The 133,712-nt window shown below is 37.5% G+C and overlaps 2 protein-coding genes across 2 annotated transcripts; one reads left to right on the top strand and one right to left on the bottom strand.

The window, feature by feature from the left end:
- Nucleotides 1-33,583: 33,583 nt before the first annotated feature.
- Nucleotides 33,584-101,337, bottom strand: METTL15 (methyltransferase 15, mitochondrial 12S rRNA N4-cytidine). Its single transcript, XM_079310094.1, has 6 exons — nt 101,294-101,337; nt 100,169-100,448; nt 71,583-71,719; nt 42,317-42,508; nt 38,927-39,105; nt 33,584-34,059 (listed from the first exon to the last, which is right to left on the bottom strand). Exons 2-6 carry the CDS (start codon nt 100,430-100,432, stop codon nt 33,620-33,622), a joined length of 1,212 nt encoding a protein of 403 aa, XP_079166220.1. The 5' UTR covers nt 100,433-100,448; nt 101,294-101,337; the 3' UTR covers nt 33,584-33,619.
- Nucleotides 101,338-101,783: 446 nt separating this feature from the next.
- KIF18A (kinesin family member 18A) lies at nt 101,784-129,507 on the top strand. Its single transcript, XM_079309040.1, has 17 exons — nt 101,784-101,942; nt 102,595-102,974; nt 103,664-103,821; nt 104,694-104,798; nt 105,687-105,797; nt 108,375-108,572; nt 109,763-109,936; nt 111,423-111,497; nt 111,744-111,838; nt 114,298-114,460; nt 114,979-115,143; nt 115,565-115,686; nt 115,857-116,095; nt 124,959-125,439; nt 125,963-126,067; nt 128,094-128,203; nt 128,923-129,507. The coding sequence occupies exons 2-17, from the start codon at nt 102,647-102,649 to the stop codon at nt 129,105-129,107; spliced, it is 2,814 nt and encodes a 937-aa protein (XP_079165166.1). The 5' UTR covers nt 101,784-101,942; nt 102,595-102,646; the 3' UTR covers nt 129,108-129,507.
- Nucleotides 129,508-133,712: the final 4,205 nt, after the last annotated feature.

The raw sequence follows: 133,712 nt of genomic DNA, 5'->3' as shown, positions 1-133,712 counted from the left end.
GTGAGGTGGATAACTGAAACAGGAATTGTAACCACAGCACAACTTGCTCCATGCACAGATAGCAGCAGCCTTTAGCTGCCTTTAATGGTTTGCACACCAAGAATTGGCACAACAAAGAAAAAGCTGCAAGAATTCAAATAATGCACTACAATGAAGTTGAAAATAGGCATTCTCTAGTCCCTGATGGAAAGGTAACTGCAGGAGGTGGAAAAAAAACCAACTTACAGGACAAGAAAACCTGGGTTAACTCACTGAGTATGCAAAACACTGAATAACCAGTGTTTGCTTGATGAAGGTTTGAAGTGACCAGCCACAAAAGGAATGAGTCATTCTTTTGCTCCAGAATGCAAAGTTTGTTGCTTTATTTTTGTTACTTTCAGTAAAATAACACAAACACACACACACAGATGGCTCTTTCAGAGTCAGTAGTGAATAGAGGATTGTGTTGAAATTCCCAAATGTTTCACAACATCTGAAGGCAGAGAAATGATTGAGTATTTCCCTCCAGCATCCTTAAAGTAACAAATCCAGACTACACAGAATAGCTCTGCAGGACAAGAGAAAGCCACAAAATTCTGGCTCCATTTGGGACTGTTGGGGGTTGAGTGTTTTCTGTTACTGTGTCAATTGAAAGAATTTTTCCCATTATCATGCCAATGGAGCTGGCCGGGTTACACCCAGGGTGTCTGATGAGACCAGACAAAAGGGGGTGGGTGGGGACGGCTCCCGGAGGGGCCTCTGAGGCTTCCGGGAGGGCACTCGCGTTTCCGGCGAGCTCGGAGGAGGATGCCCGGGATCGTTCAGCCACGCGGGCGAGCACAGCAGAGCCAGACCCTCTGCGACCACCTGCCCTGCATCTGCCCCGTTCCAGCCTCCTGCCTCTGCGGACACAGCTGATCACCCGGACACACACGGTGAGTGAGGAGCCGCCGCTCCAGCCCGTTCCCGCCCGGGACCGGCGTGGCCGCTGCTGCCCCTCCCCCTCCTGCCTCCGTTCCCGTCTGCCCTTCAGCACATCCGGGCTCTGGACTAAGCACAGAAACAGCGTGCTTGCATCTAAAGGGACTGACACCAAGTTATCTATTTCGTTCTGTTAGCAATTTTAACTGCTATTGTTTTCTGTTTGTACAGTTAGATATATTAGTAAAAGAGCTGTTATTCCCACCCCCTTATCTCTGCCTCAGAGTCCTTGATTCAAACAATTATAATACTTGGGCGGGGGGGGGGGAGTGGAACCAAAGTCTCTATTCCAAAGGGAAACTTCTGCCCTTACTGGCAGACACCTGTCCTTTCAAACCAGGACAGGGACCTTTCAAAAAGCCAGAACTTATTCTGTGTCACTGGGAGGGGACACTGTTAGTCATCACTTGATTTATCTATGGTTCTCATAAAACAGGTTTAGGATTTGATGGACAGACAAATCACCAATCTGTTACAAGCAGCAACATGGTCTATAAATTTGCTTCACTTATTCTGTTTTTATAAATATAACACAAAAACACCATTTCAATAGAAACTTTTGAGCTTGCCACTCGTCTTCACCTTGAGAACTAAATTTTTGTGGGCCCTAAGTGCACATTAGTTCACTGTTTTTGAACAAGAGTAGACCTTTGTCAAATGAGTAAAACTGTGAATCAACTACATCAAAGTATATTTCTATTCCTAAAATTTACATGGGCAACAACATAGACAGCATGATATTGTCATAGGACAACAAATTATGTGGTAATAAATGACAAGACAGCCATTGTTTCCCAAAAACTGATACCTGGAAATGCACCAAAAAAATCCTCAATAATCTTCTAGCACATTACCAAGAAATCAGCTAGGCAGTTTGAAGGCATTCTTCATTAAACATAATTAATGGTTAATTCTGTGATGCTCAAAAAGCAACATTAGATAGGAAAACACAACTGCTATGAAAGAAACTTCTCTTCAATATCCAGTGTTATGTTAGAGATAACTGCAGCACCACTCACCTTAAAAATCATAATCAACCTTAATTCATAACATCATTATAAAATTTTTATCTAAAAATAAAAGCTAGAGGTTTTCTTCTGAGACCTACCTTAATAAAATTGCCTCTGTAATTTTTTCCATCTACTATATATGCAATTTACAAACATTATACTGTACACATGCTTTTGTATTAACAATTTGTATTAGATTTTAGTATTAGCATAGAGTAAAAAACAGAAGTAATAAATTTCACTAAAAAAAAGCTATTAGTGTCAAATGCACACTCTGTATGTGTGCATCTAGAGGACTCAGAGCTTTTTAATGCCTTGTCTTTTTATTGGTATCAATAAGTTCTTTGCAGCTTTGTGACTTTGTTCCTAGCTGGTGACTGTTAATTTTTACAAAAACAGTAAGATATGATAAAATGCATCACAGTGACAGTGAGATGTAAGAAATAAGTAGCTCCCAGTTCAAATATATGATGGGATCAGTGAAGTAAAAATTTACAGCATTGTACCATTTGAAATTACAAAACCACAGGATGGTCAGGTTGGAAGGGACCACAGTGGGACATCTGGTCCAACAACCCTGACTCCAGCAGATCCCATTTTGTTGTTGTCTGCCCTGTGAGCCAGCAAACAGCATGATTCCCACATGGACTCGTGCCTCTGCTCCTCAGCTGGATTTGATCTGATTCTCATGAGCTCCATCTTCTGTCATTTTGAAACATTTTTCAAGTAAATGGGGACTCGAAGTTGTACATTGAAGAGGTGAGGGGTTTTTTCCTCTTTACACAGGGAATGAGCTCTGTTCTCATGAGCACAGTTTCAGCCAGTTTCCCACCCTCCCCCTCCTCTTTAAATTCAGGCTCAAACTAATTTTTATAGCTGTGTGTTGGTTTTTCATGGCCTGATCTTTGGCAGCAGGGGGGACACAGGGGTGAGGAGCTGCTGGAAGCTTCCACCATATCCACACTGTCCCTGGTGGCTCTGAAGGTGGAGATGCTGCTGGCCAAAAGTGGGACAATCAGGGATGATGGCAGCACCTCTGGGATGACATATTTAAAAAGAAAATTGTAACAAATTCCAGGTGTAATTTGAATTCCAGCCAGAGAAGAGGAGGAGCTGAGAACATGTGAGGGAAACAACATAGAGACACCAAGATCATGGAGAAGGAGAGGCAGGAGATGTTCCAGGTTCCAGGGCTGATTCCTTTTTTGCAACATGCAGAAACAACCTCACCAAAAAAAATAAGCCAAAAAATCCTCTTTCCTAGTTTCCTACCTTTTGACTGAACAAGCCTAAAGGGCTGTGACTATGATTCAGTTATCCAAATTACAAAGGACCAAAGAATTTTCAGTGCTTTTTCCTCTGCCTTCTCAGAGGCTCCCAAAATGCTGAAGCTGATGCCACATGTTGAAACCTCACATCTTGAAAAGCTCTGTTTTGTCGCTATAATCTAGGAGAGTCAATTTTTTAATTTCTTCCTTCCTAGAATTTATGTTCCCTCCCTACTTGTTATAATGATCTTTCAGTGTGTACATCAATAGATTAGTTTAATCTTAGTGTCTTTTCCATGGTAGGATCAGTAAAATTTTGCAACCCTGCCCTTTGTAAATAGTGCAAATTGTAGAGCACTTGCATTTCCTATTTGACAAAATTGCCCAATTTTAGGAAGAGCTAGGAGCACATACCACTTAAAAGGGGGAGTTTTAGAAAATATTTCAATAACTAAACTAAATAATATCTGGACTTGTTCTCTCCTCCCCATGGCCACTGAAAAAGTCTTCCTGCTTTTATATTATAAAGCTTTCTTTTTCTAAAGCTATGGATTGCTTCCAGCTGCCAGTTGGGAGGGATCCCTTACCTGTGGACACCTACTTTGTGTCCAAGAAACTATCAGGGAAGACACTGGCCAAGTGAAAGAGGCCAGGAATACTTTAGCAGGAAATAGCTTAGGCAATTGAGGCAATTGAAATTCCAGTTTTGGGAAACGCTCCCTGTTACTGTTGGACAGGATTTACATCTTGGCACTACCTGAAAACCCTAAACCCCCAATTTGTGCACAATTGCTTTCCATTAAATTTTTGAGGCCCAGATAAGAGATTTTGCAAAACTGACACATGAAATACCTCTTCTTTCATTTGCATTGCAGTAAACTAATATACAGGAAAAATATTATTACCTTCTTTTCAATTGGCTTTTTGATCTAGAACCCATGAAATTTTTGAAACAGCTTCAGGTGTTCTGTTTGCAGACTTACATTATTCTCAATTACATAGCAGAGCAGTTTGTTCCAGCTCATTCTTCAAGTTACAGTTCTTCAAAAGGACCCAAAAAATTGGGTTTCCTGGTGGAACTGAGGGGGACTGAATGGCAACCAGATCCTTCAATATAGTAGCAGTGTGAGTTTCTTTCACTAAAGCTATAAAATATATATATACACAGATACATAAAAGATATAAATACATCATGCAGAGCAATATTTTAGCACCAATAAGAACTTTTTTAACACATTGAGCAGGCATGCACCTGGCTGGGATCTCCCTTATACCAGCATATAAGCTAACACAAATTTCATTTATAAAACCCCTAATAAAAAGCCAGGAGGTTGCTCCTTTGAGCCTGCTGTTCTACCTTTTATCTTTTCCTTAGTCCTCTCAGTGTAATCCAAATAAAGAGCCATGATTTCATACCTGCCTGCCCCTGGTGGGTTACCACCTGTTTTGCAGCTGGTGGGTCTCTTCCTTTACAGGGAACAGTTTTCAAACCAGCCCTTCCTTCTGGCACCAGGGGACAAATTTTACTCCCACTAAAACTTAGCATCCATTTGCCTTCACATAATCACAGCCACAACCCCAAGCCCTCCTGCAATTATTCCAAAAAGACAAAAAGCTGCAGCAGTTTGAAAAGCTGCTTTATTCATCCAAGATTTAATGGTCTGTTTGCTCCTTCCGGAGACTACATATTGTGACATTTTGCTCAGTCTAACAGATGCTCCCAGCAACTCTTCCTAAAGCTGTGACCCTTATTCTTGTTTACTGGTTTTGCATAATGGGAAAAGACATATTAACAGTCTCTCCAGTAACTGAGAATTACTGCAATGGATTTATTCTTTATCTAAGTTTTTTTTTTTTTTCCACGTATATAAATTTTCAATGAACCTCAGCCCTGTTGTAATGAAAACTGAGACATGCCCTCCTATTTCTCCTGATTGTTGTATGATTTCACTTTTATTTTTTATTACAGTCCTATAACAGAAAATGTATTTTTGTTTAAGAACCTGAGAGGGAAGCAAGTGTCTTTTCAGGACAAATAAATAAGGGCATTTCAGAGAAGATTTTATAGGAAGAGTTGTCATCACCATGACTTAACCTTCATTGAAGAACTAACTGGTGTGCCAGAAGGACAAGTTCAAGTATCATGACATACACTGAGATATTAAATTTCACTGTATTAAGAGAATCTGTATAATTCAGAGTTGTTCAGCCAAGTATGGAGCTCATTTAAACATGGTTTTATACATGATTTCTGAAGTTTGCTGTTAAGATTCTCTCCTTCAAAGCAAAACACATTAGCACATTTTGGATTTCACCAAGGACATTTTTAATTAAGGTGGCAAATCTTGTTCCTTGCACAAACACACTATATGATTGTGTGCAACCTGGATTTGTTAAAAGTGCTTTGTAGCAATTATCATATGTTGTACTTGTTACAACTTAGGTACTTAAACAAGTATCTACAGTTTTATTGTGATGGCACATTGATAAAGGGAAATTTTCTCACATAATCTGCTTAGCTGATCATTTCCTCTGCATCTGCAGCAGCCTCCTAGCACTCACTCAGCAGTTTCTTTATGGGACAAGAAACACCAGGCTGGACAGAAGCAGTGAAATGAAAAGGGAAAAGAAGGGCTCAATCCTCATTGAGGGAACAGAGCAAACAGCAAAACCCAGCACCAGGGCTTCTCCTAAAAAGGTGGGTGTTTCCTACACCTACAAATTTACCCCTTCCCCTCTGGAGCTCTCAGTTTATTCTGACTGTGCTGTTTCTAAAAAGCATTGTTTTGGAGAGCAGTCTGTATGAAAGGTTTCCCTGTGCTCAGAGGAACTGATACTGCCCCACAAAAGCCTTCAGGAGTCACCAATCTACCTTCTGTGTGCACTGAGGAATTCTCCAAACTTATCTAGGCTGAAGAGATCTTAACAAAGTCTTTTCCATTGCACCAACTGCAGAAGCTTCAAGGGGATTTTTATGCTAATGATTCTCTTTAATCTCCATATAATTCAGGCCAACTAAAAATAGATCTTTTACAAACAATGAATCATCATGACTTTAAGTGGATGCAGTTCTGCCACAAAAAAAGTTGAAATCTCTGTTCCAGAGCACCATTCTTTACTCTCTTCACGTAACAAGCACCCAACAAGCCACTGACAAAAATAAATATAGCTGATTTTTCTTCTCTCCTCTTACTTTAGGTGTCAGTGCTATGACCAGAGACAAATAAAGAAGCAATTCCAAGTACCATACTAATTAAAAGGATGATTCCAGAAACTAAATAGAACTTAAAAATATATTTTTATTTAAGAAAATGTGTTACAAGCATCTCAAATCTCACAACAGCAGCAATAGCCATGATGATTTCTTTTTTTGAAAGAAAAGAGAAAAGTACCAAGCCCCAAAGCAGGCTGTAGACCTACTTTGGCTGCTGTTTAACCCTCCTGGAATGTGTGAGAACTCTGATTTTGTGTGAGCTGAACCAATTTTGTGTGATTAATTAGCATCCATGTAACCTTGCAGGTCAATCTGCCTCACAAGTTTTTGCTCAGGGTGTTCCACAAGCAAAGATATCTCCCAGTATCTCACTACCAGGAGACAAACAGCTTTGTAAATGTACCTCAAAGGTCAAGCAGGTCTGTGTAATTTTCTATCCCATTTTACTCAAAACTTTACTATCACTAAAAGAAGCAGAAACAGGCATGTTGAAATTCTAAACAGTAATTCAAATGGAAATTAAAAAAAAAAATAAATTAAAAAAGACAATCTAATTGGTTGCTTTGCACAGTTCTTGTGGATTCTTTGTGTTTTGCCAACACCCTTATGGAATTCCCTTAAGACAAGTACATAAGACAAATGATTGAATGCATTTTTCTCAGAAAGAAGGTGGAATAAATGTGCAACTGGGGAGCAAAGACCAGCTATTAATATCAGAGGTTAAAGGCTAAGGGAGATCCAGGTGTTGGCTGATGAAAAGTAAGCATAAGATAAGCTGAAAGATTGTTTCCTGGACTTTTAAAAGCTTTCATGCATTAACTTCTCTGACATTTGCTTTTGGATCTTATTATATTTTATTTTGTTCTTTTTCAGTGGAAGTTAACAGTGTGATCCCTGGGTTAACTTATGTACCTTACTCATAGTGAGGCACATCTCTCAATTCACCCAAATTTCAGCCTGTGGAACTTCATGACTGTAAAAATGCCAATGTCAGTGTTGGGTAGCACAGATGGAAACAAATCCCCACAGTGCCCCAGATGTCTTGGAGTTCACTATGGTGCAGGGGGTGGCACCCTGCCCAAGGCAGGAGGTTGGAACTGGATATCTTAAGGCTGGTTCTAACACAAACCTTTCTATGATTTCTAGGCAGCAGAAAAGACTTCTAGTCAAAAAAAGTCCATTCTCTGCTCAGCCATTTTTCCCAGTCCAGAGGTCGCTGGACAAAGAGGGCAGTGAGAGGCATTATGATCCAGTTATTAAAATTGTCTCTGCCAAAATTAAGGTGCAAACAAAGCTAACATGCTGAAGGCAATACTACAGATTTTTATTTAACAGTAAATGTGGGGTGGAGAGAGAGAGAGAGGAAAAAAAGAGGGGGGAAGAGAAAGAAAATGATAGAGAGATGGTGGATCCTGACAGCATCCCTCAGCTTCCAGTCTCCTCAGGTCACAGGGATCCATCTGGGGTCAGAGAAAGCCAAAACCAGAGAGAACCCTGGGCTCCCATTGACAGGTTCATGTGGGAGCACAGGCACCTCCCCTGGAGGGGCAAACTGTGCACTGGATGATTCAACACATTGGATCAGGGACACTGTGGGACTCTGATGGTATACAACACCTTCTAAGACACTGCATCTGCCTCTTACATCATCTTATATAAGAGGTAAAATAATACAATTTCCACACTAAGTATTTCAAACCCCTCACCTGCCTTTCCCCTTTGTAGCTATTTTGGCTTTCATCTTAATTTCTTCCTCTTTCCACTTCTTCTGTCTTTTCCTTTCTGCTTGTAGTAGTCACCTTGTTACTACCAAACACTGTTCTCTGTCCAAGCTAGCAATTGTCCAACTGTTACATTCATAGAAGAATTAGCATTAAGGTTTGGCTCCAATATTTTAAGCTACCCCAGAAGTTACTGAGGAGAACATCCCAAGAAGTGCAATTACATAACACACCCTAAAGGCCTGAAGGGCTCAGGCCTGGAGAAGACCCAGTAAAGAATTTTACTGGACCTTATTAAGCCTTGGCATGGCCCCTCTAGAAAGGTTGTTATTAAAATCAAGTTGCAACTGCAGGCAAAGAAGGGCAAGTCTGCATTTCTGCAGAGCCCTTAATGAATGCAAAGACACCAGGAGTTCACTTTGCTCACCAGCAACTGAAAGAAGCATTCTGTGGAATGAGAAAGAATTTGCTTAGATGCACCTCCCTACTTGAAATTTTGTTTGCAGTTTCTGAGGATCAAGAAACCCTCAGAAGGGTAGATATTCTGATGTTTTCTTGTTTGTAAGAAATAAGAATAACCATTTACAGAGTGTCAACATAGGGATTACTCTTTAGACTCCCTTTGCTCAAAGTATGATATTTTTTAGATTTTCAGATCTTATTACCCAAATGAGCCAGAATGAGCCTGTGTCAGGTAGATTAAGTCAGTTCACATGTGTTGCACCTCAAGCACATCAGCAGAGCTGGCTTAGAAAATTCTGGTGAGCTGCCATGTGACTTTACCCCAGGTTCCTCAATTTCTACATATTGTTATTCCTTTGAGTTTTCTTTCTTGGCATTAAATACATTATTCCCTTACATTACTTAAACCTGCTTACAAATTTAAACTTATGCCAGGGAAGTCTTTCCTTGCAGTTTGCCAAACAACCTTCCACCTTTGTATACTTACTATGTTCACACAATTCCACTTTAATTGTCCACAGGTCATGATTGCAAAGATGAGTGGTTTGTATTCACTGATTTCTGGAAAAATGAACACTATCCTCATCATAGCCCTTTAGTAAATTATCTTCTATGGGTTTTTTTTCAGTAGCATACATGTTCCAGGAAAATACTGGAACACAAAAGATGTCTATTTCTTTCTCACCTTGCATTCTACTTTTCTTTCATAGTATTTTTACAGTGCTGTAGAAAACAAGATGCATTTTCCAGATTAAAAACTGTTTTTTCAGTTGTGTCCTATCCCAAGAGAGAAAGTATGTGTGGGGAAATTCTACAGTACCTTTGTCCAGATTAGATTATTTGTAAGGGTGACATCTGTGAATAAACTACCTTGGGAAATATTAAAAATTGATCCACTTTGATAAATTCCTATTAATGCTTTCATCTACATTTAATTAAAGAGAAATCTCATACACTGCTTGCCTGATAGGCAAGAAATGACAACAAAACCCTGAGTTTGTTGTCATCTTCATTTTTCAGTTCCTGTAACCACTCCATTCTAAATGAATGAAGTGCAAAAGAAAAAGGATTAGCCTGCCCTGTAGTGGTTTGATTCATCTCTGCTTTGCCTTATTGTTCTCCATTCTTCCATAAACTGGATAGATTTTCTTAAATAGAAGGAACAGCAGGTTCGTTTCCCTCCCTCTACAGAGGGACAGAGCAATAACTGTGCTGAAGAAAGGACCTTCTCATGTGTGCCATCATCATCATCACACAGGCCATTTGGAACTTCCTTGGAATCAGCTGAAGTGCCTGGGGAAGTTTCTTTGTATTTTCCAACAAATGGTACTGAATACTTTGGAAATTATTCACCAATAACTGTTTCAATTTATACATTTCTCAGGAAAAAAAAAAAAAAAAAGTTAACAAACTGAAAACAGATATTCCCACAGAAATTCTTGCTAGGCATTGTCATTGATTCCATGTAGAAAACCATGGTGCCAAAATAAATTATATCAAATCTGTCCTTAAGGCACTTTCAATAGGAATGCTGTGAATCTTTCAGTCCATGGGCAGTGAAGAACCAACTCTAACAAAGATTTCCTAGAGCTGACCAGCAAAGAGGGTTGTAATAACTCTGAGACAACACAAGTTGTCTCCATCAGCACAAGTGCCCCAACATATTAAAGATGCCTCAAACATCAGTGGTTTGCATCCATATAGATAACATCTATGTGAAGTTATCAAGTTTCACTTTATCCCTCAGCAGCATATTCCTAATTTTTTGTTATAAGAATATATAATTATATGTTATAAAATGTTATAAGAATAACATTTCAAAGCAAACAGATAGCAATATTTAAAATTGGAGGCTTCAGAAATCTGTATTACAAAACCAACCCACATAATGTGAATGGAGTTCTTCAGCACCTGATGAAAATTTCATATCTTGGTTCTCTTTTGGAGGTGTTCTTACTATGTGCACAAATTAATATTGACAGTTTCATTAAAAATCAGAATAATCTTTTTCAAAGCATACAGATCTTAGCAATCCAGGCTGTGAATATATTCTTTGAGAAGATGGTCAAAAAGCCACTTTCTTCCTTCTTTTCCCCACAAAATAATATATTCAGCTTGTCCATTATGAGTTTATTTTAATAAAACATGAAGAAGTATACTGGTGTGGGGAACAGAGGCAGTTACTAGTATTATTTTATATCAAGATACTACTGGTGGATGTTTCAGGTGGCCCTGTTACCAGTTCTATACATCAGTGCATCTTTATCTGGTTGGCCTGCTAGAACAATGCTATTTTGGTGGGGAAGGTGGAGGGAGGAAGAAATCTATTTTTCAAGTAACAGATGGATAAACAGATGGGTGGAAAAGTCCACTGAATAGTGTGTTGGCTGCCTGTCATTGCCTGTAGGACAGCCAATAAATATCATATGGATTGAACCTGTAAACTAACATGTCCCTATTTAATGAGTTCTTTCAGAGTGGTGGATGTTTTCTTGCCAATAGTCATATAAATGAAATGCCACTTTGGATAAGGTAAATTTTTGCAAGGAGACCAAACACCTAAGCACAGTTTGTTCTAAGATTAATAACCAAAAGCAAACAGGGAAGGAAGACAAGTGTGTGCATTTTTACTGTCTGTGAGGTGGTCTTTTGCACATCTGGAATGGATTCCTGCAAATATGTTTACACTTAAGATAAAGTTTTCATACTCCTTACATCTCTTCCTGTGAGGGTTTTATACTTTTTATCCTCCAGCTTGCATAAAGTGCTTAATTCAGTAGCCACTCATGGAGATACCACCCCAGACCAAGAACAGAACATACATTTAATGTTCTTTTGAGAGATCCTCTCTATTTTGGGCTAACACAAAATTAATGCAAATAAAAGCTGACATGACATAAAACTCCATATTTACTTGCAATACAGATAATGACAATTTGCCTATTTGCCAAAACCACCATGGCTGTGAGGAGTGGATGGCTCCTACTCACTTGAGAATATTCATCCTGGATCATTATGGGTAAGAGTAGCTCCTTTACTTTTCTTCCAGCCAACTGTCTGATATTCACTGAGCAATTTCTAGGTATTCTAAGAGAGTTGACAGTTTTTCTCTTATTCAACAAACCATCACTAATTTTACAAAGAGAGGTAAAACTCTTCCAGGCTCAGTTCCACAGGCTTCAAGATGAGACAAAGAGAAAAATGCTGCATTGAAAAATCTGCCTGAAAAGGAGTTCAGTTCTCCAGAGCAATGCTCCAATGCCTCCACCACATGGGAATCTTATTCCTGATTTTTTTGAGAAAATACAAAAGCAAATATTCAGGTATAGTAATGACATGTGAATTTAAGCATTAACAACTTTCCATAATTTTCCACAGGTAGTAGAAATCAATTTAATTTGCTGATTTTCAAAAAATTCCTTGAAAACAGTATCCCTAAAGAGAAAGTGCAAGACTTGTTGATGTCATAAAACATAAAATATTTCGTTTTGCCTAGATGGAAAAAAAAATAGAAAAATAAAACACAAAATATTTTAGTTATGAAAATATTATCTAAAAACTCACTACCAATAGGTGGGGTGAATTCCCTGAGAAATTTCTAAAAATTTACAGACAGTTACAAAATGCTGACAACAATATTTTGCACCACTATCAGACATAAAATTCTGGGTGTACCCAATAGAATGTTGTATGATGGCAGGAAACTTGAAAAGGGAATAAATAATATTATTGGAAAATGGAATAAAAAATTAGTACAAAAATCCTGAATTGGTGAGAATAAAGATTTGGCCTGAGGTAGACATGGTGAAGATTATCTTTGAAATCCAGTAATCCATTTTGCATTAGGAAAGTATCAGCATGAGGCTTCTTTGCCTCTTCTTTGCTCCACTGTACCCAGAAACAGGTAACTTCAGGTTTTTAAAAACATCTCTCACTGTTCTTGCCTCTTTGGGCAGGTGCTTGTGCAGACATTACTTGGATTCAGTCTTGCCTAGGGCTGGAGAGTTCCCAAGTATCTGATTCAATTTTCTTTGAGTGACTGCACACCTCTAGATCTGATGGAAGGGGAGAATTAAAAGTAGAATATTCTCTTTTAGTGTAATGTAACAAGTAACCATGCATCTTGCTGTACACTTAGTCATCCCTCTATGTGTGAATAAGCCCTCCTGTGAAAGAGCTGCTCTACTCTGGGCATATTATTATGATTGACAGAATCTGTCAGAAACCATAGTGAGGTTTTTGGCCTCTTTTCCTTAACTTACATGTAGCAGAAAATGAATTTTTTTTAAGTAGTAGGAAAGTTAATAAAGCCACTAGAAAGATAGCTGACATAAAGAAATTTTGCCAAGCAAAATTTGCCCAACTCTTTCTCTTTTAAACACTGAATCCTTACACCCCTGAAATAACTAAATAATTCCATAGGAGCTCAGATTAAAATTAAATGAGGTTTACATGTGTTTCTGAACTAATTTTTTCTCCTTAGCTGGTTAGTCTCTGGAGTCCTAGAAACACCTATGTCCCAGTTACTTAAGGCAAATCAAAGTCCCCAAAATTTGACAACATCCAAGATTTCAAAATACAATGTAGAGCATTAATTTATTCTACTGAATGAGAGCAACATGAAACAATCAAGTGTTCTCAGCCTGCTGGATGCACAGAGATTTAAAGCTACTTCTGTCTCAGTATTTTTGTAACCCAGCAGGGATGGGTTATTCCATAGCCAAAGCAAGGCATGAAGTTACAACATCAATGTTGGGTTTGATCCCTGAACCTTTGATTCTTTTACTGCATAAAATAAAAAGGCTGATCAATATTCTGTGAAAAAACCCTTTGGCATTTAAAGTGAAAGTAACCCCCATAATTGCTAGTTTTATTTCCTCTTTTTTTTTTTTTATTTTTTTATTTTTTATTTCCTTATGTTAAATCCGTTGCAAATTCGTAGGATGAGAAGAACCTGCAGGAAAATAGTTTGTAACCTATGAGCAATGTAGGCTCTGTAGGCTGATACAAATTCCATGTATCTTATTTAAAAGTCTTAGTGATTCACATTAGGTTACTTTCTAAATTTATTTGTTGGTAGAAAAAAAAGCTAAAATAACTCCAGAAAACAGCCTGCCATTCAAACACGTAAAAATGAAGATAAGAGGAAGTGTGGATTATCAAGGTATTTAATTGTTGGGGGTTGAGTGTTTTTCTGTTACTATGTCAATTGAAAGAATTTTTCCCATTATCATGCCAATGGAGCTGGCCAGGCTACACCCAGGGTCCCTGATGGGTCCAGACAAAGGGGTGGGTGGGGACGGCCCCCGGAGGGGCCTCTGAGGCTTCCGGGAGGGCACTCGCATTTCCGGCGAGCTCGGAGGAAGATGCCTGGGATTGTTCAGCCACGCGGCCGAGCACAGCAGAGCCAGACCCTCTGTGATCACCTGCCCTGCATCTGCCCCGTTTCCAGCCTCCTGCCTCTGCGGACACAGCTGATCCCCCGGACACACACGGTGAGCGAGGAGCCGCCGCTGCAGCCCGTTCCCGCCCGGGACCGGCGTGGCCGCTGCTGCCCCTCCCCCTCCTTCCTGCCTTTGTTCCCGCCTGCCTTTCAGCAGACCCGGGCTGTGGACTAAGCACAGAGACAGCGTGCTTGCATCTAAAGGGACTGACACCGAGTTATCTATTTCGTTCTGTTAGCAATTTTAACTGTTATTGTTTTATGTTTGTACAGTTAGATATATTAGCAAAGCAGCTGTTATTCCCACCCCCTTATCTCTGCCTCAGAGTCCTTGATTCAAACAATTATAATACTTGGGGGGGGAGTGGAACCAAAGTCTCTATCCCATAGGGAAACTTCTGCCCTTACTGGCAGACACATGTCCTTTCAAACCAGGACAGATTTTGATGCCCAGACGTGGGACAGAGGGCACTGAGTTGAGAGATAAGACAGAAATAACAGCTCTCTAAACCGGCAATATCTTGTCTGGTTTAATCTGGTTTGTGTTTCATGTGGTCACAGCCATCTCCCTCCCATTTGCAAGCCCTTTTTTGAATTTGGGCCCCCTCACCAAGGTTGCTGTGGCTATTATCCGATTGGTTTGGTGGATTGATTATGTCAGGAATTCATGGGTTTTTAATTTTTTCTGGGAAGCGGTTGCATGGATCCGGAGCTATCGTACTCTAACTGCGTGTTTCTGGGGCTATTTCAGTAATGGTACTTACTGTGAGGTAACGAGTGCAAGGGAAATTTTCTCCCAACCCATCACCCAGTTTTTTGAGGCTACCCCACTGGTTCTCAAGGATTTCAGATCTGTTTTAATTGCTAGTATTATTAATCAGTGGCTGGTGTTGCTAATAGGCCTGTTCTACTTAGCATTCAGAAGCAAGGGAATATTGGCCTGGACAACAACTCTGATACCTGCCCCAGGGACTAGGGATGTTGCCCCAGAACCTGCCTCTGCCCCAGGGACTAGGGATGCTGTCCCACAACCTGCCTCTGCCCCACGGACTAGGGATGCTGCCCCAGAGCCTAACCCTGCCCCACAGCCCACTGCAGAAATGAGCCACCCAGAGTAGGTGGGGGCTCTAGTGAAGGATATAGGTCAAATGCTGAAAGAGCAGAGTCAGATGTTGAAGGAGTATTTTTCTCCAGCTGGTGAGAAACCCTTCCCCTGCCCTAAAGAGGGAGAGTCAGATGGTGCTGCAGTGGAACCCGTAGATGTTGTATCTGTCCAGGATCCAGCTGGATCACAGGAGCAGCCACAGCCAGCAGCAGTTGCTCCTGTGGAAACTAGGAAATCTAAGATTAAAACAAGGCACTTAGATAATGGGGATCAGCAAGGAGGGTCCTCACAACCAGCAAGGGAGCCAGAGGTTGAGATTGTCACCGAGTCCCTCTCATATGATAGTCTCCGTAACCTGCGTAAAGACATTGCTCGGCGGGGCCGTGAGCCTTTTACAACTTGGTTACTCCAGGTCTGGGACCTTACGGGAACAGGTGTACAACTGGATGGAACTGAGGCCAGGAATTTGGGATCCTTGGCCCAGGATTCAGGTGTGGACCAGATATTCGTAAGGGAGCAAGGCCTCCTTTCCCTCTGGGACCGGCTTTTAATGAGTGTGAGAGAGAAGTTTGTCCACAGAGAGAGAATGCAGGACCACCACCGTAGGATGCGCTGGAAGACCCTTGAGGAAGGGATCCAGCAGCTGAGAGAGACAGCAGTATTAGAGGTACTCCTTGGGAGGGATGGACAGCATGACAATGACCCTGACAAGGTCAAGTGCACAGGGCAGATGTTATGGAATCTGGCAACCTTGGGTCCATCTCAATATACCACCTACATAGCAATGATTAATGCCGATAACAGTCCAGAGACAGTGTGTTCTGTTGCCAACAAACTCAGAAATTTCGAGAGCATGATGAATGGCCCAATGCAGGCTAATGTCTCTGCCGTGGCCAGGGACCTCCAACAGGTCGAAGATAGGATGAGGGATATGAGGGAGGAGATGATGGAGGAGATGAGGGAGGTGAGGGAGGAGGTGAGGAAGATCAGCGTAGCACCAGTACGAGTCACAGGCCCCCAAGTCAGAGCTTCACATCCCCCAGCTAGGGAGAGAGGGTACACCTCACGAGCTGACCTGTGGTTTTTCCTGCGAGACCATGGGGAAGACATGGGAAAATGGGATGGGAAACCCACTTCTGTCCTGGCAGCACGGGTGCGTCAGCTCAGGGAGGGAAATGCTAACCAAGGGAGCCGCACTAAAATGAAGGTAGCCTCAACCTCCCACAAGCAAGGTGCAGGGTATTACAGCAAGGAGGATGTTCTGTCAGATCCCCTGGAAGGAACCTCCACTATGTATGCCCAGGAAAGAAATAATAACCAGGGCTAGAGGGGCCCTGCCTCTAGCCAGGGAGAGGCATGGGATGACAGGATCTATTGGATAGTGTGGGTGCAATGGCCTGGCACGTCAAAGCCACAGAAACATAAAGTGTTAGTTGATACTGGTTCACAATGCACCCTGATACCATCAGAACATGTGGGGAAGGTACCTGTTTCCATTGTTGGGGTGACGGGGGCGATCACAGGAATTCACTTTGCTGGAAGCTGAGATTAGCCTGACAGGGAAGGGGTGGCAGAAACATCCAATTGTAACTGGCCCATGGGCACCGTGCATTCTAGGCATATACTTCCTCAGGAACGGCTACTACAAAGACCCAAAGGGGTTCAGGTGGGCTTTTGGAATAGCTACTGTAGAGACAGAGAGCATTAAGCAGTTGAACACCTTGCCTGGACTGTCAGAAAACCCCTCTGCAGTAGGACTCCTGAAAGTGACTGAGCAACAGGTGCCAATTGCCATCATGACAGTGCACCGCCGGCAGTACAGGACAAATTGAGATGCTGTGATCCCCATCCACAAAATGATCCGTGAGCTAGAGAGCCAAGGGGTGGTCAGCAAGAGCCACTCACCCTTCAACAGTCCTATCTGGCCTGTGCAGAAATCTGATGGAGAATGGAGACTGACTGTGGACTATCATGCATTGAATGAAGTGACTCCACCGCTGAGCGCTGCCGTGCCGGACATGCTGGAACTCCAGTACGAGCTGGAGTCCAAGGCAGCAAGGTGGTATGCCCCCATTGACATTGCAAATGCATTCTTCTCCATTCCTTTGGCAGCAGAATGCAGGCCTCAATTTGCTTTCACCTGGAGGCATGCCCCCTGGAGGGGCGTGCAGTACACCTGGAACCGACTGCCCCAGGGGTGGAAGCACAGCCCCACCATCTGCCACAGACTGATCCAGGCTGCACTGGAGAAGGGTGAGGCTCCAGAACATTTGCAGTACATCGATGACATCATTGTGTGGGGGAACACAGCAGTGCAGGTATTTGAGAAAGGAGAGAAGATCATCCAGATTTTGCTGGGAGCCGGTTTCGCCATTAAAAAGAGCAAAGTCAAAGGACCTGCCCGAGAGATCCAGTTCCTGGGAGTGAAGTGGCAGGATGGACGGCGCCAGATCCCCACTGAGGTCATCAATAAGATCACTGCAATGTCTCCACCAACAAGCAAGAAGGAGACACAAGTTTTTCTAGGTGCTATCGGCTTTTGGAGAATGCACGTCCCTGAGTACAGCCAGATTGTGAGCCCTCTCTACCAGGTCACTCGCAAGAAGAACGATTTCCACTGGGGCCCTGAACAACAGCAAGCCTTCGCCCAGATCAAACAGGAGATCGCTCATGCAGTGGCCCTTGGCCCAGTCAGGACAGGACCAGAGGTAAAGAATGTGCTCTACTCTGCAGCTGGGAGCCATGGTCTGTCCTGGAGCCTTTGGCAGAAGATGCCTGGTGAGACCCGAGGCTGACCCCTGGGATTTTGGAGATAATTACGAACTGGCCAGAAGGTGAAAATTTTAGTCTTGCTGATGAAGATGAGCCAAAGCAAGTGACTCGGGCTAAAGAAGCTCCACCGTACAACCAGCTGCCAGCAGATGAAACACGCTACGCCCTTTTCACCGACGGTTCCTGCCGCATTGTGGGGATGAACCGGAAGTGGAAAGCTGCCGTATGGAGCCCCACATGACAGGTTGCACAAGCTACCGAAGGAGAAAGTGGATCGAGTCAACTTGCTGAACTCAAAGCTGTTCAGCTGGCCTTGGACATTGCTGAGAGAGAGAAATGGCCAAAGCTCTACCTTTACACTGATTCGTGGATGGTAGCCAATGCTCTGTGGGGATGGCTGGAAAGGTGGAAAAGGCTGACTGGCAACGTAGAGGAAAACCAATCTGGGCTGCTGATGAGTGGAAAGACATTGCCACTCGGGTAGAGAAGCTCCCCGTGAAAGTCCGTCATGTGGATGCCCATGTTCCCAAGAGTCGGGCTAATGAAGAACATAGGCACAACAAGCAGGTAGATCAGGCTGCACAGATAGAGGTCTCAAAGATAGACTTAGATTGGGAACACAAGGGAGAACTGTTTCTAGCTCGATGGGCCCACGATGCCTCAGGCCATCAGGGCAGAGACGCCACCTATAAGTGGGCACGAGACCGAGGGGTGGATCTAACCATGGACAGCATCTCTCAGGTTATTCATGACTGTGACACGTGCGCTGCCATCAAACAGGCCAAGCGGGTGAAGCCCCTCTGGTATGGGGGGTGATGGTCCAAATATAAGTATGGAGAGGCCTGGTAGATTGACTATATCACACTGCCTCAAACCCACCAAGGCAAGCGCTATGTGCTGACCATGGTGGAAGCCACCACCGCATGGTTGGAGACCTACGCTGTGCCCCACGCCACTGCTCGGAACACCATCCTGGGCCTGGAAAAGCAAGTCCTCTGGAGGCATGGTACCCCTGAAAGAATTGAGTCAGACAATGGGACTCATTTCAAAAATAGCCTTATAAACACCTGGGCTAAAGAACATGGCATTGAGTGGGTGTACCATATTCCCTACCATGCACCAGCGGCTGGGAAAGTCGAACGGTGCAATGGTCTGCTTAAAACCACCTTAAAGGCACTTGGTGGGGGGACTTTGAAGAACTGGGAGATCAATCTACCAAAGGCCACATGGTTAGTGAATACCCAAGGTTCCACTAACCGAGCAGGCCCTGCCCAGTCAGAGCCCTTGGGAGCAGCAGATGGAGATAAGGTTCCAGTGGTACACCTGAGAGGCATGTTAGGGAAAACTGTCTGGGTGAACTCTGCTTCCAGCAAAGACAATCCTGTTCGTGGGGTGGTTTTCGCTCAAGGACCAGGTTGCACTTGGTGGGTGATGCAAAAGGATGGAGAGACCCGATGCATACCCCAAGGGGACCTTGTTCTAGGGTGAACTATATATGATACTGTGCCTGTAACTACATGTATGTATAAAATTTAAAGATTTCAATATGATGTAGCATGTTGGCATGGAAAAAAATTCGGGGTGGATAATGTTGGGGGTTGAGTGTTTTTCTGTTACTGTGCCAATTGAAAGAATTTTTCCCATTATCATGCCAATGGAGCTGGCCGGGCTACACCCAGGGTCCCTGATGGGTCCAGACAAAAGGGGTGGGTGGGGATGGCCTCCGGAGGGGCCTCTGAGGCTTCCGGGAGGGCACTCAGGTTTCCGGCGAGCTGGGAGGAGGACGCCTGGGATCGTTCAGCCCCGCGGCCGAGCACAGCAGAGCCAGACCCTCTGCGACCACCTGCCCTGCATCTGCCCCGTTCCAGCCTCCTGCCTCTGCGGACACAGCTGATCCCCCGGACACACACGGTGAGCGAGGAGCCGCCGCTGCAGCCCGTTCCCGCCCGGGACCGGCGTGGCCGCTGCTGCCCCTCCCCCCTCCTTCCTGCCTCCGTTTCCCGCTTGCCTTTCAACAGACCCGGGCTGTGGACTAAGTACAGAGACAGCGTGCTTGCATCTAAAGGGACTGACACCGAGTTATCTATTTCGTTCTGTTAGCAATTTTAACTGTTATTGTTTTATGTTTGTACAGTTAGATATATTAGTAAAGGAGCTGTTATTCCCACCCCCTTATCTCTGCCTCAGAGTCCTTGATTCAAACAATTATAATACTTGGGGGGGAGTGGAACCAAAGTCTCTATCCCATAGGGAAACTCCTGCCCTTACTGGCAGACACCTGTCCTTTCAAACCAGAACATTAATTCTTAGTTTTTATTAAACTTTTGCAAATAAAATTTTAAAAAATCCAGCTCTTCCTTTATTTCACTTCAGGTTATTTTTTTTCTAATTGGAAATGCTGAAAAATCATGAATGGAATGCTTAATATATAGTGTCCCTGAACTCAACCAGATCAACTAATGAGGAGAGCATCCCATCTAATTCTAAACTCTAATTCTGTTCTTGGCTACCACGACCTGCTCTATATAAATGCAGTGTTTCTTGAAATAAAGTGCTTTCCCTTCTCTTCTGCCCCAAGAAAGTAAAGTATATTCTTTTCTCCTGCAGGTCCAGAAGATGAGGGGTCTTACAGGAGGAGAGCAGTTTGCTACAGCCCAGAATATCTCTGCAGTGTCACTCACATGTCAATGTAAGTTATTCACTCCAGGAATTTCAAAAAAACCTGGGGCCTCCATGTGACTTCTGCTATGGACTATAAAATTAGCTCTACACAAGTGAAAATCACCTCAAAAGGTAAAAGAAACATTTGAAACATCACAGATTAAAAATCTGGAGGTTAGTAATGACATTTTTCATCTCAGCTCTGTCACTTTAGCTGAATTAATTCCATTATTTTCTCCATATCTTTGTTCATACATGACTCTTTCAAACAATGGCCACACCACACTACAGCAGAAACTCATTGCTCATTGACTCATATTGCTCTTAATTAAAAATTAATCTTGACAGGAAACATAACATAGAATCCTTGGCCTTCTGGGAAGAAAATGGGTGTGGTGGTTATCACTATTGTAAAAAAAAAAAAAAAACCCAGCAGAACAGAGCTGGGAAAAAAGTAGGTGACTCTACCAACATTTTCCATTTCCAGAAACTCATGTAAATACCAGAGGCCAGCATAATCTAGTGATCTAAAATGAGAAACTGTGTTATGTTATTTCATTCCCCTGTAGTACAGAATAATTCTTTATGTGATTGTTGTCCTTCTTCATCAAGTGTGATTAGGAAAACCACCTATGCATCTTCTTTGGAAAAACCTGTTTTCCACAAAATTCACCCTCGCATCTATTTATTCTATTTTTTTTTCCCTTCAAACCACCCCAGATTTACTTTCATTTTCTCTTTCCACATTCCAATTATTTATATTCAAGCACCACAATTCTTTGCAGTGGTCATTTGTGAGCCAATCTCTCAGCTGCCACAAGGGTACAGATGCAAGACAATATTGCAATAAATGGATTAACAAGTGCAGTCCATTGCTGTTGTTTATATTTAAGGGCTTACAAGCTACTAACATAGTAACTCTCCTTTAATGCTAATTAATGACAAAAGATTTCTTCATGGTGTGTATGTAGACACATCTCTATGCATACCAAGATACACATACAATCCCTTTGGTTAAAACAGCACTAAAACACAAACTTTGTGCTCAGGTAAACAAAATTGTAGAATTCATTCAGAATTCTCCTCTCCTGTGAGACCTTTGATGTCAAAAAATTCAGAATATATTTGTCATTGCAGCACTCTTTATATTGTCACAACTACCTCTGTAAAGTGAAAATTTGATATAAAATTTCTGCAGAGCTTCTGTAAAATTTAAAGACAAGTTAAATAGAGATGGAGGAATGGCCAAAACCTCCTCCACTTATTTTTCCTATATTTTCATTTTGGGGTAAGAAAGAAGAGCAGAATTTTCTTTGCTTCTACTTAAATCTGAAAAAACCCCATGCTTGTTTTCAGATATATAAGCAACTCTATTTCCTTCAGCATTCTGACTGAAAGCATTTTGCATTTTCATCATTATGAAGAGGTGCCATATTCTCATTAGCAGTAAGGTAGTTTCCAACAAGCTCTTCAGAATTTCAGTAACATGAAGAGGAGAGAGAAATAGGATTTATGTAGGGAAAAGAGAGAATTTGAGAAGAAACTCCCTGGCTCTTGGGAAGCAGCAACTCAATGTTACAACCAGGTGAAAGTTGCTGTGTGTAAAACAAAGTGTTTATCCCCTCAGTTCACATCTAAAGACTTTGGCATCAATAAAGACCTTAAAAGTGGTAATTAGCATCATTTCAAACATTGCTTGAGTTTGCACTTCATTGCTTAAGTGATATTTTACTCAACAGAAGGTATTTCATGCACACATAAACCAGAATTTTATTAGAAATGTGGTGAATGCTTTATTTTATAGACAAAGTAACAGGCTAATAAAGATGGAGTTAGAGCTATGACAGCATTTTGAAACTATGCTGGTGCCATGACAATTTTGCAGCAGAAAGTATGTTGTAACTGTAATAATATCAGCTTTGTTGTCAGTTTTCTAGATGCATGCAGTAAACAACTATATAAATGTATAAGTCTATCCATATTTATGATCACTACATATTTATGATTTTTACCCTTTTTCCTCATCAGAAATTAAGATTTAAAAATCTTAAAAGGTTAAGGAGATAAAGTGCAGCAGAATTTCCTCATCTCCCTAACAAACACTGGAATTTCCAAATTCTGTATTTGCTATTTCAGATAACTCCAGCCCTGTGCAATAATCAGTGCCACTTTTAGCAATGCCTTTCTTCAGTTTTTTTTCCACAAGATGACAACTTTCCTCAATCTTCCCTGTGAGAAGAGGAAGAGACCCATTACACTGTACTGGAAATATCTACAGCAGATGGAATTGTTATTAATGGGAGGACCAGAATTTGTTTATACAGGGAGAGGTACCACAACTCTACTTTTAAATACAAATTTAATTCATTTACAAAAGAATACCTGAAAGTTTAAAGAAAGTAGACTGTCTAAACAGGTGATAACACTGTTTGTTTTAAAACCTTGAAAAGTTTAAATAAAGAAAGTAAGATATAATTACTGAAACTCTGCCAAGATTATAAAAGAAAACAATAATAAATTTCTGCAAGAACGTATTAAGCCCACACATGAACTATTCTTCAAGGAAAGGAATCTTTCCCAAAACAGCCACTTAGGTTAAATGGGAGGAAATTAGGAAACTAAATCACAAAGCTGTAGGCCTCATGTTCATATTAAAAAGAAAAATAATAGGAACCAATCACCCACTCTTTGCCTTCTGTGATTGCTAATGCTTATTTGTATTTTTTTAAACTAAGCAAGCAAAATTAAATTTTTCTACTAATGAGTATGTGTTGACTCCTGTGAAACAATAGCAAGGGCTTCTCCACAACAGCTCACCACAGTTATTTTTAATTTATTCCATAGGCTTAAACATCCCAAATGACCAATGAAAACACTTATTCTGAAAACACCTTTTAACAGTTTAAGCTTTTGTGCACCTTTACTTCTCACGTGAGTGAAGCTTGTTAAAAAACATTTTTTCCTTTTCCAATTTCCTCTTCACAAGATGCACCATTTTGAGTGAGTGAATTACTGAACCCAGCTTAGGGATGTCAGTATTTAACCTAATTTATTAATTTGTGCAGAGATAAGAGGAGGACTCTTTCACAAGTTCCTTTCAAAGTCCCAATGAAGATTTTTAATCAATTCCCTGCAGAAAAGCCAAATAAGGAACAACCATGAGCAAAACATTCACCAGAGTTCAACTTGGATTTTGCAAGCAGGGTTCCAGTGGAATGTTGCTTTGTTCTCCAGGTCAGCAAAGGTTGTGATGGGCAAGGAGAAGGGGAGGACACCTGGGTGAGCAAAACAGTCCCAGGCAGCCTGCAGTGCAGAAAAGAGAGATCATGAAAACAAAAATGGCAAAATGCATGAAGTAATTTGTTAAAATATGAAATAATACACTTATTTCTGCATGCAGACACACATTTCATGAACTGTTGGTTGAACAGCACACAGAATCTCCTATGGGCATTTAATTAGATTCTGAGTATTTTTTCCTACACATCCTGATGATGTGGAACATTTCCAAAGTACCAGGATTACTATTAAGTATATGCATGAATATTTGGATATTTTTGCAAATAGGATTTTCATCTTATGTTTTCTGTATAATGGGCCTTGCCATGGACCCTCTGGTTTAACAGCTTGTGGCAGAGGGATTTACCCTTCATTTATTATTGCAGCTTGAGCAGCTAATTGTAACAATAAAAGCAGAGCTGAGGCTTCATCCATCCATAACTCTGTGTGTATTTCTTCAGGCCAGTGGTTAATTTTTTCACTGAGACTTTGACACGCCTTAAGGATCTGTACTTTGTCCCTTAGAAACAGCTTTTTAATTAACTTATTTATTTATTGATGAGTGTAGGTGAGAGGAAAGAAGCAAGGGTAATAAGGAAAGCACACACTCCCAGCCTGTTAACATCTGCTATTCTACAATGCTCCAAAACCCCCTCAACTTCCATCTTTTCTCTCTCCAGACACAACAAACAAGGTTTTACATTCAGCATGGAGAACTAGCACCCTTGCCAGCTAATGCCAGCACAAAATGAACCCCAGATCAGTAGGGTTTGGTATTTACAGACACCTGTCACAGGTGACCAATCCTCCAGCAGATTAACTCAGAATAGATGAAAATCAGGTGTAGAGATGCTGCTGGAGATGGGCTGCATTGCCATTCCACATGAAAGACTCCAGGGCTCTGACAGTCTTTCTTGGACCAAAGCCCAAACTATTGTATTTGCCAACACTGTACTCACCAACCTCTTTCTGATTTATTTTAATGTGGAGTGCTCCTCTGCAGCTCATCACATAACACTTTAAATAATTCTAAATAGAAGGATAGTTGCTATATAATTGCCATAAAAAGATAATTGCAGACATTGCAAATTGAAGCTAAACATGAATTGGCATTTAATGACAGTTTGACATACTTGCTGGTCACTGACATGATATTAAGTGGAATATCACTGATAGAAACCCAAGTCAGGTTAACCTGTTCAGGAAAAAAAAGATTTTGTGAGAGACATGGATTCTTTGCCCCAACTGCAAAGGCTCTGCCAAGCTAATAAATTTTTGTTGAACAAGGATTAATAGCTCTGCTTTAACTAAATTGCTTTCATTTGCAGGAGTAACATTCATCTGCAGACTTTTTACTAAATGAGTTATTAAAACAAATTCACATCAAGTAATTACAGATTGTGTGTATTTAAGATCATTATTTTAAGTGAAATCACAGCTTTTCTTGTCATATTCAGACATCTCTAAACCCTTCAGGCTTGCCTAAACTTTAACTCTGCATTTTGCTGCAATAAGGAAAATGTTATTTTTATGCCATTGGCCCTTTCTGCCACAAAAAGCTGTCAGGGCATGTAGTGGGCTACAACTCCCTTCTCCTTGAATTTTGGAAAGAAAGCAGTGGCTGCAGTGAATGCAAATAGAGCTAATAATAATAATTAAAGCCAACTGCATTCTACTCACACATTCTAATATTTTTCAACTTTTCTCCCAACAACACTTTAAAGCCTTAGAGCATTTCAAGCTGCTGGAATTAACACAGGGACAGATCCCATATAGTCACTAACTGCCCACCAGTGTAGCATAATTTGGGGAAAAAAATGGCAGCATGACTCAGGCAATTTGAATTATATCTCAACTTTAATCACTGGCAGAGATATTCCCCAAGAACTCTCTTGCAAATTAAACACTTCTCTCCATTGCAGAAGATAGACCTCTCCAATTTAACCTGCCCAAGAGGAGCCATGTGCATTTCTCTTTTTGAGGATGATGAAATGGTTCTCCTTATCCAGTAATAACCCTCAATCTTTGCCATTACCCAAGGCAACTTTAAATTGCACCATCACCAATTACACCACACACTGCTGGTGGCATCCAGCTCTTAATATCACTGGACAGTCCTTGCTCAGGAATCTCCTCTGGAAAAACATTGACCTGGCATTCAGGACTAAGGACATTGCTCTTGGGGAAAACTGTGGTTACAAAGCTGGATTTATAAATATTTTAATGCAATAGTCTAAACCCAACAATCCGTAACCTCACTAGGATATAAAGTGTAAGAAATACTTTTAGGGATGCATTTGTAAAGGTTCATGTTTGAGAGAGGCTTTTATGCTTCAGAGAGCAAGAAGTTGTGTGTTGAAGATGATCTGATTAGCTGATAAATCACTCACAAGCAGGGCACAGCAGCAAGCCTTTTTTCTTCCAATTCAACCCTTTGCAAACACCTGGAGTGCAAAACAGAGGGCAGGGGAGGATGGAAAGAACAGTTTTAAAAATCAGTAGCAAGGGGCCAAAAATGACATGACTGTTCTGAGGGGGACAGGAGGGGACAGAGGGTGGAAAGGAGCAAAAAAAAACTTGAAGGAGGGAAACAGAAAGGGGGAAATAGAAAGATTACACTTTACTGTCATAAACAGCTTTGGGAAAGATAAGGGACTTCAATTTGCATGGTTTTCTCTGCTGCCATGAAGGTTGGAACTGTGGGCTAAAACAGCTTTAATTTTCAGGAAATTTGGTATCCTCATGCCCTTGGGAAAACTTGGACCACCATTAATAACAAAGGTAATGAGTGTTGTCAGCACTGATGCAGTGACTTGAACAGAGACACATCTCATAATTTCATGTGCAAGAAGAAGCAGAATTACAAATGAGGATTTTGCTTAGAGAAATCTTAAGTTAAGCACAGTTACTATACAGCCTCAGTATTAAATTAAGAGGAACAAACTGTGAATGCATGCTGAGGAATGCCAGATATTCTACAGGATATAGAAAGTGCCTGGAAGAAATGCCAGTTCAGGTGGCACCCTGTGTGAGAGAGAACATGAATGACAGTCAGGAGTTCTATTTAGTGGATAAAATTGGTTCTAATAATTGGTTCTAATAATAGTTGGTTCTAATACAAATAATTAATTACTTCAAAGGAGAATCTATGGCAGAAATTCTTAGATTTTATTTCCTCATCAAAGTTAAAAGCACAAAACCCCAAAACAAAATTTAAAAAAAAAAATGCAATGTTTTCTTTGTTCAAGAATGTATTCAAAAATATAAATGAATTAATTGCCTTTTCTCTGGAAAACCAACTACTTTTTAAGATGTTTTTTTCTATACGAAGAATACTCAAATGAAACAGAATCCTGAAAATAGCTAAAACTTGACTAGGTCAAGTAAAATATTTGCCAACTACAACTATGGGAGTGTATAAACTGTGAAAGAGTATTTCAAATATGCTGCTGAATTACTGAACTATTGGGAAATGTGATATTTATGGAGGGCTGTGCTCCCTTTGGAATACAACTGGATCTAATGGTCACTGCAATTGGATTCATTAATTATTTTTGTCTCAGAGACAAATGTTGAATTCTGCTGCTGTTTCACTTAATTTTAAAAGAACAACAGCCAGCTAGCCTGGAGGAGCAAAAGTTACCAAGTTCAAAAAGCAACCAGAAAATACCCCCCTACACTCAGCTTGTGATCTGTTCTTTTCCAATAACTAGAGATCTATTAATAAAGCATGAAGTCAGTGCTCTAAAAAGTGAGGTACTGGAATCCTTTCAGGGGAGGCTGAGATTTTAATCTCCATGTCAGTCATCACACCATTGGCTCCAGCAGTGCTCCTGCCCAGGTGTGCAGGCTGCAGCTCAGTGCCACTGGGTTTATTTAAGATACACATGAAAAACTGTCAGGGTCCTGCAGGAAAGGTGTGGGACAAACCCCTCACCTGCCTTTGTTTTAGACTACCATGAAGTGCAGTACAAACACATTTGCCAAGCTCATTTGATTAATCACTATTTGATAATTTCACATCACCTGTTAGTTTTTACAGCCCAAGTAACAGTGATATCTACAGGATATGTGCTGTTCAGGCACAGAGCCCATGTTTTTAAAACAGTGGAAACATATCTGTAATAGAGATTAAATACCCTCTCCTCTCAAATAATTTTCCTGTCATGTTTCTGCCCTCCCAAAAAGATGTAGTTAAAATAAATATATAAGCTCAATTCCAAGGATTATTTTATTATTCTTTTCCTAACTTTAGTTTTCTCCAACCCACTGTCACCATTCTGGAATGCAATATACCATGTACCAGTGAACCTGCCTTCACATCAATGATTTTTTTAACCCAGCATTATCATATTTAGTCCCTGTCATCACCCAAGTGCTGGCAGTCAGCCTGCACTGCCCCACACTCAAAGCTGACCTTGTTTTGCAGAGTTTCAAGTCATGGCAGTGCTGGGTTTACAGCTGGACTCAGTGTCCTGGAAGGTCTTTCCCAGCCTGAATTCTGTCATTCCATAGCAAAGCCCAAGTGAAAGCTGCAGGATGGGGCTTGCAGGCTGTGCATGTATTAACAGGCATGCATCTGTCATTGCTCCTGAGAATGTAACTTTTGCACTGTATTACAAAACAGCTTTTGTGATATCTCCATTTGCAGATAATTATCAGCCAATACTTATTTCAGTTCTTAGCAAAGTCTACAAGAGATCTTCTTCCGTGTGAAACTACTTGATTAAAAAATATATATATACCATTTATAAGAAAGATGTGGAGGGATGAGCTTAAAACACTGCTCAAAATAAAAAAGCAGCTTTTCCAGCCTGAATTGTTGATGACTAAGTGATTACTAAGCTTCCACACATTTTAGTGTACAAGCTATCACGATGCTTCAAGTTTTTTTTACAGTTACTAACTCGTGGCATGACCTTGTTAATGCTATGTTGCTATGTTAATATTATTAGTATAATTACAGCTAATGCAAAATTCTAATAGCATCATAAGTCTAGCAGAAATCTATTCTGAGCTCTAGCATACCTTCAGTACAAATATAAACCACAGACAGGCTACATTTTCTTTGCCAGAATCACATCCACAGACTGGAACTGAAAAGATGGCAATGGAGCACATGAAACCCAAGTTTTTATTTAGGTATTCCAGCATGTATAAATTTTAAGATGTGATTTATATAGTGTCATTTATTTTCATTCCAGTTTTTTGTTACTTTCACTAATGTTTCACTGTTTAGGCATGTTTTTTGAAATGTCAAAAACATGAAGTGTATTTGCCACTGTTATGCCAGCAAAAATTGTATGGACACTAAGAATAGATAGAATTGTTATATATAGATATTTTATGCTAATAATAATCCAATTATAAATTTTGAGAAACTGCACAAGTTATGTTTTTTCCTGTGTTTTGAATTAGTTATCTTCACTGAAGTATTTTCAGATAAGAACATAAATTTGTTCTTTTAAAATTCCAGTAAACGTCCTGGAATGTCCCCACTGAGCTGCAAAACAAGTTAGCCCCATGTTTTTATCTTGCATCTTCAAGTTGACAATAAAGATGTTCTTCCTATGATCATCTGCTCTCAAAAGATACCAGAGCAGAGGAACTCCCAGGACAGACAGAGGGAGCTGTATCTCCAGTCTTCTTCTTTAAAAAGACATCTATAAACAAGCTGTCAAGTTCAAACTTGCAACCATAAAAATGAATTAAAAAAACCCTCCAGCTTGTTTTTCACCATTACCACCAATCAAATTAAACTTGTAAAAGCAACAGGAAGAACATGATTTGCCCAAAGATCAAGGGACAATGAAGAAATTTTAGTTTTTATAAATATAGCTATGTCAGTAAGAAATTTAGACAACTGATGTCTTGCTCTGTTTTTTTAGCTTTGATTTCCCATGAACAAATATTTGCCCCTTTTCCTGATTTAGTGATGTAATAGTAACATTTAAAAACATGGCATTACATCAGGGAAATATGTCAAGTAGTAAAGTATTATATAGTATCCATTTTAATAAACTTCTAAGGGCAGGTTTTACAGTTCACCAAAAAAAATGAAAAGCCCTTCCCTCTCATTCAGTTGAAAAAAGCTTAAAGAGGACCCAGAAAGGTAAACACAATTCCAGCTGCAAAGGAGACAGAGGGGAAAATATACAAATATTATATTTAGATGCACATATACCTTCCCACAATTACCTCTCATTATATACAGAAAGTAATAAACAATAGAATACTGCACATATGAAATTTTGCTCAAATTGCATATCAACCTCATAAAGAATTTTTTAAAAAACTTTTCAATTTTACTGCTGATTTCTTTTAAATTAAATGTATTTCTCTGTTCTACCTTCTACAGGGTCTGGGTGAAGGGGAAGGGAAAATGCTGTTCTACATTCATTTAAATTATTTACAAGATTCACTTGTAGCAATGAAGTCTTAATTAATCCACAAAATCCTGCTTTAATTGCAGTACAACTCCAGTGTAAAAGGGCCCCTGCATTTTGATTATATTTCTGGAAGACTTATAAATTTAACTTGATATTATTTTAACTTACAGATAAGTTATAAGCAAGTGGTTTATGAAAAAGTAAATGTATGGATACAAAGGCTGGCTCCCACACTCCACTAAATGCTCTTCCAAATCCTGTTGTAAATGTTACTAAACCTACTGAAGGGCTCTTTCTTGAGCACAAGAAAATCAGGTCTGAGCCCTTTCCTGCTGCTGCTAAAGATGTTAAGCAAGATGGACAGCAAAACACTGACTTATGGGTTCATTACTTCTGTTTATCCAAATTAATCTCATTTTTCACCAGTACTTTCGCACAGCGATACTAAAAACAGTGATTCACAACTGATTATTTAAAACAACTAAGTTATTTTAAAATTCAAATTAATCAAATCACCAACAATCTGTGTCTAAGACTTCTTATTGCTGTTCTCCCACCCCTGCACTCACCTTTCCTGAGGGCACAGCTCTTCTCAGTGTCTGGGAGCATAAACTCTCCAATTACTGCCATGTCCTCCCCAGCACAAAAAGTAATCTTAGAGCAATTATATGAATCATTAATAATCATATAAATGCTGCTCTAGAAAGCAGAATGCAGAACATCTGACACCACACTTGCTCCTGGAAGAGGCACTTGCTAACAGTGGTCATTGAAGTCAGATTTTGCCCATTCAAATCCTTTAGGAATCATTTCCCTCCAACTTCCACCTATGAAACACCTCCATACATATTTACAGGAAATAAATTATCTTTGAAATTATTAATTAATTATGTTAAATTATGTTTTAAAGTGCACTATTTCCTTATAATAAATATCTTAGTCACAGGAAAAGTGTGTCTACTTTTCAAATAATTATTCCATGCAAATTTTTTTCCCAGGCAGGTACTCCTGATGGCATAGAACTTTTACAATAACTTCTATTAACTAATTCAATCTTATCCAGTAAATTCAATAGAAAGCATGTTTGCAATGCATAAAAATAGTCATGTCCTGTCACTGCACATCCGTGTAAAAATTCCCTATTTTTCATGAATTGAAATGAAGTGAAATGTTTAAAGATACAAGAAGACTTTAACCAAATATAAGCACATTTTTTTTCTGGGAAACCAGAGAGGGTTTTTTTGAGGCAAGCAGAGGTTAAAATTCTAGGACTCTCCATACATCAAATTTAAAGCTGAAAATGAGGAGATGCTGAGAAGAGGGAAACAGACCCTCTAAAGGGAAAAACTGAACAAATTTTATATTGTCATGGCTGTGCAAATCCAACCTAAAGGCAAATAAAAGCCTCTTGTCCTAAATGAGGGAGGGCATTTACACAACCTTTCATACAGCAATTCATTCATCCTAAGAAACTGTGCCTCTGAATTTGGGTATGAGAAGTGTGGATTTTAAACGTTGTTTTAAGCATAAGGATTCTTAATGCTTTCATGTAATTTCTGAGGAACAAATTCTGCTATAACTGGATGGTGTTTCCCTGAAGTGTGTCCTGAACAACTCACAGCATGGCACTACAACTCTTCTGAGCCTATGCTGGAGGCACAGTTTTTCAAATCTACAATTGAAATACATTTCAGTATGAAATCTTAGCTAAAAATAACCTTAGCCATTTATATTTAATGTTTGCATGAAAAAAAAAAAAGTCTATTCAGGGTACAGTCTGTTGTCTCAAAGATGACAAGAGTAAGTAATATTATTTGAAGTGGAATGTTTTATTTAAGCAGCTTGTATAATGAAGCTAGTGGAAAAATATTGAAATTTCAGAAAAGAGTGAAATGCCCATCATCATTTAACTGTTATGTCAGATTAGTGATAGATGTCATCATCTGTACCCAAGAATACATTCCATGACTTACCTTTTCCAAGGAATTAAACAATATCCAGTTATTTCACTGTATTGCATATTGTATGTTACATATTGCTATACACTATATTGTATATTAGACAGTGAACCTAAATGTCAACTTGTGTCAACATGACCCAAAAAACTGCTGTGAAGTAATCATTTACCTCAACACAAAGAGGATGCTTGGTGAAAATCAAGCTCAGAATGATCCAGTCAGTTGTTCAGAAACCAGTGTAGTAGTCATTTCACTGAGTCAGAAATTGCCTTTTTTTATTCTACCAACCAAGTTTCAGACATCACAAATGAAATCCTGGTACCAATTTGATTATCTAAATTAAGACTTTTTCCTGAAGAGATGAGTCAGAGGTCAAAGAAGTTGAAACTTATACGATTTTCCATTCATTTGTAGCATTTAAAACTAGAAAACCAGTGGTCTTTTAAGATAAAATATAGACCCCAAACTAAATTTAATTCATAGTAACTATAAAAGAAATTATATTAAATGTTCTACAACCTAGTATAAATGGCACCCAAACAGAAAGCTAAGTGTTAAGAGTGGGCCTTTCCTAAAATAATTTAATAGCTACCTCTTAATAAACAATCACCAGCAAAGCAGAATACTTCCTGAGACCCACAATACTGCTTTTTTAATGGGTTAATAATAATTCCATCCACACCTAAAAGTTGTAGTGGATCTATGCACAGAAGTTATGGTTCCCTTTTTTAAGAACTCTTTTTTCCCCCAAGATACATTTATTACTTACAATTATTACTCATTAAACAGTGAGGTTGTCACTCAGATGTAAATATTTATTTTAAAAAAGGTAACAGTCCATTTACAAATTCCTGGATAGATGTCACTTTATTTATGAATTAGCTCTTGTCCCATAGGCATCCATGCAACAAGTTAGAGACATACAAATCAAGAATTCTTAGGTTAGTTTAAACTTACTCTAGACTAAACCAGACATCAGCATCAGGTGTGTGAAATCCACCCCCATAAAAAATGTCCCAACTAGCTACTGAATTTAGACTGATAATGTCAGGATTTTGAAATTAATCTAAAGGGAATACTACAAATACATCAAACCTGCAATTTTTATAAACTTGGTATTTGATGCTCTTTTCAAAAAAAGATGTCTTTTTTGTATAATTAGTGACACCCACTTATAAGGATTTATTTTGCATTTTCATGCTCTATAGCACTTCCTAAGCAAAAAGAAGCACAAGGGTAAGAAATAAATGTTTTCTAAAAGACTTTATTTTATTTTTCCTGTTTGAGGCTATCTGTCCAGTTAGCATTCTGGAAAACAGAATTTAAGGAAATGATAGAAACAGAATTTAAGGAAATGATAGAATCAATTATTTTGGTTTAGAGTTTAATAGCAGCTCTCAGCTTGGCCGACCTTCCTCTTGGGTTTGCTTGAACATCCTCGGCCTGGGGCGTGAGCACTTTTTTCTGTATAAAACTCCACTTTGGGCTGGGTTTGCCAGAGGGAGGCTGTGGTGCCTGTCCCCTGGGGGGGTTTTTCAGAGCCTGCCTTATCCTGTGCCTGCAGCCCAGGTTGTGCTTTTCCGTGAGGTCGGTGCCGCGCAGGAAGCGCTTGATGATGCGATCCTCCAGGGAGTGGAAGGACAGGGCTGCAAGGCGACCCCCAGGCTTCAGGAACTTCTCAGCTGTCTGCAGCCCCTGCAAGAGCTCGTGCAGCTCATCATTCACAAAGATTCGCAGCCCTTGGAAGGTTTTAGTGGCAACGTGTGCGGGTCTCTGGAGCGAATCCTTCCGTGCGTAGGGTGAGGATGGAAAAGCACCTGGCACACAGTTTGGAATGTGAATGTTAATAACTGCTTGGCACCCACATCCAGTCAAAGCAAAACATGCTCAAAACTCAGCCTTGAGTAGTCAGCTCCCTTCTTTGGGATATATCTTCATTTTATGATTTGAATTATATCTGAACACAAATTAAACTACGATGGTTTGTCATTAAATATTGGGTTGTTTTTTTCCCTAGAATCTTTTATAGACATTCCTTCTCCAAAAGAATCACAGATTTGAACTAAAAAATATTGTCTGAAATCAAGATAAAGGAAAAAACGATAGGATAGATAAGTCTCACCTCACAGCTCAGTGTAATCAATGTCAGTTTGGTATTTGTGGCTATGTTATCCTTTTAAGAAAAAAATCAATGTACAATGGACACAATTTTACCTGTTGCCTTCCAGATAACTGCATTTCTTCACAGGAAGAGATAACTGAAGACAATGTCTACCTGGCAATAACTATATTTCAATAAATTATTTAAAAGTTTAAAAGAGGTATCCTTCTTTGAGGACAGCAATTGTTGAACACTACACCTGCACCTGTATTTCTTCAGATGTTCACAAAAATACCATGAGAAATTTTGAAAATGCAGCTGATGCTGTTGTGCTTTCACATGTCTACACAGCATAATATGTCAAGGTTTTTCAGACCTAAAATCACCAGATTAAATATTTTTTATTAGTTGCAGACATTCAGATGTCTGAATCCTTCAAGACAGAATTTGGCAACAGGTTTAACTTCTGGACCCTTGGACCAGTTGTGTGTGATGAGAAGTGTCTCAGTGCATAACATAAAGGAATGTTTGTGCCAGGCAAAATAAACACAACTTCCTTTAAAGGTCAAGTAACAACTACAACCATGCTCAGAACTATTGAATGAATTAGATTAGATAAATAGATAAATAAAAGAACAGTGACACTGAGGCTATTAGCACAACTAGGACACAGGTCTTTGGAAAGTTCTTCCACTTATCCTGCCATGCCTGTTGAGTGCAGTTTCTTCCTACAATAACCTCCTATGACAATTAACTGTGACATTAATTTATTACTATGAATAATTTATCACACACTGAAGAAAAATTAATTAAAGCCCAGATATATTCTGTAAGTAAAATACAACCCTGCATGCCTCAGTTGAACATGCACAAAGAGCACTGCAGGTCCTTTAATAAAGTACAGAATACTAATATTCAGGACATTGCTAAAGAAATGCAGCCACTTCGCAGTTTTATGCAACCAGACTATAAACAAAATCAAAGACTTACTGGTCTACTGTCAAAAACTGGGATTAACTAACAAATGTAATCTCTGGTAGTTTTTTCTGTCACACTGGCCTTCAGCTTTTTAGTAGAGGCTATGGATTCTGATCTATGTTCCATGGGTGAAAAATCCTCCTATCACTCTTACTCCTGTGGTTTAGTTAAATAAAAATCTGGTTTTGCTTTCTGCACAGGCACATCACTTCTCACCCAGTCCCCTCCAGTTACCAAGGCACTTAAAGAAAATCCTTCCTGGTAACTGTTCAATGCACAAAAACATTAAAAGAAAAAAAATCTGTAAGGCAAGCTTGTAAAATGAATTTAATTCATAAAAACACTACACTTCTGGCTAGATTAATGGTTTGAAATCCCAGTGAGAGAAATAATCATTTTTAGTTTCAGGGTGCCCTGATGATACTTACACTACGAAACAATCTAACAGGTTCACATGTTGAAACGTATTGAAATTTTAAAAGCTTGTGAATGGAAATAGAAATGTGCTGTGCCTGTCAATATGAACTATTAAAGTCCCCAGAGTGTGAGGGAGTGGGAGAGTTTAAAAATGAATTCAGATGGTGCACCTGTTTGCAGGGATTCATCTGTTGAATTAGCACTGCATTTAATAAGTTTCTGTGACGCAGCCAATGTCCTTTTGTCTTGGCTCCTCAGTACAGTGTTAATTCTCACCCATCTGAAATTCAGGCAATATTACAAATTCCAAACTGATAATTAAAGTCTACAAAAGTGAACCAGTCTGAGTGAAATTGACTATACCAATTCAAGTTTTTTTAAAGTTTTTAAATTTCTTTAACATGTCATCATGAACACCTTTCAAGTTAAGGTCAAATGATTACATGATCTCAACATTGTCTTTTAATAGACTATGTATCTAAATAATGTTCAGAATAAATAAATTTAAAAAAATTAATAGACAAAAAGGTATATCATCCCCTGAAAATAAATCAAAATAGACCATTAGTTTTACAGGAAAAGCATATGAAAATAACATTCTAAAAATTCACCATTTTAAATGAGCTTTCCTGCACATGCAGTTAGACCTATTGTTTTCAAACAACTCAAAAAAGACATCAGGAAGTGCTTCTTAATCAACTTTCACACATCTATTCACAACCCTTCAGTTGAGAACTGCTGATTTTCAGTATCCACAGAGCATTCAATGATGCAAACAGCTCTGTGGAAATTACAAACAGTGAGAAGAGCTCCACTGTGCTTTGGGAAGAGATGCTGCTCCCAAGGCTGAACCAAAAGCTCCTCCTACTGCAGATTCCATAGCTCACAGAGATCTTATTTAAACAGACCAGAAGCCTTTCAGATAATATTTATAAACACAAAGGGAAAGACAAATTTTCTAATGGTGTTTTCGTTCCTTGGGTTTTTTTTAAGTGACATCTTTCACTTTTACCTCCCAATCAATTAGGAACTGCAATACATGTTCTAACCTTTTGGGGGGTGCTAGGAAAGACCAGAAGTCCAGCATTCTATAAAAAGAAATTAAATTTTCCAAGTTTAGGTTAATCCAAATCTAGATTCACTGTGATTCTGATTATCAGCTGGACTTTAAGATAAAACATGGGAGCTGTAGAAAATCTGAAGCCATAGTAATCAATAAGAGGAGAAAGAAATATGGAGACCACACAAATTCTCAGATACTGACACCCAGCTTAGTTGGCTGGATTGTTTTGTTTGTGTTCTGGTTCCTACACAAGGGAAAAATAATGATCCTGTTCTGGAAGATAATCAGGCTTGCAAAGAATCTGCAAAATCTAAAATGAAAGATTTTATTATTCAAATTAATATTTTATTTTTTAAAAGACATAATATTTAACTAATATAGGTGATAAATCTTACTCTGGTAAAGTCCTGAATAACTCAGAGCTTTTTTGGGCTGTGCCATAATGAGGCTCTGTAGCTATGGTCTCTGGCACTTTAGCTCTGGCTTATCCCAGTAACTTCACCAAAATAATTTCATGTAAGAATATATATTAATGATAGATAATAAATGAATCAAAATATATCACAATTACAAAAAACTTCCTTAAGGTTTTCTTAATCAGTTCAAAAACTGACAGGATCCACCATAGTGCTTCCTTACTGGATGAATCAAATTAAAATTGGAAGAAGTTTTATGCAAACAGGGCTCAGTGTAACAGCTCTAAAATTGTTACAACCACTTGTGTACTCCAAAAAAAGCACACAACACATGCATATTTATTGTCTTGGCAGATGTGTGCTGGACTCACTCTTTTGGCATGTACACTACCTGCTGCATACCTGACTCCTGGGTCAAGAGGCTCTTCAAATACAGCAGAGAATTTAAAGTGAGAACAAAAAAATCCTTCTCATTGTCACAGAAACTTACCATTAACAAGTGACTCACAAGCACATTAAACATGAAGGGAACTTCAACTGCTGTCCTTTATAAAATAGTATTTTCATTTCCTTAGTTTAAGCTGTGGCACAAAATTATTTCAGAATTACTGAGTTGCTTGTCTATAACACATATCCTAACACAGTGATAGGGTTGCTTCAAATTCTTAAACAACAGTTTTTCAAAAAGCATGAGATATATATGAAAAAGCCCAAAATTATTATTTCAGGATATTGTAATGATGATATTTAAAATGTAAGGTTTTGGGCCTTGGTTGACTGGATATTTTGCTAAAGTATCCTGACTTCTACAAATCCAAACCTTTTGATTATTCCATCATTACATTTAAGTGCTTTAGACCTCCAGTTTAAGTAATAAAAATTTTTAAGAATATCATATTTTTTTCAATTTTTCAACTCTTCAGGATACTGCTAAAATATTTTACACTGTTCTTTAGCAAACGTGAAATTTGGATTAGAATTTTAAAGGTCTCTATTCAAAGTCAGCAGTTTAGTTTTATTCATGACAAGATGTAGTGATTTTCATCATTTGGTTAAGAAAATAAAAACATCCTGACACTACATATCACGTTAATGAAGTGGATTTGTGCCTTGTATTTTTCCTTGCAGATTTTTGCTTGGGAACACAAATGTAAATGTTCTTGATTTAAGGACTGTTCCTGCCTAACTGCATATCCTTCAAGTTGTCTACAGTGAGGAGCAAGGAAGATGAAGTGTTTCAATAGTCTCTTCAGGCTGATCTAGTTGAAGGTGAAGCAAGCCACGTATTGCTTTGTGCTTCCTGATCCTTTAAAAATACAGAATTTATTCATAATTGGAAACTGCCACTTAAAATATTAAAGTACAGAATTTTTAAACTGACAGATGTGACATATCTGATTTTTGAAAGTAGCCAGGATAAAGAATACCGAAGGCTGCTGTCATTCTGTGGCTCGACTTGGCCGACAAAAAGATAAATCGCTGCATGTTAAATGTATTATTAAAGTAATTGTCAAACTACAGCACAAAAAAAAAAAAAAAAAAAAAAAAAAAAAAAAAAAAAAAAAAGAAAAGAGAGGTGACATCAGAGCAGAACAGGCAGGATTAGATCCTGAACGATTCCAAGTACAAATAGATCCCTCTGGGACTTTGGGGATTAATTTATTATATTTTTTCTGTTCTCCCGAGCAGCCCCCGAGGAGGAGCGGTACCTGCCACGATGCTGGCCAGCTGCAGGGTGCGGGTGATGGGGCCGGCGCTGCGCGCACGGACGATGGCGGAGGCGATGGGGCCGGCGCGCCGCTCCTCGCCATAGGCGCGCAGCACGGCCGCCAGCGCCCGCCGCTCCAGCGCGTTCACCGCATCGGCAGCCGTGGGCAGCCCGGGGCACCTGCAATGAGGGTAATTAGTGCAATTAATGACAGAGTGAGGCTGACACACTGCACACACTGCACACACCGCACACACTGCACACACCGCACACACTGCACACACCGCCAGCGCCCGCCGCTCCAGCACGTTCACCGCGTCCGCGGCTGTGGGCAGCCCGGGGCACCTGCAATGAGGGTAATTAGTGCAATTAATGACAGAGTGAGGCTGCACACACTGCACACACTGCACACACTGCACACTGCACACCTTGGAGAGTTCACACACACACTCACACACACTGCACACCTTGGACAGTTCACGGCATCATCAGCCGTGGGCACCTGCGGCAAGGACGGCAATTAGTGCAATTAGTACAATGGGTCAGCCTTATTGACAGAGTGAGGCCCCACACACACTCACACTCACACTGCACACCTTGGAGAGTTCACAGCATGGGCATCTGGGGATACCTGCAGCAATTAGTGCAATTGGTCAGCCTTTATGGACAGAGTGAGGCTCCACACACACTCACACTCACACTGCACGCCTTGGAGAGTTCACAGCATCAGCAGCAGTGGCATCCGGGGGTACCTGCAGCAATTAGTGCAATTAGTGCAATTAGTGCTACTGGTCAGCCTTTATGGACAGAGTGAGGCTGCACACACACTCACATACACTGCATGCCTTGGAGAGTTCACAGCATCAGCAATTAGTGCAATTAATGCAATTGGTCAGTCTTTATGGACAGAGTGAGGCTCCACACACACTCACACACACTGCACACCTTGGAGAGTTCACAGCATCAGCAATTAGTGCAATTAATGCAATTGGTCAGCCTTAATGACAGAGTGAGGCTGCACACACACTCACACACACTGCATGCCTTGGAGAGTTCACAGCATCAGCAATTAGTGCAATTAATGTAATTGGTCAGCCCTCACTGCCAGAGTGAGGCTCCATGTGGGAGTTTTTCTTGGGTGGACAGTTATCAGGACAGACTCAGGAGCTCTCTATATTCTGGTCTTGAAGTTTGTAGTTTATTGGTAGGGCATGGGCAAAGGGTCCTGCTAAGAGCTGCCAGCCACAACTCAGAGCGGGACAGAGAGAAGAATGAGAGGGAGAGTAAGAAAGAGTAAGAGAAAATAAGAGAGAAAGAGCATAGAGCATTGAGAGCCATTTCCCATTTACAATACAATAAGTATTCTTCTATGTTGAATATTCTAATTTCCACTAACCAATCTACTACAAAATACTAATTTCCTAATATTTGCATGCAACCTATAGGAATCACTATATTACCACGTTCTATGGCTTTCTTATCGATAAACCTTATCTCTAAATCTCTTCTGCCATTTCCTCATTCAACTCTGTGAAAACAGCCTGCACCTTTTAAATCCCTTCTCCTTGCTGGCCTACATGGAGTTTGCTCCTCAACTTCAATTACAACAGCTTTAATTTCCAAGTATGGTCACAAACTATGACGAGAATAAATATATTCCAGTATCATGCTAGGATGGAAATTATGTGTGTGACCTTTCTACTTAGCCAGCTTTAGAATATAAACTTGCCTCTCAGGGGTTCATTTTAGCCACCTTGCATCATGTGTTGTTTTCTAGAACTGATTTCAAGGATCTTTTCTTTCACGTCTCCTGTTATGGAAACAATTGCTAATGAAGATAATGAAATATTAGTTTTTACAAAAAGGCATAAGAATACACATAAATACTCTGCTGAGGTAATAGAAATGACACAGTCATATAAATGACAGAACTTCCTACAGTTTAAGCAGTGAAAGCCTTCAATCTATATATCTATACCTCTGTCACATTGCCACTGAAATAATTCAAGGTATTACATGAACATCAGCTACGGGTTTACTAATCAGAGAAAACATACAAACTACTTAATTAATTCTCTTCTAAATTCTCTTCTCTTTCAGGCATTTTTTACTCCCCTGCAGTATCTTACAAAAGATAACAAAACTTAGAGGCAAGTAGTATCATAGCAACAACCATAGTAAGGCTTTTGTTATGCCTCAGGTATCCTTTGTTCTTATGCTTCTGTTCTGTGTTTGTTTTCTCATGATGCATCAGATTTATATTTAAGCCTGGAGTTCAGATTCTTGAAATCTGAGGACTGAATCCCAGGAGAAGCATGGGAGCTCCAGAAAAAGCAAGTATCATGAAATTTGCTGTGTTAAAACTTAACATTAATATGGTAAGCTAATTCCTTAGAAACTGAGGCTTCCCATTGGCTCTTGAGAGAATGAAAGAACAAATGGCATTTCTTAAGACTTCATGCTCATCAAAACACTGAGAAAAAAAATGTCATTCTCTGTCATGTAATGGGTCATGCAATTACAGCCACCATCCATACAGACAGATCTTTGGTTGCTCATGCAAAAAGAAAAGTGCTGCAGAAATACATCAGGTTGTCTGAAGATGAAAAACGCTCCATAAGTGGAAATTATGATTCCACAACTGATTTTCATGCTCAATCCAAATTTAAATACAGGTGATTTACTCAATAACCATTAATTTGACAATTAAGTAAGCCTGATGTGCCTCCTACACAAAGAGACAGTTTATAATTTTGCTAAGTAAAACTTAAATATAATGGCAAATGGGCATGGAAGCATCATACTAGCATGTTAGAAGCAACTAGCAGATATAATGGGTAGGATTTTATTTATTTGTTTTTATTATGTTCCTTTTGCAGAGAAGCAACTGGACAAGATGGTCATTGCACACAAGAAGGATGCTGCTCCTCTCCTGAGGGAGCAGCTGAACCTGCTCAAGTGAAGTTTTCACAAATAGCAAGTGAGGCAGAAAAGGAAAGGGACTGCAGTAAGAAGTTGTGAGCCTGCAGATCAAGTACAGGCAGAGAAACTGTGGAAATAATAGACCTCTGAAAGAGGGATGCTCCTGTGACTGTATCCATACACTGCAAAAATGTTCCAATTGAAAGGTACACTTAATAAAACATTACTGGTTTAATTACTCATCACTGGAACCTTCCTCTTATTTCAAAGAAGGCAATGACAATAACCAGAGCTGAGCACTGAGATAGAAAAAAACGTTTCTGGCAAAAGAAAGTCGGGATACTCATGCAAAATTAGATGCCATTGTTTGATGACAAGAATTCTTCATTCTAAGAGGAAAGCAAATGCACAGGGGTTGCTGAGCAGACAGATTTTGACATTCAGAAAGAAATACTCCATTCTAATGTACCTGTCACCGTCCATCCTCATGTCCAAAGGTCCATCCTTCTGCAGGGAAAAGCCTCTTTCAGGTGTATCAAGCTGCATAGAAGAGCAGCCAGCATCCAGGAGAACACCATCCAGAGTCCCTGGCTGAACCCCAGATGAGATTAACAAAGTCTCTGCCTGGCTGAACTGCCCTAGAAGAGGATGGACCTGTTTCCTGTAAGAAAGTAACAAATAAATAAGTTTAATTATAACAATGCCATCTCTCCCCCTTGCCTGGCAGGAATTAGATAACAGCACTCAGCTTGTCTCAGAAGAAATAGGGCTATTCCCAAAGTAATAGTTTATGTATTTTCATTGTCAACATTGAAAACTGCTCCAAACCACTCCTCAGTGACTCCTACTTTAACTCTTTACTCCCTCCCTGCTTGATCTTAAAGAAATGAAAAACTGGCAAAAAATTATTTTTTTCAGTATGCAGGACACCTTTAGCAGGAATGTCCTGACTACTCTGCTCAACAGGGCCTTTAGTCAAGCAAGGCCAAGGTGCAGAAAAGAAAGAACAGATCTTGGACCTAGGGAAGCAGACAAAATGGAACAGGAGTGAACAATCTTGTGATTAATATTTACTCACCAGGAAAAGAATTCCAAGTTCCTGCTGTGGAACCAAACACATTTTTAGTGGCATTTGTCATTTTAAAAATAACTGGGAGAATGAGGTGCACTGAATCATAAGCAGCTAAAACATTTAGTGTATTTTGGATTTAGGCACCTGATCACTGGAGTGAGTAGTTTAACATGCAATTTTGTGCTCACTGCTGTGTCTTAGATTTAAAGAGGTTGTTTCTTAACATTCCCACACTGACAAGGAAAAGAGGAATGGCAAGGGAGAAGACAACACATCTCCACAGGTTTTAGTCACTCTGAGCTCACCCTGGCAGAGACCAAGAGGTGTTTGGACAATGCTCAGGCACAGGATGAATTCTTAGGGTGTCCTGCCAGGAATGGGGTTCAATAATCCTGGTGGATTATTATTATTATTCCAACTCAGGCTATCCAATAATCATATGATCTTCCAATGCTTTCTTGGGTATCTAATCCCAAACTTTTGGGTTTTGCCTACATATAAGGTGACACACAATTACACAATTTATTTTACCTGTCTCTCAAAACCTCAATGAATTTCACAGACTTAGAAAGATCAGTCAACATCTTGCTGCATTTTTAATCAGTACCTGCAAAACAGAATGTATTTCTGCCCATTACAGAAAGTGGAATGTGGAGAGAAAAGTTTCCATTAAAAGGAAGAATCCAACCACATGGAAGAATACTCAGCTACACAATGCTCCCCTCATTAGAGCAGAACAAATCCACCTACCAAACAGCACAAAACCTGGGAAACTGTGTGAATGAAGAATTTCCATGAGGGATATCATGATTGCACACACAATTTTGAATTGATTTCTGTCCAGCCCATAACTGAATACAACTATTCAGCACAAGATCTGACAGTTCCTGAAAAGCACAATGATCCACTTAAGACACTTTAACCAATTTAAGCTATATACTTATTTAGTTGTGAGATTGTATTTCTTCCTCAGTGTAATGAGAGGGATTTTCTTGAAAATATGTACCACTTTTACCAACTGGTTTCTATCTTCATGACTCATGCAAATGAATGAACTTTAAAATTCCATATGTGGGAGATTAAAGTAAATGAGACCTGGATAAAATATAAATTACCATTGTCCAGTTCCCCAGCAGACACTAATTCAATCAGTAGCTCTGAAGCTCTACCAATTGATCCAAAAAATTACTCTGAACAATATTTATTTATTGCTAGAAAATTTCTTACATTTCTTTAAACAAGTCATAAATATGGGGATAGCTAAGATGCTTGTCGCAGCTTTTGATTTGTGATCTGCCAAACTTTTGTGATTAGCAAAGGTTAATTTAAAAAATTAGTAAATTGTAAGGAAGTAGAAATTTACTCTTTGGTAGAGAGATGCTTCAGGTGGAAAACATTGAGGAGGTTGCAAATTAAAAAAAAAGATTGAAAAATGATGAAAAATTATTAGGTTGACATTTGATGTCAGCCTTTCAGCTGTGTGAAACTGTAGTTTCTGTATATTCTGTGTTTGTTATGCACTGGCATAATGTCCCAGAGTGCCAATGGTGGGTACAGGCACCCTGTTGGATATAAATTCTCACTAAAACCAGATGCTTTTTCTGAGGCTATAATCCTATATTACACTGTGCAGGCCAGTTCTCTGAACTCCTGTTTCTCTGTGGAACAGAAGACACAATTTGAAGCATCTTGGCTATCTCACACACTTCAATTAATCAAACCAAGTACACAACGATGAAAGATTTATTTCCTAATGAAAGAAAATACAAATATCAACTCTTATCTTGATGGGATAGTAACAATTATGATAGTGATGACAAGGACTGATCTACTAGATTATAAGCATGGAACATTTATTTAAAATAAAATATTTTACCAAGAACTAGGAATGTTTATTAGAAGATAAAGAAAAGAAGAGAAAGAAGACTCTTCCCTAGTCTACCATTCTTAATGCCCATATTCAAATAAAGACTGGCTGTTACACACAGGATTTCTCATAATATTCTTAATTTACCTTCAACTTGCTTTTTAGGTTTTTATTTACTTGATCTGTAAATCCACTTTCCAGAAAAATCTCAAATAAATAATAAATAATAAACTGTTAAATAGTAAACTATGTTTAAAATTTTATTTCCTACAATCACATGCCTTCTGCTCTACCCATGCATTCAGAATTCTTCCCACTTTCTTTTTCAGTCTTCCAGTGTTTTCTTTGCTCAATAGAGGATTTATGTTCTATGACCATACTAACTTAGTTTGCAAATCTATTATCCTTTCTGTTTTAATATATTGCTGCTTAGTGGAAAAAGCAGGAAAGGTAAACCAGGGAACATCTGTAAACAGCAAGAAAAAGAGCCAAGCTTATAGTTCTAAGAAGCCTGAGATGAGAGAGCATATCAAAACATTAGAAAACAAGAATAAAAATGGGGATTTTCATCAGGTCTTGGTAAAACCTTCAAAAGCTGCTAAGACTACAAAGAGCTACACAGAGAGTATTGTAATCATTTTAGGCAATCTTAGAAGGTTCAAATGTGACTAAACCAAATTGCCTTGCTTAAGGTGAAAATATTTAAACCTAGGACTTGAGCAGCATTTTATATATTCAGAATCTTTTAGAAACATAAAAAGCTACAAAGAGCTTTTAGCTCCTCTCTTATAAATCAAGAAACAAGACTTGTAGGGTTTAATATTTAATGACTTGAGGATACCACATAGAAAGCTAAGATAATTTCAGAGACTATGGTCTGAGGATGTAAAAAAAGCAGAAAACACCTATCACATTAGCTCTCATTGGGGGGTGTGTATTGGGTAATAGCATGGTAGTTTTTCCATGAATTCCCAACTGCTACAGACAAGCAATCTCCAGCTTCTCAAAATATTCAACATGCTCACTCCCTCTTCAGTAATCTTGACATTCTTCAATAGAAACATATAAAAGATTTTAAACTAACACTGGGAATATGGACAATCTAGCTATTTTAAAAAGAATAAAAAGTTATTTACAGCAACTAACTTTATAGATTTTCTTGTGCAACAACTTCAGAAGCTTGCAGAAATCTTGGGAAATAACACAGTTGGAAAATAATATAGAACCTTGGGTTCAGGTGCTTTGTTCAGGTCATAACACAGTATTTTATTATATTATGACACACAGCACAGTAATTCTGCTAGACAGGCCTTGATCCACACTTCTTAACTACATGAAAGAGCAGAATGAGAAAGAGTTCAGTGTCTCCTAAAGTATTTCAGGCTCTGCAGGTTTCAGTTAATCTCTGGTATTCTGCAATGCTTTATAAAAATATTGTTTTTCTTTTACTCAGCTGAGAGGGATCCACATATGAAAAAAGTAAAGCATTAACACAGCTTCAACAAAATAAATAGAATCTTTTCTCTCATTTAATTTCTCTCTACTGTCACAGACATTGACATGATCATCAATCATTCAAGTAATTTCACAGAGATGTACAATGATGCTTTGATGATGCTTCAGCATTTTTTTTATGTATACATAATAACACTCGGTCTTGATGTTTCACTATTGCTCCACTTAAAATTTCTATGTATAAACACACAGCAATCCCCTGTCAGCAGTGAAAACTACATTTTACTCAACCAGAATAAATGGTTCTTCAGGAGAACAGAAAACAAAGATTTTTTTTTTTTTTCAGCTAACTCTTGGCACTGCACATCAAAGAAGGAGACCAGCTGGTACTTTGATCCAGGAACTCCCCTGGGACTGGCACAGACCTGATGTGACACAGGCTCACCCCACTGAGGTCACTCAGAGCTGCAATTTTCACTCATGGCTGCACTGCTTCAGGCTCACCTGGAGCAATCTATGAAACATTCTGGCCATAAATCCCTGGAACTTTCAGTATCCACCCTGGAAATTGTGTGTTGCTACGCCTCGGTGTAATGCTCCTCTCAAAAAATGCATCTGAATATCTGCAAAAATTTTGACAAAAGGAAATTTGGGACGGTTTTCACTTGGCAAGTGTATTGGTTTTGCATGGCCTGGTTATTGGCAGCACAGGGGGCTCATAGAAAGGGATACTGAGAGGAGCTGCTGGAAGCTTCCACCATGTCCAGCAAAGCCAGTCCCTGATGGGTCTGGAGAGGGACAAAGCAGGGCCAAGCAGGGATGATGTCAACACCTCTGTGATGGCATATTTAACAAGAAATCAAAACAAAGGCTGTGGTGTAGTTTTAATTCCAGCCAGACAAGAGGAACAGGTGAGAACATGTGAAGGAAAACAACATAGAAAGAGGAAGGTCAGCAAAGAAGGAAGGGAAGGAGGAGTTTCTCCAGGCTCTGGAGCTGAGATTGCTCTGCAGGCAACATAGCCTACATAACCTAATGTGTTTAAACTGCATCTTTTCACCTGCTGCCTTGTAAGTTCTGCAGTTCTCCAGAACAAGCTTCATTTTTGCTGCATTAGGTAACACAGCCTAACCAAAATCAACAGCAATCATGCCACCAATTTGCTGGCTTATTTTGGTAATTTATGAATAACTAAGTTGCATGCTCTACCCACATAACCTTGTGGCAATGCACTGGTGAAGTGAGCTCAGAAATAAAATTTCAATAGCTTTGAAACGAGATCAGAGTGACCCCTATAACCAGGCAGAAAAAGCACCAGAAGATTGCTTTGCTTCTACTACTCATTCTCTACACAACTTTACCTTGTTAAATTTAACTTGTTGCTTCTATATTTACAAACTCTGGAAAATTGTTCCAAATTATGAAACACTCAAAATTGAATCCGTATTTGCGACTCAGAGCATTTCAATCTGATCTTGGGAAGGAAGTAATGTGCTTAATCCTACCAAAGGCTGTAACAGGTATATGCATACTGAAAAGGTAGTGTTTTACTAGTCCATCAGATCAAAACTCAAGAAAGTCATGATTTCCAAATACTGCACATGCAAAGTTAGGTTTATCCCTTAAGATAACCTTAGTTGCAATAGTAAGCATTTAATTTTGGAAAACTACCCAGGTTACACAGAAGAATACAATACTACCAACTCTAAGAAGGCTTTTGATTTAAAATGCTGTCTTAAAACACAAGTAGGCAGCAATCCACTTTCCCAGTGACCTTGACTTTTTTTCTAGTTTAAAAATTCCAATTTCAGAAAGCAATCATAAAAATAAAGCTAGTTTGCTCAGGAACCATGAACATCTTGCTGCTCTTTCCCATCAGGCAGAATTACACAGACAATTCTATATTAAATTCTAATTCTGTAACTTCATTTATTAAGTGCCTTGTAATAAGAGCTGGGAAACTTAAATGCATTTCACCAGTGACTATCTTGACATTCAGTGTTTCATGTACTGACATTTCTACTCCATACAAGTCATGAAATGCTGCATTCAAATGAACTTCCCTCCTATAAAATGAACATCCAGAAATTGTGCAAATCATCTTTTAAGTAAATAACAGAAAAAAATTCTTCTTTTTTTTTGACTGAAATTCCCTAGTCTCAACAATGTTATTTTTTTATGCACAGAGACATGCAGTCTAATTACTTGCCACTGCAGATTACAACATAAAGTGTGAAGTTGTAAGTATTTGGAGAAGTAAGAAAACTTTCAATTGAATGTTTGCTCCTTAAAATACACATACAATTTTAAATTACTGCTCTGTTTCTCTCTACTGGGAAAATATTTTCAATGGAGATACATTAAAAAAATTAAAAAAAAAAAATTAAAAAAGAACAAAAAAGCACCCCATTTGTTAGACGAGCCAACATCCCGAGGTTAAAAAAAAAAAAAAAAGGTGACAGTCAGCTTTACCAAATATAAAAGTTAACAAAACAGGTACAAAATCAACAGTTAAAAAGACACCATACAGAAGAAGTAATATGTAAGTATACAAATGTGGCAGACTATGAGAAAGAAGCTGTTGCAAAACTCCATCTAAAGTATAATGAGACATCATCCTTACAAATCCACAAACACAAAAAATATTTGTTTCTAACAAAGTTTCTAACCTGGAAGGGACAATGTCAGTCTAGCTAAATTTGTTGTGTGCACCCCAGTAAGGGATGGCAAAGTTCCTAGAAAATTACCAAAGAGAAATGTGATGAGTTCAAAGCACCATGTGTGAAAATATGTATTAAAGGGCCTGAAGAAAAACTTTGCATAACCTGGAAACTCATCATCTGGACATAACCATGAAGATATGCAAGTCAGAAGTCTTAATTGGAATAGAAATTAATTAATGGTAGGACTTCATTCAGAGTGTGGTGTGTCATTATGAGAGTCTTGTATAAAAGAGAACAACTCAAAGTGGAACTGGCACTGAGGAGCAGAATAGGATGAGCAGAAGTGAGAGATTATGAGAGGATAAAAAACAATCCCAGACTTGTTTTGCATACAAAAAAAGAGTATTTTAAATGCCAAGGAGTGAAAAGAGCTAAGAGATATTAATAAACTATTAGTTAATTTTCTTCAATTAAAATTAAATTAGGTAACTGCTTTAACTGGAATTTTTTTTTTAAGTTTCATATAATGAAAAATTAGGCTCTGGAATAGCTGAACACTGCATATAGAACTCCTAATTACTTTAAAATAGAGCACAGTGAAAGAGATTAAATTATGCACTGGCTTATAATACCATGCAATTAGATTCAGTGATGTAGAAGTCTCTTACAGCATGTTTATATTTGAACAGCTATTGTAATTCTCCATTGAAAAGTTCACCCTGAAAATGTTTACGTAAACTTATCAAGACATATACACATTACACATTTTACATGGGTATAAACATACTCCAGCCTAAGAATAACTTACCCCTTAGGTATAAACGATTCATTTTATTTTTAGAAATCCCTAAACTGAATGCATAAACACAACATTGGCACTGAAAAAGCTACTTTCTCTAATTTTTCCCAAAACAGTTACTGGGAAACTTTCAACCAAATATAACATTGATACTGACTGGAAAATGGTATTTTCTGACAGAAAACTCAAAAAATGCACTGCTCTCAGATAAAAATTTTCTCAGTATTTTTATTTCTTAGTTCAGAAGATGAGAAAGGAGCTTCCAAATCGATTTGCTGCCACAAAAAGATAATTAGGATCCCAAGATCAACGACTTTTGATCATTATTGGAGGAAAAGTTCAGTAGTTCAAACTTGCTTTTCCATAGGGTGCAATAAAATAGTCTAAAGTCATTAACTTATTTATATAAAAGGAGATAAAAATGAAACCCCTAAACAAAACCCAACTTACTGTGGTGCTATTTTTAAGTATAATTCTATCTAGAATAAAGAAGAATGGGCACATCTAAGAACATTTTAACCTGCTGCTCCATGCCCTGGGACTCTAGGCTGCATTTCTCCATGTTTATGAACACTTTTCCATCTGTTTTGTACAGTAGCTGATTCCTCAATTAGACAAGTACTTTCTATTATGTTACTACATTTATTAAAGATTAATAAGTAAAATAATTGCAGGTAATTTTTACATCTAGATGAATACCCTTCCAGGTGCTGGAAAATACACAGCATGATCTTGACAACCTTCAGAAAACAACCACAGCCTACTTCAGATCTATTTAAACTGAAGTTTTCCAAAACTGCAATTAGGCAAGAATCCATTCCAAATGCTCAGGCTGTTAGAGAGAATTTCTTTTTACTTAGGAATCACAGAACTAGGTAATAATTTGCAAAAGAGAACTCAAGAGCCCTTGTAGCCCAAAGTTCAGTGCAGACCTAATTAGAGGGGTTCCTCAAGGCCAGGTCCAGTTGAGCTCCCAAAGATCTCCAGGAAACCTCTTCCATACTACCATCCATTTTCCCACTGTGACATCTAATTGGGATTTCCTGCCTTTTAACTCAGACCTCTGAAATTCCAGGAGACTCCAGCTCTGTGGCAGCCCTCCAGGCAGGTGAAAAGCTTCAGTGCAGATTGTTACAGTTACTTAAGCCTTCAAAACTACTACAGATCCTGCTTTAATTTTTTTTCCCTAGAATTACCAAGACAAACTTGAAACTAAGATAAAGCAACTGTGTATTTAATCAAATTATAAAACAACTGCAGTTTGACATACCCCTGGAAGATTCATTCCTAGTTGTATTTTGTCACATAGATAGCTAAACAGTTACTCCTGAATCATTTACATATTTACTACAAGCAGACTCATTTTCCATATCAGGCTATTCATTTATGACTTAGGAGTTTTTGATGTTGGATTCTTGGCAGGATATAAAATAATTGCTCATCATTACCTGAGGACATGAAAAATTAAAGAATCAAGCTCTAAACACAAGCTGGTTTACATCTCAGTATTTCTGCACATTCTCAAAATAGCTGATTTTTCAGTTCTATTATGGTTCCTTTGGAAGTGCAAGCAAATTGAATTTCATTGCTCTCCATTTGCTACAATACCTTTTATTAAAAAAAAAAAATATTATTGAATAACTCTCATTGGAAGAGTGTCTCATTTTTGTTACTATACAGATATATTTGTGTTCCCGTTCACAAGCTGAACTACTGAAATCATTATAAATATCAATACCAGCACTTAAAGTGAAAAAAAAAAAACAACATTTATTTGGAATAAATGTCTCTTTCCAGTGCAAAACCATGGGTAATCCATTAAATTCTTCACAATACCATAGGTAGCTCCACTGGTGTTCCTACAAGGTGCTCTGGTCACATTTCAAATCACCCATTAGAGATACTACAGAAACACCTCACAATTTCATTTCAGCAGTATAATGCTTTAGTATCCCTTCCCTAAGGTGGCATACTATAAAAGTAAGTATAACTCCTTCGAAAAACTTATTTAAAAGAACTTTAAAAGACACTATGTTTCCAATAATAAACAGAATCAAACAATTCAATAGAAGCACCCACTGGAAGTCGTTCATGTCAGGACAAGCAAATCTTTGGTGCTTTGGCAGAGCCATGAACTTGGTGCAGTAAATTTCATCCCACACCACCTGCAACACCAATGGCTTCTGTGTAACATTCACAGTATGGTTATTACATTTGTTACAAAGTGTATGGCAAAGTTTGATTTATAAAAGTAATCCTCGAGTGATCCCACAGCTATTGTTCTGTCAGAAAAAAGAGTCCAAAAACCATCATGCAGAAACCTTCCCCTGTGAGTCTGATTGCTCAACACTCGTGCAATTGTGCTGACTTCTCCACAAAAAGCAGTTCTGACATCACAGTCCTTTTAGCTATAAAATGAGTGAATGATCTGATACACAGATTCACACCTCCTGGAAGACTCTGCCAGAAAGATTATCAGAGTTCTGGTACTAGATGGGGGATAAGAGGCATGTTCACTTCACTATAACTCTTTTGCATCACACATCTTACAAAGAAAGCTGAGCCAAACAATTCAGGCAAAGGCTTAAATCATCTCAAAACCACATTGGGGTCTTCTCAAAATATGCAGCTCACTCTGACAAACATTAGGGTCTGTTTGAAATGAAAAAAAGAGTAGAATCACATTCTTCACAATAAGGCTCTGACATAGCTTCTTTATAGATGCATCCACTAGGAAAAATGCACACACTTTCACAGTGTAATTAGCAAAAGTCTGATAATCAAAATTAAGAGTCAAGTATCCAATGTGTCACAGAACTTATCAGGTATCACCTCAAGTACTGTGCCAAATTTTACAGCAAGTGCTTTAAAACAAGTTGTCAATAAGCTGAAAGAGATACAGAGACCAACAAAGAAGTGGGTAGAAAACATGAGTCATATGGAAACACTGTAAGTTGTGCTTTGTTTTGTTTTTCTTTGTGAATAAGAAGGCTGGAGGGGATCTGACAGTTATCTCTGTGAGAAGTTATTAAAAAGGTATCAGTGTTCAGCCATTCTGCATGCCAAACCACAGCAAGTCAAGGAACACTTGACTGAAGTGGCAGAAAAGCAGCTCTGAGCTAGACACTGGGAAAATATGTATAAACAACAAGAAATCACCCAGACATATTATTTATGCAATTCCTGTTATTATGGAAGGCTCCTAGGAAGAGGCAAGGCAAACAGTGTTTAGTAATTTCAAAAGTACATTTGGTTTTGTTTTAATTTTACAATTTATTGACAGTGCTTAAACCCCTTGTTTCTAACACCCATGATTTATTTTATTTGAATTTTCTCTTGGAAATCATTCAGATTCAAAGTTGTTTCATTGCTAAGTTTGATCAGGAAATCTGCAGTTAAATTTCAAGTTGATAACATCTGATTTCATGTCTTTGGAAAAGTGACTGATCAAAATTTTGCTTATATCATTCTGTTCTTTCTTCTGTCTTACTTCCTGATACACTTGTAACTGCACCAGGGGTATTGACCAGTATTTTATTTCTTTTTAGTAGAAATAAAGGCTAAATTGTCCTCTCCCTGCTCTTCCCCCTGCAGTCAATAGTATCCCAAACAGGACTTCTGAAAGGGAGAGATCATAATATTGGCTCTATTCAATCTATTGCAAAAATAATAAATGCATATACATACATACATACATATATATATATATATATGCATATATATAAATATATATATTACAAGAAGCATGTAGATAGTCGGAATCCTTGCCCATGAAGGAGTTGGAACCAGACCATCTTTAAGGATCTTTTCTAACCAAAACTATTTTATGAGTTATTGTTTCGTTGTTGTTTTTTTAAACAGGTATAACATATAAAACCCATATTTCTTTTTGAAAATGAAAATTTTAGCTCAAAGCTGAGCATATGAACAGAGATGTTGACAAACAAAAAACAAACAAAAAAAGAAGTGAGCAATTTCCATTCAAGTCTGAAGGGAGCAGTGTACACTTAGAAGCATTTTCACTGATTGATTTCATGCTGAAGTGGACAGAGGTGCAGAGCCCCAGTAATTCCATGGCAACTCCAAGACATAACACATATGCTTTTGTAGAGTAGAAGATGAAGCCAGGCTGAAATGCACAATCATGCACAATTTTCATTTTTTCCCTTCTTTAAGAAACACCAAAACCTGTCTTTCACTCAATACATCCACCCTGAACTCCATATTCTGAAGATGCACCCTAAAGTTCATATAAAGCTCTTTTTTGGCTATCCCTGATTTATCCACAAATTTTAACTGCTGCTTTTGAATGGTCAACTCATATTTAATTTCTGTTCTTTGTATTTTGCCTGTCACATTCCATATTTGCATCTCTTCCATCCATTTTATCTCTGTCTCACAATATTCCCTTCAATTAAGAATTATCCAAGCCACTTGTCTTTTTGGAATTTTTCTGATGATCAGTTTTTCTTATCACACTTTACACATAGCTCTCGTTCTCTAGACTTGCTTTGTACCCTGCAATTGCTGTATTTTCCCAATTTTCCACATGTTCCCTCATTTCCTGCTCTCCATATTCTTCCCCACTGCTTTTTTACAACTATCAAGGCAATCCCATAGGTGTTCTTGCAACATTAATTTCCATGGTCTGTGAACAATGAAGAAGTGTTTACTTCAGCAAGCATCACATAGGAAACTTCCCCTGTTTCCTAGGTTAAGAAATTGTCTTTATTTGGGATGCTTATTTATTGCTATTATATCTAATTTATCTATGTATAACACAAATAGTCATGAGCCAGGCTTCTTCTCCATTATATTGATACTGACAGTGATCAAATTGAATATATTCATGTTCATTACAAATAAATCCCACTTAATTGATATGAAATCACTGAAATTTTACAACTCTGCACAAATGAAAATCAACCTCTTTAGCTCATTACACTTAAGATTTACCAACCAACAATTGAAGTTGGAGGCTGAAACACTGACTTGCAGGTACGATTCCCAAAAAGCTTTTCACTACAACACCTCATGAACTGGACTGCAAATAGTCACTTGTGAATCTTGCACGTCTAGTTTAATCTAGTTTCTCATGAAATGGAAAATATTAAGAAAATAGAGTCCATCTGAAATTAATTTGTATATTATCACTGTCATATATTGCTCTTCTATTGCATACTATGTTCATTCCTGTGACAATGAGAATACAGGGTGTCCAAATTACAGATATTCTCGTATAAAGAGTAGTATAGTGTATTGAAGGAGATTAATATTCTCAAGAAGATTAATCTAAAAAGCTATAATTTGTGATAAAAGTACCTTTTTGGGAGTGGGAAGCAGGGGGAGACTGGAAGTAATGAAGGAATCTGAAAAAAACCCAGGAATGAAAACTGCAGTGAAACTGTGCACTTATTGCCTGTGTTATTCAAGAACACTAGTTCATGATTTTAAAAACTTGCCTATTAGGGATATCCACATTGTATCTATCTAGATTTTCAACCTATCTAGGTTGTGACAGCCTAAATATGAAGCTACTTCAGAACTTTACAAAATGTTATTCTAATTTCATTTTCTACAAAACATTCTCCAACAGATCTCCTCTTTGATTTTTGCATGTGTAGTAACAGGAGGAAGTCTACAATCACTATTCAGATATCCAAAAATTACTGTTTCAAATATTGCCTAAATACCTGCATGCACTCAGGAAAACACAGCTCAAATATTTAATTGTAATTTTAAAGCTGGATTAACATTAGAATGTCATTTTTAAATCAGAGATTTAAAGTCGCTTTTCATCTCTCAGAAGCAGTCAGTCTTGTACCCACATTCCCAGTAAGGCACCACAAGCAATTAGCTAGCAGCTTCAAAAGGTGTATATTCCAAGAAAAAAAAGGCTGTTCATTATCTCCTCCATGAAACTCCATAAAAAAGTGGTCTCTCCACCAGAAAACTTCTTTAAAGAAAATATTGAAAGGATCATTCAGAAAGACAACTGAGTTTTTTGATATGACAAACTTTCTCATGCCATGGCAATGACTGCACAGCTCAGAGTGGAGATCCAGACAGGTTCAAATGTGCAAAACAAATGTGCACGCAGGATAACCCACAAGGCCACTCACTTTCTGGAGGACTTAATGTCCCCTTCATGAAATTAAATCCTTTCTCCCTCTCTGCCTTCCTGTTTTCCCCAAAGAAGCTGGAAACACTTCCTGCAGTTTTCCTGCTTCAATAGTTTTCTGTCACTACTCTGCAAAAGAAAATGTTTGTCTCCATTAACTTGGTAAGGACCCTTGGTAAAAGACAGCAGAGCTTCTGATGGGCTGCACCTAGAACAAATACCCAAATTACAGGAGACAGCAGTGAGGGATGGCAAAGGTTCCACACATGTGAAATACAATAACTAGAAAAAGAATATCCAATAAGTTTCCCTCTCATGGCTGCCCAAAAAATGACTGTTCACCTGGAAATCATATTATAGCTAAATTACACATAAATGCAGATAGTTGTTACTTTAAGATCAAGCAGCTTCTATTTACTTGGAAAACTAGGATGTAGCTGCCAAATTTAGATTGCAGCCACAACCTTGCATGCAGCATATTAAAGCTGCCCTATTACAATAAAGATCAGAGCCTTAAAGAGAAGCTATTTTTTCAGAAAAGAGTCTATGATAAAACCTGTTAATATTTTCACTACTGATATAAAGAAATCAAAAATCATTAATAAAGTGCAGAAATGGAATAAAAATCTTATATAAAAGAGCATTCTCTTCAAAACAAATCTACAGTACACTGGTAAAGCAACATGTACAAACAAGTGTTTTGCAATTTTAGTTGACAGGTAGCTCTAAATTCATGCCTGAATACACAGTGCATATTACCAAGCCCTCAGGACATCACTGAAAACTACACAGGAGGAAAACATATCTGTTGTAGGTTGTGTTTGTAGATGCAGGCATTTCTCATTGTCAGCACAGACAGTGAATAGCAGCCAGGATTCACATCCCACAAACATGCACTCCTGTGCTGCTTCAGTTCAGCTCCTTGAGGAAAAAAGGCAGCATCAGGAAGTTCTGCTGACATTGCTCCCCATTTGTTTTTGGCAAGATTTGCCCCCACACCTCCTGCATCTCCCCATTTCTCTCCACCCTCCCACCAAACCCCTCCAAGATGCTGCTGCTGCTCCAGGCTGACCTGAGAGGGTGACTCAGCTGTAATTCCATCACATCCTAATAAAGGCTCCTGCCCTGACAAGGCAGCCTGGCTCACCCTGCCTCTCCAGCAAGCAGGCAAGCCCAGGTGGGGCTCAGCACACTGCTTGGGAACTCTGCAATAACTTACACTTTTATTATCTTGTTTCTGGAAAGCCACATTTAGCAAGTTATAAAAAAGATCTCTTCCTTATTTCTATCTTGAGAAAGAATCCTAATTGGCCAGATCCAGTCATAAAAATTTCAGCATGTTTCTGAAAACACGAGTGCCAAAGGGTAATGCATTGCTAATGGCTGCCAGTGGAATAAATAGCAGTTCTGACGTCAAAACTTTGTTACACTCCAATAACTGGCTCACTTGGGGTTTCAGGTACAGCAAGTTACATGTCAGTTTTAAATAAAGTTATAAAAATAGAACACACAGTGAACCATACTGCCACTATGCAGCCTGAAACTACATGATTTATGTCTAATAAAATGTTAACAAAGGTGACAGAGGGTATGAAAATAGTATTTTCTACCTCATGATATCCTGTTACTTAGATTTGAGAGGGCAAAACCAGGCAGATACAATTTTTCTTTTGTTTTTCAAAACATATGGCCAAAACCAGAGTAAGCAATTTTGAGTGGAAGCGACATTTTAAAAAATATTTATAGTACTTCTACCCAAAAGACAGTATAGTAAAATTCAAGTTGTAAAAATCTGCATTACAATGCATGTCTGAGTCCCCACTTGAATAAATTCATTAAGCACCAAGAAGGTTTGTCTTTCATTTCCTTCTGTAGTGATTAAACAAAATATTCCCTTTCATTCTGTAAAAGATGAAACCTTGGGCTGTGCTTGTGTAACTAAGAGTTTAATGGGTCAGTGATTCAGCCACCCAGACAATGCACAAAACTCTAGTGCATGTATGGAGCTGAATGTTGGAATTTAGGAACTTACTTGGATACACAATGCTTAACACTTGAATTTAGGAGCATGGGGGACCTGGCAGTGCTGGGTTATCAGTCACAGGTCTCTTCCAACCTAAGTAACCCTATAACCCTTTCTCTACAAAAATAAAGTTTTAGATGTGCATTCACAGGGAAGGGAAAGGACAATACTCTTAAAGTAACACAGAGGGCTAGAAAGAAGTTTCAAAAAATCACATTAACTTCAGGAGGGAAAAAAACAAAAAAAGAAATTTTGTCACAAGTCTCATTCAAAAAACCAAGATTTGCCTACATATAAGTGAATGCAGCCAAGTATCCTGGAGGGGACTGTGGCAAAAAGAAAAAAAATCCCCTTGTTTCACATTCAAAAAAGTTTTGTGTCTTTTGAAGGCACTAGCTATCATTACTTAAATGTTTACTAAAGATTTACTCTTACTTGAAAGGATCACAAAATTTAAGAGAGAAGAAACTCTGCCCTTTAGTCAGAAACCTTCAATAGGTCATAGAAATGGACAAGCTCTTCTAGTCCTGAAATATTTTAAGACAAGTGCCTTCCTGCTGTAATGGAAATCTCCAGAGAGACTTAGGAATAAGAGAAAAAAAAAAAAAAAACAACCAAAACAAACAAACAAACAAACAAAAAAAATTACATAATATTGACAATATCGAGTGAATATTCTTGAGCAAAAGAAATGCAGTAACAATTGATAGATTGAACAATCATTTCATTAAATATAAAGAGGAAAGTTTAAGTTCTTTCTACATAAAACTACAACAAGAACAATCTTTATTTGAATTGGTTCTTTGTATTCCTTACAAGAAAACCATTTTTTAGAGCATTAAGTGCAACCAATAGTACTTATTTTCACTTCTACAATTTATTTTCTTTGTTCATCAGCATCAACTGCACTACAGGCTCCTGCTGCTTATTGTCCTGGTCAATTTTAAGCCCTTGGGTGACTTGTTAACAAACGACTTGGAAATAAAAAGTGACACAAAGGCCACGTAAATTCTTATTAATTTTTAACTCACTCAACTTCCAAACCACCTGCAGTACCTCCTAAAGTTGATTATGGGGCAGAAAGACATCAGAAAGCCAAAACAGTGAGAACATTCTGGTTCTAGCTACAGGTTCAAACAAACTTTTATTGAAATTGCCATTCAAGATGAAAATATTTAAAGGTGAGAATATTTTAGATATGTGTTAAACTTATAACAAGTTGTGACTGGGTTGAGCATTGCAGATGAACCTTGTTAGGGTATGAGTAAACCAACAAATTATCATTTCCTTTTGTCTTTAAATAAATTAATTCTAGAATAAAGTCAAATGCAAGTATTGAATCCCTTCTTAGCTTAGGTACCACATGCTGCTTTTGGAGAGGAGCTTCACTTCCCAGTACAGCAATGCTGAGCAAGCACAACTCTTTTTTTCCAAACCTCATCACAAGTAGTAAAGAAACAAAGTCCTAAGATGTTATTCATTCCCTGCTTTACTTTCACACTTTTCCTTTTCACTTTCACACTTCCCAAAAATCCCCTCAATGATTCAAAGAAAAAAAAAAATCTTATCATCTGTTGTTTGAAAAAATGACTTGCAACCTATCATAAAGTTGCTCATTATTAACAGTACAGGTTTTGCTTTTCATTGGTTTGTTGGGTTTGTTGCTTTTTTTTAAAGGGCATATTCAAACAGCTTCAGGTCAGTCATAATTATTAGAAGGTTTGCCAGCATTAATGTTCACAATACAATCAATATTTTTAAAATGGAATTTAAGTCCAGCTTCATTTCTAGCAAGTATAATGCTCTCTGATGAGTGAAAACAAAGTTGACAGTGGCACAACTGACTTAAATGAATCTCAAGAGATCATTTTAGTAATTGATGTGTTATGCAAGTTATGTTTCTCCTCTGCAGCATCTTTCAAAGACAAACAAATCAATTACAACTTCTATTTCTCAAAAGCAACTTAAACTTCTCAGTACTACGAGTATCAGACACTGTGTTCATTTTATACCTTAAAAATGAATTGAACACTTCATGAAATGAATCAGAAATGGTCTTTCATTGCATTTATTAACAGAAGCTGCATTCCACAATGTTGATTTTAACTGCCTTCTGAGACTCAGTAACCAAGGAAGGGAGAGAAGGGAAAGGGAAAGAGAAGAGACAACAAATCAACAAATGCAGAAATACATGAAAACTGGACTATAAGCTGTTTACATAGTGAGAAAGTTCTAGGCCATTTTAATATAGGACCACAGGGAAACTATACAATACCCACAGCAGCAAAAATAAGGAATTGGTAAAAACCTCCTTGTAGAACAAACAAATACTCCACAAATATTTGGCCTCAGGTGTCACAGCTCCTGACACAGCCTCAAACAGATTTTGGAGGAATAATAGTGAAGGCTGCATTAACAAATTATTTTTCATGGAAATAATACAAGTTTCCAATAATACTTTTGAACACTGATCCTGGATCTAAGCTCCACAGTGTCTCCCTGAAATCTAAGTCTTAAGGAAAAATTGCTGATGATGGTGATGGCAGCAAAGGAGACAGGAGAAGGAACTCAGGACAACAGGTCAAATCCCATGAACAGTTTCTGCCAAGTGCAAGGGAATCCATACCCATATGAAAACAAAAAGCCACAGCAAGATGCCAACATGGCTGAACAGGGACATACTGACTGTGTCAAAGAGAAGAGGGCCAAGGGGACAAAGCAGGACAAACTACCAAAGAAATCCTGAGCTGTATTGCACTCAGCTGGAATTAAGAATACCTAAATCTGTCTGAAGGAAAAACTGGAAAGGGATATGCCATAAAGACATGGAAGACTGAAAAATGGCACATTGATTTATTTAAAGTAAAACACTCCTGGATCAGTCTCATTTATTTCTAAGACAAAGTATCTGGCTCTATAGATAACAGGTAAACAAAATATATATTTTCATTTTAATACAACTTCTGGGTTTTCTCCTCTATTACCTTGGCAGGCAACATTAGAGGCACAAACAATGTATGGGTAAAAATCTGGGTTCAAGGGCTATTGGGGCAATGAATCAAGGTGTTATTTGCACCTCAAAGTCTTGCAGGAGAACTTCCTTCCAGAGACAAAAACCTGTCTGACCTGCCCAGGGGAATCCAATTTTGAGCTGAAAACTCAAAAGCAAGATCCAGTAATTAAAGGGTTTACACTGCATATCTGAATGCAGAATTAATGCATAAACATTTTTATGTACTATAATTTTATTATCTATTTATCTGTTCCTATTAAATGTGCAACACCAAATCATTAAGAAGCTTCCAGATTGGAAAGCAAATACTGACATTTCTTCCTGTAGCAATGGTTAGAGATAGGGGAGAATAAGACATTTTCAGTTCTGCACACTTCTATTTTCCAATGTTTAATATCTTATTAATTATGATAATTAAAAATGGAAACATATTCCTTTGAAAGCAAGAAGTTCCCCTGATTATACAATGAGATTCAGTTATTGTTTTGAGCCACAAAGTCATTGCACAAAAGGAGTAACAAATTTCAAGTTTTTAAAATTCAGTAACATTTTAAATTCATAATTCTTGCTACAATAGATCTGAATTTATAATAAACTAGTATCTCAACTAAAGAGCTATGAATAAAGACATCAAATTAACATCAAAAACCTACAGAGATTTCTTTTCCAGTCTGTTTTTTATCTGCAAAATACCCATAAAAACAGAATTCAAACATAGTTTTGGTGCCCTGTCCACCAAGTATGTGACCATGCAAAACAAAGAAACAGATGAGACACAGAAAGCCAGTGACTTTCATGTCTACTGCTCTATTCTGCTAAATTCCCCATAAACCCATAATAGTCTAAACACTTGGGAAGAGCAAGATGGGAATCAGCAGTGGGTATTGCTTAGCTGGACTTGAGCAAAGCTTTCAACTCTCTGACAATACCCCATGGGCAGAGTCAGGGGCTGGGCTGGACAGCAGGCATCTCAGAGATTGGGGATGGCTGAGCATCCCCAGGGTCTGCAATCAGGGCACAGGGTCCAGCTGGAGCCCTGCAGGGCTCAGTGGGACTGACTCACCAATGGCTGGGACTGGGAAGGTGACACAGAGCTGGGAGCCATGGCCAGGGTGCTGTGCATCCCTCCAGAGGCACCAGATTGGAGAGATGGACAGACAAGAGCTGTGTCAAACTCAGCACAGGGAATGCAGGGTGCTGCACCTGGGCAGGAACACCCCATGCACTCACCAGGACAGGCTGAGCACTGACCTGCTGGAAAGCAGCTCTGTGGAAAGGAGCTGGGGCCCTGGAGGGTGACAGTCTGTCCATGAGCCAGCAGTGCCCTGGGGACAAGAAGGACAATGACATCCTGGGGTGCATCAGGGAGAGCAGCCAGCAGGGTGAGGCTGCTGATCCTTCCCCTCTGCTCAGCCCTGCTGAGGCACATTGGAGTAGTGGGCTGGTCTGGGCTCCTGGGTACAGGAGAGAGGAGCAGCTGGAGCAGATCCAGTGGGCAATAACAGAGAGAAGGGACTGGAGCAGCTGCCATGAGGATGGGCTAGGGGAGCTGGCTCTGCTCACCTCCAGAGGAGAGGACTGAGAGGGGACCTGCCATGTCTGCCAGAGCTTGAAGGGGTGCCAGAGGATGGAGTGAGGCTGTGCCAGTGATGCCAGAGGATGGAGTGAGGCTCTGCCCAGTGGTGCCAGAGGATGGAGTGAGGCTGAGCCAGTGATTGATGCCAGAGGATGGAGTGAGGCTGTGCTCAGTGATGCCACAGGATGGAGTGAGGCTCTGCCCAGTGATGCCAGAGGATGGAGTGAGGCTGTGCCAGTGATGCCAGAGGATGGAGTCAGGCTCTGCCCAGTGATGCCAGAGGACGGAGTGAGGCTGTGCCCAGTGATGCCACAGGATGGAGTCAGGCTGTGCCCAGTGATGCCACAGGATGGAGTCCACTAGGACAGATTGTCCACAGAGGGTGTGGAGTCTCCCCACTGAAGGTATTTGAGATCCACCTGGTCAGCATCCTGTGCAATGTGCTGTGCAGTGACCCTCCTGAGCAGGGAGGTTAGCAGACGACCACTGTGAAATTTTCTACAAGAATGACCTGAGAGGTCTCATCTCCTTTGTTCCATACAGCAAATATTACAAACAGCTCAAACTCTGGTTTTATGACCAATAATGCATCTTTTCATTATTACAAGCCATTTTAGCTAATATTATTGATAATGTATTTGAATTTTCATAATGGGTTATTTTAAGGCAAAAAAAATAGAAGTATTTTAATTACGCATTTTATTTTTGGAAATTCAGTTTTTTCAATTGCACAGCATGCTTTCCATACAGGAAGAAAAAAATATAATTTGAACTACAGAAGTCATATACCCCCACACAAAAGTCCTATCTTAAGCATACTGTGAAAATAAACCTATTTGTGGGGTTCCCCCTCACTACCATGATAAAGAATAGCACACTAGCATTAATCTTTGTATTCAGCCTTTCCATAGTTGCTGGTATTGATGCATATGACAGATTAACCTTAAGGACATCAATTTCTGCATAAGAAAATTTCACCTTACATGTCCAAATTTTGTTAGCTGGAAGTAAAGCTGCTTTTTATACTCTTGAAGTAGTATCCAAGATTTACTCTAAGTGAAATGAGCTTTGTTGCAGCATAAGGTTTAAAAAGTGACAGTACTGATGATTCAAAATGTGCACACATTTTTGCTCCTGCTAGTTGGAAAAGTAGCAAACTACACATTCAATTCTGTCCTTAGACAATTTTTACTTATCTATAGAAAAATTAATTTTAATTATTTATTTTTAGAATATGGAAACGTACCAGCATGATTTCATGCATTATCAGTTTTTGGCTTAAACACTGCTAAATTCCAGAAGGTCCTAACTTAATATTGCACTCACTAGGTGCTAACATTAAAGGCAGACTGTAGGAGGGGTTGAATCCACTTACATGCTGTATGTCACACATCACTCCAACCTTAGTCCAAGACTGAACTGCAAGGAACCAAAACTCATTCTAATAATCAAGTGAATGAGTTTTTTTTGCCTTGTCTTTGCTGCTAATCACTCTGGTAGGCATGAAGGAGGCAATGATAAACTACTACCTTAAACTGATAGAAGATAATGCATCACCTGTCATGTGAAAGGGTGAGCAGTGACACTGCAGCAGGGGATTAAACTGGGGGGTTATAGCAGCTGGTCTCCAAGCTTTGCAAAAGTACTCCCTGCTTTTTTCGAGGGGCAGACACACTGGTTTTCAGGAAAAGAAAAAAAAAGGTGTTTTCCCAGAGAAGGCTTGGGGAAAGGAGTGCTCCTCATCTTCCTCTCCTCTCACAGCCAGGCAGGTGGCATGGATCTTCTGGAAGATGGATGGCCAACCTGGATATCATCATCAGAAAGGATTTGGTTCTGTTTTTCTACTTTGTATTTAAATATTTAAATTGCATCAGGCTCTAATGACCATGGCCACAGTCAGACTGACAGTATGAACAGTATCAATAATACAGATTGTTTGTGCTGTTGAGACATGACACTTGTATTATTTCTTACAAATCTGTGTGAGTCAAGACCCCTTATTAGTCAATATTGGCCTCAAACATTTGCACCATTCAGTGGTGACAAGGCCACAGGTCACTTCCATTCAAAGTAACATGTTTTCTCCACTGAGGTTTTACACAGAAATCCTCTGAAATCTCTCTATCCAAATCTTTGCTCCTTGATCAATCTAAGCTGATGTATTTTTCAGGCATCCAAATACAAACAGCAATTAACTGCCTGATTTTACTTTCAGTCCTTTCAATATTCTGTACAATACTTGGCACAGCTGAGTCACAAAGACTAAAATCAAATTAAAATGCAAATTATGTTTATCATCATGACAAGAAAAAAACAGAATCATGTAGTCAAAGTAATTCATTTTTATGGTCTATGTCACCTATATGCATAATCATAATGCATCTAAGAATAATAGTATCTGATGCCCAATGACTCAATCAGAAAAATAATCTGAATTTCTCTGAACTTTTTTTATATTTCATAGTTAAGTATGAAGCTCAATTCTGATACAAAAATGTGTTTACAAATATTTTCATTTAGTTATTTATCAAACTAGAAGAAATAAGATTATGAATCAGAGACTATCAGCCTTTTTTGTTTAATTTAGCCACTTAGTAAATTATATGTTTATCTTAAATACCAACAAGTCTTGACCTTCTCTTAGTGAGTGAGAAGCATCTTTTTGTCTACACATTTATATAATTTCCATCTTCACAGGAAACCACTGGTGTCTTCTACCCTCAACAATTATCATCTATTTACTGATGAAATAAACTTTCATCTGTATTGTTTGATACAAGAAGGAGTATTTTAATACAGTTTATATCCTATTGATTTCTGCAGAGTGCCTTAATGCCTCCCATTGTAAATGTGAACAAGTATATGAAATGCAAACTCAACTAATACAGGAAATGGTCTGTATCATATCACACAAAGTGGTAGAAACACCTTTTCTACCTGAATTCACTAGACAACAGTCTGCAGGTAAAAATTTTGCAGCCCACACAAAGAATCAAAACCCATTACATCTGCAATGAAATGAAGAAGCGCACATACAAATCATTTAATTATGGTTTCAAGCTATGTAATGTCATAGTGAAATTTCTGTAATTATAAGAGAAGTCTGACACTCAAATCACAGAATGATTTGGGTTGGAAAAAACCAAAAAAACCCCAACCATTAGCTCAGCACTGTCAACTCCAGCAGTAAACCATGTCACTGTGTGCAACACCTACACAGCCTTTACATCCCCCTGGGCATCAGGAGTCCTCCACCTCCTGGGCAGCCCATTCCACTGCTTGACAGCCCTTGCCATGGCAGGATTTTTCCTAATGTCCAATCTAAGCCTCTCCCAGTGCAACTTGAGGCTGTTTCCACTGGTTCTGTTTATTACCTGGGCAAACAGACTGGCACTCACCTGCCTGCCACCCCCTTTCAGAGAAGATCTTCTCTGAGTCTCCTTTTCTCCAGGCTGAACACTCCCAGCTCCTCATAGGAATTCCTCTCCAGATCCTTCCCCACTCCATTCCCTTCTCTGGACATGATCCATCACCTCAATGTCATTCCTGCAGTGAGGGGCCCCAAACTGACCCGAGGTGCAGCCCTCTCAACCCCTTGTCCAGATCATCCAAGCCCAAATACTGAGCCCTGGGGAACAGCATCATAACCAGGCAGCTGCTAATTTTTACTCATTTTTCTTAATTTAATAATACACCTGTGCAAGCCATGAGCAGTCAATTTCTCCAGGAGAATTCTGTGGGAACAGTGTCAAAGGTTTTACTAAAATCCAGGTAAATGACATGCACAGCCTTTCCCTTGACAAGATTTTAAGAAAGCACTAAAGGGACAAGATATCCAACAATGTAAAAAGTGAACAGAACAAGTTGTCTTGTATGTGTTTTCTGTGTCAGGGCAATTTTGAATTTTATGCTTTGACACACAAATATGTTTGGCTTTCCTACTCAAATCTTCTGGGAAACAAAATAAATGTCAGTAAAGTAATATTTTAATATTAATGGCATTTGAGGGTCTTTTTACTACTCTCAATTGAATTTTTCCTCTTCATATTTAAGGTAACTCACTTACCTTTGTTGCCTGCATTTGAGAGACAGACAGATGGATGACATACATGGAGAATTCTTTAGAAAGAAATAAGCCCATAGGTAACTAATTAATTATATTTATATGTAGTCAAGGCACCATTATAATGAATATGGTTTGACTGCACGCTAATTGTATTTCTTATGCATTACAGTTAAAAGTTTGAAAAATATTTATAGCAAGAAAAGCACCAATATACATCACTCAGCTACAATTCATAAGTACATAAAGAAGTCTTATCAACATTGAAAAAAACCAAAAGCTCTGCTTTTTCTAGAACTGGGAAAAAAAATCTGTTTTCCCCAGGGTATATAATGCACAGCTGATCTAGTACTTTTTTTTTTTTTAAACATTGTGTAACTAAAAGCAAAATCACCTCAAAATCACTTTAAAATTATATCAAAATGGTATTTAAATTGTATGAGGAATTCTATACTATTCATCCATAGTTTTGGGGCACAATTTCTTACTCTGCTCAGACAACTACAAAGCATGTATTTTTTCCCTCTACATTGGCTTTGCATGAGTGTCTTATGCTTAAAAATTTTCCATTGTATTGGTTAATTGCCAGATTCCAGGCACCTCTCTAGCCCTTTCCTTTCAGTGGGTGTGAAAGGGTTTACTTGTAATATATATTGAATTTCATCTTGTTCTCTGGATTCTCAGCAGCAATTCCCAAGTCAGTGGCTTCCCCAGAAAGCACGTCAAAGGATTCCCACCCACACACTGAATATCTAACAGACCCTGACCCACTTTCTCCTTATTAAAGCAGCACTGCGTATTTTTAAAAATAAAAATAATAAACAGAGACACTAAATGAATGCGAGAGCTGCAGCTGGAGCTCTACCCTCTTCAGATTTAAGTTCTGACAAAATTGCTACTGAAAAAATAGAGACACATTCAAAATACAAGCTCAAATGTATTTTCCTCTGTTTTCTCTTCCAATGACTTATTACTCCAGATATCTTTCAGTTAAATACATGGAGGATTTCATTTATTCAAGTTCTGAATATAGAAAAATCCCTTAATTTAGCTATATTTATCTCCTCTTGCCACAATATCTTTGGGCATATTTCACAGAATTATGTAATTGTTGGGGTTGGGTGGACCTCTGGAGATTTAATTTGTAAGTTCTGAATATAGAAAAATCCCTTACTTTAGCCATATTTACCTCCTCTTGCCACAATAACTTTGGGCATATTTCACAGAATCACAGAATTGTTGGGGTTGGAGGGAGCTCTGGAGACCATCCAACCCAAGTGCCCTGCCAAGACAGGGTCACCTGAGTAGGTGTCACACATATTTTGGGTGTCTCCAGAGGGACACTCCATCACTTCCCTGGGCAGCCTGTTGCAGTGCTCTGCCACCCTTCACATAAAAAGAAGCTTTTCCTCATGCTGAGGTGGGGCAGTTTGGGACTCCTGAGGGACATTCTCAGCAGTAAAAACTAAGAAATGAAAGACATTCAGCACTTCTGCCTTTTCTCTGGCATTACACACATCTGATCCAGCAGTGGCCTCCCATTTTCCCTAATTTTCATTTTCCTGCTGATGTACTTGTAAAATAACTTCTTGCTGTCCTTGATATATCCCTTGCCAGATTCAATCCCAGCTGGGCCTGGCTTTCCTTGTCTCATTTATGCATCCCCTAATAACATTCCTATAGTCCTCCTGTGTGGCCTGTCCCTTTTCCTCATCCCACACATCTCTTCCTTTGAGATTCACTACTCCCTGCTCATCCAGGCAGCTCTCCTGCCCCCTGTGCTTCATTTCCTAGCCAAGGGGGTGCACAGGTTTGAGCTTGCCATCCCCAACAAGTTTTCACCTTGCCATGGATTAGGTTCTTCTCACAAATCTAGGGGACCAGAGGGGTGATGAGGGAGCTGGCCCATGAGCTTGTGAAGCTGCTCCCATCATTTACCCTCAGTCCTGGCTCATGGGGAGGTCCCAAAACTGGGAGTTGGACAGTGTGGTGCCTGTGACAAGGGCTGGAAGGAGGATTTGGGAAATGACAGACCTGTCAGCCTGGCCTTGGTGCCTGGCAGACAATGGAAGGATCGCCTTGAGTGCCATCCCATGGCAGGACAGCCAAGGACCAGAACCAGGCAGCACAGGCTGGGAGGGCCAGACCCTGATCTCTTTAATGACCAGGTTGGCATTCACCCCCTGATGTCACCCCATGCAGTACAGCTCCTTGTGCCCAGCCTGTGAGCCAGCTGCTCACCCACTGCCTAGTGATGTGTTTATCCAGCTGTGCAATGGGAATTCTGTCCAGAATACAGTGACAGTACCAAAATTTTACTGAAATCCAAAAACATTACATCAACAAACAAAGGTACATAGTGAATAACAATCAGAACTATATGATTTTACTAAGATTATTGTCATCTAACCAGGATAAGCAATAACAATTAACATATGCATTATTCTGGTTTAAGTAGGAAAAAAATGGCAACAGAAAATTCTGTAGAAGTGTGGCTTCCAGTCTGCCCATTGCATTCTCAGTTTCAGACAGTTGGAATCAGATTTTACTGGTTGTAGCTACACAACAGCCCCTTCCCCAACTTTGTGCTGTCACCTCCAAAGCAAATGAACCACTTCAGCAAGTCAAATAACCTCTCCCTAAACAGCAATGCTAAGCAGAAGGGGAAAGCTCAGAACAGAGAAAAGTGGAGGGTGTTTGTACTTCTGTGCTGCAGTTATTCAGTGAGGCTGTGCTTCTTCCAGAATTTCCCACATTTCTGAGATGCAGCTGCATGCTGCCATTGCCTTTGCTAACATAGCACAATTATTCTGTGGCTCCCTGCTGAGCCAGGCAACTCTTTAATCTGAGAATAGACCTGACCAGATATAGGTGTCAACTGGATCCATTCTCTGAGATTTTGATGCCCACACAGATTTGAAATTAATTGATACAAGGTTTATTTCTAACACAGAAAATAGGTAATAAAATCCCATAATGTTAGACCAACCATCTTTTAATGAACACTGAAACAAATCCATTTATAAAAGTTCCATATATCAGAAGTAAATCTCTTACACTAAACTAATTTGTAAGCAAACACTAGTTTTACCTGTTTATAAATTACATCCTTATACCTCCTTTCTCCTTTTAATTTGACAATGGTTTATGCAACTGACTTTCCACAGAAAGCAGATTAATAATTAGCACACACAGATTATTCTTTTGCCATAAATTTTAACACTAAATATCATAAGAAAATATAATACTTACCTTATGAAAAAGCACTCACCTGTTCTTTCTAATAGGAAAGAGAAAAAATGTGGGAAAACACCAGAGCAAATAAGAATATGGCTCTGTGTCCTACATTGCATATCCAGGTGACATGCAGTCATCCTTTCATGATTAGGACTATATTATTTAATAATCCACTTCACTCTAAGGATAACTTGCACCCATAAAGGTAGACATCACCCTCAGAAATAAGAGCTAGGAGACCTCCTTTGTCTATTAAACTATAATAAATTACATCAACTGCTATACAAATCCATCTTTCCAAGCAAGCAGAAAATTATCCATGTCAATGATCAGCAGAAGAGCACCCAACACTTGTAAAATCTCTTTATCAATATGGAAAATAAACTTCTCACATGCAGGTTTGCATAGGATACTTTCAGAAAAACTTACATTGAGCCAGAGGACTGTTCATTATTGTTTTACCTTGTGTGAATGTTTTTAAAAGACTGGTTCCTTCCTATGGCACAAAGAACAGAAGACCTTACAACTCCCATGACATTTGGCAGAACATGTTTGCAGGCTCAGTTTAAAAGAAAATGGACTTTCCTTGACAATATTCTCCACAGGATTCTGTCAAAATGAATTCTCTAGAGAATTAACTGTGGATAGATTGCAGAAATTTGTAAGCACACATTACATGGCACTTCAGCCCAGAAAGAGCTGAAAATTTAGAGAGATAAGTGTAAGTGGTCTTACAGAGTAGGATGGTTAGAAACTCAGCTGTGCTGTCCTGACTCTTGCTTGCCTTTCTCCCACTGGTCTCTGTCCAACACACTTGAAGGAAGGAATGCACAGTTCAGCTTTTTATCTTACAAGACTTGAGGAACACTTTCTGCATTCATTAAATATTATTGCTGCCTCAGAACTGTTTGTGTGGGAAAACATGACTGGACAACCAGCTGGTTTTTTATCTGCCTCTCCCCAATTTCCTATTGGAAATGCTTACTTTTCTTCATGTTAGAGCTATTTTAAGATAATGTTTGCAATGTGACAGTGAGAATTCTCTCCTTACTACCTTACCTAAATTTCTTAAGTCTTGATTAGTACAATTATTAATTAATTTTTATCTACATATTTTTCTTCTTGGTCAGATCTGAAAATTTGACTTTTTGAAAAGCTCCTATTCAGCTCTACATATTGCACACTGATGTTCTGACTGGGTTCTTTCTTGAATTAAACAAAGGAACAAGAACTTTACATAATTATAAAAGATGTAAAAGTTTGCATTTAGCAGTTTTTCATTTAGCAAATCCAGCACTCCTATTTAAAAAGAAAATTGAAGCATGAGCTACACACTGGAATCATAGCTTATTAAATTGTTCACTAGTTTCTTAAGCCAGTGGCAAAATACTTAGCAAACCTAATACCGAATTACAATTATTTTGAGGTTTTTAAAATCAAATTATTCATAATCCATATTTACATTTTAAAACATATTATTCCATATTTTTTTGTGAAATACTTACCACAAAGATATGTTTTTGTACTACTTGGCAATCAGAATCATCTCAAGGCAAGCAGAACACGTGGATCTTTTATAAATCCATTTTTAAATATAAAATTAGCCACTTGATGCATGCTTAAAATTAAAACTACAAAATCCACATTTAACTCCAAAACCCTAAGAAGAAGCTGCATGCTTCATAAACAAATTGAATTGCATCTCCTATTTAACAGGATACATACAGCACAGAACGCTATTCTATGATAAGGTATTAAAAACTATAAAAATCTATTAAATTGCACATAAAATACCAAAGCACCAAGCTCATCTCAGCCATAGGTAAGAGAGGAGGAGATAACTTACGGGTAGGTTTCTGCAAGCTGCTGGGCTATTCTGTAAGCTGTGGGGTCCCTGTCCAGGGCATACACAGTGATGCCACTGGCTTTCTCCAGGAGAGCAGTTGTGTGACCTCCAGCCCCAAATGTCATATCCAGGAAGAGCTTTGGGTGAAAACACAAACACCTGTTACCTTACAGCACTGAAAATCTGATTTCAAACAGGCCCTTTCCTCCTTGACTGATTAAAAGTTTTTTTGTTGACAAAAATAACTGGCTCTCCACTTAGCAATGGTTGTATGACTGCAATTCCACTTAGGAAATATCTTCTTTTCAAATTACTGAGTAACAATCTATAATTCTATAGTCCAGGGAAAGCACACTGGAGCAAAGAAAGAAAAGGATTTTTATTGCTTTTATGACAGTGTTTCTAAACCAAAGTACAAATGTGGCTTACTCTCTGCACCTTGGTATTCCCAGAAGTCTTTTCCTCAGTTGATTGAACTGACCTCTGTTGACTGGGGGAAACTCAAGCCAAACTTGAAGAACAAATTCTCCATATACTTCAATATTAATATCTGCATGGGTTGTTTTTTTTCCCCACTTCTCAGATTATTTTTTATATGAAACAGGTTTTGAAGGTTACTTATCAGCTACAATCATATTAATTAGAAATTAATATGAACTGACCTTACTCTCACAAATTATACACCCCAAGGTTAAGCATCTTATAAGTGAAATTTTCCAGTTTAACTCTTGAAAGAGCTAAGATTCAACCACCAATTTCATTGGATAAGAACAGAATTTCAAAGGCAATGAACACCCAAACATTTTTCAGAAATATTTTTTAGAAAGCATAAAGACATATACATGAAAATAAATTTAAAAAAAAAGAAAATCAAAAAATACTTATGAGACAAATAATATAACTCTCCTGTGGCTAAATTATTTACTGTGGCTGCATTATTTAACACAGTTTCTTTGTGCTATACTATCATGTTTCCTGTGCTTATGCTCTAGAAGCAAAAATTTCCTACAATATTTTACAAAGTTACTGAAGGAAACAAAATTTAGCCAGGTGATCACCCAATATTAAATTGTATCACTCATATAAAAATACAGCACTTATCGAGATTTTTTTTGCAAGCAATATCTATAATACAAAACTATGTTACAGAAGACATACCATATAAATGCTCTCACAATCTATTTAAGCATTCTGATTTATCTTCTACCATAAAAAAACAAAAGTATGCTCATTGAAACCAATTCATAAACACAAAACTGAAACAGTTTAAAAATATAGTTGTTCCTTTAACACAACTGAATATAAGAATTTAGCTAGATTTTAAATCTGCTTGCATAAGCTAAAAATTCCAAGCATGCTCTCTGTAAGTTCTCGCACACCACTAAGATTCAGAGAAGCTCTTTTTCAGTTTGGGTTTTCTTTGCATTGTACTGTTACTTCTACTATGGAAAAACTCCTATACTGGCTGAGTGGGTTATTAAACTAATGAGATACTTTTTTATTATCTCCTTTCAATGAAAATTATTAAAATAAAAATGTAATTTTCAACTCTGCATTTTGCTTAGAAAATAGCAAAGATGAACATGCATTCTAGAAAACATACAAATTCTCTTAAATTACTTTTAAAATTTCCAGGGTATATCTGTTATGCTTTGATTTCCACTCAAGTTATTTCTACTTATTCCTTACCAGAAGTAATGTACATAAGCAATAAACAAACCTCTAACTTTTATATTCTAGTTCTGTAGGGAAATCCATTTTGAAAAATCCCTTTAGAAATATGTGGAGGAGCAACAGAAAATTAAAACCACCTTTTTTTTTTTATTATTCTTTTTGCATAAGATTAACCCACTCAGAAATGCACTCAAAAAACTTAATCACAGGAGTCCCAAGTGTCATTTAGGATTGCACTTATTCTGCAGCAACACATTACAATCAAAACCAATCTAAATTACATCATAATTCCTCTTGGAAAAAAAAAAAAGTTTAATCACCATGAGTCACGTCTTCATGGCTGGGTTTGGTTGCTTTGTTTTGTTTAAAAAAACAAATGCTCTTATTCTTTACCATAGTTAGAAAACTAAGATGAACATTTTCAAAAACATCACTATTTTCTTTCCTAAAACCCACCTATGGTGTTGGCAGGAAGAGTCACAGAAGGTAGAGGGAGTGAAGAAGAGCTACTTCTATCTTTGAAATAAATTATTTTGGAATAGTAAATTTATTCCATAAATTCACTAGTAACATGAGGTTCAGAAAACAGTCTTTTCCCACTAATATGCTTAACAACTGGTTTATTTCTTGCATGTCTGTTTGTCTTCTAAACATCTGACTCTTTTTTGGTCATGTCTAAAGGAGGTGAACAGATTCAATCCTTCTTTCACCAACACTTCCATACTACAGAGAAAGTCTTTGTTTCATCACATTTGAACAGCAGAATATGAAAACTTAACTTAGGTACACAATTTTGCTTTTTTAAGTAATATGTAACACTGAGCTTTTTATTTCCAAATGAATTTTTGAAGATCTTATAGCTCATTCAAGAATACTTATATTCTGTTTAACAGTCTTACCTTCCCTCACAGGTATCTGCTCCTGCTTTCATTCATTTTAAATTTGATAAACTTTCAGCTTGACAAGCCCTTTACACATGCTACTCATTAATGAACCATACACAAGGTCTTGAAAACAAACCAAAAATAAATACTAGCAATACAGAGAAGGGGAAGGATGACATACCATGACACAGTGACAAACTCTCCACACTGTGACAGCATTGAGAAGCTTTAGTCAAGAAGCTCCACTCAAAAGCTACACTTTGCACCTAGAACCTAAAAAACAATAACTATCACCTTAAGTTATCAAATGGAATGGTTATGATATTAACATGACCATTTTGGAGCATTTAAATTAATCACTGTAATATCCTGCTTCATAATATGTTTCTTATATACACCCTCCATCTTTTTCATGCCTGAAATAAAAGATATATCATTTTTTTTCTTCCACTTTCTCTCTTGCCTACTAGTTTATAATCAAATAGAATTAAATGACATTTTATCCTCCTGGTCCTATAAATACTAGAAAATATTATTACATTAATTTCTCCTGCAGTGACTCACAATTCCATTGTTAAGTTATGATAGTCCCATCAGAGTCCCCTTGTGAATTTAATAATCAGTTTGTGACTGTACATTTTAGAAATAATTTGGCTCTTTCATGACATAGCAACAAACAAAAATTTCACAGCTTTGATTTTACAACTAGCTCTAGTATAGTTAGAGACATACAAAGAGATTGAGTTCACCATTTTTGTACACAAGACCTTTTACTGAAAAGCTGTCAGAGTAAATGCTTTTCAAGTATTTTACTTTACTATGACTGATATGTAATTCCTCTAATGGTTATGTTCCACGTGTAATAAAGTTTAGTCCACAACAATTAACAGCCTTTGTGAACATTTTTCCTTTGCTGTGTAACAAAATGAGATTGCAGAACTTACACAAAATTGAAACTCAAACATGACACATAAATTGAAACAGCATAATACTTTTATTTAAAAACTCACTATTCCAGTATTTCCCACTCTCCTCTTTCTTTCTTTTTTAAAGGCAAGAACTTTCTACACTTTTAAAAGTAATTTGATCCTCTGTATGTATTTTATTTTCCCCTACTAATCTTAACTATTTCAAGCACTCCATCAGATGTTCTTTCAAAAAATATTTTTCCTCCCTCTCACAACCCTGACATTGTCTGAAAGAGGACTTCAATATATTGGACATCTCCAAAAGACTTTGGCACATTGTGCAAAATATCTAAGACGGGAGTTGGAATATAGGACATGAAGTCTCATGCCAAACAATCTCCTCTCCTGGGCATCAGCACTTCATGAGCAGTCCCTCTGTTTTCCATTGCTGGCCATGTCACAAACTCCTGCCTTTGGTGCCTTACACCTTGTTCACACTTACACAATACCAAAATATCATTAATACATCATGATAAAAGAAATTTGAAATCTCTATTGACAACAACCACCTCACATGCCTTCAGTGAGTGTGATCACCTAAACCATCTTACCTCCAACTTCTCTGATTAAAAATAAAATAAATAATTTTTAATTCCTTCCTGGGAAAATGCCTTTCCTTCCTCCAGCCCCGTTTTTCACTTCCTTCAATGATTTCAGACACAACCACAGAAGAGACAACTGCAAAATAATTCCCCTCTGATACTCCTGCTATCCTGTTGTTGGCATTTGTCCCCTTCTTGCCTAAAGAAATATTTCACTGAAGGGCAGCCATTCAAATACAGTGAGCAGAAGTAGCAGTTTTGCAGTACTCCTCCCAAATTAAATGCTCATAAGAATCATCAGAAGGTAATGAAGACAGCTGTCATGTCATGGAAAGAAATTAACACTACATAAATTATAGTGCATGATCTCTATATAATGTAAAACTCATTCAATTTTGCCATTTGCAGTATTATATATCAAAATCAGTCCAGATGTAGTTTTCAGAGGAAAATGTTACTCCAAGATACTTAATAGCCAAAAAAAAGGAAAAAGAATCCTCTCTAACCAGTCACCTCTTTTACCTAATGGGAAAGACATACTTCTTGAGGTGCAAAAAAACAAGAAATGCTTTTTTCAGAATAGAAAACAATATAAATGAAAACTTTTAAAAATGAGCAGAAGGATAGAAAACAATATGAATGCCAAGTTTAAAACATGAGCAGAATAAAAATTAACTTGCAAAAATCACACACTCTGCCATATCAATATAATATATAACATTTTAACAATGATACACACCTAATGGAGGACATTCCACCCAAAATTTGGCTTCAGAAATTATAAACTAGAATCACAGAACTTTTGTGGGAGAAAGGAAATATATCCACACACCCTGCTGTAACAGCCAAGAACACAGTACCTCACTATGCATGTTTCATCTTCCAGAAGAAAAAGAAATTACTTACAAAGAATGACAATTATGAAATTAATATATTTTCAGTTTTATCAGTTATGAAATTAGGATCTTTTCAAGAAACTTGCATAATGTATTTGTTCTGAAAATGGCACTCTTTCCACTTTTTTACAGGCTTGGGGTGAGGTGAACAGAATACTGATTCATTTAAAACATACTACAAAGAAAAAGTGAGGAACAGCTACCCAGCATCCAAGCTATGTTGCTTAGAAAAAAAGGAAACACCTGAAAACTGCTGTTTGAGAAAATAAAAGATTTTTTTTCCATTCAATTGACATCCATGCAAATGTCAAAATAACAATATTTTTCCTTGGAGTATTATTATACTGAGTAGTCTAACAAAAGCAAGCTCCCAAAAATGAATGGTGAGGTGACAAGAGCAAAGGTTACATGTGAGAGAAATAGGTTCTGCAGTATTTCTCTAATATTAGAGCCACCATCAACTAGTGCATCACAAGCCAATCAAAGCTGGATCACAGTGCTTCCCTCTGGTTTTACTGATCTTTGTCAGTGGGATGACAAGCCAACATTTTTCACAATAATAGATTTTTCATACTTGAAATGAGAGCTAGCATTTGCTTGAAAATGCAAAGAAGGTCAAAATACTAGGATGTTTGTTAAGGCTAACAATAAATATTTATTACTGCATTGCCAGGCACTGTTGGTCTGGATCAAAGTGTTTATTCTTATTTTATTTGTATCTATTCCACCTCCTTGTGGAAAAAAAAATCCTGAGAACAGAAAAGTAATATAAACAAAATAATCAACACATTGCAAGATGCTTTTTGCTTCTTCATTCTTCTGGTGTTTCTATGATGAGTCATGCTCCCTAAACTTGATGTCTGAATTTCCTTGTTATTCACAACACAAATTGTTCACTGTCACAACACAACTTGTTTTCCACTCTGCTTTATTCTTCAAATATCAACTCTGAGTGCAATAAAATGTATATGACCTATTGTTCAAATACCTTGAATTTTCTACAGCTTACTATTTTAAGACACTCAACTATTTAATATACACTAACTAGAACAGGCTGAATTGAAGTGGGGACCAGTGACAACAAATTCTATAGGAATCTTTTTCTAGCAATGATTTTTTTTTCCCCCCAAGAAATAGTGAATCTGCTTTATGCTTTTATTTCCATATCTTTCACAACTAGTCACTGCAAAGGTATGAATAGAGACATTTTAAAAATAGTTACTGTTGTCAGCGTTCCTTGAACAAAGTACACAGACTATTGCTTGGGCACATATTTTAAAGTCCACTGTGAGAAAAGGCAATCTCTTCTCAGTTCCTCAGTATTTTATCTTCCTTCTGTAGATATCAGAATTGAGAATTAATGTTCAGTGCTGGCCTTTGTTAAAACCAACCTCACTGAACCTGTAGTTTCAATAAACACAGAGGGAAAATTAATCAGAAGGATAAATGAAATCTGCAAACTTTTTCTTCTAAGAGGAAGGAAAAAATACATGCAAACTTCGACTAATTTCCCTCCTATCATCTAAATACAGGGATTCTGCTAAACATCAGCGTTAAACAGAATTTATACCACCACCAAACAGACTTCCAATCCTATTCCAGCCAATAGGCAGGACTTACAATACCCAAAATCCTAAACAAGCATCTGGTAGGAGATAGTGGCAAACACAGGTTGAAGAAGGCAACCTTCCCAAAATCACAGTCTCCAGCAGAATCACAAATGTGAAGACTGGCATGCATGAAGAAACCTCAGGGAGCAAATAACCAGGTCTGACTCCACCAGACTGTCAGTGAGAACACAGCCAGGGAAATGCAGAAGTTCACACACAAAATCTCACTGGCAGGAAAAAGTACCATTTGAAAAGTTTGTGCTCAGAAAAACAAACTTATCAACCTAGAACTGCCTCCTTCTTCCCAGCTAGCAGTAGGAATTAATGACAATAAATGATATTCCAACCAGTTTTCTGAATACCAATTACAACTTCAGTGGATGAGAAAATATTTTTTATCCTAAAATGCATCTGGTCTATTTGGAAGAAGACAGGACAGAAAGGTTCTGCTGCTTGAAATCCATAATATTTACCCAAATTAAGTTACTAACATTTCATTCAGGCCTTTCTAACAGCTATTCTGACATTCTTTGGGATACAGCCAAAAGGTACAAGGATTTGTATATTGTTGAGGTTCTTCTTTAATTCCACTTCTTTATTACTTCATCAAAATGCTTTGAATTCACCACTATGTACCTAAAAAACCAGGTATATATGGAGATATTGAAGTGCTTTAATTTTAAGCAAATTGTCCAAGTGGACAGAGAAACAAAAATGTTTCCAGAAAAAACTTCCCCTGTTGCATGCAGCAACATATTACATGGTGATTCTAGAAACAAAAAAAAATATTATTATTTTCTTTTTTTAATACTATTTTTAATGTACATGGAGATTACATATATATAGTTCCATTCAGTACATGCATAGCAATGAACAATAAAAACATCATGTTCAGTAACTTTAAATGCTATGTAATGACACAACTAGCTTTCTATATCAACAAAGAAAATGCACAGAAAGGTTTTGTCCAAATTAATTTACAATCTTCAAAAACTGAAATTAATGCTATTCACTAACATTAAACTGTACATATATGCATCAAATGCTATCCAATGAAAATTAATTCAGGCTGCAGAACCTGGACAACCAAGTACCACAGAGCTCTAAAGCATGTTCTGTAGCAAAGTATTTTAAAACAAAGCTAAAGTGTCAGGTTTATGTATTTTCACCCTAATATCTGATCTAAGCCTCATTTGCTGCTGAAATTGTTCACCATCAAAATAAAAACACCACATTTCTCCTACCCTCTTTCTCCAAGGCATGCACAACTCAAGCCTACAATCAAGACTTCCACAAAATGTTGATTTTAAATCAAATTATGTCAGTGTAGATTATCCCCTGGAGCTCTCTGACATGACAAACACGTTAAAAGTATTGTTTAGATATACTGAAAACAGTCATTGAAAAGATAAGTTTTTTACACTAAAGAAATGTATTCAATATTTCTTACACCACTATATATGCACTACATGTAATTCTGTCAATAATTTCCCACTAAAGCAGACAATCCCCATTTCATCATTTCATGGAGTGTGAGCTTTTTTTGAAGAAATTTTACAATCAGTTTTTGCAATGTATAGCCAAATATATGAGTCTAAAATTATTATGTGAGATACATGAAGAAAATCTTTGTTTTGAAACCACATGTCATGGAGCAATTTGATCATGACCAAATATGCCAGAAAAAAAAAAAAATAGGACTGTCTTTTCATAGCATTAAAATATTAATGCTATAAAATAGCATTAAAAATTAAAATAACCAAGGAGGAAGCTAAATTTCAATTGTGGAATAATTTTAAAGGCACTTTTGAAATAACTCCAAATCTCCTTCCATGGAATCTACTTCAGGCATCATTTTAAGTTGCCTACAATTATTTCTGAACCAGCAGTGATGATCATGGCGTGCAGCAAATAAAAGAATGCAGCACAAAAGGAACTCTGAACCATTCCCCTTAGGTCACTGCCAGGGTATTTAAGTAAGAATAAAAATAAAAAGCGTTTCTTTCCAACCTGACGCAAACGAACATTTGCAAACCAATAAAAACCCCAAACTATTAATTGCAGTGCAAAGTCACACACAGGTAAAGTCACTTACACCAGCTCAGTTACACAGAACAATCCAAAGGGTCGGTGTTGACTTTGGAACATCTTATTATGGTAACAAACAATCTATTTAAAAGAGACTAATGGAAGTGGGATCACTTTTCGTCTGAAAGACACATGGAGTCTTTTTTCTGTCAACTCAAGTTCATGGCTGGACTCAGCTTACAACTCTGATCATACTGGCATGCTTCAAACCCTACAGGGCATAGAAATCTCACAAATACTCTCCAGCCAACAGCTGAAAATTTGCAGCATTATAAATCATATTTACTGGGAACAGTCCTTTCTTCTAATTGGACATTTATAGGAAAATAACAATGCAATTATATGCTCAATTTATTTTGAGCATAGCAGAGTAATAAAATAAAACCCCAACCAATTAAAAAAAAATTCAAAATCACACACAAAATTCCAACCAACACTCAAAGCCTTCTCTAGAAAAATAAAATCTTCTGTATTTTTATCATTCTTCTTTGGCTGAAATGTCAATCCAAGATCATAAGTTGTACAAAGTTATCAATTCTATGAATAAAAGTTGCTGTTAACAGTCATTTACCCTTAACATCAAAAAATCTACTCATACAAACATTTTAAACAGTTTTCTCTTAGTAATATTATTTCACTAAACATTCCCTACTGATTAAGCAATTGCTATTAAAAAACAAAAAACAAAAAAAAAAAAAACCTCTCAACAGATTTTCAAATAAATTTCAAATACATTATTCTACAAGAGAAAAAGGTTGTCATCTGGGAATAATCTCCAATTAGGTTTTACCATCATTCATGCAGTAAGTTATATTAACTGTTTCTTCAGTAACCAACTCAGCAAATTCTCTTCTTCTCTCTCTACTTTTCATTCTTTAAGAACTCATATATGAACATATTAAAATAGGGTTCTGAATCTCACCATCCAAAGGTGAATGTTTTAATTATACATGCAGAGACCCAAAGTAACATGGGACTTGTCATATTTTTGGAAATGTTAGCCCCCAAACAACATGAAGGATCATGTTTTCTTTGATGTATGCAACAGAAGTCTCTTTATATAAGAAAGTTATCATGCAATTGAAGTCTTTATCATCCTATGAATTCAGAAAAGACAATGTTTTTCCTTGACAAGATCAAGTATAAAATGGTGAGGAAAGAAGACACACTGCCACCAGGAATGCAGGTTACATTAGTCCTCTTTTCAGGAAATTAATAGAATATTTGTGGACCATGGTAGAATTCAGCCACATATTTATTAAATACCAAAAATATTTTCAAATACTTTACTGTCTTTTATTTTACATTAAAATATCTCAAAATAATTTACAATGATTTAAAAATTTTTTTTTGCAATTTTATAGTATATTTTACAGCAACTGTTTGCCATATTGTAAAAAAATCCCGTAACTTTACTGATAAATTGACTGTCTAACTGTAGCTAAACACAATCACACTCTAAAACAAGTAACAACATAGTTCATTTTTCAGTATTTAGAAATGCAGTGCTACTAAACTTCACCAAAGAGAGAAGATTTAATGACCTCCAATACACTGTAACTGGAGATGCTCATATTCTCATCTGCTATGCAGATACAATACACTAATACATAATTAAAGAACAGGCAGTTACTGATTTATATTTATGTGAGATCAGCTTTACAAAAAGGAACATGCTTCAGACTCACAGGCAATTAAAACCAGATTAATTTCCTACCACAAATATGAGTTCAAACTCCTAGTGAGAACAGCATGACTTGTAATTTACTTTTATACACTTTATTACATTAATACAGCAATCAAAACAAAAATTGAAATTCACCCTTGACAAAAATAATAAGCACAAAAACCTTGTAGAATTATACAGTTTTCATAGAATCTACTAGGTTCAGAGCATAAAATTGAATACCAGGAATTCCCAGCCTCTTGTGGAAACTGTACAGGTGGTTCAATAGCAGTATAAGAAGCCCTAGCAACATAAAATTATAGTAATAAAATATCTTTAAAGTGTTGATAAAAGTCAGTGAAAAAGAACATGCATGCACAATCTGCCATCTGAACAAGGGTCCCTTTACTTCCATTTTCAGGCAAAAAACATTCTCAATTCTATCACCTGTGTATTTTAATAAAGAATGTCATGGTGGAAATCCCAGAAAACAGTGGCACGACTATATTATGCAAATTTTTGGAGTGGAGGTTTTATTCCTTTAAAAAATAAGATGTTCAGCTGCTAATTACAAAAAGAATAAACAAGTGGATTAAGAACATAACAAATCACATTTTGCACTGAAGTTGTTGAACTAATTGGTTGCATTTCAACATGGAAGTACAGATACCATCATAAATGAAAAGCTGGAAGGAGGCAACACACCAAACTGCACTTTGTGATAACACTGTTTACCAACAAAGTACAGCCTGTGGCAACATTTCACACAGGGAGGAGCTGGTCTGGCTCACATCTGTTAGTTCCCTGAAACAAGAAGCAAAGAGCAGCCACATCCCACTCAACAACACAGATTACATAAAAACAGTGGTTTAATCCACCAGTTCTAACACAGCATTGCTTGAAAACACAACAAACAGACCCAATGACATTGAGCATCCTACTGTAAGAAACTGTTTTAAAAATCCCTACAAATGCACAGAAAATAAGACAGCTTTTACTACAAGAGGAAAGAGTATAAATACAGTAAACTTTCTTGTTCCCTTTGTCCAATTTTTATTGCCTGCAAATAAATTATTTTACTCAGTTTTGTACACTGATGCTTGTATGCCATGATCCTTTATTAGAGAGCAAAGGAATTACCATTAGCAAAACTCATTTGCTTTATGATCTGTGCACACTTACAATGCAGTTCTTTTCAAACAAACCTGTTATCTAACTCAAGATCAAACAAATTAATATGACAGAATGGGAAAGACCATACAGATACCAATTCCATGTAATTACAGATAAGCAGTCACCTCCCTCAGCACAAAGCAATTAAATGTGTTTATCTTCAGACCCACAGTGCTTAGCTGTCTTGGAATCAACATGCACAACTGGATGGGTCTGTGAGTTTTGTAACTGTTAGCTTTACCCTGTATTTTCATCCAAAACTTAGTTGCACAAGAAAAGAAAAATTAAAAAGCAATTACAGTTGCAAATCATCTCTTCAACAAGCAGAATCTGAGCCACCAAGTGTGGTCTAATCCATGTTAGACATTTAACAGCTCAAAAAGGATACAGGATTAAAAGTTTATCTTAGTGGTATACACATTTTCCTAATAAACTCTTACATAATTTCTTATGTTATTAGGCTTATTTTAGGATGGGAGCATTCTTCTGTTTTGAATACATGCTATATTTAGCCACACAAAATCCTCATCCAGGTGGATGCACCCCATTACTCTTTCTATACAAACAACATGCAAATGGCAGCACATTAGAGGTGTTGCTGACCAATCTGAATTGCCTTCAATTTTCTTTCAATGAGTGGAATCACTGAAGAATAGTAATGTCTGCTCTAAATACCATAGGTATGGCATCATCCTAACAATCACTATATGGAAAAGTTAAATACCTTAATGCAAACCCTACACCATTATTTCTCTCCTGTCCATGATAAATTTAGTATCTTGCAGATGTTATTCAACACAGAGTTACAGAGAAGGGCAACAGCACAACTTGGAATGACCAATAGCTCAGAAATTGTACCAAAGTTCATGCAAAAAGTGGCAAAGTCAAGTAGTACTGATAACACAAAGAGGAGGGGTGGGGAGGTCACAAAATCACCTCTAAGTGCAGTGGGACAAATATAAAGGCAAATTAGAATTCAATAAAGGTTCATTGCACAAAACCAACCAAAACCTGACACCTCAGGTCAGTTTAATCTTTCCTAAAAGCAATGCACAAGACACTCATGTTTGCCACTACAGCAGTCATGACCTACAATTCATACATGAAACTTATTTTCCATTAAAATAATGTATATGTTGTCCACTCTTCCTGGCAGTATAATTTTTTTTTTTTTTTTTTTTTTATATACATACATATCACTGAGGAATGGAATTGTGTCCACAAGAATCTGAAGTGTATGCTTCACTGACTCCACTTTGACAAACTCTAACATTACTGAACCTTCAGTTGACCCTGTTAATCAGCATTTTCTTCCATAAGCATCTGGGAAAAATGCCTGTGCAAGATTCCTAAATTCCATTTTAAAAACCTGCTTCAAAAAGAGAAGGTTTTTTTCTATGCTCCAAGTAGTCTGAAGGTTAATTTTAATATGATGCCTGCACTACAGCCATTTTCTCCAGAAAACATTAAATAATATTGAATTCAAAAATTGGCATAAAGACTGGAGGGCTGGTTTCCTGTTGCAATGTTCCAGTTGCTCAGGTTTAAAATGAAACCAACCAGAGGATATCAGGTATGAAAACTGGATCAAGTCTCACTACCAGCATTCTTTACAGGATGCAACATGGGAGGGAAGCTTGTCAGTGCCACAGGTACATCTACACTACAAGGAATTATTACTGGCAATTCTTCTTAAGAGGTCACATCCCATTACCAAAAAATCTATATCCTTTTTCACCCCAGACTCTGCAAATTACTTTTGACAGCATGAGTGATCATAAATTTTATTCTCAAGGATCTGCATGAAAACAGCTCAGCAAAACCAGAAGAGAGAGAAAATTTCACCCTACTCTATCCAACAGATACTGTAAAGAGGTAAAGATCCCAGGTTGGCATAAGAACAATTTACTGGAAACAGCAACAATATAAGAAAACAAACATTAACAGCAACAGTATTAATAACAAAAGGCATAAGAAAAGGAATTATTTACATGGCCAAATATGCTGATAACAGAATAGCAGACAGTTCCCTCCACCACACTTTCCCAACCCAAAGGAATCCCTTTTTCCAGAACAGAGTGAGTCCCTGCCACCTCCCAGAAAAACAGTATGGATACACATGGTAATAATCACTGTTTTATACAAGTGTTAATATTTGCTTTAAAATAATGTCGGGTTTTTTGATAACTTGACCCTTGTATTACATTCTTTTGCTTTCAGCATGTATATATTTCAATACACTACTGAAAAAGAAAATTAGTAACCTGACTTGCTGAGCAAAAATAATGACATTCCTAAACTATATATGAAAATGGTTTACAGAACCATAGAAAACACAGGACTAAAAATATGTTTCCAAGTGTACTTATTGGGCTGTTTGTTAAATAGTTTCAACTATTACATTCTTTGAACCTATTCTCAAGTTAGCACCTTAATTGTTTCATGCCCCAGTAGGTATTAAAATTTATCTTCTGGATTTTCCAAATGCCAACTCCATCAGGTTCTGAGCACTCATTCGTGCCCACTCACACAGGTGAGCACGACAGAATTTTTTTATAACCTTTGCTGAAATTAAGTCTTGAATCTCTAATTATTCCCTCTACCAGCAGACAAAAGACTAACAAATAATTCCAAGATTGGTGCTATCAATTCCACTTAGTGATTATCCTGCCTGGAAGAACAAACTAATCCACTAGAAATTTTGTGCAACATTTGTAAAAGCAATCCTCCTACCTTAGCAAGGCAAAACCATTGGTGTAACATGCAATATGTCAATGGACAAAAAAGACAACCTCTAAACACTTAATTTTCCACTAAGTATATTAGCACCATGAATTACTTGCTTGTGTTATGAAGAAAGCATTTTCCCACACAATTCAAAAAGCATGGTTTATTAATTAGTGTATATAAACACTCCTCTACCTAAAGCAAACTACAGTCCCACTACTGGTGAGATTTTCCAGACTTTTGTACAAAAATCCCACTAACAGATGAGGAAAATTGTTTATTCATCTTCAGTACTCAACACACTGATTCTGCCAAGCAATAACCTAATCCAAAGAACTCTGAAGTGCTAAAACCCAAAAAAAAAAAAAAAAAAATCTGCTAATGGTGTGTGAGAAATGGGATGAGAAAAAATAGGAAACTATCACCACTTTTAACTCTATAATCACGATTATATGACTAATATTTTACAAAGTAATCAACTTTATCAGCAAAACTACTGCTGTAGCTTGTACAAACCACAATACAACTGTTCCCAAATTACTAAGTTTAAAATCCAAGCTAACAGAAATCTTTTCTTAAATCTCCAGCACAGAGCAAGAAAAAAATCTTCCATTTCAGCTAAACTTATCTAATTTTATTTAGAAACAGAGTACTTCCAAGTAGAGTTTTATTCTCCTCAGTGACTGTAGAGCAGGTGAAAACTTTGCTTTCGATTTTTACTGCTTTTTTTCAAATTGAAAAAGATGCTTTAAACATGCCGCATTTTACTCTTTGAGAACTAATTTTATTGCTAGTCTCTAGGATAAGTATGATTTTGGTGACCATATTCAAAACATCTAAGCATCTTCACAAACTGATGAAATAGAACAAATACATACATAAAGGAGTTACAGCCATAAACCTACTTAAAAACTTTTTTAAATTTAGATAACATGCAAAACCAACATAATGAACACTTTGATGGAGAATAAGAGTAAACTGGGGAAACATAAAAAGCTGGTAGAAAAGGAGCAAAACCAGACTAAACCAAGATGAAGACAACAAAGGAAAAATGCATGAAGGAGGAAATCCTACAGAAAGGAAGGAGGCTGAAAAAGAACTGCATCAGCAAGCCTTGCATTCCTAGGAGAAAGTTGGTATGAGGGAAATCTACAGTCCAGAAACCAATAAAATCACATTCAAAGAACAAACTTCAGAGCCAACTGATCATTTCAGGAGAGAACAGAACCCCTTCCATCACTGCTGCTTTATATGAAACTGGGCTTAGATGAGGAAAAGAAAGCAGGAAATGTGGAAAAGGATTCCCTTAGGACACATCTCCCTGGTCCAATAAAACATCCGAAGGCTCCAGCAGTTTTCTGTGGAGGACTATTAAAATTGTTTTTATACAGCTGTAGCAGATGGTATGATTCACTTATCTCAAAAATACAAGAGCTCAGGGAACTTGATGATATTATCAAGCATCAAGTTCCAACAAATAAAAAAGTGCCTTTCATGCAAATATTGAAACTATGAATAACGCTGTGGGGAGAGGTCTAGTATTTAAAACATTTTTTAGAGAGATCAAACTCTAAAAAAACATCGTGCCAGTGATATTATACAAATAGAACCCTCATCTTTCCCTCTACAAGGAAGTTCTTCAATTACTGCAGTCAGGCAATGGTTCTACAGGGCAGAATATAATCATTCTCTCCCCTCCTCTCCTTTTAGGCTTCTGCTGTTGGGCACTGCCAGAGACTGGACACTTGGTCAGGCACACTCCTGAACTGTAAAAGTGCTGTGCTACTGATGGTTTTGAGATTTAGCAGTGTATTTTGATCTAAAGAGCTTCAGTGAGACAAAAACTGTTCAAGAGAAAAAGAATATATAATCAAAGAATCTTCTGCCTCCTCCAATCTCTAAAAAGACGTTTGATCACCATCTCAGCTTCAGTCTCCATCAGGTATAGAAGTAGCACAGATCTTTCTCAAAGTCCAAAATTACTGTCTCAGTAGTTTTAAGAAAGAAGAAACTCAGTTGCGACCATTCATTCATGTTTTCACTCCTCTGTTCTCAGTGGGAACAAGCAAGAGTCCTGCACAAATCCAGCAATGTTTGTTTTCTCTAATAATACAAATGACCAAAGGAAAAAAATCAAACCTTGCCTTTCACTCAATACTTTAAGGTTGTTTAATTTTCCTCAATGAAAGAGACAGCTCCAAATCATGTCCTGTTCCATGTCCTCTATATAGTCCTTTGCCTCAAGCTGCATGATGGTAGGAAACACCCAAAGGAACTGAAGAACAGGAGAAAGGCTCCAATGATATTAGAAAACACTGCTAATTACCTGGAGATGGTGGGCAAAGAAAAAACATTTATTATTATAAAACAGGGCACAACACAAGATGAACATCAGAAGTGAAAACTAGCAAAATTGAAAATGTAATCTGCAAGACAAGACAAAGAATATATTTATTTTTAAGTTTGATTTTTTTAAAAGCGTTGAATGATGCTTTAAAGAGTTTAGGAACAGTGAAAAAACATTTATCAGTACTAATAAGACAGTTCTTAATGACAAAAACTTTAAGAAGTCCTCAAAGGACTCTGAACATCTGTAAATGCACAGGCATGATAAAAAGCATAATTACTGAATATGTGACCTAACAGAGCAAAAAAATTCAAACTGAGGACTATAAAAATCAGAGAGGATAGTAAAAGCTAATGGCAATGGCAGGTCTATTCAACATAAACATCTTAAACCACAAATTTTAACAGCAAAGAACAATTAATCTAAGTTGCTAAAAACAAAATACTTCAGTGGGATGTCAATCAGCAACACAGAGCTGACAACTGTGCTTTAATTACATTTGAGACTGTTACCAATTAGTTAGTCTACAGCAGTACAGGCTCCATGCTATGACTCAGTGCACTGACTCATTCAGTAAAACTTTTCCTACAGAACTACCCAGGCACCCACAAGGATGCAAGATCAAAAGGAAAGTAGTTACATTGACCTTCTTAGCAAAAGTCTTGTTTTCAATTTCGATGGCCAAAAGTGTATCCTGACACAGCTGTTCAAGTAGGCTTTTTGAAGGGGAGAATTTCAGCAGCACTGTTTTAACTCCATTTCAGATAAACATCTCAAAAAATCAAAATACAAATAATGCTTTGTGCAGTTTGAAGCTGAAGCAGCACATTTTAAATCTGTTTTGTTTTTTCTTCACAAGCTGCTCAAGTAGAATTATATGCTATTAGTAAAAAAATATTTACCATCAAAAAGTCCCATTTTCTGTCACTTAAGAGTCCTGGCTGAGTTTAGCAATTGAAATATTTTGTGTGTCAGAAGGAAGGTCCAGCTGATGGACGGGGGTGGGAAAGAGTGACAAAATGTCTTCAGCCATTTCTCTGTTTCAGGAAAAAAATATCTTTGGTTGGATTTTTGAATTATAACAATTCTACCATTGCACTAAGCAGTAATGGCATTTTCAAGTTTTGTAATGAAACAACAGGAAGATAATAAGAGTTTTATTACAGGCCTGGAGGAAATGGGAGGAACAGGGATTAAAATGAGCATGAATGTTGGAATTAACAAATGTTTTTAAATTAAAGCATGTTTTCTCCAGAACTATACTAGAACCTACAAATATCAGTATTTATCATTAATTTTGAGCAAGTGAAAAAGCTGTTACTCAGAACAGGCATACATCATCTTCTCACAGCAAAGACAAAGAACAACAACTTACCTAAGATTAGTACTAGACCAAACAACCAGACAACTAAGTTGCACATGATGTTAAGTGTTAGGTGTAGGAGTAATTAGGCATTGTTTTCTGATGTGTGTTTTCCCTCTAGAAGTTAATTCCTCTCAGCACAGGTGTTCACTGTGTACTTCCACAAGCCAATTAAACTCAGCAACATGGCCCAGAAAACTAAAACAGAGAAAAAGCTGTATTGTTTTTAGTGTGTTTAAGTGATTTGCAGAAGTCAGGGAGGGCAGGAGCTTAGGGAGATGGTGATGTGGGATGAGCAGGCATGCTGGGCTTGTCCCCTTCAGTGGCACCTTCAGCAGCTTTGTGCTCAGTTTGGCTCTTCCAGCTAATCATAAGTCACTTCCATTCAAGTTTTCTTTCCAAAAGTGAAGCAACACTGGAAATTGCAACATCCAACACAGTAACAGAAATGCACTCAAGTGACAGATGGACACTGGAGCTCAGGCCACCAGCTCCTGTGATTCCCAGGGGTTCACTACACCAAGCAGGTAGGTCATGCTGTTCCTCATTTTTCTGCCTGTGAAACTCAGAAACTCTAGAACTGCCTCCCAGACACACTGTGACCTCAACAGCTGCAAGTGGGTGTCCCTCCAATTGCTCCCTCCAATATAGGGATGCAAAGCTCTAAACCCAAATGCTAACCCCTGCAAAAAGCCAGGAAAGAGACATTTCTGCTTGGGCACCCAGAGCAGAATTTCAGTGTTGTTGCCTCTAAATTCTGTGAAGTAGAAACAATACTACTGTGCTACTTTATAAGAGAGCTGTTAATATAAATTCTGTGTAACGAATTTTAATTAATTAATCTATAAAGATCTGTGAATGATCAATATCTATAAGATCTATATAAGATCTATAAAGATCTTTGAATCTGTGAATGATTCAAAGCTTAAAGGGATATAATTCAAGAGACAAAAAACTAAATTCAAAGCAGAATTTGAGTAGTAAGCAGCATATAAGACATGTCTGTAAACAAAATATTTAGTTTATTTCCCCAGCACTGGGTGGCTGTATCTACCTGAACAGGCCAGTGAAAAAGATTCTTAAAGGACAGAAACACTATTTTGTGGAGGTCCCTGCACAAAGGCCACCAAGTTTTACTCCAGATCATTTCCCAAGGTCATTTTCCTTTTTAACATCGTCCCTAGGTAACAGTTGGCTTGTAAATTCAATGCCAGCAGAGGTCAGCATTCAATCCTGCTGAACAATTTTTTAGCCATGCAAAAACTTCTTCATTAAAAAGAAAAGTCTCTCTTCAAACAAAATATACACTATATATACTCACTTCCACACTTGAAATAGCAATATTGCTGGGTTTAGATAATGGCATCTATCAAAATTTGAACTATTTAATCACACCATGTTTCTAGAACTATTCTAAACCTAGAACTACTTTTGCTAAAGCAAAAAGATTGATTAGAAGATTTAGCAATTGGAGATATTTTTTCCTCTTATTAGCATTTCAATGTCCAATGGAAGAAAACAGTTTCCTTGAAACTTTCTCCTCTTCTGCTCTGCTAGAAGTCACCTTTGTTGAATGAACATAACTCATGTAAGCTGAAACATCTGCAGCTTCTCAAAACCATTTAACCAGGATTTCAGGATAAATCTGAAAAGCCAAAGTTGGCCTACCCCTGACCAAGCCCAAATCATGTCTCTATGAATTTTCATTACATTTCTCCATCCTAAGCACTGTTTCTTTGGTTGACTCGAGATGAACTTAAAATAGATAAATATCCTGTATCCTCCCAATTTATCTCAAAATTCTTTATTGCACTTACCACTCTGCCCTACCTAATGCATGCATGGAGAGAAAGGTTTATATCTTAATTTTTGCACAACAACTTGAGAATTTGTCCTCAATTCCCATTAAATATACAAAAATCAAAACAGGATACTTGTTTTATATGTCTGACAAAAGTTGGGTTTTTTAAAATTATGTTAAATAAACCAAATTGTTGAAAACCACTGACATCATGAGACATAAGTTAATTGTGAAATAGCAACAAAGATTTGTTAGTAGAGAAATGTACTTTTACAGAAATGCTGGAAGAGTTCTACTGTTTTCCCAAATGAGCTAAGAAACTACACACAAAGTCTCAGAAGGAAACATTATTATAACATACATTTTTCTGCTATTCACACGCAAATAAGAAAAAACTGTCCTAGGACTAAGAAAATAAGAGGTTAATGATACTAAGATACACTTGCATTTTTATACTATTTTATTCATATTCAGTAAGAAGCAATATTTAGGCTTTAGCATTTATATTTAATAGACTTTGCTTTCTCTTATGAGAAGTCGAAATATTTTGCAAATAAGTTCTGTAAAGTAAATCAGACATAGCTGGTTTTGAAGTAGAGTACTTTGATTATTCATCATTTTTTCAAAATCAATGCCTTACAGAAGGGAAAATAATATTACAAATCCAGTGAATCACACACAGTCCACAGACACCTAGTTATGCTATACACCCATCCTGAAAAGTTGCAATTTTCATTTCCAATCTGTTATTTCCAAAAGAACTCGAAAAATTAAGTTACTTACTATAGGGCTATGTATTCTGATGTCATCTTAACATCAATCAGTAACAAAATACTGTCATGTTTAACTTAAATTTACTTCACAATAAAAATAAGAGAAGCTCTATATTTTTGCTAATGGTAATATATTATACCATAAAGCCTGTCTTTTTCTGGCACCTATTAAAAATAAAAGAAAAAATCAAAATAATTACGTAGAAAAGAAGAATTTTGGCTGCAAGCAAAAGATATCTCCTATCAGTTCTATACAGTGCATGCCTTTCCTTTATATAAAAAGTTATCAATTGCAATCTAAAAAAATAAGGACTGATAGGTAAAACATAACTGGACTAATTCTTTCCAAAAGTACTCTTGACAGAATATGAAATGATAAAAAAGTTGTTTACATGCAAAGTCTAACAATTTACATCACAAAGAGAATATAAATTAATAGTTGGCATTTTGTAGGAAAACAACCTTCTCAGATCACATATTAAGTAGAATATAAAATGATTTTCCAGTATTGGTCTATTCAACAATTCAACATAATGCAACCATTATTTCCCATTTTTCACATTCATTGCATTGGTACACTGAGGATGCTACTAAATTATACTAGCATACAGCTGAAATATCTGTATAATCACCAAGTTTGCATATCCAAGATTTTCAGTAACTTGCTCTATCAACCATCTCTTCATCATTTCACAGAGGAGAGAAAAGATTACTATGAGCATATTTTGAAGCACCCATCAGTCATAATCACTTCATGCCTCAAAATAATTTCCAATGCATTTTCTTCACAAAGGTTCCATTTTCTGATTACAGCTAAATATGAAACAACATATGAACTAAAATGAACAGGTTTTGTATGAAAACATATAAAACATATAAACTTCTGCTTTGCTTTGTTTTGCACTCATAAAGCCTCATACCTTAATTTGTGGTCCTGATTCCACAGAACATACTGGAATACATCACCTGAAGACAACTGCAATTTATCTTAAAGTAGCTGACATCTTTGTCAGTCATCAAAGCCTGGCCAGAGTGCAGTCACTGGCAAGCCTCTCCTCCCTACTCATGCAGCAGTAAAGCCATGTCCCAGACCTTCCCAGTGTGCCCAGTGGCATTCCTGCCTACTGCCCAAGTGCAGCCAAACACTGCCCTTCACACAGCTGAGAGAACATCCAGATTACTGGAGCAAGGATTGGCACTGCAGAACACACATCAGCCCATTCCCCTTTGCTCTTGCTAAGAGTAAGAGCAAAAACCATCAGCAGCACCTGCCTTTGTCACCTGCTTTTGGAGAGCACTAGCAGACCTTGCTTCAGCATGCATTATTTATTTCACTCATTTTCCTAAGAGTAATGTTGTCTGGAATTAGATTTAATGACATTATGACTCAAGTACACCATTATTAACATTTCCATAGGAAATTAAAATTTCAGTGTCTGAATGACTTCAGCTAATCATCAGACTTAACAAGAAAAAGCTGACTTCCTCTGTACCTCAGAAGAAACGTCTTTCTTCAATTATAACTCAGGAGATATTTAAGATGCAATGAAAATTTTACAAAGGCTTAAATAAAAATCTAATCCTTTATTATTAATGGTTAGCCAACCCCAAAAAACTCATGGACGTGTTTTTGATAAGTCTTAGCTACCAGGTTCTTACAGCAACTGGACATTAAGTAATACCATTTTCATACAGAGTGAGCCTGAAACAATATTTATTTATTTCAGTGACATTCTTAAAACAGAAGACTTTGCCATTTATTAAAACAAAATTATTAGAAAATTATTTTCCCAAGATGTTGAGCATCAGCAAACATCATTGCAATGAAGACAACATGCTCAGAAAGTCTGGGAAAAAGAAAGAATATTTAAAAAAAAATCAGACCATACATTTGCATGACTTCAGATATGTGTTTAAACAACAAATTTAGCAGCTTAACCTTTTAATCATCTCTTTACTGAGATTAATTCTGTGCAAAACTACTCCCAACAGTAAAAAACACAAAATAAGAAAACACAACCTGCAGATATCTCCCATACTCCAACTGTGATCTTCAATTGCTAGTAATATTTTGTGTGATAGAAAAAAGTCTGCACTTCTGTTTGCAAACTCAAATTCAAATATTTAATAAGAAAGCTTAGCCAAAAGGCTGACTAAAGACACACAGTACTAGATGAGGAGGAAATGAGTAGCTACATATATTAATTATCACCCTTTCTGAGAACACAGGCTCACTCAAGTTAAAATTTAAAGGGCTTAGATTACTTTCTGGTGAATTTTATTAGTTTTCCCCAAGAGGTGCAAAGACTAATACTGTCACAACAGCAAAGGAGAACATATACAGCGTCATTACAAGCTGAGTCACCCCACAGCACTGAATCTTGCTTTATTATAACACAGCATCTGAAACACCTCCTGAAGCGCCAGCATTTGTTATGTGACAGGATGGCAACAGCAGCCTAAGCCAGCAGCAGCAGAGAGCCAGAGCTGCACATCTGCAGGCCCTTCTGAGAGCTCAGCCTGTTCTCTTGCTGCTCTCCCTGCACTCAGCAGCTGCAGGCTTCCTTCCTCTGCTGCAGGACAGCACAGCTGGGGACAGGTCTTCTACTTGTGGCTGCTGGGTGGGAAGATGAGGTTCTCAGGCAGATGTGCAAGAACTACAACCTCAAGATTCTTTCCCAGCCATCAACTTACCCTTCCTCTCATCCAAGTATTCTAGTTATTTTCTGTCTAAAGACCTAATTCTTGAAGGAGGAAATAAGTAAAATCTGAAGGGACTTCTTCACCATGCCTCAGTTCACATCCTGCCATCATTCAGACCCAAATTCACTGATATTTTTCATTTCCTGGTACCACAGTCTGATCACTCAGGAGTACCAGCTTCAAAACAGAGAACAGTTATGCAGTGCTCTCAAATAAATCACACGTGGTTTCAGTCAGCTGTCAAGAAGGAATTTAAGACCCCTGTATTTTTGGAGGGCCCACTACAGAAGTCAGCAAAGCAAGAAGACAATTGAAGAGTGTGACTTTCTCTGTCTCCTCTACTGGCAAGCTGTTAATGAGTATCACCTCCTGTCCTGTTTTCTTCCCAGCTTCCTTCTTTTCTCTCCTATCTTGTGATGGAATGGACACAGATGCACATACTGTAAAACACACAGGACATTTTGTTGGCATTACACTGTTAAATATTCCTTCTACCTTACTACATTTTATTTCAACTGCATGTCACAGCAGAGAGCAATAGGTTGTAAGTCAAGGACCACAAGCAAATGGGATCTGCTTCTCCAAATCTGCATGAGCACCATTGTAAAACCAGACAATATTATTATTTAAAGTAACAACAAACACTTGAAGTACTATCTTTTGCATATCTTAGTCAAAACTGTTTTGAAAATGTTTTCCATTCTCATGCACTAACTTCAAATGCTAACTTCACTAAAATCATCCCTCTTGAAGTATGATTTTAGCCAAGTATTTTAAACAGTGCTATCTGATGAGAATCCATTTAACTGGTTTCCTAGTAGATACATCCAAAAATAAATGTACTTTGCATATATACACATTCAATGCATTTTATTACACACTTCCACACACAGCTGTGATCTGAAGCCTGGCTAGCCTCTTCTGTAAATTTACAATATATGCAGCCAGGACATCAGGCAAGATAAGAGTGACAGAAAAAATACACAGGAACTACATGATCAACTGAAACAACTCTCAAAATGCCCCAGTAACACTCAAGTAATATGGGGAAAAAAGTGTGTCCTGTAATTCCCAGAGTATTTTCAGAATTACTCTATATTAATTTATTGACTCTCACAGGTTTCTGTATCCTCCTTTCTTTTTTACAACAATCACTACAAAGCTCACTGTGCTGCTGACAGGGAAAAATTAGCCATAAAATTTGCATATGGAAAGATATTTTCAGCATGCTTCCCACAAAAAAAAAGTTGTTTCCACAATAAAGAACATTATGCAAATCAATCATTTTTGTCAACTTATTCATTTTACAAGTCCAGTGAAAAACAGGCTAAAACAATCAAAACTTCTACTATGTCCATGTGTGTGTAGTGCCTTTCCAAAACAAGTATTTCATTATTTATCACATCACACAACTAATATCCCCTTCCACACATGCTATTTTGGCTGCATTCTACAAAAAACTCATACAACTCGAGAACTCAGAATTAATTTTTCCAGATCTCTTTTCCATTCTTCTTTATTTTGGACACCCTGCAGAAAACCTGAGTTTTGAGAACCTCTAGTATAAACGGGTCATTCCAATTAGAAATGATTTGCAGATGGCTTTGGAGGTACAGTGCTAAGAATCCTGCTCACCAGCACAGACATGTAACTATTTATATACCACAACACTTGGAAACCTTTGTCACAAAACAGAAGTCCTCTCTGCAGGGTGCCCTACAGAAAAAAGGTTATTTTTGCCTTAAAGCATTTATACTCAGTACAAGGCAGAAAGAGAATACTGGTGTATGGAGAAGAATACACAGAAACTAAGACAACAATTTCAAAACTGAATCTTATTTCTCACTCCAGCAGCCTAGCTCAGCTTCCTTCAAGTGTCTATTACTTGACTAACTCTGCAAAGGAAGGAAACAACCATGCTCCAGATCAGCATCCAACAGCAGCAACAGAACCTCCAGGAGGTGAAAAGCTACTGTCTTCAAACTGGAACAGCACAGCTCAAGCAGCACTTCACCCACAACAAAACAATGTCTTATACTCCCTTCCTGCTATTTTAGAAGTCCATGCCCAAACTCCTCCTGAAAAAGAATCATTTGATGTTTGGATGTGTGAAAACAGTAACTATCCTGAAAACAAAGCAGTGTACCTGAAAGAGTGAAAGGAAAGCTCACAGCAAAGCTGCATGTTTTCAGGAAATACTCATCTCTTTCTAGAAACTAAGCATAGCACATGATTTCCAAGACAAAGAGGATACCTCCTTCAATGAATGCCAAATAGCAAAAATAATCTGACTAACATTATGGAGAATCAAAAGGGAAATACCCACAGTAAGCTCCAGCTGACTCAAGATGATGTCAGAAGAGATGTCTTTGGGGAAAATTAACTGCCTTCTTTTTTTAAAAACAAATTAACATAATGAGGTAAAAAATCACCGACTATTAACTGCTTCTGATGAACCACTTAAACACTGGGCAAAATTGAAAGGTCTCATTCATCATTTCTCATCACAAGTTTGACCACCTACCATTTAATTTACAGATGCTAAAAGAAAAAAGTTTCTAAAACTATCATAAACCAAATAATACTAGCAGAGCTCACAGTATCTCCATTATAGACTCTTCTAGTTCATATTCAGCCATGGATAAAGTCAATCATACAAACACAGTGTCATCAGACTACAGGCTTCCCATAAAATCTGAGTAGGGTACAATATTTGTTTATCTTCTAGCTGGAGTTTAAGTATTATAAATAGAAGTACTTGTTGTTCCTGGAGCATCATCATTTCCTAGAGCTCTGCAAATTAAAAATCTTTAAGATTCTCATAAGAACAGTTAAAATTTCAGAGTTTCATCCTTTTGCATTCATACTAGAACTCACTGCTATTGAAATTATTTTACTTAGCATTATAGCCACAGTATGTGGAAAAGATCCACATCTCTAGTTAAAAGAAAAATGACCATTGCAAAGGAAAAAATTAGGAAAAAGTAGGCTGAAAACTAGGGAAACATCATGCTTCTGGATGTCCAGACATTGATTCAAAATATGTTTAGTTCTTGATGAGAACAGAGAATTGTCCAGACAATTGCAAAAACATTGGTTGGATATTTGCAAACAAAACTCCTGGACTGAGAAGATTAAAATGCAATGTAATCAATACAGTAAACTTAAAGAGGAAATTACTTATGTGTGGACTTGGTGCAACAGACTTTTCATTGAGAAGCGAGGTAGATTAGCAAAAACTAATTTGTAGACTTTGCTTTAAAGACAGGACTACTACAGGGACTTTGCGAAACAAGGCAATAAAAGAAGATTCAAAGATAAATGGAAGTATTATTGCTCAAACTCCTGACAAACAGATTCCCCAGAGGAGACAGTCAACAGGAATATTCAGTGGGAGGGCACTAACATCTTTATCTCAGCGGTGACTCACTCTTAAGTAACATTTATTTTCGTAAGAACCTCTATAAGTAAAATGAAAATCCCATTCAGTGACCATAACTATAGGGAGAACATCATCTTTCTAATTAGATTCTTTTTTATATTGCTAACTTCTTGTCTTAGGACACAAGAAGAAATAGAGGCCCAAATCAGCTATTTTATAACAAATAATATAACTCTATTAAAGCAGAGTAAAGGAAATCTTTATGTGCGTAGGAGAGAATAAAGCAGAAAAACTAAATTCAAGATCCCAGCACTACCCTTCCTGCCCACAAAATAAAGTGTTTATAGACTTCCTGTCATGACTATAATCTTAAAAATATAAATTTATATGATACTCCCAGTTGGCATCCATGTTAATACAAGCCACCACTGTCTCAACTGTGTTCAAAATTTCACTTATACCAGCAAACTCAGTTGACACATTGCATCCTTTTGCACACTACTTATTTTTCAAGGCTTCAGAAAGTGCTGCAAATACACACAGAGAAAGAAAAATGGAAGTGCTGAACAGTTTCCAGTTTCAGCCATGCTGAACAGGCTAGCAGCATTATAAATGCTCCTCTTTCAGGTAAACATACCTGGGCTCTCCTACAGCAGTCATTAGTGCTTCACTACTAGCCTAGGAATCTGGAAAGCCATTTATACACAGACCTGAAAAAATCCCACCCCAACAATTAGGGGCAGTAACAGTTACTCTCTGCAGTTCATAACCCTAAACACTTTTTTTTACAAGTTCTGTTACCAAGATTTTCTACATCAATAAAGAGAGTTTCATGAACACTGACGTCATCAGGCTCTTCTTATCTAAGCAAAAACTTACACAACTGGAAAAAATATTTCACAAAGTGCATCTCAGTTTATATGTTCATTTAATGTGTGAAAATGTCATCATAGTTCTGACATCAGAATAAAATCTGAACTCCAAGTTCCTTATGTATTTCTCCAATTTGGGTTTCTTCAACAATGGAACACATGCAAGAGCAATGTGTATGCTAATGTGTATGCTAATGTGTATCAACACTATTTGCATTTTTGCTGCTTCTTCAAAGACTTAAAATGATGCACAATGAAACACAAGACTTGACTGAATCTTGCTGTATCACCTTGCCACTGTTGGATCATGCTGTTTTCAAATAAAAATAAAAACATACACACACTTTGACCTTTCTACTTTTTCACCTATAGTTCAGTCTTTGTAGTAAAACTCCACCTTGATAAGCCTGAATTAGTAAGATTGTATGAAGCTAAAATAAGCACTAAAATCACAGATGAAAACATCTGAAATGTGAACGTTATTGAAGAACTTACATTATTTTAAAAACCATTTTCAATTAATGCTAAGACCACCCAGACAAAAAACATTTCACTGTGTATCATTTTCAAGGATGTGTGTAACCAGATACTTGGACCATACATGCAATGTAGATTCATCAATAGAAAGACCTGAACTACCCCAGATACCAGAAACAAACTACTTACAGTACCATACCCAAATAAGGCTTGAACTAATTCCATGCTAATGAGGCTAAACAATCTTTAAAACCTACAAACTTTCTACCTGTTATACAAGAGGAAGAGCCTCTGCAAAAACTGATAACCACACATGAGAACTCCCCAGTACTGTGAGTAATTAACACAACCTTAAGAATGCACAAGTGCAATTCAGAAAGAAAAGCACAAAAGCAACAGAATAGTCAAATATGAAGTTTTAATAAATACCACCTGCTTGAGGATTCAGGCACACAGACACCAGAATTTTATTAGTTTGAATACAGAGATTTTAACTTGAACTTTAAAGCAATTCAAAGGTACAACTGATTGTTTAAGAGCATCCCTTTATTCCTCTAAAAAAAAGCTATTCCTGCATTCCACAAATTTTTTCTGCTGGACTGTTAATGGATCCCAAATGTTTATTAGTCATTTAACTTACCTGACCTGGCTGAGGGGATAAACAATTAACAACCTCCTCCAGCATCACTGGTATGTGCAATCTTCCAAAATTATTGTGTTCTGTACTTTGAGGCAACTCTTCAGTTTCACATTTCTGGACAGTTTGTTCCTTGGACTCAGAGTCAGAAAGCTTTTTTGATGAAGAATGGATCCTTCTGGCCAAACCAGCCACATGTACTGAATTCAGTTTCAAGTTACACAGAAACAAACATTTGCAACCTTGGCACAGATTTTGAGATAACATTTTGGAGTTGATCAACCTAGAAGAGCAGTAGATGTTGGAATTACTTTCAAACAAGTATTTGAAATGGTATATTTGTTTAAAGTAACAAAGCAGAAATGCTATAGAAAAGCTCTAAGCATTCCAAGTTGGGCAGCTTTATAGGCATGTTGTGTCAGCAAAATGTTTTCAGAACTTTCAAGATTAAGCACAAATGCACCATGTTCAAGCAACAAGCAGATTCTTTTCACTATCAGATTTTAATGCATACTTTTCTTGAATTTACCTTGCCAGAAGCTACCAATATCTTTCCTGCTTAAGTATATGCTGAAAAAGTTGGTCTCCTGAGAATTTAGGCTTTTGCAACAAACCTTAGTGTGTCTACAGAAAACATCTATTATCATGGTGTGCTGGGGTGGAGTTAATTTTCTTCACGGTGGCTAACACGGGGCTGTGTTTTGGATTTCTGCTGAACACAAGGAGGAGACACAGCAGGGGCAGGTGACCCAAATGCACTGAAGGGATATTCCACACCAAACGAGACCATGCTCCATGCAGAAAGTGGAAGATGATGTTTGGAGTGTGGCATTTTCCTCCCCAAGTAACCATTGCCTGTGGCAGGGCCCTGCTCTCCCTGCAGACAGCTGAACCCCTGCCTGCCCAAGGGAGGTAGTGACCCAATTCCTTGTTTTGCATTGCTTGTCTGCACAGCTTTTGATTTACTAAAAACCATCTGTATCTCAGCCCCCGAGTTCTCCACCTTTGTTACCCTTCCCCTTGTCTCCCCAGTCCCACTGGTGAGGGAGTGAGGAGCTGTCTGGGGCCGGGTTACACCACAAAGTGTTAAAGTTAAACCAAGTTAAAGCATCATCCTACCACACCGACCCACACTGCTCCGAGCCCCAGACGCGTGCAGCACAAACACTGTGCTCACAGCAAAAAGTGAGCAAAAAGCGCATTTTATAACAGCGCAACCCTAAAGGGACACTCGGGCACCACCGCAGGCTGCCGCCTCAAGATCGGGACCCGTCCTAAAGCAGAAGGCGAAGGCAGCAAGGACAAAAACTCTAACCCTCCACACTTTTTACCAGGGGCGGCCGGAGGAGCGTCAGCAGCGCGCACCGCGGCCCGCGGCAGGCCCTGCCACGGGCGGGACGAAGGAGATACACGGGATGCGCTGAGACACAGCCGCCCGCCAACCCCGGCCGTGCCCCCCGCCCTTCCATCCTTCCCTCCTCTTTTTCCCTTCCCTCCTTCCCGTCCCTCACACCCGCGACCTCCCCACCAGCTCCGCCGCCGCCACCGCGCACGGCGCAGCGCACTCACCGCCGGCGCTCTGCTGACGTCACGGAGCGCGGCCAATCAGGAGGCGAGGAGGGCTGCGTGCGTGCGTTTGAATTCGGCGGACGGCGGATGGCGGTTGGTGCGGTCGCGGCCCGTGCGTGAGTCCGGGGGCTCGGGGAGCGGGCACGGCTCGGCACGGCTCGGAAGGTGGGTGCCGGGGCAGGAGTCTCTGCGGCGGGCATGGGAGGGGGTTCTCCGGCAGTAGGGCCGAGCCTGGAGCCCTTAGGAAGAGCGGTGTGCCGTGGGGTGGCAGCCGTGCGGGTCGGCTGAGAGAGGGCGAGCTGGTCCTGGAGCGGCAAAAGGCCGCTGGGAGCCTCTGCTGTGCAGGTTCTGTCCTCTTTAAAGGTGGGTGAACAGCCCGCTGTTAGCAGAAATGGATTGTTTAAAGGAAATTCCTTTGTGCAGGTTACTGCCCGCTTTAAAGGCGGATGAACAGCCCGCTGTTAGCAAAAATGGGCTGTTTAAAGGAGATTCCGTTCTGGTATCGGTTCCCGCATCCCATGCCAGGCACGTTAACGTAAATCCCGCTTTAACTCTCTTTAAACGAGACTATTTCAATGATGCGGGGAGAGCAATATAGGCGGCCCCTCTTTCTGCTGAAAAACGAAAAACTAGAAATGTGGTATCATCTGAAAGCTTGGCCTGCTATAAAGGGAGAGGTGCTCATTGCCTTTCAAAGCTGTGCTGAATTAAGTCATGTTTTGAGGCCAGTTACAAAGTCTCTGCCATTGGGGCAGCGCATTGACAAGTGCTGTGGATCCAGCCTGACCCAATGCGTGAACTGTTTCAAAGAGTGCAAGGCGCTGTTTTGCAAATAAAACCTGTCTTGTCGCTTGCAGCAGAAATTGATCTCTTGGATCGGAGAGCGTTGGAGGCAGGCTGGGGAGCAGGAGGATGACTCCTGCCAAGGAAGAAGATGTGTGCAGCCATGTGAAAGTGGTAGTCCGTGTCCGCCCGGAGACGCAGAAGGAGAAGCAGGGCGGGTTCAGCAGGGTCGTGCGAGTCATTGACCGCCACGTGCTGGTCTTTGATCCCAAGGAGGAAGAACTCGGCTTCTTCAACAGGAAGAGAGTGACCCACAGGGATATCAACAAAAGGCAAAGGAAAGATCTTAAGTTTATGTTTGATGCCATTTTTGATGACAGTTCATCGCAGTTGGAAGTTTTCGAGCATACTACCAAAAATCTAATTGATGGCTTCCTAAATGGATATAACTGTACAGGTAACTTTGCTGTTTATCTTATTTAATTAGAAAACTTCAGTGATTTTCTCAAAGTTTCTACCGTTCTGTCCAATGGCCGCAGAGCTATTAAAAAAGCCTGAGACAAAAAGAAAACATTGTGGTTTACTTCATAGATATAAAAGGCTGACTTTTTAGCATATTAAAGTTAGGATAGCTTCACTCTATTTTAAAAATAAGTTTGTCTTGAGGCTGTAATAGACTTGGAATATATGTGCTATCAGGAGCCCTGTAGAGTTCTTCAGGCAGAAGCAGCTGTGTCACTGGGAGTGTGGTTGTGAGGAGTGTTGTCTTGATCAGCTCACTGAGAGTGAGCTGTGTCACCTGCTTTATCAACTCTTCAAGGTCTTGGGGTTTAATTGGCTGTGGAATGTGGTAAGGAAATGAAATGCATATCAGCAAGTTGATGGCTTAGGGTTATGAGAGTAAGAAAATATTTTCATGTAGCATGTCAGTGAATGAATTTTCAACTGAAAATTCAAAAATGTTGCTTTGAAGCATCTCTCCCTAATTATAGATGTGAAAGGTAAAGCCTAAGTAAGAAACTTGAACCATTTATGAGACAGCTGTGCAGAATGACAGAGGTCTATGAATGTTTACTTGACTTGTGCTCCTGACTAGCTTAAAAATAAATAATGTATTTTCACTTTGCTTTTTTGGGGAAAATTCAGTGCTTGCATATGGCGCAACAGGAGCTGGAAAGACTCATACAATGTTGGGTTCTCCTGAAGATCCTGGAGTCATGTATTTAACTATGATGACACTTTACAAATGCATGGATCAAATCAAAGAAGATAAAACATGTGATGTTGCTGTCTCTTATTTAGAGGTGAGTTCCTGTATTTGTTATGTTGCTTTTAATAAGTTATGTTCTATGAATAAAGACAAGCTGGTTTTACTTTCTTCTGGTCCTTTCTGGGCCTTGACAAAATGTGTCCTTATAGGAGTAGCACTGTATTGTGCTCTGCAAACGTGGTGTTCCTAGGCACCTGTTACTGTTTTACAGAAGGCTGCCTAAAAACAGCCACCCCTTCTAATATGTTTATATTATCTGTATCATATCTATAATATGAACTGAATGTTCATAATTTGAATTACATGCCCCTGAACATCTGTTGATGTGCACAAGAAAATATAATTGCAGAGTAATATTTTAGGACTTCTCAGTAGCATCTGTAAGCACTGTGAAAAAGCACAACAAAATAATGTTCTGTTTTTACAGGTAGGGGTTCTGGCACTGTTGGTGAGTGGTGCTAGTAAAATGGTTATCTTTTTAGCTCTCTAAAAGTCTTCATGGACTCTGATTGGTATTTGGGAGGGGTAGAAGGAGATGGGGAAAGCTTGCATTGCCATGACAGACCAAGAGAGATGTTTGAAGTATCCATACTGAAGTATGGATTGTGATGTACAATGGAGGAAAATAAATGCTTTGGATTCATGCTTGTTGCAAAAATGTTTTTTGTAAAAGAGTAATTTTTATCAATAAAAAAAACTAAGATTATTTACTAGAAAGAATTACTAATTTCTAAAATGAAATCATGTGAATTGACTATTTTAAGTTCAGTATAGGAAAAAAATTAGAGCATGCATTCACTACTTTGTCTTAAAGGACTATTAAAAAAGACTGGTGATTTCTGTTTATTTAATTCTGTCAGCTATGGGAGGATGTTTCAATAAAATCTTTTGAATTCCTTTTTAAAGGTTTACAATGAGCAGATTCGTGATCTGCTGGTCAAATCTGGACCTCTGGCTGTTCGTGAAGATGGCCAGCAAGGGGTGGTAGTTCAGGGTCTGACATTGCATCAGGTATGTCAATATCTAAACTTAAAATGTGCTTGAGATATTTGAGAAATGTTCCCATTGTTCTGTGAGTTGGATGGAATTTGGTCATTTCCTGGTGGGCTGTTTTCTGGCTATATGTACAAATGTAATATACGTAGTAATGTACAAATCTAATTAATTGGTTAAAAGTGCATTGTGGATAAAAACTGCTAGTCTTATTGAATGCAAATATAGCAGCATTCAGTCCCTATTATCAAAAGGGTACCATGGGCTTGATGCTCATCCAGTGGATTTTGGGAGCTTTCTGATTGGCTAAAGTATCTTGGCTTTGCCTTCATTGCCATCTTGGAGTGCTCTACACTGCTGTGAAGTCTAAAGGTTGGTTTTGTTTGTAAATAATCATGTTTGAAACGTTCCTGTTAAATTACTTTTCTGGACTAACACATTAATTCTTTGGTAAGGTCAATGACAGAACTTAGTTTTCCAATCTCAAAATCAACTCATGTGGACCCATTTTCTTGCAGCTTTCCTATGTATGTTCCATGCCATGGCAGGAAACAATGTTCTAAGTTTGGCTAGCTCTGTGAATATCTTTGTTCCCAAACCTTGAGTCTTGTAAGGAAAAGATCTTTCTTGTACTAATGCATTAAATAGTGATGTGCTAATTTATGTCCAGACATTCTTATAAGAGGCTGATTCTAACCATGGAGAATGTTTCAGATTTGTTTAAGTTCATACATTACTGCTTTTTAGCTGAGAATATTTGTTTGAAGTGCCTCAGTTTCAAACGGGAAGTTTCTCTTACTTCTAGGTAGCTAAAATTTTAGGGTTTGTTGATGTATTACAGAATCAGTGTGTTTTCCTATAGCTGATGGAAAAGAAACCTGTCTGTCTTGTGCTCTCCTCTCAAAGCCCAAGTCAGCTGAGGAAATCCTTCAGATGCTGGACTATGGGAATAAGAACAGGACTCAGCACCCCACGGATGTGAACGCCTCCTCTTCCCGCTCCCACGCTGTCTTCCAGGTAAGGAGGCATGGCCAGTTGTATTTTTAAATACAACCTGTGATATTTAAGAGCTAATCCTGTTAACAGCAATGTCTTTTCTTTTTTTTTTCTGTTTGCTGTTACATAGTGTGAAACAGTATCTTGAATTGTTTATTCTACTCTGGGTTGAAAAATATTAAAACACATTTAATTCTGATCCTTGCATTAGAGCACTTAACTGTTGGAAACTTCTTAACAGTATCTGCAGACTTAGACAATACTAAATAGCTATACAAAGTTTAAAAAAACAGCTTCTAAATATGGAACAAAAAATCATTGTCCTTCAAAAAATCTTCTGTTTTCCTACATACCTTAAACTTATGTTTGAAATTGTCCTTCCTGTTTTTAATTTCCCCAGAGGCCTGCCCTTGTTGTGCCTTTTACATGAATGCACAAACACTTCTTTTAAAGTTGTTTGGGTTGGGAGCTGCCTTGTGGTGCATGTGTGCTGCCTTTAGAAAGGCTCAAGCCACAGTGCTACAGGCAGAGCAGTGAAGTGCTGCTTTCTGTTTGTTTGCTTTGCTTATCTTTACTTAGGAAAAAGCTCTGGATTCTATTATCTGGCAGGTTTTTTTCTCAGTACACTTTTTAAAGTAGTAAGCAATTAAATAAGTCACTTCAGTTTCTCATAGATGTCCACAAATCTGTGACATTCTGCATAACAGAATTGTCTTTGTTTCCAGAGATATAAGTGATAAGTCCCCAGTGCTGTCATGATTGCTCTTTATTTTTAATGTTTCTTTTCTTTTAAGAGTTGTTTTTTTGTGGACATGTTATTTTTGGGTTTTTTCGTTAACGTCATGGGAGCAGGACCTTTTCTTAAACTAACTCAGAAATTGTTAAGTCTTGGCCCAGGACATTCTGAGCTGATTTTAGAGATGCAAGTTTTGCCTTACTCTACTGTATGTCTTATGTTTGAAAAATCTATCTGGGTCAGGCAATTACTGCATCTGAGAGGAAAATCTGAATTGCCACACTGTTCTATTGAGAGTGTTCTGCTTTGGGGTATTTCCTGTATCTTTTGAATTTTTACAAAAGCTTGAGTCATACAACATAGCTTGGCTGTCACTCTACCTTTCTCTACTTCCTTAATGATAGTTACTGTGTTGCTCTGGTAGCGTGTTCCTAGCCTGAGGTTCTTTTTATTTTTTTTCTGTCTATTATACTGGAAACAGTACAAGTGAACTTAGTTGTACTGTTTGATATAGAAACATGTCTGTTTGGAATAGATTTGTTTCATGGCAAGTCAGAAGAATTTTATTTTGTTCATTCACAATACTTGTCAATGCTTTCTGTTACAAGGTACTGTGAAGACTCAGTTTCTCATGCACAAAGCTTAAAACTACAGAAGCAGTGAGATGCTGTCTTGACTAGTCAGTCACCTTATATTCATGGCAGCCCTTTCCTAATTCACTGTCCAGGAGGGCATTCATGAATGTCTCAGTAACCATTAGCCATATTAAAAGGCAAGGCACTCAACACAAAATACTGGAAAAGTATAAAGCCATCTGAGGATAGCTTTGGTTCTTCCTACTGACCATATATTCACAATTTGCCTACTTCCTTATAAACCTCAATAAAGAATGCCTTCAACAGCAGAAGGAAGCAGAACTGTTCAGTTCTTTATACTGTGAAAATATCAGGAAAGATGGGATGAAAGGGAACAAATGGCTTCTGGAGGTATCACATTTGAAAAGGTCCTGGAGTGTGTTCTCACAGCAGTAAATGAGTATTGTTTCCTATTAATGGGAGATACAATTAAATCTAAATCGGTGAAAGGTTAGCCTTTTCCTGGTTCATCCCATACATCTCTTTATAGTGTACTCCTAAATATGCATTTGAAAATTGAACACTTCTTTCAATTTAAAGTTCAGCAGTATGATACTCATTTTTAGTGCAGAAGAATCAAGACCTGTGAAATTCATTTTCCCTGTTAAAAAACTCACTTATCTTTGCTGCTCTGTGAGCCTGGGCCAGTTGGTCACTTCATCCTCTGCAGCAGAATGGGACAGAGAATCAGAGGCAAGAGGAGGTACCTTGTGGTTCACTTCAGTGAAGGGAAAGTGGCAGGCAGAGCAATTACTTGCCATATCAGCCATTCCTCATGCAGTGGCTGCTCAGAGCAGCTTTCAGTCAGCTGAGGTCAGCTGTCTGCTTACAACCTCTAGCACACTGCCTTGATACCAAACAACTGCAGTTCAACAAAAGCTAATCACCAGTGAGTGTTATCAGTCTGGGTCACAAGTCCTGGAAACAACATGTGGGCTGATGTGCAGAAAATAACTCCACCTCAGTCATGCTCACTGCAGCTGCACTCTGCTTCTTCCCTTACTGATACATGAAACAAGGGACTTTAAAAAGTGTCAGAAATACATTCACTCTTTTCCATTAGACCAAATTGCCTGTTGATGTTAGATATGTACTAAAAGGTTTAACTTGGGTTATGAGGATTCCAATACAAGTACCTTAAGACAGTTGTTATGTTATGAAGTTAACTTACTGCTTAGATTGGTTAGTGGTTACTTGTTAATTATTTTCATTTTCTTTTTCTTGTAGATTTACCTCCGGCAGCAAGATAAGACAGCTAGTATTAATCCAAATATTCGTATTGCCAAAATGTCTCTCATTGACCTGGCAGGATCTGAACGTGCCAATGCCACAAGTGCCAAGGGGGCTCGTTTTGTGGAAGGAACAAATATCAACCGCTCCCTGCTTGCTCTTGGCAATGTCATTAATGCACTGGCAGACCCCAAGGTATGTGCTGCCTTCCCTGCAGTCTGTACTGCCTGCTGTTCTAGAAACACCTACAAAAGTGCTAAGCTGATTGAATATTGTGGTTTACATTGTCATGTAAGGTTGTCTTAAGGGTTTCCACTGTTATATCTGTGATGGCTGAAAGACAGTCCCAAAGAGAGAATTCTCAACACTGTGCAGCTGCCTAAGGATAGTGTCAAAGATGAATGGTACCTGCTTTTTTTACCTTGATTTCTTCTTATTTTGATTTCTTCAAAATCCAGCATATATAAACTTGCATGAGTACATGAATAACCTTTCAATTAACCTCTGATTTTAGGGGAAAGCAGCTTTTATAGGCTAAAACAGTATCTCTTACAAGTTGTTCTTCTGGGATCTCACATACATCCATACACATCCCTGCTAAAGCAGTGAGTCAGTCTCCTGGTCTGTAGGACAATGACAAAATCTCCTGAACATTTGCATAAGTAAAGTCCATTGTCTACCATAATATTCTTTTTGTCCTTCTGCTCAACTAGCAAATTTCTGCTTCAAATATGCCAGGAGAAAATCAGATTTAATTTACCTTCCTGGTGCTGTATGTCCTCATGACCATCTTGATGGAGGGGAAAGTAGAGTTTAATACCTGTGCCACAGACATACTAAAGAATCATGTTGATTTATTTGATGTAGGATTGGGTTCCTAGTGACCAAACTTAGTATGATGCAATGAAAATTCTGTAACTTCACAAAGCAGAGTTTGTGTTGCCTGCAGAGTTGTGAAATCTATCCTTGGAAGTAATCAAAAGCCTACTGGGCATAGTCCTTGCTGCCTTACTCTAGCTGACCCTGCTCTGGGCAGAGGGATTGAATTGGATGGATTTTAGAGGTCCTTCCCAATCTGGATGATTTTGTAAACTGGAAAGAGTTTAATCTAGCTTACTTTTTTTGTTAGCTTCCCTATCACAAAAATAGAAGTTGCATATCCAGACATCAAAAAATGACCCAGCTAATACATGTGGTGTAAAGGTGTTGAAGAGTTCCAAGAGACTTAAAATGTTTAAGATATCTAGATATTTCAAAGAAAAACTACTTATGTCAAAGAGAAGTTTCATGACTGATTGCCATGTTTTGTTAGTGTTGAAATTCCAAGCAGACTTTTATTTCAAGTGCAGTTAACCATAAATACATATAAAATCTCTCTGTTTCAGAGCAAGAGACACATTCCTTACAGGAACAGCAAGCTGACCCGTTTGTTGAAGGACTCCTTGGGAGGAAACTGCCGAACAGTCATGATAGCTGCTGTCAGCCCTTCCTCCTTGGTCTATGATGATACCTATAACACTCTCAAGTATGCCAACAGAGCCAAGGATATCAAGTCTTCTGTGAGTATATTGCTATTGATTGATCTCTTGTCAAAGCACAATAATAGTATTAAGAGAAAAATAGTTTCGTTTGGTATATTTCATTTTCCTTCACTTTTTGTCTTAAATTTTGTTCCATCTTCTTTCTTTATGGTCAACTGTTCCTTATGTGACTGATAGGTGTAGCAGATACAAAGTAGATCCTGGATCTGGCCTAAAATCAGCATAGCTCTAAGTCTTGGTTTTAGGGCAAAGGCTCCCTCTCCACCAGGAAACAAACCCAAACAAAAGAAATGTCCTCGGAGAAAAGTGGAAAAAACCTGTTTATTCAATAGGCAAAGCATTGCCCAGCACACTCACAAAAAAAAAAAACAAAAAACAAAAAAAAAAAAAAAAACACAATACCAAACAACAAAACCTCTTACTGCTCCAAAGAGATGACAAGTTCTGCAAGTCTCTCTTCTGTGGGTGGTAGCATGGCTCAGGCTGTTCTCACTCCCTCCAGTACTGGAAAATGCCACTGCCCAGGCCAGGCCCCAATGGGCCACAGGTGCAAGCTCCTAGTGCTCCCCCAGTCCAGAGCAGGTTCAAATAATTCTAGGAAAAAAATAAACTGTCCAGGAAACTTCTCTGCTTCAGTTAGTCAAAAACTAACTAAAAGCAAAGGGGACCACCACAGTGACACAGTCCAGGAGTAGAAGCAATGAAACTCCCATCTCTGTGTTTTGAAAACAATTGCCTCAGACATTCCACTGCTTTTCCTTCCCCCCTTCACACTCAGATCCAGCCTTAAAACTCACTTCTGGGCTAAACAGACAAATGAGGGTACAATTCAACATCACAAAGTCACCCCAAGACACACTGTTAATAAGATGATGCTGCCAGTTTGAAACAGTTTGTTTTGTGAACGTGAAATTTAGAAATAGAATTCACATCCTTTTTTAGTATCTTGCTATTACTTTCTCAGGGAACTGTGAAGTATATTAAAGAAGTTTCTGATCAGTTGTGCAAAAAGAAGTCCAAGTTTGTAGGATTCAGCTAGGATCAAGAAGCTCAGTGAGATTGTCTTGATAAATGAAAAGCTATAATGTCCTGTTTCTGCACTCTATTGTTGAATTTTATTTTTCATTATCTTTTTTATTCTAGCTCCTAATTCTTTCTATGTAATACAGGGTTCACTATAATTTCCATTTGTTGCTTACTTAAAGGTAGCTTTTAGAATAAACTGCACAAGATAGACATTTAAATAGTAAAACTAATCAGAATAAATGCAAAATGTGCTTGCATATGTAAATTCTTAGTTTGTTGAGGGAAATGTCCTGTCTATGGGTGTGTAACAGGTGACAACAAAAGCTGGCAATCATATTCTCATTGTGCAAGTCAGAATTTTATGAATCTTTCTTCATAAATTTAGTTACACAAACACTATGTAGTACATATACTGTCTATTTATTATGCATGTAAACATGAAGGAGCTGCCTTTCAATTCCAATTTGTTTCTTTACAGTTGAAGAGCAATGTTGTTAGTTTGGACAGTCACATAAGCCAGTATGCTAAAATTTGCAGCGAACAAAAGAAAGAGGTATGTAAAAAATTTGCTGTTAAGAGGCTGAAAGGTTAACTGTTAACTTCTGAATATAAACAATAGTTTATGGGGTAGAATCTGTAAGGTAATATGATTCTAATATATTTTGAAGTAAGAGAATTTTGTCTACTGAAAGGAATATCACCTGCTGCCATAAAGCTGTTCAGTATCAATACAGAATAATAATTTTGGAAAAAAAAAACCAAAAAAATATTTCAACTAGAAGTGCTTCTTTTGGTTTAGATTCTAATGTTGAAGGAGAAACTGAGAGAATATGAAGAAAAACAAGCAAGCATTCCTGCAGAACTTTCAAACAACCAGCAAGCAGAAATAGAAAGGTAAATGAGTCACATTGAGTTTGCTAACTTGTAAAAGCATTTGTAAAACAAACCTTCTCTTTTCAGTATTGATTTCCTCATTTCAACATTGCTTTACCTACATCTAGGTATGGCTTTGTCTAACATGTTATTTTTTTTTTAGAGCAATTTGGTGGTGTTTTTGACATTAAAGGGGGAGACGTAGGAAATGACATGTTACAGGAAGGAGTATGTGAATGCTGACTTCCAGCAAAGCTTCTTAACAGGTTGTGTTTGTGGGTAGGCAGAATGTAGTTTGCATAAATGACAGCAGCTCTTGCCACTGTTGGCAGGCACTGATTCATGTGGTGTCATTCCTACAAGGGTTGAGAGAGACAAAACCTGGAAGTTTCTCTGCAAAGAGTTCATTTTGTTTGTAGATTCCTTATTTTCTATTGCTTTAATATTTATTGGCCTCTTCTTGGTAGTGTTCCCATCTTTTCTTGTGTGATGGTCTCATGAGAGAACACAAAGTGTAAGAAATTAAATGTGAAGTAGCAATTTGTTGCAGAAGCCATTGTATTCTATGAAGAGGGTAGGTTTTGGAGCAAAAGACTTTCTGGATGTGTCTCTGCATATCTCATCTCGTATTTCAAACAATTACCTAAGTTAATTTAGGTAATTTTTTTTTTTTGGCCCTTTTAATCTGTTATTTTTTAACCTGGAAAACTTTCTGAGGCATAGTAAAAATCCATTCAAAGCAAGGTCTTGTCTGTCTGTGCTTGATTTTAGTGGCATTCCAGACATTTCAATAAACCCTTTCATTCAGGTTATTTAAATTTAATTTTCAAAAGAAGTGTGGGCTTCTATGTCATGTTGATAGTTCTGACAGTTTTTCTGCATATTTTTGCACTGTATGTCTTTAAGATTGATTTAATTTCCTGTGATTTGCCCTTTATTTCATTCTTTGTGTGTGGGAAGAGTCAGTCAAGGGCAAGGTCTCTAAAATATCTTTTCAAAAGGCTGGACATATTCTTTGCCAAGATTTGCTGGCCAGAGAGTGTTTGTTTGCACTTCATTGTTATGGAAAATCCAAAGAGAGGGCCACATGTAAACCTGTCCTAGTCCCTCTAGATGTCAGAAATGATGGAAATGTCTCATTCTTTTCTTTCTCATGAATATCCTGCTGGCTTCATCCTACTGATGCTCTGTGGGTAATGAGTTGATTTCTCCCATTCATTTACAGGGTTTGAAGGTAATTTGCTGCCTTCTCTCTTCTAGTTGGGACAGGGAAGAGTCTGATCCATGATCTTGTATTTAGGTCTAGCTACCCATGATTTTTGTGTCCCTGTTATCTGAGACTCACTGAGTACATCACTTAATTCTTAAAACCTAAAAACCATTCCTGTTTCTGCTAAAGCTTGGAGATGTGCTGTCTGCCAATCTTTCAAGTCTTGAACTTGTTGAGGGTAGGCAGTGGGCACTCAAGAACCACAACCAGTAGGTCCTTGAGCACTTTCACACTAGGTATTGTAGGCAGCTCATACCTTGGAGTTGTTTTGGAGTTAACCTGAGTTTTTTAGCATTTTTGTAGTTTTAATTTTGTGGGGGCTTTTAATACTAAAAACTATATAATCCCATATATTGCATGTCTTTAGAACACTTGCATGTTAAACTGTGCTTTTATTTTTATGTGAAGTTTAACAACATAGGATGTAATGAAATACTTTGTATATGAATGAGGTTGGTTATTATTTAGATATACAGTATCTTTTTGGCCATCCTGTGCTGAAGCAATTTCAGTATTCAGGAGTGAAGTGAAAAAGTACCACCAGTGCAAGTTACATTGCAGTCTGACAGTGCTTCCAGGTCTTGTTCTGTCTTGTGCTGCAGACTGGGGGTGACCAGAAAACTGGTTATTCAGTAATTCCTTAAGTACCATCTACCACTGGTTTGGTTTTCCCCCTTATTGGTCTAGTATATGTTAAAATATAATGAATGTTCTGAGTTTTGTCATCCATTAGTGATGAAAATTGTACAGCTATTTTACGGAGAGTGAGATCTAGAGACCTTTGTGGCTTTCCCTTTTTTTGAGGATAGCTGGCAGGTTTTTGAACACTGTGTGTCTATGGCAACAGTAGTCTGATCTGTTTAATAAATTGGTGTAAGAAGGAGAGAACATAGGTATTTAGTATCTTCTGGAGTAAAGGAAAGGCATCTGGAGCTTCTTCACATAAGTATTTTAAATCTCCATGCAGTTTTCATCATTATGGCAAGATTTATTTTTAGTGACTCCTTCAAAATTTCACATCCCATTTTCATTTCAAATTCATAAAATTCTTACTGATGTACTGGTATTTATTTAGTGGCTATCTACAACAGACTTTACTCATTTCCTTTTGATTTCTTTATATTTTATTTATTTGGAATAGAAAATCCCCCTACCAAAGGAAATGGTCATAAAAAGTCTTCAAAAATAATTATTATCCTTTGGTTTTTAGATACAAAGAAATACTTAAAAATGTTTTTGCAAGCCGTGAGGAAATCATAAAAGAACACTTTAAGGTGGAAAGAAAACTGAAAGAAAATACACTAAAGCAGTATTACCAGAACCAATGTCATGAACAAATTCAACTGATATGCTCTGAAGAAAGAGTAGAAAAGGTGAGTTTTCTGTAATGGAGTGCAGGATATCATCTCTTCATTTTGGTATAGTTGTGTAAACTTTGCTTGAGTAGTTATATAATGAATTAATGCATTTAATTAAAATGTGACCCCCAGATTATCACTCCCTTATGACTTTTGATGTAGTGATCTAATTTTTGAAGAATAGAAAATAGAAAAGACTACCCTTTGCCTTGTTAGGGCAGACTACCTAGCTTATATCCAGCTTGCTGTTGCTGGTTTTGTGCCTTTTAGTTGTCATATTTCAGAAAGGGTACAAACATCAGAAGAGTTTGTTTGCTTCTCAATGCTTTATCCTTTAGAAGGATTTTTGTAGGACATAGTGCTTAAAGAAAGCTGAAAAATTGCTTCTTCATATTCATTCTTGAATTATTAGGAATTGTTTAGCCATATTATATAAAAGTAAGGGAAAATATATATATAAAGAAAACCTGGTGAACATAATTTTCAAGTTTCTACCTTAAATGCTGCTTATTTGGGTTTTGTTTTTTTTCTAGGCCACTTGCAAGAGGGATCTAAGGCTTTCAGCCCTTAGTAGCCACTATGTACGGATGCAGAAGAAAAAAGAGGAGCAGACCCATCTTCTGGAGGAAAACAGCAAATGGCTGCACCGTGTGGAAAATGAGATGCGCCTTCTGGGTCAAGATGGGTGCATTCCAAAAGTATTCCACTTTCACTTGGTCATGGCTGGGGATGGGGAGGAGAAGTGGGAAAAGGGGAAAGCCTCGGAGTTAAGAACTGCTTAGTAATTGAAATAAAGTGAAATATATGGAGGGAATGTATAGAGAGAGGCAAATGTGTTGGGGCTTGCATAGATAAGCATCCATATGTGCCTGTTGGATTTTAATGCCAATTGCAGCACACACACTATTGGTCAAAGGAATCTACAAAGTTATATTTATGCATGTAAATAAAAATAATGTATACTTTTCTACTATAAAACCTTATTATAATAATATAGTACTGCTATGCCTTTACTTTTCACTATAGGCTGATCTCATATTTTTAGTTTCAGTTTTAGTTTCTTCCTACCAGTTTACTTACAGCTGTTTGATTTTCATTTTTATTCCTAATTTCCCAAAGGAACTCCATCAAGATCTGCAGCATTGCCATTTAAAGCTGGAAGTTCAGGCCCTAAAAGCCCAGAATGAGCACATATTGTCTCTGGTGTCCCTTCAAGATCGACATAATAAGGAAACAGAAAAGTAAGTATGGCTTCATGGCAGATGGGATAAGGCTTACCTTCTGACACTTGTGAGAAGCCCCATTTAGAGAATTTAGTTTTAATTGAAACAGAGCAAAGTTTTTCTCACTTTTTGTTTTCTGGGTTAAAATTGTGTTTTCTCAGGTGAACTTGTCTCTTGCTGTTTTACAGAGCACTAAATACTGCACTTCCAGTTCTTCACAAGCAATACCTGATTTTGAGGGAAGCTGGGTTGATAAATTACTTAAGTGAGACTGAATATAGAGAGGTTGAGCACCTGATTCAAAGACAAAAATCGGTAGCTTGGGCTGACCAGACTGAAGAAAAGACTCAAAATCAAAACCATGGAGTAGAAATGTCAGCTATATTTTCATTCCCACAGCTGGTGAGCAGAGCCAACACCCCATGCCGTAAGTATATCATTCAACTTTTGTCTGTTGGAAACATGTTTCAGTATCTTCTGCAGCAGTCAGATATCCATAAACACAAGTGTGCATTTCTGCAGATACTGAAGCCAGATGGAACATTGAGTCTCAGACCCACTTTCTGTAAGTTTTATCATTGTTAATTGGATTTAGGAAAGAAATTTACTTTTTAAGTGTCTAGATATGCACTGCAACAGATGAATTCATCCTCTTTGTTATAATGTACCCCATGTATCAATATTCAGAGATCCTGTGAGTGCTGTGAAAAATTCACATGACCTTAATGGGAAAGGAATCAGTGTTAGTTGGTTATAATTCTGTTAAAGTCACTTGAGGTGTTAACCAGGTATAGTTTTGTGTAGTTTCTAATAATAGCCTTGAGGGAGAAGAGATGTACTATTGATTATAGGTTGACCTGGAATCAATTTACTACAGTATTTTAGAAGTTCATGTTTCCAAGAATCAAAGGATTTCCCATATCTACTGTGGAACTGACTGTTTTGCTGTGTCCTGATGGCCCCATTTTTTTCCCCATAACTCCATTATATAGCTGGCTTTTTTTCTTTAGCTGTGAAGTGAATTGCCCTGGAGCACAGACTGGGTAAAATGGGATGGAGAATCTTCATTAGATGGTGCTGTTCTGATGGATTACATGCAAAATTTCATCCTGATAGTGCAACTGCTCTGGGGCCCATGCTTTTGTTTTGTGCTGTGGATGGGGAGCACCCAACACCCTGAGGCTTTCTCATTACTGCTAATAATCCATCTGACAGAGTATCTCCAAAAAAAACCATTGACCCCTGATAAACTGAAATGAGCTCCCTCCTATTGATGGCCTTCTTCTGTACAGCTTGAATTATTTTATCAAAACCATGTATTGTCCTTCTTATAAAGAGAGTATGTGATTTTTTTATTTTTTTTTTAATATGTTTGTGTTGCTGTTGGTACCAAACAGTTGAGACACTGTCTCATTGTCTGCAATCCTAAGTTCAGATTGCATTGGCAGTGGGCTGAGTTTTTTGATGTTTTTGATTTGGTTTGTTTGGTTTTTTGGTTGGCTTGGGGTTTTTTTCATCTGTGACATAGGTTTGATTTTTAATTTGGATTGGTTTTTCTTTTTAGTGTGTGTTTGCTTTTGTTTCTATACAGAGAAGAAAAAAAGTTAACCTATTTGCATGCTTATACTTATTCTGCCCATGTTAGTCAGGGATTCATTTAGCAAGGCTGAAAGCTGGTGTTTATTTTAAATCATAGGTGAATGTTATTAGATACTGGGTGGTTTTTGTGTAGAGGTACTTTTTTTCTGATGGAATAGGTAGGAACACCAATCCAGAAGCTCTGTAATATCCTTTGTAACAAAATATTAATTGCAATGATTTAATCTTGTCATCCAGGTTATCCTTCTTGTGAATTTTAGTTTCTGATGCTAGTATGCTATGTTAGAGTTCTTGATTAATTTACTTCTTTTCTGCCTTTCTTGAAGTTTTGTGTTGTAGGAGGCCTGGTCAGTTCTTAGTGAAATTAATAATAAAATTATTATTATTTAAATTCCACATGAATTATTAAAACATGAACATTTCATGTTATTAAAATCATTAAATGCTATTTAAGAGGTTTTCTTGAAAATCTCATGTGTAGGTATTCCAATTCTCTTATCCTAAATTTTGTTGAACTTCATATTCAAGTAAGTAAATGGGCACCATTTTCAGCTAAGAGATTTTTTCAGTTGTAAATGGTGCCTGAAGATTATAAAAACAAAATCCTTAGTGGTATTTTTATGATTTTTATTTGCTTTTGGTCTTTGGAAGAGGAAAAACGAGGCATTACTGTCACTCCTTTCCCCTTCTCATTAGATGCAGGATAAAACGTGGCAGGAACAACTGTTCTCCAAATTTTGCAGTCTTTAGGGGAAGGTTACCTAAAATACTAATGATGTTGACACAATCACTTCAATACAAGGGGGGAGGAAAAAAGTGTTCCATTACTAGTGCTGGGATTTTTTGCTGTTCAGCACACAAATATAACTAAGTAGCTCCTCTTCAATTATTTGAGTTCACATTTTAATTAGTTGAACTATTAAATGATAGTGAGTTATGGAAACATTTCTCTTGTACAAAATGTATGCAACATGCTAATAAGAAAAAAATCATAAATCAGAAAAAATACATTAGTATGGAAGAATATGAAGTAGTTCAAGGGCAGCATTCCAACCAGGAATGGGAAGGATGTAGTAATTTCTTTTTTCTTTAAAGATGAAATTAAATTATTCAATAATCCAATTCCTGCTTTGTAAAGTTATCTTGGAAATATGCTTGGTAAATGTTAGCAACAGCTGACCTAAGAACTTAGTGAAAAAAATTAAGAAGAGTTTAAAAAAACTCCATTGCCCCTTTCATACATTGATATTTTATTATCTGTAATTTGTTCAAGGTATTGAGAAGGAAGCAGTGCTCTAAGGTGGGAAAAACAAAACCAGAAAAGCATAGTTGTTTTTATTCCTTATATGGAACCTCCTATTTCACATTTGGCATATTTGCATGGACTGCATCTTGCCATCAGGAAGGAGCAGTGCATTTCAGCTCTTGTGCTTTGGTTCTTATTTTGGAACATGTAGCATTTGTTAATCTCCCATTTAATATAAATGTATGTTGCCTTGTTTTGAAAGTTTCTTCTATAATTTAGGGGAGAAGGTAAAGAAGTTAATTGATGGCAATACAATGATTCCTTTATATGAAATGTTTGTCTGGAGCATTTAGATTGAGGAAGAGTGTACTAGATCTGCTAGAAACAAATCTCAGGTATTGCTTTGAACCTATGTTAACATATTTGAAAGACAATTTTTTGAGGTAAAATCCATCTGCAAGAATGAGATAGCACTTGTCAATAAAATGCAAAACACAAGAAAAATATTCATTTCTTTTTAGGCTTACAAAATAAAGAATTGTATCTCTTTTGAGGAACTCAGGAGTATCTAGGGATGTGTGCAGTATCCATCCCTTATCCATATTGGGAAATCTCAGTCATTAACAATCTACAGGTCTCTCTTGGGTCACTGTGTTTAAATTGGTGGTGATGCAGGAAACCATCTGTATTCAAAGGCAGTGTTGAATTCTGTGTGTTGCAGAACAAGGCAGTAATTATTGCAGAAACTTTTAATGACACAAACTTTTGCCTGAGGTTCTTTGACAGAACCATGACAATGTTCAAATGCAAATTAATTGTTATTGGGTGTTTTCACTTTAAAAATGAAGTATTTAAAGTCACATAAATAGCTTTTCTGATTACAAGCACTGTTTCCAAAAGATCGAAGCAGCTACATAATATCTGCAGAATAGGTAAAACTATCAAAGCAGGAGCTTAACAGGCCCTGAAAGAAGTCTTGTGTGTTTCTTTGGAATTAACTACATTTGTTGACTGGTCCTAAAGAAGAGTCAAACTAGTAATTGATGTGGAAAAATAATCTAAAAACTGCAAAGAGAAGGATAGCAAAGGTAAAAGGTTAGGGGGATTTATTCTAGGTTTTGTTAAGTCTTCTACAGAAATAAGTTCTTGTAATGTGATTCTAAATGTTCTTACTTTTTTATATGAACTGATTTTGTTATTATCTTGTTATAAGGTTCTTCTTTCTAACAGTATTTTCAAAATAGCAAAGAATTTCAGCTGATTTGAACTAATGCCCAAGTCTTTGTTTCTAATGAATATTTCTTCCTTGGAAAGGATCTCTTAACATAGTATAAACTTGTAGTATGGGAGGAAAAGATAAAGATATTTTCTGGCCATTCACTCAATGTCTGTTTTCTGGTCAAATTATCAAGGTGGTCAATTTTTGTGAATCAACTCTTGATTTCTAGTGAAAGGTAATAAAAGTTCTCATGCTTTGCCCAAGCACATACAGTGCTTCACTCTATGTGGAGTTGACATCCTATCTTGTTTTTCCTTTAGCTTTTGAAATCTTTAAGCACCTTTTGTAAAATTCTGACCTTAATTATAAGTTTGTTGCTTTTTACAGAAAAGCTGGATTTCCAATATTCTGTTTTTTGCACACATACATTAAAATTTAGATCAAGCTTATATGTGCTGAATGGAACCATAAATGTGCAATGTCATGAACAATTTAACTGTTTGTCTGTCTCAAAGAAAGCACAAGCTGTGGAAACAAGTTCATTTATGAATGTATTTGGGTGCCCATTCTTAAGTGCTCATTAATGGGGAGCCACAGAGTATTCAGAGCTCAGACTGATGGGTGGAGAGCTCTGACTGGTATTTGTAAGTATTTCTGTGAATGGGGAAGTTCCTGGCACTGTTTCAAGCATCCCATTTCCAGGAGCCTGACTGTACATTACCACTGAGAGAATGGAATTGATTTATAGGAAAAAAAAAAAAAAAGGTATCCATTGCTTCCTCTTGTCACAAATACTCTCATCTGAAAAGTCAATTTTTTTTCTTTTGTATGGCAGGAAAAATTGAGGTATAATTGTGCATAGTAACAGATTTGATTAAAAGTAGGTAAAGCATTTATCTTGAATAGGTAAGATTTTTTCTTTTTAAGCAGCTCTTTCATACAGCCTTATGTGACTTTTAAGTATTTTTTCTCCTGCTATGTAAAACAGTACACCTGGTCTGTGGGACTTGCAAGAGCTCAGCCTGGATTTGAGCCTTTTTCAGCTCACAGCTGCTGTTTGTGAACCTGTTGTGAAACTTGCCATCACAGTGATGATGCCTTTGGGTCACAGGGATATTAAATAATTGAAATGCATTGACTAGACCTCATTTGCAATTTGGAATTCCATGAGTCAGTTGTTAAAAGAATGAAAGTGTATGATTAGAATTGTAATTTGATCAATCAGTGGTAGCCCAGAAATGTTTATTGAAATGAATACATTAATATTTAATTTCACTTTAGCAGAACAACCTGGTAGACTTAATTTAGCACAGTTTCCAGAAATAATCCCCTTATGCATGTATTAGCATGAGTTCCAGAAGAAGACAAGTCTTGGCCATTATTTTGTCCCTAATGTCAATTAGAACTAACTCAATTCATCAGAGTTGTTTTGCCATGAGCTCTGCTCACTTTTCCTGTGACTCATGTTTCACCCATAGTGCTTTCTGCTTCTTGTATTAATGCACAGGCCTGTAAATATCTGATATTGCCATGTTTCCTGTCAGATAAATCAGTACTTCTGACTAGTCTTTTGGGACAAATGATACAGAAAACTAAGGACCAAAACCACCTTCTATCAGAATTTTTTAAAGTATCTTTTATAAGCATCAGCCTGAAATTAAGGATTAGCAAATACATGATCTCTTCAAAATATATTTGGAATAATGTTTATTTTTAAAAAGATGTGTTGTAGCTGAAAATACTAGCTAAGGAAATAAAACTTCTAAATTTTTCTTTTAACCTGCTTCATGAAGTTTACTGCAGCTGTTCTATGAGGTATATAAGTGATTCATTTCTGTATATGAAATAAAAAATATTACTGAATGATTATAATATTGATGCAAAAGATTGCAGTACTATAAAACATGAAGCAAATATAGACTATAAATATAATTTCCCTGCCTTATCATGGAATGTGTTTGAAAAATAATTTGAAAAATAGTTTGAAAAAATATTTGAAAAATAGTTGGAACATGTTGTTTATATTTCAATAGAAAAATAATAGCAGTATTAACAATTACCATTGGACATCTATTCAGGATCTACTTGGATTTGTCCTTTAAGGAAATATAAATAGCACTACTTGGTTCTCCCCTGTATCCTCTTCATTACCATGTATTTATAAATTTATGGATGTAGTAGAGTTTCTGTAGCACCTTCTGTTGTCTGAGTCCCTTTTACTTAAACTTCTTAATAATAGCTATTAACACTTGCAAAAAAAGTTGGCTACTACCTTGAGTATCTTACTTCATTAATAAGATGGAAATAGAAACACTGGCAATTCTTCATTTTGGTCCAAGTGTTTTCCTTGCTGTATTTTTATTTACCTGAGATCACAGCTGTTTGGAGTGATACACAATAGAACAACAAGCTAGAGTAGAATTAGGGTTTTGGAGTTGTCTTTGCCATGTCATATTTGGTTTGTTATTTAGTAAAGCCAAGTTAAAGACAATATTGCTGGTGATGTTTTGTTTACTGTGTTAGGAGCAACCTAATATTTTCACCAAAAGTTATGGGAAAGGGAGATTCTTAAGTGTTCTGTATTATTTCCAACACTTTAATGCCAAAAAAAGCTTGTTGTGTTTTAACTTAATTTTACAATGAGTTTTTTCCAGAAATAAGTAGATTTTAAAAATAGTTCTTTGTTTTTACAAACAGTTTATATTTCCCTTATATAGAATTCCTGCAACCATTGTTGTTAGTTTACTTGTATTACAGTACAAAATGCTACCCATTATGATGGAATTCCTCAAATTATTTATGTTGGCAGTACTTTTGTGTTCTTTACGTATTTAGTTAATGATTTAGATGCTGGTACTTACAGTTAATTTTAAAATGCTTCCAATATTTCAGCTGTAGAAGCTTCTAAACCTTGGCACTCCCATCAAAATGTTTCTCCATCAGATTTCCTTCTAGTAACTTTAGGACATTAGCAAAACCTCAGTGTCTTACAGTAAGCAAACTTTCTGAAACTGAAACCTCCCTATTCTAATGTAGCAATGGACTCATAGAACTCTAACCATTGTTTTTCCTGAAACAGGCATTCAGATGTGTATGAGTAAAAACTAATAAGTGAATATTTTAAATGTGTCCTGAGGCATTTAATGGATAGTTATTTCAAACACTCAATATTATAAACTTTATTCTTGTACTTAAGACTATAAGATGTCAAAAGTCTTTTTAAAAAAAGTTTGGATTTAATTTTTGGTTGTGATGACTAGTATTTTTTTTTAATATTTGTTAGTCTATTACACTGAGGTGTATGTTGTGCTTATTAAACCTAAATTAAAGTGCAAGTACATAATGAAGCATAGCTCTGTTGATAAAGTAGATGTTTTAAATTGTTCATAAGTAAATTTCTTGTTTGTTACTAAATCCAGCCAAGTCTTGGAGAAATGTCTCTATCACAGGGGGCTTTTTTTTTTTTTTTTGGGTGGAGGTAAACATTATTTGGGGTACACTTGGGCTCTGTTTTACTACTGTTTCCATCCCATTACTCATGGGATCCTGAATTAGCATTTCTCCTGATGAAAGCTGTCTGTGGGTTAGATGCAGTGTAAGATAATTTCCATTTTAACAAAGATAAAGTGAACTGTAATAGGTGCACACAGACAGTTTCACAACTCAGTTATGTCATGTCAGGTAGTCCTCTTCAGGCCAAATTTTCCATGTATGTGTTTCTTCAAAGCTGGAAGCAACATAATGGAACTGTAATTGTTCATGTAATTGTCCACACTGCTTTTCCCATAAGCAGTTTAAACATTGCTCATTCTGACACTGAGCCCCTGAGGGAGGAATACATGTTTGCTTTGTTTTTTCAATGGTTTCATTCTTGAATGAAGTTGTGGCAGCACAGAATAAACTTGTGGCCAATATCTAACCATCTGATTTACTTGGTACTTGTACACTCTTCAAAGAATGTTTTTGGTTAAAATACCTTAAATGTTAACACATGATAAGGAACAATAGAAGCATTCAGACTGAGGAGTTCAAGCTAGCTTTCTTACTCTGAGGCAAAAACAGGATAAAATTTAGAAGCAATAAATATTTATCAACATTGTTATAGGAATGCCATAGCTAATTCCTGAGTAACTTTTATCAATTTAAAAAGCAGGAGCTTTTTTTTTTTTTGCACTTGGTTGCTCACAGGCATGAAGCAGAATGTAATGCAAAAGGAGAAGTATGAATCTGGCTGCCAGCTGAAGGGGATCCAATTCATAGGCATCCTAAGGATACTAGGCTTCATTTCTGAAATTTGCACTGGAAGTTAAATATAGAAGCACTTGGGCTTTTGACAGTCCTCCCCTGTTCTTGATTTGTTTAAAAGAGGAATTCTGTAGTTTTTTTGTTGTTAACTGTAAGTCACCAGTTGCTTACCCATTGGAACAGTGAGCTGTGTCTTGAAATGATCCTCCTTCACTGAAAGCCTGAGTAAGAGAGGCCTTTTCTGTGTTACTTTGGAGATTGCCTTTATTGCCACTTGCTTGAAAATAAAGACACTGACACCTCAAGAAAAATGGTTTCAGTGAGGATGAATGAGAATGGCTGATTATTCTGGATTGCTTGCTTTATTTGGGAGGGTGGGGGAAGTTGTTAGTCAAGAGCTGTGCTCCCCACAGTTGATATAATGGGGTCACAGAATTCTAGTAACTTTGTCTCCTCTTTGCAATTTCTTTGCAAATCCCTGTTTTCTCATTTGCAGTGTCAAGGAATTTTGTCCTTCTAAATGGTTCTGTGTCATTCCTTTTTCCAGTCTCTCATTATTCTGCATGGTACTTGCTGGGGGAAAAAAATGGCTGGGATCAGGAATCAACTCTAAATTACTGTGATTGTACCATCTTAAAATATGAGTTTTGTCATGGAAGTGCAATAATTTTCAATACTCTTACTCTTCCATTCCCTCTTGTTGGGTGTTAGATCTTAATTGTGATTATTTCTATAAACTCTGGGATTAACTATGCCAACCTATGCATATTTATAATACTTTGAGTGTCACAGAGCAATTACCATCTTAGATAATGCTGCAATAGAAATAATGTCATCTGTATGATCAAGTTGGTGTGTATGAAATAACTAGTATTTGTAATAATTTCTGCTAATGACTCAGTGGGCCAGAGGAAGGGAAAAGCAAGATTTAAGTAGTATGTACAGTTAGATGTGCTAACCATTGTTACTTGTGTTTCACAGGCACCTCTTTTGGCACACCATCAAAAGAAATGAATAAAAATACACAGCAAGTGTTAGAATACACAGGACCACCACAGAAGAGAACTAGGAGGAAGCTGATGGACTCCCCAGCTGTAACTCCAAGTCCAGCTGCCTCCAAGCAATGCAGCTTCCAGCCCCTGGAGGATTCCCTGGCCAAGGAAGTCTACCCCTTGGTCTATACACCAGAGTCCTGCAGAAAGGCAGCACAAGGCTGCTGTTCTCAGGCTGTGGTCAAGCCCTTGCACCTTGCAGGCCTGGACACAGTCAGTGCATGTGGCACAGAGGTGCCAGCCAAAAAGACCAGTGTTATGGACACCACCTGTGATGTAATCCCTGACTGTGAGGAAGCTGTCATGAACTCAACAATAATTCTCTATGAAGGTACAGATGAAACAGTTGAAATGTCTGCTTACTCATCTGTGAAGGAGCCACAGGCATGCAGCAATAGCATTGTGCCAAGGTATTTTCCTTTTATATGGGCAAGAAATATTGCCAAGTAACTTCATCCTATCTTTACAGCTGGGTTTTTCCATTTATATCTGTTTTATAAATAAAACCAACATTTTGAAAATCGAACCCTCAATTTTGATCAACATCAGATTCAATTCTGCCATTATTTGAAAACAGTAGTATGTTAGTGACAACAAATGAAGTTGAAAGCTTATCCTCTTTTATAAGACATGTACCAAAAAGAAAATACAGCATTTTTTAAATTGCTTGTGATGCCTCAGGCAAGTTACTTTCTCTCTAAGCTTTATGTTTTCTGTCTGTAAAATGGATACTTAACCTCTCAGCATTGTGAAATGCCATGCTTAAAGCTGCTGTGCATGTCTGAAGTCTGCAAAGCTACCTCAAATAATATTGATGAAATTAATTTCCGGTTTTGGTTTTCAACTTATCATATGCTTGTTTATAGCTGAGAACAAGTTTACTTGACTTTTACCCAGAATGTGTTTTACGGAAATGTAATCCTTTTATTGCAGACTTGATCTTTCTTCCTTAATTGACAAAAATTCTGCTCCAGTATTTGAGAAGCCCTCATATATGGCAATGACTTCAGCTGCTCAGAGAAAAAGAAAGGTGTTAAGGTAAGATGAAACTAACCCTTCTATACAGAATGAGTTCTCATTTCTTATGTTCTTTCTTCAGTTTCATTATTCTATTTCAAATCTGAAAGCATCTTATACCTGCATATGACATGTTCTGATTCACAGGAGTTTGAATTCAATTGAAATTTTTTTTTATTTTTCCTGGTAACTTCAGTTCATTTTTTTCTTTAATCTTGGTTTAAGGACTTCTGTTTTAATAATTACAAACTAATATCATGTCTTGTGTAGCTGCTGTCTAATCTAAATAGAAAGATGGCACATAATTCTGAAAAGAGAAATTTCTTCATCAAGTCAAAATCTTATGTTTGTTGAAAACATTCTGCCTTTGCTGGAGCACATTAGAAACTACCAAAGTAGAAAGCAGGGAAAAATATCCATGACATTACTTATGTGATCAACTTTGATTTTCTGATAATTAATTTTCAGTCTCAGATTGTGGCTTAATTTTTGCCATCTGTTCTAGAAGGAACTTCTGTGTCATCACTTCTGGTTTATGTCCCTAAAACAGGCTTGTTAGTAGGAGCACCAGGAAAGCTGAAACTGAATAGACAATAAGTTGAATTGTAGTATTTTTGTGTGTATGTATATTTTTTTGGTTGGTTGGTTTTGGGGTTTTTAATGGTTTTTTTGGTTTTTTTTTTCTACTTCCAAAAGCAAAAATTGATACCTGTTGCTACCACCACATAGGTCTTACAAAGAATATCTCAAGACTGTTGGAACAAGTCTATAGCTAGATCACAGTACAGGGAAGAAACATAAGTGCCTTTTGTTTAGTAGCATCTTTAAAACAGAGAATTATCCTAGATCAGATTCATCTGGTCTAGTGTCATGTTACTGTTCTGATTGTTACCAATCACTGTTCTAAACTTGCTAGGATGAGGAATAAACTCTTTTGTCCTAGGATGAGAAAAGAGGCACTGTTCACATTTTCAAATAGCTGATTATATTTAGCAAAATTAATCACCTATTCTGAAACCAAGCTAGTTTTTTTATGTTGCTCACCCCAGTCATTCATCTCCTCCTAATGTTGGAATAAAAATACAAATTTCAGTCATATTGTCCACATTAGAAGTATAATTTGAAACAGTTGTATTTTGAGGGTAGGGGATTAGAGGAGTCATAACAGAGACTATTTTACCAAATAGTGTTACATTCTTCTTGGCATAAGTTCTCTTGCAAGAATCATGCATGAGTAGGTTTTTAGGACTGGCACAAGGAAAGTCTTAGTCTTTGCTGCTGGCTGCATATTTTGATCTAGGCAGCAAATTATTAAGAAAGTGTGAGTTAAGGGACTATAAAGTGGAAATAATCCAATATTTATTACAGGAATAGGAAGAGCATAGGAACTTGGGACATAAATACAATTAGCTTGTTTATGAGCTGTCTTGCAGAGTGCAACCAAGGAAGTTTGTGAGGCAATTGCAAAAGGGTGAGATCAAATGGGTTCATAATTTTCCCTGTAGCCCTTAAGTCCATCACATAAAGTGCCATGGATAAAATATAGAAGTTTTGTTTTCATGAATTTGAAGCTGTAACAGTTGTCTTGCAGCTTAGTTAAGAGGTATAGTTGGCTATGAAGCCACCCTCTCCAACTGTGTTGGAGGCTGTAGCAAAGTCAATGTAGCAATAAAAATGTGATTTGTTCAATAAACACAGCTTGGCCATTTCAAGGATTTTGCAACATGCCCTAAGATTATTTCTTAGTACAATTTGTATGTGATGGCCATCAAACTGGCTTCTGTGTTTTCAAAAAACCTGTGACATATTGCCCTGCCTTTTAATACAGGTGCCAACATTAGTTCTTATTTTCACAGCTGAAGCATTGTTGTAAATTTTTAAAAGGGAAAAAGGGGAATCGTATCCATATATATCCAGAATAAATTAGTTTATTGTTTGCATTCTGTTATGATTGTATGAACACTTGAAAATATTTGAAGCATTTCTGTATTGCAAGGCCTAAAGTACCGTTAGCAGTGAGTGTACTGAAAGCAAACTCTTTTTGCAGCTCCACATCCAACAGTGTGTTGGGCAGCCTGCAGGAGGCAGTTCCTGCAAAAAGAGTTCACAGGGACATCCTGCTGAGCCAGGCAGCCCTGAGAGTGCCCCGAGGGGCAGGTGAGTGCCAGGGGCTGGGAGGGCACAAATAGTGCATAAACACTGCTGCTGCATGTGTTCTGTGAGTGCCAGGGGCTGGGAGGGCACAAATATTGCATAAACACTGCTGCTGCATGTGTTCTGTGAGTGCCAGGGCTGGGAGGGCACAAATAGTGCATAAACACTGCTGCTGCATGTGTTCTGTGAGTGCCAGGGCTGGGAGGGGAGCAGTGCTGTGTAATGCAGAAGCACATTTTGTAATGAGAATAAACTTTTGATTTTTCAATGTTTAACTGAATATGAAATAGACTTTATTTTCAAGAGTGTGCACTACAAGAGCAGAATAAACCTTTACCTAAGAGGAAGAGTTGCTTTCAGATTTAAAAGACGCAAATTTCTGTAATAACATCCTGTTCATTTTTCAATGCTATTCTATAATAAGAAGGATTAATCTCATTTTTACATATTTCTACATCTTTTTATAGACAATTGTACCTTTTAGATAGCATCTCGTGTCAGTTGAGGGTCTAACCATGCAACTTTCTATACAATTAAAACACTAAATTGCTGAACTAAGAGTGATTACATTTTTGTATATTAAAACTGGGCTTTCAGTAAAGGAAAGAAATGTGTAAAATTTCTTAGACATATCCTGAAGAGGAGTCCATGTAGGTTAAATTCTACTTATGGTTATTGAATGAGTGTCTCCCTATTTCTAATAGGCTTTCTTTCTTCACTAGGAATTAAAATGAAGAGCAGGAAGCAAGAGCAGAATGTGTCAAGGAACTTTGTTAGAAGCCTTTCTCAAGGAGGTGTGCCACTGGATGTTAAATCAAGGACATCAAAAAATCTTTTACTTCGTGTGTCCAAGAAAAAGGATTTAGTTCTGAATTCATCCTTATTTTCAAGCAGGATTGATGGATAGCAACTGAGAACTGTGATTTCTTCTTGTAAATAGTTTTGGAGTTTTGTGCTGGAAGTCTTAGAAAAATTATTTTGACCCCCTAAATTATTTTCACTGGAGTAGCCTCCTTGTGTTAAAATAATTTTTCTTCTGGAAGCAGGTTAAATAGATGCTAGTATTAGAACATGCTCATGCTTAACATTTCAATGCCTTTGGATGTTCTGACATTGCTAGCATCCAAGTGAGTTCCAAGAGACAGAAAAAGATTTCCAAAAGTTGTTTTTTCTTTTTTTTGTCTTTCTAGTTTTTAGTCTGTTACTTGGTTGTAAATCTTCCTGTTTTATTTTTCAATTTAATTCAGCTGTAAATACATTTTTCTTAATTACCTCAAATAAACTTTAATATTGAAAGCAATATAATGTGAAACTTATTTCTAGCAAAAATGTCCCTTTTCATATGAAACGTCTGAATCAATTTTGATAAACATTGCTGTAAGTACATGTTGTTTATAATGTCTTCTAGCAAATTATGAATATTCAGAGAGAGCAATTTATGTGTAGTTGTACTGTAACCTGGACAGCCTGGCCAGCCTCAGAATGTCACTCCAGTGGGTTTGGTGTGTGCAAATGCAAACATGTGAATCTCTCCAGTCTAGTGAGAGCCAGAGGAGGTGCAGTAAATAGTTCCAGTGGTGTCAGACAACTGTCTGAACCAAGGACATTCACTAATATGAACTATGCTGCAGAAATTATTCCTGACACATGGGGAGAGCATTTTCAGAAGGTTCTGAAGAAGGAGATGGGACCTGACTGCAAAAGCCTTCAGGACCAGCTGTGGAATGAGCAGAGTGTTGCAGAAGTGGTCTTCACTGGGGAAGTTCAAAGAGGAAGAAATCATTTAAGAAATAGTCCTTACTAGTTAAAAATAGTAGGATGAGAGAAATTGAATCCTCCTAGTTGCATCCTAAAAGGAGTGTCAGTGATATAGTTGTGGTTAGCCTGGGATCTTGTGGTGTAATGAGAACTGAGACAATATTGGAAAAGGCTTGTGTGAAGGCTACAAACTAGAGTTTGGAACATGTCCAGATAGCACAAGGTGATGTAATTTCAGTAGAACAAAGAGGGAGGGTCGCTTTATTATTTCCCTATCATGATGAACAACAATATTTGGGAATCAATTTTAATTTATTACTTCATCACCTCATACAGCTTAATTAGTCAAGACCATTTTTGATTTATGGGATTTTTTTTTTTTCAAATTCTCAGTGTTTAGTGTAAAATGTGCACAGGGAGCTTCTTTTGTTAATATTGTGTACAAGAGACATGTTGGGTTTTGCTTATAAATACAGTTGTAACTCTCATTGCTCTTGTGGCATATAAGACACATAGATGTGCATAGTAATCTTGAAGTTTCTAGGCAAGCTTGTACAGGCAGCTTTTTAATTTTTTTCAATCAAAACATAAAATTGATGAATTCATTTTTTTAATGTCTTTTGCCTGCTCTTGAATGGAGTTGGTTTGGTTGCAACACATGCAGGGACTAAAAAAAAAGTATTGAGAAAATTAGAAACTGACATGAGAAGTGATTGAATCAGAAGTTGATTATAGATTTGTTACCTAGGTATATTTGTGCCATTTATAACTAGCATAAATTAAATGTTTTCAGAGATATAGCAGATTGAAGCAGGATTTTTGTACTTCAGATTGCTGTTAAGTAATTTTCTGCACTATTCATTGTATTACATTTGTTTTCTTACATTCTGTGAGCACATCTAGGTATCATAAGCAGAAAGTGCTTTGCAGCACATTCCACACACATTACTGGCACAAAACTTCTCATAACTTTTCATTGCCTAATAAGATTTTTTTTTTTTTGGTCAGATTTCCAGTTAGGTAGAAAGCAGAGGGTATTTGGGAAGCAGTGGAGGTATCATATAGCCTATTTCATTTTCTTGCCAATCTACTTTGACTTCTACCTGCTGGGTGTCTTTAATTTAAGCAATAGCATTTATCTGGAGTACACATTTAGTTGCTTTCATTGCTGCAGCATGCAGGGTTAAATTGTGTCTGTTGCAAGTGTGATGAGGATGTTAAAGATCTTGTCCCCCTGGGAAATAGTTATGAAAACATGCAAAGGCTGTAGGGTATAGTTTGTACTATTACTCACTTTCTTATTATAACAGCATTCAATCAACATAAAATTATATCTGCAGTCCTGTCAAACTGACAAAGCACAAGAATTTGATTGGGTTATTAGAAAAAGTCATTCATGGCTGTAGGAAAAGTTTCCATAGCAGTCTGAAGATAATGAAGCATCTGCTCACTGGAAGAAATGTTTTGGGATATCCTCTGCTAGGGCAAGTGTGGGTCTTGTGCTTGTATGTTTGGGTACTTTTTTCCCTTTGTAGGGAAGGGAGCAAATACTTTAAAAGACAGGTAAAACTGAAGGTCAAATTTAGAATAACTATGATATAAAACCTATTGTTTCAGCTGTTCTTAGCATCAATGACTTGTAAATAGGCAGTATTGTTCTTTTGGTTGGGATTTTTAGAAGCTCTGGTATTCTATACAAGAAATATAGACTGCAATAAGAAATCTGTTAGCATTTCTAATGGTTCCCTCTTTCATTACAGGGAAATCAGGTCTCACAAATCTGCTAAACTGCTTCACAGATTCTGAGCTTATAATTGAGATGTAACTGCACAGTGTTGTCCACTTATATTTTCAAAACCTGCCAGAAGATATCTCATGGTAACTATTAAACAATAACACTATTTTGGGGAAAAGGCAGGGGGGATTCTCATAAGAGTTAATTTGTGTTTTTAGAAGTCAAAACCAAAGTGTAGGAATGCATATTTAGTTTTTTTTAACAGAGGAAAGAATATTGGTGCAGTCCAGGTAAGTGTGCTGCATTCATAGGCTTTAATATATTCACAAATTATTTCAAAAAGGAGTCTTAAGGTAAACTGATGAAAATTATTAAAATTGAATTATTCAATTAGCTGAAACAAAAGCTAACTATGTAGAGGTGAAGGAGCATGTTAGTTGCTGAAGGACTGGGCAGTAAAATAACAAATGAAATTCAAAGTCAATGAATGTAAAATGATGCACAAGAAGGAAAACAGCTCAAATTGTACTTATGTGACAATGAGTTCTCAGATATTATTACTCAGGAAAGAGACCTTGGAGTTATTGTAAAAACATCATGGGAGCATCTTCTCTGTTGTCAAAATAGCACAAAAAAATGGATGGAGAACAAACCATTGTGTAAATTCCTTGCCTGAATCTTGGTGTTATCCTACACATTCCAAATAAATGTAGTTGAATTACAAAGGGTATAAAAATGGATGAGGGGAACAATTAAAGCAGTGAACAGCCTGGATAAAAGTAATGTAGTTTAGGAGCACTTCACCCTGGAAGTGAGGAGTTACATAAGGTATATGAAATAACAATTCATGGAAAAAGGGACTAGGTAACAATTATTCACTGTTTCTTACTGCATAAGAGCTAAATGGCAGGTTCAAAGCACATGACATTTCTTCCCTGAATAGCATATTTGATGATGAAGACTGGAATTTAAAGTGTGATGGGTGTCAAAAGAGTTCAAAACTGATTACTCAAATCTGTGGAAGAGATGGTTATGGGGAGATTTAGAATACAGAGAAAAAGAAGGTGGAAAGGATTCTTCCAGAAGACAGTTCAGAATGGGAAGTTGGTTTGGCAATACATTCACCTGGCAGGTGAGTCTTGCTCCTAGAGGACCTTGAGTTTGGCATTCCAGACATCTCCTCCCAAATGAATTTTATGTTTACTCTCCAGATACTGTGTGAATTTATGGATGAAAAATGTATTCTAATGAAAATATGAAGAATGTCTAAAGTTTCTGACCTTCCAGCCTGCTTGTGGCATCTTTCTGGGATTTGAAGTCTTAGATGAGAATCTACCTTAGTTGACATGAAGAGGTCTGGGGACCATAATGGGCACCAAGTGCAATTTTCTGATCTCAGCAAGGTGACGGCTTCATGTGTAATAGGAATTCCCATATTGGAGAGTGACAGAAAAAAAACAAAACAATTACAAACAAGAACCAGATATTCCATATATATGTATTATATATATATATTCCAATATAGCTATAAAACCTGGAAATAGTGATTTTCATCTTGCATCATCTCATTGTGTAGTCTGGCTTTGCTTTTTCTCACAGTTTGTCTTCCCTCCAGTTGACCTTTAAATCATGCATTTCATCCATTTCCTAGACTTCCTGACATTCTGTGATGCTCTTCTGCTTGTTCACAGAGAAAAGAAAATATATGTTGAATATTCTGAAAGATACAGGGGGATTGATTTTGTGATTGCTTTAGAATATTTCATTTGAGACTCATTGTAAAGGTAAAGATTAAGAAATTTTTAGCACTAGAAATACTCTAAAATTGCCTTCACCCAATTCATAGGAATTTAAAGGTGCTATGGAAACTCCAGAGATATGTATGGAAGTAATCTTGAGACAGACTCAAAGGAAGGGAAATAATGCTGTTTTGATTTTTTTTTTTTTTTTTGGCCAGTGATGGTTCCTTTAAGGAAATGGGATCACCATTCACAACAAATTTCCTCAAGTTCCTCTGTT

Source organism: Erithacus rubecula, assembly GCF_903797595.1.
Source record: "Erithacus rubecula genome assembly, chromosome: 6".
Taxonomy (NCBI): Eukaryota; Metazoa; Chordata; class Aves; order Passeriformes; family Muscicapidae; genus Erithacus; species Erithacus rubecula.
The sequence above is the reverse complement of the archived record's forward strand: the minus strand, read 5'-3'. Positions and strand labels throughout refer to the sequence as shown.

What these genes read in the sequence shown, in the direction of transcription:
- METTL15 (XM_079310094.1), bottom strand. Translation starts at nt 100,432, where the DNA reads ATGTTATCTCAAAATCTGTGCCAAGGTTGCAAATGTTTGTTTCTGTGT. An exon ending in TATCCCCTCAGCCAGGTCAG is followed by an intron (nt 71,720 to 100,168) that starts GTAAGTTAAATG and finishes TTTCACCCAAAG; the next exon opens with CTCTTCCTGGATATGACATT. An exon ending in ATGAGGATGGACGGTGACAG is followed by an intron (nt 39,106 to 42,316) that starts GTACATTAGAAT and finishes CCCTCATTGCAG; the next exon opens with GTGCCCCGGGCTGCCCACGG.
- KIF18A (XM_079309040.1), top strand. Translation starts at nt 102,647, where the DNA reads ATGACTCCTGCCAAGGAAGAAGATGTGTGCAGCCATGTGAAAGTGGTA. An exon ending in CAGAGCCAACACCCCATGCC is followed by an intron (nt 116,096 to 124,958) that starts GTAAGTATATCA and finishes TGTGTTTCACAG; the next exon opens with GCACCTCTTTTGGCACACCA. An exon ending in AGAAAAAGAAAGGTGTTAAG is followed by an intron (nt 126,068 to 128,093) that starts GTAAGATGAAAC and finishes CTCTTTTTGCAG; the next exon opens with CTCCACATCCAACAGTGTGT.